At 37.8% G+C, this 144,179-nt stretch overlaps 4 protein-coding genes and 1 pseudogene across 7 annotated transcripts in view; 3 read left to right on the forward strand and 2 right to left on the reverse strand.

Annotated features, from left to right (window-relative positions):
• The first annotated feature begins 836 nt into the window (after nt 1–836).
• On the forward strand, nt 837–16,147 carry LOC306860799 (cell division cycle protein 27 homolog). Of its 3 annotated transcripts, XM_079402730.1 has the most exons (20): nt 837–999; nt 2,121–2,196; nt 3,134–3,281; nt 9,141–9,266; nt 10,240–10,337; nt 10,464–10,636; nt 10,796–11,007; nt 11,145–11,256; nt 11,903–12,018; nt 12,096–12,195; nt 12,296–12,365; nt 12,438–12,500; nt 12,912–13,084; nt 13,208–13,360; nt 13,452–13,660; nt 13,822–13,939; nt 14,156–14,284; nt 14,532–14,606; nt 14,702–14,867; nt 14,939–16,147. In XM_079402730.1, exons 1-20 carry the CDS (start codon nt 973–975, stop codon nt 15,025–15,027), a joined length of 2,433 nt encoding a protein of 810 aa, XP_079258856.1. In that variant the 5' UTR covers nt 837–972; the 3' UTR covers nt 15,028–16,147. The 3 variants fall into 3 exon arrangements, with proteins under 3 accessions (XP_079258856.1, XP_079258854.1, XP_079258855.1); XM_079402728.1 differs by having other exon boundaries at nt 840–999; nt 12,296–12,500; XM_079402729.1 differs by having other exon boundaries at nt 864–999; nt 12,296–12,500; nt 14,942–16,147.
• A 1,531-nt stretch (nt 16,148–17,678) lies between these two features.
• LOC306868544 (KAT8 regulatory NSL complex subunit 1-like) lies at nt 17,679–79,954 on the forward strand (the record flags this gene model as incomplete). Its single annotated transcript, XM_079414776.1, is given in 16 exon segments — nt 17,679–17,787; nt 29,901–29,982; nt 29,985–31,140; nt 62,344–62,485; nt 64,476–64,571; nt 65,199–65,311; nt 65,428–65,623; nt 71,722–71,887; nt 75,458–75,640; nt 76,856–77,023; nt 77,154–77,293; nt 77,378–77,496; nt 77,593–77,650; nt 77,951–78,063; nt 79,264–79,519; nt 79,760–79,954. Coding segments are annotated over 16 exon segments (3,234 nt in total). The 5' UTR covers nt 17,679–17,736.
• A 2,918-nt stretch (nt 79,955–82,872) lies between these two features.
• On the reverse strand, nt 82,873–119,171 carry LOC306868849 (uncharacterized protein). Its single transcript, XM_079415251.1, has 11 exons — nt 119,111–119,171; nt 105,072–105,257; nt 103,795–103,890; nt 99,253–100,452; nt 95,312–95,346; nt 94,500–94,563; nt 93,946–93,996; nt 93,482–93,714; nt 90,891–90,972; nt 90,526–90,632; nt 82,873–85,744 (listed from the first exon to the last, which is right to left on the reverse strand). Exons 2-11 carry the CDS (start codon nt 105,238–105,240, stop codon nt 85,529–85,531), a joined length of 2,253 nt encoding a protein of 750 aa, XP_079271377.1. The 5' UTR covers nt 105,241–105,257; nt 119,111–119,171; the 3' UTR covers nt 82,873–85,528.
• An 8,673-nt stretch (nt 119,172–127,844) lies between these two features.
• On the reverse strand, nt 127,845–139,844 carry LOC306868547 (annotated as a pseudogene). The gene is made up of 13 exons (XR_013785809.1): nt 139,821–139,844; nt 139,414–139,762; nt 138,942–139,049; nt 138,746–138,843; nt 138,459–138,551; nt 137,812–137,886; nt 134,074–134,187; nt 133,416–133,498; nt 132,279–133,042; nt 130,294–130,338; nt 129,914–129,982; nt 129,616–129,711; nt 127,845–127,947 (listed from the first exon to the last, which is right to left on the reverse strand). The product of XR_013785809.1 is annotated as an uncharacterized misc_RNA (transcript).
• Nucleotides 139,845–140,104: 260 nt separating this feature from the next.
• LOC306862916 (small ribosomal subunit protein uS7m) overlaps nt 140,105–144,179 on the forward strand; it is a 4,494-nt gene continuing 419 nt past the window's right edge. Inside the window, exons 1-5 of the mRNA XM_079406017.1 lie at nt 140,105–140,180; nt 140,378–140,566; nt 140,809–140,872; nt 142,838–143,005; nt 143,511–144,179. The exon at nt 143,511–144,179 is cut by the window's right edge and continues 419 nt beyond it. Of these exons, the coding sequence (XP_079262143.1) occupies nt 140,137–140,180; nt 140,378–140,566; nt 140,809–140,872; nt 142,838–143,005; nt 143,511–143,732 (687 nt within the window). The 5' untranslated portion in view covers nt 140,105–140,136 and the 3' untranslated portion in view covers nt 143,733–144,179. The remainder of the gene's footprint in view (nt 140,181–140,377; nt 140,567–140,808; nt 140,873–142,837; nt 143,006–143,510) is intronic.

Below are 144,179 nucleotides of genomic sequence, written 5' to 3' on the forward strand. Positions count from 1 at the left end.
AAGCGTCTACCAAATGATTATATGTAAATGTAAATTTAGCTCAAATCACACACACATGTTTTATGGGGACATTCTATAGACATAGCCTACTGGTTTTTATAACTGTATTTTCTATCCACTAACCCTAAACATACCCCAAAACCCAAAAAACATCCCTACAAGGACAAGGTATTTGGATATCGCCATCTTTGTAGGGACATTTTGTCCCCATAAGGTATACCTAAACCAAACACACACGCATGCACACTTTTTAGAAATTTCCATCTTTCCAATATAGTGTAATATAGCCTATAGTATGGTATAGAATAGTAAAGTATAGCATAGTATAGTATTGTTTATTACATGTCATGCAGGCCATTGTTATATTACCCCTCCTGAATATCTGATTAGGTAAAATATGTTAGTTTAGCTTGCTTTCGATTTTTTTGGGGTGCAATAATAACTTTGGACTGGTTCTTGTTACCAGCTTATATTGTCCCCATAAATACTAGGCTAACGTTATATATAATTATGTTTTACAAACAAATAAATAAACTGTCTTGTTTAAATCGTAAAAACGGGGTTGTATTGAGGTTTAATGTTATTTTTGTAAAAGCTTAGACAGTCACCGAGACTGTCTTTAGTTAAAACCTGTAGTGTTATTCGGAATAAAAGCCATAATTTTCTAAACTTCACAACATTCTGTACGTAGTGGGCATTTTATGTCGCTTCTACCTGCATTTCACCCTATGATTCCGAACATTGAGTTTTCCTAATCGGCCATTTCCGGAAGCCTTCGGGCTTTATCGTAAAGTATGTATTTGAATCGGTCGTGTTCGGGCATTTCCGGATTCACCGATAACGGTTGGAATGTTCAAATCTTCGATGCTAGTTTTGCTACTTCTGGCCTGGAGTGGATACTGAGCTAAGAAAGCAACTGAAGAAGGAGCAAAGAAACCAAAAAAAGGAGGTGAAGAGGAGCCTGGCTACGGAATGACGGTGTTGCAGGAACCTGTCCAGGTATTTGTGCTAAATGTTAAAGCGCTCTGTTTCAGACCCAGTTGCGGGAGAAGACTTTTATCCAGCGCGAGAGACCGGATGATTGAGCGCTGCTACACCGCGGCCTCAGTTAGCAGCTAATGCTAATGGCCTCTGTCCTTTACCTCACACAAAACCTGCCCTTAAACATACCACCTATTGCTTTGATTTTAATTTACAATAGCTGCTTTAATAAACACACTACTTGTCAACTCGGGGCAGTTTGTTTGTTAGTCGTTTTCAAGGAAGCTAATGTGTTGTCTTGCAGGTTAGCCAGCTATCAGATTTATTGGGATTTATGTTGGGATAGTGATGTTTTATTTTGACGGGGTTGAGGAAATGTGAATGTTTACAGAGATGGCTGGTATTCACAAATATATGAAGAGTAACACAAACTAGTGCATTTGAAGAGATTTGGTGCATTAGCAATACTGGAGCTGGTTAGTTGTCTGATATAGAAGCTCGTTAGCGTTAAAATGTTAACATATAATTTCCTTTTAAGATTGGATTTTTACATTTATAAGTTATGGTGTTTAATGGGCCAACAAACGTCAAAGGTTGTAGGTTTGGCAAGTCTTTGTCAAATACAAGCTAGCCAACGGTTCATCGAGCACAGCTGCTAAACCTGTGTGTGTCTGTCAGGCTAAAACATCAGGCATCAGTTCAAATGTATATACGCTGGCTGTGTCTCAAAGCAAGAACGAGCTGCCTAACTAGACAATATTTTAGGGCGTCCAAGCACGCCTATATGCATCTCATCTGTCAGTCAACATCATCTGGTTTCCCTCCTTGTCTTCAGCTTTTGTATATACTGAAATCGTTCACCATTTCTTAAAACTGTGATCAAGACGTGACTTAATGACAGCAGATCATTTCATATGCATGATGTATGTAAAAATATCTGCAGTCAGTATCATTTTTTATATGGGAGCCCATTTCATTTGTAATGGTGATGTTCAGAAGTGTATACTTGCTGTCAGGTGGTAATAAAATCAATAACCCTAATTCATAAAGTGTTATGGTTTATTATTGTTGTAACGCATACTCCTTTTCGTCAACTGTTAAAGGGATGAAGGTAACAGCAGTTCTGTTTTGGTCCATAGGCTGCTGTCTGGCATGCTCTGAACCACTACGCCTACCGAGATGCAGTATTCCTGGCAGAGCGACTCTATGCTGAGGGTAATTGCACAAATCATCCTCCATTTCCCCTAGTCTTTCAGAGCTGGCATTGCATTAAAACAAGTTTGTGTGACTCAAAATGGAAGCTGACATTTTTATTGATTTTACCCGTCAAGATAAACGGTTTAAAGTAACTTGCGCTGCATGCATTGTTGTTTTTAAATCCTGAATTTAATTTTATACAGGGTTCTTCAGGTCTTAAAAAGTCTTAATTTAACCTTCCACAAATTAAAGCCTAAAAATGTTGCAGAAATTCTTAAAGTCATAAGGTCATGGCATTAAATGTTGCATGCACTGCAAAACACAAATATCTTCATCAGTATTTGTATTTTGTTTTCCAATACAAATATCTAAACATCCCTAAATCAAGATACAATTTCTTGAGATGTAAATTGAACATGACGTCTTGTTTTCTGCGAAACAGAACACAATTAAGTGAGTTATAATGCTTTAAACAAATGTGGGTATGAAAACTTGTTTTCCTTTTGAATTGAGCCGATTTTTCTGGGCAGATATTTGTTGTTCTTTTAACCATAAACTCACTTTAATTTGATAAAAGACAAGACTAACTTATTTTGTCATTTTTCTTCTCAAGTAAATGTATCTTGTTTTAATTTTTTTTTTTAGATTTGCTCTGGAAAACAAAATTAAAATACTAAGGAAGAACATCAGTTAATAAATAATTTTCATGTACTAGTGGTTGGGAGCAGAGGTAATCAATCCATAAGCTTTTTGTTTTTTTTTAATTATTATTCCTGAGATCTGTTGAAAGTCTAATTTTGAGACATTTTAATAATACAAGAAAAGACATGCTCAAGACATTTAAATTTACAGCGCATATTGAAGTTTTGAATTCCATTCCATGTATTCCTTACATTTTCTTTGCTTGGCCTTAAATTTAGCTTCCTCTGAATTTCCTTTTCCTCTCACCTATCAGTCCATTCAGAAGAAGCGCTCTTCCTGCTGGCTACATGCTACTACCGTTCAGGGAAGGCGTATAAGGCTTACCACCTCCTGAAAGGACACAGCTGCACCACGCCACAATGCAAATACCTCCTTGCCAAGTGCTGTGTGGAACTGAGCAAGTATGGACGACTAATTATTCCCCAACTAATCATGACTCCTCATCATCATATCCCAGTGTCTATATCTGTTTATCTCTTCCAAAAGTTTAAAATAAGGGTTGTTACTATACTAAAATTTTAGTAGTTGTATTCAAATTTCACAATACTCAATACCTCACAATCATAGCAATATTCAAAAGCAATTGCTATATGCATCAGTGTTTCCCCTGCCATTATCTTAGGGCGGGCCGCAGCGGCACCCCCCGCCACCCTTGAAGCTCAAGTTCATTTTATTTTGTCAATAGCGCCAGATCACAACATAAGTCATTTAAAGTTACCTTTCCTATAGAACAGGTCTATACCTTGTTCTTTTATTAAACAAACTAAATAGCCTTACGCTATTTGTCTTATTTACACGACGGCATGTCATTTCTGTCTCTAACGTTACATTATATTCGCATGCTCTGAATGCGCTCAGCGGAGTTCCGCCCCGATGCGCACACACACAAACGTACGCGCACACACAAGTGAGCCCACTCCCACTAGTATTTGTAAATATTAAGCCGCAAAACGACTATTTAAATATGACTTCTGCCTGTCTCTGTGTTAATTCATGAGCATTTGACCGTTTCATTTGAGTAAAACTATCCTCATATCATATATACACACAGAAATGTTAAGGCATTCACGGCAACCCATCAAAATAAACGTTTGGGTTTCAATCGTAGACATTGCGGCAGAAATATAGTCCTATTGTTCAGTAGAATGGACGTAATAGCCTACTAAAATGATTAAAACTTTATTTTTAAGGAATAATCATAAAATATGTCTTCAGTGTTTTGATTGTAATATTAAACCCCCTTTATTTTCCCCAAAAAAAGATTTGTTTAATTTTCATTAATTAAAAGATAAATTAAATGAATGTTTCATTTTTTTTGCGTGAGGCTGCTGTTGCGATAGCTAAGAAGATTGTAAGTTACGTTATCGCTACATTAGTTCGCTACCCTTTGCAAAAATGCTCCTCAGTCTCGACCTTAACATTTGTCTCGCATATCAGTAAGCTATTACTCTGACATGAAGTCGATTTGAGAACTGTTCGACCTACAAGTAAAGCATAGCGTTTAATGTATAGTAGTATTAGTATCACTCAAGTCAGGCAGCGCTAAGCCATAGCTAGTGTCAGTCTGTAACAGCCTGTTTCAAGACGGAGAAACACCTCGCGTTTAGCCCGTCAGCTGCTTCAAAGATTCGAGTGCTGAAATGAAGATTTACAGTGGTTTGTTGACTACATTTACATTTATGTATTTAGCAGACGCTTTTATCCAAAGCGACTTACATTGCATTCAAGTTACAGTTTTTTACATTTTATCAGCTCTTGCTTTCCCTGGGAATCGAACCCATGATCTTGGCGTTGCTAGCGCCATGCTCTACCATTTGAGCTATAGGAAAGTTCATGTAACATCTTAACAACAATCCTTGTTGATTGTAGACCGTAGTTGTCGCTCAAATGTCTTTTAATCATATAAAGGTGTTTATCCTTGAATGGTGCACTGCAAAAATGCTTTCCTACTTCGAGTTTTTGTCATTTCTATTCCAAATATATCTAAAAATTCTTAAATCAAAAAGCATTTTCTAGACAAGTAAAAATGGTCTTGTTTTCAGAAAAAAAAGTGTCAAAATTAAGTGAGTTTTTCCTTAAAACAAGCAAAATAATCTGCAAATGGGGTAAGCAAAATAATTTTATTTCAAACCGAAAACAAGGTTTTTTTTTTTTTCTGAAAAATAAATATTTGATTTAAGAATTATTTGATTATTATTATTAGACTGGAAACAAGACAAAAAAATTTAAGAAAAGCATTTTTTGCAGTGTGTAACATCTTCTCCCTTTAAAGCAGTTTGACTTGCCATTGTGTGTGAAATGTGCGATGTGAATTAACTTGCCTTGGGTGGGGGTTAGTTTGTCACCTTTGTCACTCCAACCCTAATTAAACACACTTGAACAAGCTAATCAAGGTCTTCAGAATTACTAGTGCTGCGTCCCAATGTGCCTACTTATACTACGCCTTTAAAGTATGTACTCTTTTGGTGAAGGAAAAAGTACACAATTTTGATTGTGTAGTAGAAGAGTAGGCAAGCATTGGGACGTACCATCACGTCACACAACTGCGTCTTTACCGGACCGCTCTGTCGCGCAGTTACACGCACCGTCACTGTAAACTGGCCTGTCAGTCATCTTGTCACAGTTAACATCCTCCACATTTCATTTCATTTAACTTCCTACCTTATTAGAGAGAAAAGAAGTAGCTTGTTGATCTGCCAATCGCGGGTCTTTCATGCTGAGAACTTTGCTCATATTTTCTGCATAATGATGCATTTAAAAATTAACGACCTGTTTATAAAAGTTCACATTGCGGTTGCAGATGAAATCTAACACGGATAACAATAAATAAAATTTTTTTACCAGGTTAAATGTTGATTATTAGTAACTCAAACCCCTTTTTGCAAACCTCTCTACCTAACCGTCGATCGCGCGCATCCGCCACGTTTGTAGTTTTTCTAACGCGTTTTATACGTGTTTGTAGTTCTGGAGCGAATCCTTCGCCAAAGCGCAATGGATTGTGGGCAATTTTAGCCATTAGAGTGTGCAAGGATCCACACTTCTAAAATTGACCTGAAATGGTAGACCATCCGGGGACTTATGGCATACTCTTTTCAACATACTATGCTTTGGGACACACTTATTGTATTCTCACATACTATTTAGGATGGATAGTATGAACATTGGGACGCAGGGTAGGGCTACAGGCAGGTGAGGTTTTTTTCAGGGTTGGAGGTAAACTCTGCAGGACATCGGCACTCCATGTTGCCTACCCCTGCTGTAGACTGTGGGCTTGTTTGAGAGGTACCTAGTCTCACCTGAAATATAGGCAAGAGTAGGCAGCTGCAGCGATGGGAGGAGTGAAATAAGTGCAACAGTGGAAACACAGTGGAAAGACAGTGGAACAGATACCAACAAATGACATGATATAATTTCAGTTCTGTTGCTTTTATATGAAAATAAATACAATGAACAAGACGCTCACAGTATTTTCTATTTAATTCCATTCAAAAGGCATATTTATCATCCATTTTGACTTTAAAACAAACATGTATTTTAGAATTATTTTGAAATATGACAGTCACATATCCCCCACAGAGGTGTGCAATCACTGCCATAGTGTTTGTGAATATTCACGCATAATTACATGATACCAAATATAAAAATGCAATGCTTTAGAAGAGAACACAACACTTGTGTTTTATTTGAACCAATGAGAATTAAGCTGTGTCACCACCAAGTCGTTTCCCATCGTGCTTTTGTTCAGTGCAGCTGGGAGAGAGCAACTGCGCTTGACTGCATGGTTGATTCGCTATCGCCAGAGATTTTTGGCATATGTCAGCATGACTTCAGAGCAAGGTGAACAGCCCTCGGACACATTTCTATCCGGCATGCATCTATCAGTGATCAGTTCTGTGCAGATTTTGCTCATCTCAAACGAGCCTTGTGTCTTTATTCAGTGTTTCTCACAGGATTTTGTGAGACTTGTGGCGGCAGGTGACATCACATATCAATTTGCATATTTATGCTGTCATTACATCAAGTTTGCATTCAGACAAATTTGGCACTTCAGATCTGTTGTACTTTATGAACCGTCACATACTGTAATACAACTGAATGCCCAATAAAGCAGTTCCCATTTACATATTTTCTGTTGCCCTACATAAAACAAGTATAAATAGTGACTAATCACAACCCATCAATAATATATGTTAAACAGGAATCACTTTCACTAAACTCTACACTAAACTCCATCTACACTAAAAAGCGGCTGTATGTGGGGGTTTTGGCTATATTACTTTTTTGTCCCATTCAGCGCACTTACTACCTGCGTCTGAGTAATAAACTATGTGCATATTATGAACTACGCTCATATTTAAAAGTCCAAACAGTCAGTAAGCGACAGGTGCTCGTTTTGTACTCATTTATTGACGAGTCTGCTGCGGTAGGACCAACTGAATGTGCTGCTTCTCTGCCGCTCACTGCACAGAACAGATGCCACAAATAAATCAATGTATGGGAAACACTGTTTTACTTTGCAGGGCTCTACGCTTACTTTTCTTTTTAGGAGCGTGGTCAAAAATTTAGGAGCACCTTCAAATCAATAATCAAAAATTCTGTTAAAAAATTAACCTTCCCATTACGAGGTGATATTTGACTCCTTAAAGTGACTTACAGGGAATTTTGTTTTTACCTTTGTAATGGCATTTTTCTAACTTAATTAAAAGTATGTCATATTTTGTCAAATTCTATATATATATATATATATATATATATATATATATATATATATATATATATATATATATATATTTAGTGAAGTGACATACTGCCAAGTATAGTGACCCATACTCGGAATTCGTGCTCTGCATTTAACCCATCCAACGTGCACACACACAGCAGTGAACACACACACACCGTGAACACACACCCAGAGCAGTGGGCAGCCATTTATGCTGCGGCGCCCGGGGAGCAGTTGGGGGTTCGGTGCCTTGCTCAAAGGCACCTCAGTCGTGGTATTGAGGGTGAAGAGAGCGCTGGACATTCACCTATAATCCCTGCCGGCCCGAGACTCAAACCCACAACCTTTGGATTACGAGTCCGACTCTCTAACCATTAGGCCACGACTTCCCCACTATAAGCTTTTATGATTTCTTATTAAAACAACAGAATAAAAACAAGTAGAATAAGATACCAATCAAATGAAATCAGTATTTAAGAAATAAATTTGTAAAACAGAGGTGGCACAGAAGAACACACAAGTGGCTTGTAAATGTATTTTCAGATGTTTAATGAGGATAAGAGGTTGCATAAGTGCAATTAAATCCATAAATTTATGATGAGGTTCAAAATATACAATTTTGAATGTAGAAACATTAAATTATTTAAATAACAGAAAAGATACTTTAAAAATTTAACAAACTGCCAGTAGGTGGCGGTATGTCACTGATTTTATCACTGAATCATTCATTTAATTGATTCGTTCGAACGGCTGATTCATTCAGGAATGAAATACATGACTGTCTTTATGAATGGGTAACTGAGTCATCGACTCACTAGATTAATTTAAAAACGCAGTTCATTCAAAAACGAAACACCGCTGTGTTTGAATGGAGATGCGCAGCGGCTTGGCTGGGACTTTGTTTGAAACTATTTTCGTTGATGAAATAAGGCAATAGTGTTGTAGTCAGACAATATAATTCACTTAATATAACTTCTGTTGTATTAAATCAATATCACATTTGCAAACTCCCTTAAGCATTAAAAGCTGTCACTCATCTTCGTTCATCTCAATCTCACAAAACTCCATTATAATCAACGAAGCTCCTTACACTGCACAATGAATCTCTTATTTACACTCTGTCTACACTTTTTTTTTTTTTTGTTATAATGAGAGAATACGTCTGTGATACATTACTCAACGCTACAAAAACACGCAAGTACGTTAGAAACCTTTAAAGCTCCCTCAGCACAAACACAAATATGCTGATCGGGTCAGTCGCACTGGAGCAAATGTGACTGAAATGGTCGCACTGTAGAGCCCTGCTTTAGTATTGAAGTAGAGTAACTTGACATTCATATCTGAGAGCAATGTAATACAAGAGGATCTTAATCATAAGAATGAGTGGGATTTGAAACTATACATTTTAATACTATGGCAGGCAGGAGTAGCTTCACCTTCGTTCAAGATTGACATCAGGTCTAAACACAGTGATTATCATCTTATGAATTTGATTACAAATTTCTTGCCGTTTTGATTGATTTGTGTTTTTCTCCACCAGGTTGGCAGAGGGAGAGCAGATCCTGACCGGAGGGGTCCTGAACAAACAGAAGAGCCAAGATGACATCCTTACTGAGTTTGGAGACTCGGCCTGCTTTACTCTGGCTCTGCTGGGGCAAATCTACTGGTACGTTGAGCTTGTTTGGCTACTTGGCTTCATCTACTGAAATCAATGAACCTTAGTGAAGATTCGAAAATATCTGCTTAGCGATTGTTCCTGGGAAAGAGCCGCTAATGAGAGGCTGTGTTTAATTTGTTGGATGAAGCAGGCTGGTACCAGAGCTCTTTATCTGTAATGGATTTAGAGGCAGACAGGGCTCTTTTGACTGTTTTGTTTTGCACTTATGTAGAGCAGCACTCGGTTACTGTGAGAGATTGCTTTAAGAGTTCTGAATTTCTTCAGGTCAGGTGGCAAGTTAAAAAGCTTATGTTTTCTCTTATGAGAGATTCCTCTTTTCCTGTACTTCATGAGATGTTTTGTTAAATAGCCTCACAGTCTTTGCACTCTTTGATCATGTACTAATAACCAAGAGAACAATCACTTTTGGGGATGTGGACTTTACTACACAACTAGTGTTCAATTTGTAATGTTTTGTATTTTGACTGCAGTATACCTCCATTTATGTCAGTAAGTTGGTTGTTTTATTGCTCTCACTAATTCTTTGGGTTTCTTCATGACCGTCTCAAAACACAGAATCTGTGTTTCTTGACAACTGTAAATGTGAAATTTTCCTTCAGCCATTTACATTAAATCCAATAAAATCTGCTGTTTTCCTAAGATTGTTGTTGGATTCTGAAGTTGTGGAGAACCAAAAATGGCATTTTATGCATTTACATTTACATTTATTCATTTAGCTGACGCTTTTATCCAAAGCGACTTACAATTGCTATATATGTCAGAGGTCGCACGCCTCTGGAGCAACTAGGGGGTTAAGTGTCTTGCTCAGGGACACATTGGTGTCTCACAGTGGATTCGAACTCGGGTCTCTCACACCAAAGGCATGTGTCTTATCCACTGCGCCATCACCACCCCGTGGTGTTATGAAACATTTTCAGTGGCTAAAATTTTGATGATCATGCTCTTTTCGTTATCCCTGCAGCAAAACAGATCGGATAGCAAAAGGAGCTGAATGTTACCAAAAAAGCATGAGCGAGAACCCTTTCTTATGGTCTCCATTTGAGTCTCTATGTCAAATCGGTGAGTTCATTTCTCGTTATTAATTAGGGTCATCATAAGAACCTCATCCAAGCTGTGCAGTTACAAGACTCCCTGAGGAGATGGTGTCTGATAATATGATTTTAAACTCTGCTCTCTGTGCTACAGGGGAGCGACCAGATCCAGAGCAGATCTTTAGATTGACCTCCTTGCAGAATTTCAGTGGAGGCAGCGGAGGAGTCGTCCCCCCTCCTCCCATCAGCCCTGCGCACACACCTAGTAACAACATGGCACATCGACAAGTTGACACTGTCCTAATGGAGACCCCACAGGACACTTTGGTATGTCTTTGTTGTGGGTTTTCATGCATTTTGTTGTGTTATATAGGGAGATAATGTATGTGCATGAAGTATATGAGGTATTGTTTGGGGACATGTTAAACGTTGTGAATCTGGATTGTCTTCTACATCATATCTTGGCATTGTCTTCTCTCTCTAAAGGAGCTAAACCGGCTCAATCTAGAATCTTCTAACTCAAAATACTCCCTGAATACGGACTCCTCTGTGTCCTACATCGACTCCTCCGTCATCTCGCCAGACTCTGTGTCACTGGGCACCGGTGGCTCATTATTATCCAAACAAGTGCAAAACAAACCCAAGAGCGGTCGATGTCTGCTGGGGGGCACGGCCACACTTAGCCCCCTCACACCAAGGTAATGACCATAGATCACTAAGGCCGTCGCATCTTTCTTAATGTAATCCCAAGTACTTTTATTGATTCAAATTATGGATGTCATGATTTGGCTCTTATGTTTTCATTCTAGTAATCTATCTGTTTAAAATTGTGTAGTTTTGGAATTTTGCCTCTGGAGCCGAGCCCGGGAGACCCAACTTACCTGCAGAATTACAGTCACAGTGGAAGTGGGATGGAACCTCCTCCTCCGCCTGGCCCTCCGAAGAAGGTAAGCCTCCTTTATTTCTAGCCGCTTGCTATTAAAGTACTTCCATGGGAATTGAGTTTTTCAGGGGCTGTGATCTACGCTTTTGTATAATTGTGTTTTTTCCTTAAAATAGTGTAACATTGGGCTAGGTTTATTTCATTAGAAAAAAAAAAAAAAAAAAAAGAGTAATGTAGTTTAGTTTTTACACCCTTTTTGTACACCTGTTTGTATTACTGTATCGTTAAGTTTGTTTGGCTAACCCTTGGTTACTGAGTTAATTTTAGCAGAATGGGGCAGGTTTCTGATACAAAAATGGTATTGATGTGTACTTTGTATGTTAATGTGATTTTGCAGATTTTTTTCTTTAAATTGTCTGGGTTAGTCTTTGTACATTTAATCCCATGTTTAAATTGTCTGGGTTCGTTATTCTTCACATTTAATTCTACGTTTTATGTTTCTCCGCTGTACTAGTTTCAAAAAGAGTGTGAAAAAACCTTTCTGTGTCCCATTTATAAACACACTATCCAAATAAAATCTTCAAAATTGTATTTATGTAAGGTTTATTAAAAAAAGTTTTACTAGACAGAACGTCTATAGTCTATATAATCAAAGTGTAAATGATAAATGTCTTTTTAAAACAAGATTTTTGTATTTTTTGCCATTTCAGGCCATCAGTAGAATCAGCCAAGTGGGGACGAAGTCAGTGTTTGCACAGAGTGGAAACAGCAGAGAGGTCATTCCAAACCCTTTCAACCAAACTCAGACCACTGCCCCACAGACCAGGTACATGTCACCACACATTTCTACAGGCAACTCATGGCTATGATAATGGCTTCTGATGACATCTTTCTGCTTTGTAGTACTACACCACAAGTGCTAAGCCCAACCATTGCTGCTCCCCCAAATGTGCAGCCACGGCGGAGCTCAAGACTCTTCACCAGTGCCAGCTCCACTGCCAAGGTACTGTTTCACACACAAGTTTATGCATGCACTCCTCAAAATCCTCAACCACTCTTTGAGAGGACGTGTTATCAACACTCTTAATGATGGAATTGAACAGGAGAACAGCAAGAAGCTGAAAATGAAGTTCCCCACCAAGATTCCTAACCGAAAGACCAAAACGAAAACGGGTAAGGGAGGAATCACCCCATCTAACCTTAATGAGAGCATCGAGATCCTCAAGCTTGATTCTTCCATATCAGAAGGAAAAGGCAACATCAGCTCACCGCAGTTCCAGGCTTTTAATCTGCAAAAGGCTGCTACAGGTATTTGAGATTTGTTTCTTTTTAAGATGTGTTTAGGGAATAAAATCTAATCAAATACAACCAAAACAAGTTATTTTTTAATGAAATATTGCAGTATTTATATTTTAATTATAATAATATATTTTAATTAACTAATTATAATAATATAAATAATACATTTTATGTGCACTTGTTTTTTAATTTATGTGCCTTCATAATCTTTAATCAAAATATCTCTTAGAATTTGTTGTTACAATAGAGAAGAAAACACTATCACAACTTCCGTTTCATGCTGACTTTAAAGAACTATAAACAAATTGTAACAACTGTTCAAAAGAAAGTGAATCCTATTATAAGGATTATTAATTATTATCATGCATTTTGAAAATGTACTCCACCAAAACTTGGATTTGTTTCCTCTGTTTTATTCAGATGGGCTGATGACGTTGATGCGGGATATTGGGAGGGGCTATCTTGCTCTCTGCTCTTACAACTGCAGAGAAGCCATCAACATCTTGAGTCAGCTGCCTTCACACCACTACAACACAGGCTGGGTGCTGGGTCAGATCGGACGAGCTCACTTTGAATTGGCTGAATACATGCAGGTGAGTCGGGGCTGTTAAAATTGCAGGAATTTATCAATGGTTGAACATGGAGACAAAAAATCATTCAAACATTGAATTGCAGAAAAGAAAATCAAGACTGAATTTGTGTGTCTGTTTAACCAGGCGGAGAGGATTTTTTCAGAAGTCCGGCGCATTGAGAGCTATCGAGTGGAAGGTATGGAGATCTATTCCACAACACTCTGGCATTTACAGAAGGATGTGGCGCTTTCCGCCCTATCTAAAGATCTCACTGACATGGACAAAAACTCACCAGAGGTACGTCTCTTAGTAATATAGCAAATGAGCAGGGTTTGCAGATCTTTAATGCTTTTTCTTATGGTTTATTTCTTCCTCTCTCTGTGTACAGCCCTGGTGTGTAGCTGGTAACTGTTTCAGCTTACAGCGGGAACATGACATAGCCATTAAGTTCTTCACACGGGCCATCCAGGTGGACCCCAGCTTTGCATACGCATACACACTATTAGGGCATGAACTAGTTCTCACAGAGGAGCTGGAGAAAGCCCTGGGCTGCTTCCGCAATGCTATACGCCTCAATAAACGTCACTACAATGCCTGGTACGGTTCAGACTCTACTCATTGGCTTTGGAAATGAGACACTACTTTAGATGAAACCAGAAATGTGTCAAATAAAACTGTTCATTTTATATCGCCATTGTTAGTTTAACATTTATCATTTTAACAGTAAAAAGGCTTAATGTTTCTGTCTGTTATGCTAGGTACGGCTTGGGAATGATTTACTACAAACAGGAGAAATTTAACCTAGCCGAGATTCATTTCAAGAAGGCTTTGAGCATCAATCCTCAGAGCTCTGTGCTGCTTTGTCACATTGGAGTGGTGAGTAAATCTAATGCAGAGAAAATAATGTTAATCTAAAGTAAAGCAGCCCGCACACTCTCATTTTTTTGGGAAATAATAGTGCAATTTATTTTGAGGTTGATAATGCCAGACTAGCATACATGTACTTGTTTATTATACATAAATAGGTGAAAAACATGGTGTTGACTGTTCAAATTTTTGATGCTTGAATTATTGCATTGCTGCATCTGTCAGGTTCAACATGCTTTGAAGAAATCAGACCATGCACTGGAGACCCTCAACAGAGCCATTAGCATCGACCCCAAGAACCCGCTATGCAAATTCCATAGGGCCTCTATTCTCTTCGCCAATGAAAAGTACAAGGTACTCCCCAACTTGTATCATGACATTAAGCAGTCAAGATTCAGCATTCACTCATGCTTTCACAAATTAAGGTATCAAAGGGTCTTAAATTGCAGCAGAAAGTCTTAAAGTCTTGCCATTAAATGTTGCTTTCGCTGCATCTGAGATCTGTTTGAAGCAACTTCGAAGCATTGCTACAATAAATGTATTTATTTTCTTTACTTGGTCTAACCATCTTTTTAAAAGTTAACTGATTTATTCTTTACAGGCGGCTTTGCAGGAGCTTGAAGAACTGAAACAAATAGTGCCCAAAGAGTCCCTTGTTTACTTCTTAATTGGAAAGGTACTGCTACAACTCAAGTATACAAAAAGTTGTATACTTGTGTGTATTATCTATCAAATATTTATTTTACTAAAAAATATTGATCATCTATATAGGTCTATAAGAAGCTTGGCCAGACTCATCTGGCGCTAATGAACTTCTCTTGGGCCATGGACTTGGACCCTAAAGGGGCCAATAATCAGATCAAAGAGGCCATAGATAAGCGATACCTCCCAGATGATGACGAACCTGTCACTCCTGACGACTATCCCTACTACTCAAGTAAGTCTACTACCCAGTGATCCATTTAAGTGGCCCTGTGTGCACTATGTAATGTTGTTCGTTGCTCTCAGCAGCGGAGGTGGAGGAGTCACAGGAGAGCAGTATGACAGATGCTGATGACACGCAGCTCCACACCACGGAGAGCGATGAGGTTCTGTAGCCCCCGACACCACTTTGGACTTTGAAACAATGCCAATTTGGGGGCTACTTTAAGACTTCAGCTCTGAAAAAGGAGGAAGAAGAAAAAAAGGAAAACAAACTGCTGCTAATAACAGTACCTCCTCATTTCTGTTGTTTTATTTTCATCATTCGTTCTTGCCTTTTTCCACCCCCTCGTCATCATGCCTTAGAGGTCTCTCATCGGTCTGATCTTCTGGTTCTGTCTCATCCCTCATCGTCACTGGCAGGCGTCCCTTATCGCAGACAGAATTCAAGTTCTGCCTGAGCTCAAATTGCCCAGATTTGCCAGTGACTCCACTGTCTTCTCAACAAGTTAATTGTCAGTTGAAGACTCAAAAAAGAGCCACAGACATTCATGGATGTTCCTGTCTTAATGCTTAGGCCTTTTATGTTATTTTATCGGCATTTACTCTGAATAAAGACCTGTGTAAGAGTTGGTAGTCCTTTGATTCCTCTCCCCTCCCTTTTTCATCAAGGAACGTAATTGCTGGGAGAAAAAAAGCACTTTCTGCCCACATTAAAAAAAAAAAAGCATTAGAGATTCAATGTAAACTGCATTTCTTCTATCAGATTACCATCTGTTTAGAGGAAAAATGTTTTTGAACGTTAAATAGAAATTACCAGTTCTGGCTGGTGACTGATGCTAAAGAAGCACTTATGTTTTTTTTTTTTAAAAATGTTGTCTTAATCAGAAACATTTGCCACTCTCACACTCATCTGTTCTGCTCTTATCTACCTTCAAAACATGTTTTTTGCCCAGCTGCAAGACATTGATTTGTTGATTAAATAAGCGTATAGGTGGGGTGGTTTTCTTGACACACTTTCATCTGTGTTTAGGAAACCAGACCACAGTGTCCAAATTAACAACACTATTGTATGGCACAGTGACCAGTGGTCAGACTTCTTGAGACAATTTTCTGAAATGTTGGTGCTGTTGAGGACAATACTGATGAACATAGAAAATGTGCACAAAGTATCTTTCATGGATTTTATTTTACCAGAACATGTTTATTATTATAAAATGTTTTTGATCTCTGCTAAATGCTTCTTATTGTACATTTTAAGGAATTAAAAGGTAATAGAATAAACAACTTTGACTGAAAGTCCTGATGTGGTCATTGAAGGAAAATACGAAGCCTTAGGTTGATCCACACTTTGGTTTCTTCATTGAATGTTCATAGGTTTGTAAAATTACCACGGTTTACACGAAAATGCCATGATTGCTACAGTTATTGATACTAATGTGAAATATAACAAGTTAAAATGTGATCTTGCTTCAGTGGACAACTCTAGAAGGCTTCAGCACTTGTAACGTGTTTATGAATGTTTAATAATATCCATAGATAAGCGTTGACATTATACAATGACTGACAACAGCTAACAAAGATACTGTGATATTAAGCTTTATGTTAGGCCTAATTTAAGTTCAAACGTGACACTGTGTTTGGTACATATGTATTAAACAGACATTAACATCAAACAAATACACAAAAATCAACTCTTTAGCAAAGTTACAGTTTTTTTACTTTCGCTCGTAAGCCCGTCTCTTGCTAAAAACATAAACCAGCCAATCAGCGGCAGCCTTTCCGCCCACTGACCAATCAGAGGTTGAAATGAGGCGGTACTTCCGGCTCAAGCCTGGTTGATCTGTGCAGGTAAGTGAACGTGAATTCTGTACTCTGTCATTTAAAATATACTTATTTTTGCTATTTTGGCATGGGTAAGATACTGTTTTCAACGTAAAAGGTTAAGTAAGGTCTAGAAGAAAACAAGGTTTCATTTTTCCTCTCATTCAGTGAGCGGAAGACATTATGACAAAGTAATTTCATCCCGGAGATTGTAGTCAACAGGCCAAAAATTGTTTGGGTACAAAATATCTCTCAGTCTGTCAGAATTAAGCTCCAGATAAAATTAAAACGACTCTAAACTTGACATGTTCCCCGTGGTTACAGCTCAGAATGTCCGCTAAAAACCGACCCTTTGAATTCGTCTTGAAGATGTGAGTGGGGATGAAAGAAAGGCTGTAATATAAGCAAAGACTATCAGCTGATGATGTTAGCATGCTAAACCTACAGTCAACGGGCCTGCTTAGAGTCAATCAAATTAATATTAGGCTATATTTAAAGAACTTATCTAATTAATACATTATCTAATATACGTATTCATCTACTATTTGTTTTCTGTACAAGTTTTTATTTATTATTATTACATTGGAATTGATTGTATGTGATTGTGTCCCAAAACCTAGTGAGCTGCCTATTTAGACAGTATTTGGAACGCGCGAATGTCGTCAGAAATGCTGTCTAGGAAGACAGCTTGTGTGTTTTTGAAACACAGTCCTTAACTCCATCATCTGCATTCGGAAGCGCTGTTTGTTTTGGATTTGACGTTTTTTCCCTTCATTTACATTTTAATGATTTATTAAGCTTGATACGTTTAAAATTTATTTTTTTATTGTTTTCCCAAAATCTGATAGTGACAGACTAAAGACATGTTTACAGTAGCTCTATTTTATGAAACAAATATTTAGGTTTGATATTTAAACAAACTATAAAGTTGAAAAATTTTGAGAGGGTTTAAAGTGTAAATATGTAAATGCTAACAGTCTTTGTTTTGTTTGTGTTACAGACTGCAGGTTGAACCACTGTCTTGTTCGTTTTGGACTTTGCAAGTTATATTTGGATTAATAATGGAGGCTCCAGTAAAGCACCAGATTAGACCGAACCCACTCAACTCTAAGGTCTGACACTCTTTGAAGTCATATGCGTTTTTGTTTTAATTAAATGACAATTATTATTTAATTAAATACAGTCACACTTACTATTTTAGGGGAATGCACATGCAGTATGCATACTTAAAGTTATTAGAATAAGCAGACAAAAAAGATCAGCTAAATAACATGCCACAGAAAGGTAGTTAAACTATTCCCCTTTTAAACAGTAGATGGTGCTGTCTTTTTATTTATGAGGGCCTCTAGGAACAGGAAGCTTAACTAGGTTTCATAATTTCTAACGTTATGATAAAAGCTGCCTTAGCCACAGAGTTTTAAGCTAGAAATGTATTGTTACCTTTTAATTCCACATTTAATTATTCACTTTTTGCCATTTTTTTTTGTCTTTCTGCCTGATTATAATTACTATCACTACAGTTCTTGCATTTTAGTTTAGTTTACATTCAGGGGTCAAGAAAAACGTTTATATGCATAGCAATTCAGTGCAGTGCCATCTGATGTCATTAGTGTTTTATGTCTTATTGTACTTCATTTAGTAGGATTTTCTCGAATATTTCCTGTCTCTTAATCATTTTAGAGACCCTTGAGTTCCCTTCTAGTGTCACATTTATTTTAGAGCCTCTTTCTAGAAGCATGCAACACTGGGCAGGGCTCTAGGTACTATTTATTGTGTTCATTTCAGCCGTATGTTAAACTATGCTATTTTGTTAAGGCTTAAACATTTTTACTGTGGTCAAATTAGTATTTTGACAGTTTTCGACTAATGATACGAGCATTTCAATGTAATATTTTGCTGCTAGAGTAAATTTTGTCCTCACTGTGGCGCCCCCTATTGTCCTGACGCATCATGACAGGAAGCCTAGCGCCTCTAGCGGCCGGTCAGAGCAGTGCGCCACTGCGCCGCGCCGCTTTTTCTGTTTGTCAGACTCGCGATCCGAGGGAGAGGAGCGAGGCGCCATTTTCAGAGCTCGTCGCTTCCCCCTCGACCGACAACAATAAAAAACGGACAAAAGCGGGGTTTTCTCAGCCGACATCGAGCGCGAAGACCTTCCGGGGAAGGAGAGAAGGGACTGCGCTCAAAGAACGACCGGAAAAGGGATACATTTCACTGCTTTTTCGCGGCTTTTGTCGGGGGCGATTGAACAACAGCCGACTGGGCTCCTATAGCTCGACTGCCCCCGTTTCTTTCGCCCATTTCGTGATTCCTAAACGCAGCCCGGAGGAGTGGGAGGAGGAAAAGGAGGGGGGTTACCGAGCACCGGAGCGCGCGAGAGGCCCGGGATTTTTTCCACCTGATCGTGCAACAGCGAGCTCTGCATCTGGATAATTGCTTCTGCCTGTCAGTTATTACTGCTATATTTCTTAAGCGTGGCGATTTATTGCATACATTTACCCCGGAATCGGCTCCTCATCACGTGGTAGGTTCCTCCTTTTCTCTTTGTTAGTTTATAACTCGCTAGCGTGAGGCAACTCGAGACGTTTTTAGCGCATTTATGCACTTAAAATCGACGCGCGGTGAAACGGTGCAAGTCGAGGGCACGTTAACTCTTACAATTGCGGACGCTTTTCGCTCTCCGTAGTTATTTTCCACCGTTTGTTCTGGTTAAACCCGTGAAGTAGGCGGCGTTGCAAGTCAGACCATCAAGGTTGCAAAATCAGCCCGACATAATTATACGTGTCAACTTTACGAAAGCGCGCAGTTGGTAATCTAGCGCGAGACGATTCGTTCACGCTTTTACATTGAGTAGGATAAACGCGTGCAGTGGGTGCGCAGTATGTGTGCTGCATCTAGATCAGCAGGCTTTCGTTTGTGCTGGTGCGAGTCGTATGCATTACTACCTCAGTTACTGGATGTTGTCCCAGGCCTATGCGTTACAGATTAATTATAATACAGTCAACGCAAGCTGCTGGCCCTTTAAGACTCAATGTGAGGAGAAAATGTTATTCTGAAAACAAGTCACAAATTGATTTCCGGTATCTGTTCAGTACTAAATATACGCATGTATGTGCCAAAAATAATGCAGTCGGGTGGTAAATAGTTACAACTTTTGTATTAAGCCTGGACACGGGAAGTTTTCCATAACTAACCTAGCTGCGTTACATAATAAATGGTTGTTTTCCTCCTCTTTTTTTCCCCTCTAGTTCTGTCCTCGCCCCGCCGAACCGGACTGACGTCGCGAAAGAATTCTTTTTAGAACCCTTTGCGCTGCGCAACGTTCGGCTGCGTCTCGAAACGTTCCAAATAACGTACAAAAATGCCGTTTTAGTAGCACCACGCCAGCTTTTGAAACGCCGCCAGCGATTCTTCATGGCCTTAAGCTCGACCTAACCCTTGTTTTCCGTATAATCTGGGGGTTTATTTATATTTAGCGCAGTATTTTTCCTGGTTGTGGACAGCAGAGGGCTTTATGTGTAACGTTAATAGAACATTAACCTGCTCAACCTGTGGTTAATGTAACGCGCTGTACTTTTCCATTATATAATGTGTTACGTTGATATTTTTCGCAGCACTCGCTTGATCTTAGGTCTCAAATATAACAGGTTCCGCATGTGTACGTGATGTTTATGGTTTAAAGACGCGTTTAATGTTCCTGATTAATGACGCGATTTTATTGTTATATGTCTTGCGTGGCACATTTGACTTTTGTACCTTCATCTGTTTAGCCCTTTATAGTACGTTCAGATACATTACATATTGTCTGTCCCACAAGACATAGACTGTTATTTATTAAACGAAGGCCTATTTGTTTCTGAAACCTCGTGTTTTCCCCCAGATGGGGTTAAAACATGGTTGAAACAAAGACTTGCTAGACCCAAACCCCCCCCTCCTCTGATAGATTGATACTGTATTGATCCCTAATGGGAAATGCCATGTCTCTTCTCTCGTGCTGTTTGTTTTCCGTTCACTCTCTTATTTCCTGGTTTTGAGGTCTGTACTGTGCTTTTGTGTTCTTTACTGGAACATCAATCTGTTTTAGATGTTTTTCTCCATATTAAACTTGCTCTCTTGTACACAGCACATGTATTGTATTGTTAAGCTCTGTCTGTGGGATATTTTAAGAGTCTCTAGGGGTCGGCATATGATTATGAGCTGTTGTGTACTTTCTTTTCATTCCATCCGTCCAGATTTATCATTGTCCTACATCACCCCCCCCCCCCCCCCCCCCCCCCCCTGTTATGTAACACATCAATACCATTGACTAAGTGCCTTAATTGTTTCAAGGCGGTGCAGTCATTTTGAAATCACTTTTATTTAATTTTTTTCCTCTGTGATTTTTAAGGGCAAGAAATTAGCTCTAGGTAGAATAATGTGACCTTAAAGTCATGTAGACACTATAGTATATTGTTTTTTTTTTTATTATTATTATTTGTCTGTTTCTCTCGTGATGTACATTTTGTGTGGGCTGCTGCAGATCTCAGCTGTTGAGCTGCATTGAAGTATTTTTGCTCCAACGTTGTTGAAGGCTGTGAAGTGAGTTTTAAAGAGAATTGAATTATTTCTTTGAGGCATTTAAATCAATCTTTCTTTATTCCTGTTATGATCCATTTGAGTATTGATACCCATACTACTTTGTAATTTACAAATGATGTCAGTTTGAAGTATAAATCAATGTCACCTACAGTACCTGCTTTTTGTCTGACCTCCGAACCCCAAAGGCCTGGTTTTATTTTAAACTTAAAAGGCTTAGCTCCTGACTTGTATCTGTTAAGTGCCACATTTGAACTCTGTTCTTTTTGGTAGGGGATTAGTTTGGCAAGACTTTGCTCTCTGGGAGGTTAAAAATGAAAAGTGAAAAAGTGCAAGTTGCTGACAAACAGTGTCTGGAGACATCAAGGATGTTCTGAAAAGTTCAAGGCCAGGGCTGGAGACATCCACCAGACCATTTGCCTTTGAGCAGAGAGTGGAGTCAGTTTGATTGTGAGACAGGACTAGGGCTGAACGATTTTGGAAAATCTAATTGTGAATTATTATTTTTTTTACCAATATTGCAATTGCGATTTAATGTGCGATTTTTTTTTTTTTTTTTTTTTTTTTTTTTAAAGCTTTTTATATTCTGTATTCAACAAAGACAAGTAATAAATCATTGTATAGTATGCAGTGTTGGGCACGTTACTTTAAAAAAGTAATTAGTTATATTGCTAGTTCTCACAAACACTGAGTTACACCATTATAAAAGAAAATAATTACCAGGGAAAGTAACTATTGTTACTTTTTTTTTTTTATGTTCAAATGTGTCAAATAACTTGGATGCCCCCAATTTTAAATGTTAAATGAACGAAATGTTCACTAAATAGAATAAATTATTATTATAAAACATTGTACACTAATCTACACTATTTTAAAGGTGCCATAGAATGCATTGATACAGTATTTTAAATTGTTCTCTGATATCTACACAGAAGGTATGTGGCCTAGGTAAGGGCAAAAAATCTCCAGAAACGATTTTACATGTCCATTAACAACCCTAGGATTTCTCCCTAGAATGAAACTGTCTGTTATTGGCTTATTTGGCAGGGTCATGAATAATAATGAGCTCTGCTCTGATTGGCTGTTTCACAGTGCTGCTCAATGTTGAGCTCTGCTCTGATTGGCTGTTTCACAGTACGGCTCATCAGCAAGAAGGAAGCACAGGGAGGAAAATATATATTTAAATACTTTCTCTCGCAGTTATATCGTCGGGTAATTATACTGTATTATAAAACGCGGGCATCAGGGAGCCGTTATTAATATGCGAGGCATTGAAACTGCTTTTGAACGATCCATCGATCGCGTTATAGTTTCACTTTCAAGAGACGCGATCACACAAACTATGTTTACATTATGGAGCAACAGTACTTACCACACATTTCACAAGATCAGATGCTTGTCAGTGGTGCTCAGGATCTGTAAGTCATTCGCCATCATCCTCATCTCTCCTTACTGAGAGTGAAATCTTATGTACTGTCACAGGCTACCGCTAGCAAGGAGCTAACCATGTCCCTTTAGTGGCTCGCGTTATTTGCTTTCTGTGCCTTTCTGAATATTGTTAATAATAGTTTTTCATATTAAAATATGTATGAACTTAATACATGACCTAGACTATTTATTTAGTAAAAATCCTGTTATTTTAATAAAAATGACATGAAATTTATTAAAATTGTTGCTGCTCCAATTAAGCTCTTTAAGCTCTTCCACGTTGAACGTCTATATAAATACTTCATAAACAGACTTTAAATATTAACTGATGGTCGTCACGTTAAGTTAATCGATTTTCTATGGAATCAGTCGACTCAAATCTGCAGACTGGCTCTGACCTTTGGCAACTAGCATCAACTTCTCCTGACTGTACATGATTTTTGCCCTGATTTTCCACAGATTTAGTGTATTCCAGCCTTAAAAGACTTTAGATAAGTTAACAACCATTTAAAAAGAGGTTTATAATGAGGCTAATTTCTGTGTTCATCCCCATGAATGAAATGTTTTATTGGTTTGTTTTGAATGTGTTACTTAGCTGAACGTGGACTAGTCTAGGTTTTGCAATGTGTTTAGATGACACTTCATTATGAATATATAACTGATCGACTGATTGTGACTGACTTTGTACCTTCAAAAAATATATATTTTTACAATTATTCTTTAAACATTTTCCTTAAACAAGAATATTTAATAAAATATGATGTGAGCTTAATGGGAACAGGGGTGTGCTTAAAGGGTACAAAAATGTACCCATCAAGCACAGCCGGACTTTTTGAATTTAATGATGTATATCTTAACTGAAATGCTTTTGTCATTTTAAAATATTAATCTCTCTCAAAATATTTAATTTGAACAACGTTTGTGCTAAAACCAATATCTTGTGCACTAAAAATGTCTCAATGTAGATTTTGGTGAGCTTAATAGGTACGTTTACCCTACAGCTTATTTGTTTATCTGCATTGTATCCACTAAATTGACTTAAAGAGATTTGTCACCATATGCCATTTATAAAAAATAAAATAAATCAACCACTTTTTTTGTGGGATATCACTGCTCTTATAGGTGTGGTTCCAGTGTTTTCATGGAACACTGCTCTGAAGAAAAATGGAAATAAGGTCAGAGTTATTCTGACTAGTAGTTCCTTAATAGAGATGACGGATAAAAGGCTTTGACAAGGCTTCACCCCACCCAGGGAGGTTTGGATGTGCTCAAAGACCGTCTCATGCTTTTCTTACACAATCTGATGTGTGACTGACAGTTTTATTTATTTATTTTTTGTTCCAAGAATAGCCTGAAGATCAGTTATCTTGTACTGGCAAAGGTCACATGAGCTGCAGTACAACCACTCTGATTGATATGTCAGTGGTATTCAATACCAGACTTCAGTTTAATTCCACACGACAGGAAGTTGTTTTGTGATTTGTTGTTGAGCACGAATGTCATAAAATGAGGAAAACTTAAAGAGAAGTGAATCTCTTAGCCACTCATATCTCTGCTAGAAAAACATTAGGGTAAACGTACCTATTAAGCTCACCAAAATCTACATTGAGTCATTTTTAGTGCACGATATTGGTTTCAGTACAAGACGTTATGTTAAAATAAAATGTTAATCTCTCGCACAAAAATATTTAATTTTATTTTAAATGGCAAAAGCATTTCAATTAAGATGCATCATTACATGAAAAAAGTCTGGCTGTGCTTAATGGGTACATTTTTGTACCCTTTACGCACACCCCTGTTCCCATAAAGCTCACATCATGTTTTATTAAAAAATCTTGTTTATTTTAAACAACCTTTTTTAAAGTCCGTGTAAAGTGATATTAAAATACGTGTTCTGAGTTTGTATTAATGTGTCGTTGTGTAAAAATGTGTTATTAACCACCCAGCCAAATGCCCACTCGTGGGAAAGCGGCTGTCTCTCTCAACTGTCAAATACCGCTACAACCACCTGAATGGATGCTACTGATATACAGCCATACATGTTTGAGCGTGCAGGTTCGTTATTTGCGCTGCAGTGAGTTGAAACCTTCTCGTCGTCAAGGCGAGCGCTGCTCATGGTTGCTTAGCATTGGCAAACGCCACGAGAGCGCAAGCTTTAAAAGAAAAGAGAGCAGTACAGCTCGCTTTTCTAGATGCGAATTGTGACCGCTCCATGTTTTTATGTTGTATGTATTCTGATGTCTCTGGGCTAAGACCCGGGTATCCATTCACACTAGAACCGTCCCTGCCTAGAATCTGTATATCTAACATCACAGGCATTCAAAAAGACAAATTAAGAACTTGACCTTTCAACAGTTATTATAGTGTTGGGGGCGGGGCCACACTCGGTGGCTCCATTGCATCATCGAGCCACCGTTTTAGCCCCGCCCAAACAATCCTGAACACAGAATTGGTGAAAAACTGTTTAACGGTTTAACTCCACAATTCAGTACCTCATAGTTCAGAGTCTTTCAATTAATTCTTCTGCTGTGCAAATACATCTTTACAACTTAACCAAAATTGCAGTTTCGTTGCTTTTTGTTTATAGTTGGAATCTATGTATGTCAGTACTGCCATCTTAAAAATAAGGGTGTGAATCTTCACTGGTTCCACGATTCAATTCCATTATGACTATCATTATCAACTCAATATCACGATGCGTCACATTCTCAGTTTTCAGTATTACTGCACACGGCTATATTTTCATAGAAATTTTATATCAAATTTATTTTGGGCAAAATTTACTTTTATTTTTTTTATATATAAGCACGATATTTAAAAAATAAATTACTTAAAATAAGTGTTCAAGTATCCGAAAGTTTACTGACAATAGATGTTTTTTTTTTTTTTCTTTTATTGCCGTTTGATTATTGCTGATGAGATCATAGACAGTGGCAGCTTTAACAGGCTGCATTCACACTAATGCACAGGGTAACACTTTTTTTAGGGTCTCTTAACTAGTTGCTTATTAGCATGTATATTACAAGACGATTAGCCATTTATTAGTAGTAATTAAGAACATATTAACACCTTATTCTACATCCCTAATCCTACCCAATAACTAAACTTAGCTATCTTACTAACTATAAGCAGTGAATTAGGAATTTATTGAGGGAAAAGTCGTAGTTAATAGTGACTAAGTGGCATCAAGTCACTGTTAATAAGTGATTCATTGCGACTGAACCGAATCACTTAAATGGTTGATTCATTCAGGAACAAAACACCGTTGTTCAGAGATGCAGAACAGTGCTGTGGCTGTGTTTGGAATTATTTTTGTTGGTGAAACAGAGCAAAAACAGGAAATATGTCTAAAACGTAAGTCTCTTAATGTTAACTTGTTTATTGAACTGTTATAAAATCACATTTGTAATCATGATGGTTTTTGGAGAAAAAAAAAAAAAAAAAAAAACAGCGCTCGATCTTTGTGTGAAATTATATGAAATTATTTAAATGTATACGTTTTCTTCTCCCATATCTTGAATTTTCTGATCATTCTTCATGCATGGTAAAACTGAATCATGCAGTGAAAGAACGCACTCGCACGTGAGCTAGTCTAACTTAGACGACTTTACGTAATGTATGCGTGCACTCTGGGTGTTTTGATTCTTGCAGTACACTCGATAAAACAACGAAATGATCGCAAACGATATATATAATAACACCCCTATAACAAAGGCTATATCATAAATAAAGGCACTTATTATTGTTTTTGGTATTGACTTTTTCAAGTCACTTGTCCGATTGGGCAAGTCAATTTCTCTTTCACTTGCCCGACCAAAACATTCACTTCTCCCGGACAGCGTTAATGTCGAGCCCTGACATGTTAATTTCACAGGCAATCCCATTCACCCACACAATTCTGGACATAACATGTTCAAAATTATTTATCATCAGTGCTCTATTTCACCAATCTCGTTTGAATGTTTCATTTAAATTTCTCATTCTGTGTAAAAGCTTAGTTATTTGTAAATGCATGGAAAATAGTGACTGGTGTCTTGTCACTTTCTGAACGCTGATTTTTTTATTTTATTTTTTTTTTCTCCAAAGTTGCTGTTTTCATTTTGAGAGGAGGCAGTTTAACCACCTTTTCTTTCTTGTATATCATTTTTTTTGTAATGGCCATCTCACAGGACAAGGTGACATTTCAGCTTTGAGCCCTGTTGCTTTTAATGTGAGTCACCCCACTCCATTTTTATGTGTCTTAAGAACCGAAGTCTCTTTCAAAATTATTTTATATCTCTACTCTCAACATTAACCAAATCCGTTAAGGCACAGTGCATCAGCTTGTTAGATTTAATAAGAATGGTTATCACCTAAAGGGTTTTGACGTCGCAGAATGAATTGGTTACGTTCCGGATTTAGTTATTGGTGCTGTCAACTAATACCTACATTCATAGTCACGGTCTATTGTCATTGTTTTAAGAATGAGAATAAACAATACCTGACATCACAGAACAGTAAATCTGAAGGCCTGGGTTGTTTGCAGTTGAAATGCGCTCATATCGAACAGCTTGGATATGAAACTTGTCTGGCTCTATTTGTCTTTTGGTCATTGATACTGTCAGTCGTTGTGCAGTGGTCCTCAACTGGTGGGTCATGTGCCATAATTGGATTGTAGCCTACATCTGTTTCGATGCAAATAATGAAATGTAACAAATCATATAATCATTCATAGTTGGGATTAGTGCTGGGCGATATACCGGTTCATACCGAATACCGGTGTTACGATATTAATTTTTAAAATACCGTTGTTGTTTAAACAATGTTTGAAAAGCGGCACTGAGAGGGGTCTCTTTTCACTGTTGCACTGTGGTGAGGACACTGTGAGTGTGAAGGTTCCGAAACTGAAGCTGTAGAACGTGATGACACCGAAGAACTTAAAGTCCATGTAAAGTCAGTGTTAAATGTGTTCTGAGTTTGTCACACCACAGAAAAATGTGTTATTAACCACCCAGCCAAATTAGAATGCTAAAAAAAAAGGCAAGTAAATAAAATGAGGTATCAAAATCTTGAAAAAATAAGCAGTATTCTCTACTCTCAAACGTTGGGGGCGTGACCACTGGCGGCACAGAAACCACGCCCACTAATGATCGCAATGTATGTATCACTAATGATGTAAATGATCGCAACCAGGTATTATGCATTTATGTGACGAAGGCATGGCAAGCTAGCAAACTGTAGGCTATAGTAACTAACGGTAATGACAGTAACTCGCGATTGAGCCATGAACCACTGATGCTAATGCGCTCTAGTTATTAGGTGTGTTTGATTGAAGCAGCGCTGCAGAACGATCAGTTTGACATCAAAGTACCGCGAGAGCGATTCGAAAGCATCAGGAGCATCTGCTCTCTGTAGCTCTCACTGTACTTTAATGCCACACACCGGTCGGTCTACAGCGCTGCTTCAAGTCGAACACACCTAATAACTAGAGCGCGGTGGCTTGATTGCGTCATCGAGTCATGATTTAGCCCCGCCCAAAAAATCCTGATCACAAAAATGGTGAAAAACTGTTTAATGGTCTAACTCCACAATTAATTGCTACATAGTTTGGCAGGTTATGTGACCATAAAAAAAAATACAACCTATGAGAATATTAAATATAGCTGCACTTTCTTTGTCCTTTTTTAACTTTTTTTTTTTTTTAACATTCATTCAGCTGTGGCGGGCCGCCACACCAAAAATCATCCCCTGATGAAATGTAGTGTTAAACATTGTTTTTTTTTTTATTGTATTGGGCAAATATCAAACTGAAACAAATAGTATTTATTCACATAACAAAAATGGCCTCCTGTGTCTTTCATAACAGCTTGCATTCTTGCTGACATTATGTATGTTTTGACTGTAATTGGGTACCTGAAAAAAAACACTACAAAGCACTTGACTATTTTTTTTTTCTGCCTTTCATAGATAACAGCAATAATTATATTAAAATATAATAAAACATTAAAACATTAGAAATAGCCTACTAAAGAGCTTACACAAATTGGACAACTAACCAATACAGAAAGCTAAAAAATGATTTTGGTAATCACCAATACTGTTAGTTTAGAGCAGCAGTGGCACAAACCTTACATAATTAGTAAAAAACCGTGCATAAATTTAAGCACTGTATATAGGCCTATAGTTTAAATCTCTACATTAAAAATTAAAATAACACAAACAGGTAAGAGTAGGCCTAATGTTCTGCAGGAACACGCATTCACTTTGATTAGAGTCATGTCTTACTGTCATTTCTTTATCCTGTAAAAGGCATGTTCAGACGATTACACGCTGTTATCCCTTTACAGTTCTTACACTCATAAAATACATGCACTGCATGTTGAGTTTCAAACCTAAATTTAATGCTCAATAACAGATATTTCAGCACAATGAATGTTTTGTGCTGAGTATTAATTGTCTCTCCCTCTCTACTGTGCTCCGTCTGTCTGACGCGCCAGCATTCATTCAGTAAAGATTTAAACTTATCACAGACTGTCAGGACGGACCTTTATGCAAAAATGGAAATGCTCGTGTGAATTTGTGATATTTACTGATAAGGACGTGACCATAAACTGAACGTTTTTGCACTGAGGACGCACACACATCTATCAAAGTGCCTGACATGACAAGCCATTACGCTAATGCATTAGCTTGGCTTAAAATAAAGATTTCTCATGTTTTGGGCAGCTTTCATCACGTATCTCTCCAGCAGCATCTCCACTATTTTTAGATTCATTTTGTCCTTGGAAACGTCTTATTCAGTGCTATAATTTGACGCGTCCGGCTGAAGTTGGACATGCACTGTGGGCAGATCCGACTAATCGATAACGAGAATTGTTGTCTGATTTTCTTTATCGGTAATAATCAATTTTATCAATTAGTTGTTGCAGCCTAAATCACTAGTTTCCCTGAATCATGAATGTGAGATGTATATTTGCTTCCCCATCTCTGTCAGCCACCAGCATAATGTAGTGGAGTCTTGCACTTGCTGTTTAATTTCATTAGTACATTGAAAATACAATTAACCATTCAGTGTAGCACGTACATGTTACAGAAACCCAAAGGGGAGTAGTGTTTATTTAGCATAATGTGCCTTGGATGTTTTCCTTTTATACTTGAAGTGAAGTTTTTGTTGTTTCATGTTCAGTTAATCCATGATGAACCATTAAATTTAACTTGTGGTATTCCTTTGTCTTGTTTTTTTCAGGCTGCCCCCTGGCACAGCGGTAGGTGGGTGGTGTGGAGCTGGCCTCGGCACCGGGAGAGGCCCCCTCGCCCGCCCCCTCCCAGCGCTGCATGGCTGCAATGGCGCCCGCTCTGACCGACGCTCCGGCCGAAGCTCACCGCATACGCTTCAAACTGGCTCCATCCTCCTCCACCCTCTCCCCGAGTGGCGTGGAGGGAAGTGGCACCGGCAACCACATCCTCGTGTCCAGTAACGGTGCCGTCAAGCGCAAGGCCTCGGAGGAGCGCCCCTCTCGCGGGGCCGGCCCCTGCAAGCCCCTTGTTACCTCATATCACTGTTCAGATGTGTCCTCGGCAAAAGAGTCCCTGAAGCTGCAAGGTGTTCTACTGCAGACGCACAGCATCCTGCCGAGCCTCATACCACGCAAGCACCAGACTTTAGAGCTCTGCGAGGAGCTGCCAAAGAGCATCATGAGTGCCAGTGGAGGAGGTGGGCCGCCCACCGTCCAAGGCGCCACTGTCAACGGCATAGCAAAGAAAGTGACTAAACAGACAGACCGAGACAATGCAGTGACCTTAAATGGTGGCCAACATACTGTCGAGCTGGATTTGTCAAATCAGACTGAAGTTGTCAATTCTACCAGAGGACTGACAAGCAACGGTCCTCTTCGAGAAGGTGCGGAGTCCCAGAACTGTCCCAGTAATGGAGAACCTCCTGCAACATCTGCCACCTCCATCACACCTTTCACAAAAGACAAAACTTCGGACTGTTCGCTGCTAATCAGTGAAGATACGCTGGCGCTTTCGCTCACTGCCCACCAAGACCCTTTATGTGGTCTTGGGGTGGAGCTAAGCGACCGTACTCAGCACAGCCAGAGCAGACAAGGGGAGATTGAGGCGCGGCTACGGCGATTACGCAAACGGCTACAGGTGGTGCAGGCCAAGCAGGTGGAGCGGCACGTGCAACAACAGTTGGGCGGACTACTACAGAGCACTCTGGGTGCTCTGGATGCCAGGCGGCCGAGGGGCCGTTACGGCGATGACTTGCTCACCTCTCAGGAGAGGGACGGACTAAGACGTTTCCTGAAGAGTGGATCCATGCCGGCTGAGTTAGAGCGACTGTCCCTGAGCTGCACCACCAACCTGCGATCCGCGGAATGCGCGTTTGATACCGACGCCACAGAAAGCAGCTCAGGAGGAGAAACTGATGTGGAGGAGGATGAACTGGCTCGAGTTGACATCGAGCAACGCCACATTCCTCTGTGAGTACCGAACTTGATCATTCCTCCGATAATGCGAATCCAGATGGAGTAATAAGTATGATGGTATATGATTCTGATATAGGATAAGTGCTGATGCAGGCTGGGTCAAGCTGGTTCATGAAACCATTGCGTTCTCACACGGTAATTATCTGTGATGTTCAAAAGATATTGAACAAGCATTGAGGGGCTGTTGTTCATCACTGTTCATTTGTAAATGTAGATTTCTTCTCTTAAGTTTGAGATCATGCCAGTTGCTTTTGTTACAAAGGAATTTCTTGGTAATAAAAGTATGTGTTCATCTCTTGAATATCATTACATCCTGGTTAGACAAGGACAAACGCCCGTACTCTCTCTAACACACACCAAGCCAGTCGATCTCTTCCCAAGGGCTGAGCCTTGTTTAATACACTCAAATGTCAAATGATTTTTCTTGAGAGGCAGTGAGTCACTTCCTTAAACCCATGCGCAACACTTTCTCAATCAGTGATTGGGCCTGTTTTCACCCATCCCATCCTCCGGGTAAGAACTCACTGGACACGTGGAGGGCAAAGATAAGGCATTGTTTAATTTCCACATCCTCATTTATTTTTTTTATTTTTTTGTACCATCTTTCCGGTATTTTTTTTTCGTATTTTCCAAATGCCTTGTTTCTTAAACCCAGCAAATGTTTCAGACGCAAGGAAAGTAATCCTCTTTACAAGGCGGATCTGATAATTGATCATAGCATTGGCATGTAAAGTTGTATAGCTGTGAGAAATTCCATTTTGACTAATTTTGCTTTACTTGGTGTATATTAAACATTAACTCTTTCTCCACAATTCTTATCAGTCTCTTTTGCTGCATCATTATAGTTGGATAGTGTCTCGACGGCCCAGTGAGTCAGAAGTTTTTATTTTTATTTAATCAAACATTAGTTGACTAATAGAGTGACTAAGGCCACTCCATGAAGGGATAACCTACATTCAGCAGAGTCAGTCACATGACTATTGCGCAAAGACAAATAGGCTTACTTGCAGATTATGCGACGAGCATAGTGAAGCGTGTTGACATAGGACTATGTAGCTATGTATGATATTTTTTTTATTTTTGAACTTCACCGTTTGCTTTCCACACATCCATAGGCACCTCTTTTCATGGGTTTATAGTCCTTTGCTGGTAATGCAACAGATTTCTTTGTGGGATTGAGTACCACATGACTGCATGTTGTAACTGCATGCAAGGCCTTTTTGTTAATGCGTAGTTGAGTTGTCTTGCTGCTTAATCAGCCATTAAAGCTAGTGTCTTGATGAGCCGAGAGGTCACTTGAGTGCAGTCTGCAGTACCCAATGATTCATTTGTGCTAGTTCGGTTCATACATGGTAAACATAGGTGGTTGATTTTCCTGAGAAGACACTGTAAGGAGGATGTTTTGCTGTGTTGGATGCAGTTATGTGGACTTACTGAGATTTTGTTGCTATTTTGTAGATGTTTTTTGTATTATTTCCTTATCTCAGACAGATTAAGAAAGCCCAATCACTGCTAATGATTAACCTGTCTTGCCACAAGCAGTCCGTATACGGTGTAGCTTGGATCCATGGCCCTCCTGGAACGAAACCCTACTAAATAACCAAGTTTCCATGAAGACCAGCCTCAAAATCCATTATGAACACACAAGAGCAATCACATTTCTCATTCTTGCTAGTGTCCTTCTGGTACCATGGCCTAGCTATTAGCTTTCACATACTTGCATGCACCAGCTGGCGGCATTCATTGTTTCAGTGTTGTAATCCTGTTAGCTAAAACCGGTTTGAATGAAAGGAAATCATTGAACTGGTTGAACATCAGACATTTGTACCTGTCATTAGGGCTGTGCGATTTGGGAAAAATATCTAATTGCAATATTTTTGACAAATATTGCGATATTTTTTTTTAAATTTGCAAAGTCAAGCTTCAGCTCAATATTGTCAATAATGTGCAGCGCAGTATGAGTATCGTTACCCTGCTGAAAAACAACAACAAAAAAAAAAAACAATAGAAACCATCACAGAAATTCTTATAGTTTCCATAAAAACCATTACAAAATTCCTTTTTGTTTTGGGCATTATTCCAATAGGAATTACTGTTGTTCTATTGGTTGCCATCTGTTAGATTACATCCCACCAATAGAATGCATCAAATACCAGTAGACACCATTATAGTTTACATTAAAACCAATACAATTCCCATCATAACCCTTAAATCCATTAGTTTCTATTGTGTTTTGGGAGGGGTTCTACTGTTTTTTTTGTTTTTTTTCTGCAGGGAAGATTATAATGGTATTACTACTTTTACAGAATTACTGAATTTCACAGGAAAGAGTTGTTTATTTTTTTTTATAAATGAACTATTTCTTTAGTCAATTATTAAAGTATTACATGTTACACGGGCTGATTCATTCATTAAGTATTTGGGATTTTAAGAACAAGTGGGAAATGTGCTGAATGTTTCATTTCATCCAGGTGAAATTAGCAAGCAGTTAGACTTAATTTACATTAGTTTTAAACGCGGAGCCAGGCGCGAGTTGACACAGGTTGCACGCGTGCGTCAGGCCTCGTCCATAGTGCCAGATGCGCTCGTGAGTGACTTGCGGAGCAGAACCGGGCGCGAGATCGTGAGTATAAGAGAGCATTACGAGACAGGCTGCGTGTGTGCGGCTGGTCCGTGAGACGCGGGAGACGCGCAGTGTGGGGCAGGGCGGAGCGAGTATGAAAAGCATTCAGAGACATGGGCTGTGTGTGCGGACATGCATTATAAACTTATTTCAAATGAATCTGTTGGGGAGATAAAATGTGTAAGATAAAGTTCATATAGCCTACTAATCAAAACATCTAAAAATGTATCTTTTATTCTCCAGTACTGAAAGCAGAACCGATAAGGGAGCTCTTGATATGCGTTGTGACGCAGCTCTTGCAAACTACCTTTTTTGTTCGTTGTCTGTCATTTCGAAGCTGAAGTTACATACGTTTTTCTTTCGTTTTAATTTGCCTAACTTTCGAGCTGACCCTTTTTACATGGTGGGCGTTTACGCAGTTGGCTAGAGCAGTGCTGATCGGGGAGAACGGAGGTGCGCTCATTCTATTGGTTAGGAAGACCGCCACTCAAGACTGGCGGTCACGCATATGCTCTGGAACAGAGTAATATCGTGTCCACATCGCAGGCTTTGCGATTTCGATTAATCGCACAGGCCTACCTGTCATGCAGCCTTCTGCTGTCAAGAGTCCTCAAGAATTGTGTTTTACCCACCCTTATGTCTTTCCAAAATTTTGTGGACCGCAGAAGAAGAAATTTTTAATACCGTAGTTAAAGGGATGTTGGATGCAGTAGTGGTCCATACAACTTGTGCATTATTTTGCAAGTCTTTTGAAGCCATATGATAGAAAAATAAATAAATCCTCTCTTTAGTGGGCTGTTAACAGTGGCAATCAAATCGTTGAGTCATTTGAACTTGAGAATCTGATTGGTAAATTAATCGTTTCAGATTTTGTGAACCGCATGAAATTTGATACATTGAAAAGATTCTATTACTGACTGGACACACCAAGAGATGGGATTGATGTCTAAATGTTGTGTAAACAATGATAGATTCAAATTATTTTCTTTTTTGGTCTTGGGCATTTCCAGTTATTGTTCACTTCAATTATATTTAAAAAAAGAGCAGCAAGAATAATATTCCTCAGACTTTTTCTTTTGTGTTCCACGAAAGAAGCTCATAAGTTTGAAATTACATTTTCAAAAATTAAAAAAATAAGTTATTGTGGGCCTCGTCACTAAATGCCCCAAGGGCCATTTCTTGATTGCTTCTGCAGAGACCATTAATCAACGTTTCTGTCTCTCGTGTATTTAAAGGTATTTGCATCTTGTTTTGAATAGTATGATGGTTTAAGTGAGGAGCGATTACACTGGCGTTTGTAATCAGGTACTCCATGTACAAGTTCTCCTCAAGGTCCTTCTGTCAATGAACTGTCCATCTTTGGATATGGACTTTTGTAGTCAAGCAAGTGTGGTGTTTAGCACTGTTCTTCTTTTGTCTTTCCTGGGATGTTCATCTCTCTTAAGACTGCTTTTGACTGGAGAAATTCTAATCACTAGATTACACAATACCATTTATACATCTTATGTATTCAGACCAATTTGCAAAGCACTTTCTTTTACAGTTATCAAGGTTTCCCCATCGGCATGATTTCAGGTTTTACCAGTCAACCTTCTAGGTCACACAGCTGGCTTGTCAAGGTTTTTTCAGTTCCATGTTTTTTATTTTCCCTTCTCATTTGTCTTATCTTACTAATTCAAAATGCGTGACATTTAAAATGTTTTTCTGCTATTTTCTCTTTTAGTTACAAGTTTCGTATTGTGTCTTTACAAGACAAAGTGACCGAGAACAAGGCCATTATGAATAGAGTTGGTGAGTTAGAGAGACGTCTCTTTAATCAGTCAAGATTGCAGTTTTTACAGATTAATACACCAGACCCAATGCCCACTGGCCGCAGGTCCTGTGTGAACAGAGTAAAATTGTTTAGCACTGCTTTCATTCTTCACAGATGATGGTTTAATACCCTTGAGGAGAAATATCCAACCCTGTCATTGAATCCTGTCGTCAAAACCAGATCTGTGAGAGAGGGAGTCTTTATTTTCTCATATTTTCCAAACCTGTATGAAGTTATTTTATTCTGCATTTTATTCTTGTGTGGCCCAAAAACCCTCACAACATCAGGACATACAAATCTGCATCAGATTTGTTTCTGGTTTCCTCTTTAGTTTTTCCCCTTTTTTCTCTCCAAGTTTTAAGTCATGTCCATGCAAGCTCTTCATACATTTGAATTCCTATGGATGTTGTAATGCCCAAATGACCATGCTGCAAAGGCCAAATGATGTCTTGACCAATCAGCGGCACAGAGGTATGCCAGTTTGTATTGTGACACAAGAACTGGTTTTTATTCAGATCTGGGGCCTTTTAAAAATATTGTAATGGAGTAATTTTAATGGCGTTTTGTTCAGTTGAATAAATGTACAGATTTAATAATAATCATTTTTATTTATATAGCGCCTTTCCAACACCCAAGGTCACTTTACAAGTCATGCTTAAGGAACAGAAACGAATAAACATCAATACCAGAAGACAGAACATACAAGAGCTAAGAGTAATGTACAGAGATCACTGAAAGATTACGTTAGAGATACATAGTGAGTGTAGATAAACGTCCATAACATGGTATAATTCATAAACTATGAACTGAAGAGAAATACTCAGAGAAAAAATGTGTTTTTAAGAGAGAAGAGAGGATGCTTGACGGATGTTTTGGGGAAGAGCATTCCACAATCTGGGAGCAACAACACTGAAAGCCCTAGCTCCCATAGTCACCAGACGAAACTTAGGGGTGACTAGCAATCCCTCACTAGAAGATCTTAAGGAGCGGACAGGTACATAAGGCCGAAGTAAATCAGATAGATATGTAGGGCCAAGGTTATGGAGAGCTTTATAAGTGAAAATTAGTATCTTGTAGTTTATATGCATAGAAACCGGGAGCCAATGAAGGTGGTAGAGGATAGGGGTAATGTGATCATTCTTTCTTGTGTGGGTAATCAAGCGAACAGCAGAGTTTTGAACATATTGTAGTCGTTTGATATTATTTGCTGACAGGCCATGAAGAAGTGAATTACAGTAATCTAATTGACGTAACAAAGGCTTGCGTAACATCCTGCTGACTGAGAGAGGATCGAATACGAGCGATATTACGTAAGTGGAAAAAAGCAGTCTTTACCACTTTACCAATGTGATCGTTGAATGAAAGCGTGGAATCAATGAGAACACAAAGATTGCGAACTTTGGTGGAGGGCATAATCAGATCGCCATCCAGATCCATCAGTTGACCAGAAAGCTTAGATGCAACAGATGTAGACTGAACACTGTGCACTCAACCCTCTCTGAGATCAGTATGTCCATTAAACAGACCTGATGTGCTCAGTTTCTGTATTATCTGTCATGAAAATCAATCAATTATGATGAGAGACAAAATCGTGCGTACAGTTGATTTGCATCACAGAAGCAGTTTCACATGGATCTGTTTTCGTGGCACTTTCTATGTTTATCTCTCCTGTGCTTTCCTCTTCCTTTTTCTCAACACCCTTAGTGATAGCTTTTGTGCTGCTTTTCCTGCATTCTGCTGCTTTTTCTTTTCCTTTGCCTTCTCTCCATCTGCTACCTCTCCTTCACACACATTAAATCTGTTGCTGCTTGAAATACAAGCACAGGAAAATATCCTGTCTCTGCATCCATGTGCCTGTACCTGTTCTGTCTGCTTGTTTGTTTGTTTGCTTGTTTGCTTGTGTGTGTGTGTGTGTGTGTGTGCACAAATGTGTAAGTACTTCTGTTTGTATGCATGGTTGATAGACCACCTAGTTTTCATTCTAAACTCATTGGTCTGTTGATCTCTATATATCTCTATATATTATATATATATATATGGGACAATAGTCATGAGTATACTGAATTCCATTTGTACTGGGAAATTGGAAATTACGAGTTCCCAGTAGAAACTTTTAATTGGAATGTTGGAGTTCTGGCTCGAAACCTTGGAGAAATCACAACAACTCCCAACTTTAGAATCCAATATGGCTGCTCAATGCATCAACAGATGAGAAACAGTAGTAAAATATTGTTCATTAGCACTTATATTTGTCTGTGTCTCAAACTCAGTGCACACAGTATTATGGCTGTCAAATAAAAATTTGAATTTCAAATAATATTCTTTGAATTTAAAATAAAAATCAAAAACTTTTTAATTGTAAATTTGTATTGCTAACAATGGATGCGTCCATCTTGGTTTTCTGACTTGCCACTTGGTTGTGACGTAATTGCCAGCTGCTCCGTCCGAGGTAAATTGAATGCAGTATATTATTTGCCTTTTTTGCTATTGCTAGTCCGAGGCAGATGGTAGTGGAGGGAGGTGATATTTTCATTTTAAAGTGCGTAGTTTTGAACACACATTTGTGAGTCTGAGTGCAAGGTGAATCATCAATATTTCTACTGTTTTCCTTGAAGCAAATGACAAATAATTTTATAGCTAACCTCAAAGCATACAGACATGAACTAAAAGCAACATTCTAATTCTGATTTTGAGATTCTCTTATCTTCTGTTCTATTCTGTTGTACTGCATTCTATGGTTTTCACAAACTTAAATCCCATTTTACCAAATCACAATAGTGGTTTAGTACGGTTAAAGCTGTCACCAACCATTTTAAATTTGTGCAGCATGTCCCACGTTGGTGAGTACCGGAAATGAGATCTCTTAAATTGTGGCACTGTGGTTTCTGGTACGCGGACACAGTACGAGAGAACAACACACTCTCAGATAGCAAAACACAGATGGACATGTGTCGTACACCCCTAACTGCAGGGCGATTGTGTGTCATTCACTGTAGCCACCAACTGGTGTGACCCAAGAAATGATCTCGATAGGTCCTGAGTGATCGTGAGACTGTCTGTGTTTGTAGTAGCCTACAGCAGAGAAAGATTGACTGATTTTTAAAGGGCAGACCCAGCTGTGCACTGTTTCTTCTGCTCTCAGGGCTGTCACTATGAGGCAGCTCTGTTCAGCTAATGTTGTCCTTTATCTGCATGTAATAAAATGTAAACCACCTTTTTTAATGAATGCAGAGGCTGTTTATACACAGACTTGAATCTGTAACGAGATGTTTGATCTATAATGTAGGCTCAGATCACCCAAAACTGAACTTTATTCCAAATCTGAATGACTTCCTTTCTTCAGTGAAACACAAAAGAAATGAATGGGAACTGATGCTTTCAGGCTTGAAAATGGATACTAAAGTGCCATGAAAGTGTCATATCGTGATAGATTTGACTTTAAGCTACGATGGTTTTGTGTGATTAACAGATGTGATATTTACGACTTTGTCGTTGTGCACTAAATGCCTTCTTTCCAGTGATTGTTGTTTGCTGTCACCAGATCCTCGAGTCAGTGATTTGAACTCGAGAACCAGATCTGTCCAATCTGTAAAAGATTTATTCAGGTTGTAATAGAACTGTAGAATTTGAGATATGATTCATTAAAAAAAAACAACTCCAAAGATTTGTTCACAAATCGGACATCGCTGCTTCTCTCAGAGGGAAACCAGGGTAGATGTCAAGATGTTTAGTGAATAGGGACAAAAATATTTGACTGTTCCTCAGGCCAAACTATCATATGACTTTGTTTAAATATAGTGCATGAGTCATATGGACTACTTTTATGCACATTTATTTGTAATTTTGTAACTCGATGGCCCTGGCCCTCAATTACTGAATTTTTTTTGGCTAGAATATTCTTAAAAAAATTTGTAGTCTTACACGGAGGGAAGGACATGAGGATTAGTAAAAAAAAGATGAAATGCCTGTTCTGCCTAGTTTCTACTGTTTTTGTCATGTGTTTCACTCCATTGCATGTACATTCTGATCTCTCTTCCATCAATCCTAACTTCCATCCCAAAGCTAATTGCAAATGATTTAATTTGCTCTTACCCACTGCTCAAGCACTGGTTTTCTCTGCTTGAGTATGCATCTTAACCATTAGTGTAGAAACGGTAAATCAGCTCTCAGATGAATATTTAAGGGCATTCTTTTAAACATCAGCGCTGCTTTGAAACTGCCAGCAGCTTTTTCCATCCACCCTGTTGCCCTTTGGACTGCGGGATACAGCAGCCCACCATCTCTTGTGACTTATTGGTGATGGCAGAGTATCTCCGTGGAAACCATGTAAAGGTGTGTGTGTCCCCCCCCCCCCCCCCCCCCCCTTCCCCTCCATTTTCCACCGTCAGATGTCTACCTCTGGCTGTCTGGTGCTCATTCTGAGCTCATGTCCACGACGTGTCAGAGCTGCAGTTTTTACGCTGCACACGGAAGTGTGGTAGTACTACTCTGCACTTAGTATGAAAGACTACTGCACTGAAAAATTTATGTTTGGTAGTTTGTGAGGTGGAAATATGCTTAAATTGAGCCTGTGCTGCCTTTTGGCTCAATTTAACCATTTTAAATCGCCTTACAAATTTTGAAACCTGCATTGACATTTTCTTTTGAAATTAACTTTAACCACAACACTCATCTTTTTACATTAAAAATATAATATAGTTAGGGTTGGGTACTGTTCACATTTTAACCGGTACGGTACTGGTATCGGTACCTGAAATTCGGTACCGGTACTCAACAGTACCTTTTTTCGGTACTTTACTCTGTGTAATAATATCAAACATTTATTTCAGTGAAAAAATAAGTCCAAAACTCTCAATTTCAACATTTTGAACAATAGGGCCCTACAGTATTTATTTATTCATTTATTTATTTATTTTTTTTCAGAAATTCGTTTGATTTTTTTTTTTCTGATAATCAAATGAAGGTGTGAAACATTTATTTTTAATCAAATGAAAATTAAACCCTTTTATTTTTTGGCAAACAAACAGAGGTTTACTGTTAAAATGAATACATGATAGAAATAGTGTGAATATTCCTTTAAAGTTTTAATAATAATTATATTTTTCTACAATTAAGTGGTTAATGTGGTTGTAATTATTTTATCATTTAATTGTTTTATTTAAATTTGACAGTAAATGGAATATATAAAGACGTACGTTATACTGTACAAAAGTAATACAAGAGTAATATATTTCTGTTACATATTAAACCGCACTTTTATTTTGACAGGTTGCCGTGAAGTTTCTGTGTATACAGTATGATGTGATGCTAGTTTCCCAAATGAAACGGTAAAATTCTCATGAAGTGAGATGCAGAGGCTAAAAATGACCTCGAGTTGACGTGTGCTTCAGTATTTGTGTAGTAAACAAAACTGTCTCCCCGCCATTCATACATACCGAGGCTAACGGAATTGATTAATGCAGGATTCATATTTAAACCGTCTTTTTGTGTTTTAATATTCACATACACTAGTTCATATCGCGATTCGAATTAAGTGTCCGACTTTGGCAAGCCGTTTTGACGTTTATTCATTCTCAGGATATGAATTCTTGATATCAACAATTCAGTTTTCACTAGTTGAAATGCTAATTCTTGGTATCAAGAATTAAATTGTTGATATCTGTAATTGTATTTTCACTAGTTAAATGTCACCATAGGCTGCCATTCAAAATCTATTGTTGATATCAAGAATTAATTTCTTACTAGTTGAAATTCCAATTTCACATCAGAAATACAATTCTTACTAGTAAAAATGTCCATTCTTGATATCAACACTTTAATTCTTAATATCAACTATTTAGTTCTTGATATTAACAATTTAATTGTCACTAGTGACAAAGTTCATTTCTGATATCAAGAATTAAATGGTTTATCAGAAATTACCCTCCCAATTGTTGATATCAGAAATACATTTTCAGATATCAGAAATGAACGTTGTCACTAGTGACAATTTAATTGTTGATATCAAGAATAGACCTTCTTTTTTTTATTCATCCAAAAATTTACAAATTCCGTGGCGTTCCACGCTATAGAGTAAATTCTGTTTTTATGAATGGCCATCCTGTCCACGTTTTTGTGGAAACCATATGACCCTAGAAATGTAAGCACAGTTCAGAACATTTCGGTTTTGCCCTGTGTTGTGTTTTAAAGAGTTACAGGGACATCATGTCACAGGGTTTCCCTCTCGCTCTCTTTTTTCATCTCTTTTTTTTTTTCTCTTTCTCTTTGTGTATCTCTCAAAATGTGTTCTCAGGTACTGAAATTTGGTACCGAATGATTTAATGTGAATTTACTCTGTAGTACTGACGCAATTCGGTCGGTGCCCTTAAAAGTACAGAGTTTGGTACCCAACCCTAATGATAGTAACTGTTGTTGTTAACAATAATAATACAAATTATAAAATTGTATAATTATAATAAACAAAAACAACAGTTAATAGTTATTCCTTATACTAATAGTGAAAATAATGAAACGACAACCGCTATATAATTTTTATTACTTTCTAGTTGGGTTGGACATTTTTATTAAATCACTAGGTCTCATTATGTTTTTAATGTGCCTGTCTGATTAAAGTAGGGCCTTATAAATATTTTTCCCAAATTCCGTTTTTTCCATTTTAAATTTTTCTGGATTTAATTTTTTTTTCTAGACTCTTTTAATGGTTAAATTAAATTTTAATAGTCAAAACGAATGTCTAATTAATTGAAATCATGAAGCTTACACTAATTAATTGAAATCATGAAGCTTACAATAACCCAAAATGAAAATTTTAAAAATTCTGTCTTTAAGTCGCCCTCATGTCGTTCCAAACCCATAAGACCTTCATTCATCTTCGGAACAAAGATTAAGATATTTTTAATGAAATCTGAGAGCTTTCTTACCCTCCAGAGACAGAAGAATTTTTGAATAAAGTCATTTTATTTATTTTGTGTACAAAGTATTCTCGTAGCTTTTATAAAATTGTGGTTGAACCAATGATGTCACATGCATTATTTTTTCGATGTCCTTGGTACCTTTTTGGACCTTGATCGTACACTAATAACTGGCTCAGAAACATGGTTTGAGTCACGATATTGCCAATTTGGGTTTTCATGAGGTTTTTAAGCATTTTTTTCTGATAAGGTAGAGTTACACCTACAGCGTAGGTTTCTTTTCCTCTTTCTGCCTGTATGGCTCACTATCATCTGTACCTGGCAGCGCCCGCAGTGCCTGGCCCATAATGAAAAGACTCCTCTGTGAAGGGTGTGTGTGTGTGTGTGTGTGTGGCACAGTGACTGAATAAAACAGCTCAATGTGTTGCCTCTTTCTTAGGCCTGTTTTTGTTCTGTAATGAAATATGCAAGCATCATATCTGCGGCTCAGGTCACATACCCTTTCCCGAGGGTTTGTCTGTGTCTTTGTGCTGGTGTGGACACTTAGTGGTTCATTAGTATGACTCATCACTATCATGACATCATATAATCACCTCGTCAATTTCTCCACCAGTCGGATGAAGTTTTGCTGCATGTTGTTTGGCAGTAAAGAGGTTCTTGCTGTAAAAGTCCTTGTGGCTCTATCACTTATTCCCGGGTGGTCAAATGAACAATGCTGGAACCTTCTAGAAGCAGCAGCAGCACAAATAACGGTACCCATTTACTGCTTGTAGGGCCAATATATATGTATGGAGCCTTTTGCAAACAAGCAAGCAGTTTATAGATGTGGCAGTACATCAACAACCAGCTTTTTACAATTTGGCCTTGCTTTTTATTTATTTTTTTTAACTATCGGAGCCATTAACAACTGGATCTTGTGTTAACGTGTCAGGCAGCTGTTGGACAGATACAGTCACTACTAGGGATGCAATGATACCTATTTTTCAGATCCGATCCGATTCAGAAAATTCTGAGTATCAGCCAATTCTGATACGTTTTTATTTTTTTTAATCCATGTACAATATATACTTCTTTGTCACTCTTTTGTGTGTTAAACACAATGTACTAGACAACTTCATTTTAATGAAAAATAACAAAAATATATAGGCTTAGGGGCTGTTTACACCTGGTCACTTCATGCGTTTTGTAATTTAAAGCCGATCGCTCAAACCACTTCAGGAGGTGGTCTGGGCCGCATTCCGGATAAAACTGGACATGTGTAAATGCGTCTGGTTGTTGAATCCACATTTTTCGTCCCAAAATGTTAAAATAATAAACATGCGAGCGTGTTATAGGCTATTTGATATTGTAGTCAGATACGACTGTGCTAATGCAACACGCATCGCCGCAGACGAATAGCTGAGTATCTCTTGAGCAAGCCGACGTGCAAACTGCGGCGAATAAAACTGAAAGTAAGATGCAGACGCTCAACACACGATCATCTTCATTAAAAGTAGTAAGACAAACTTATCTTTCCAGTGCCGATGCCGCGCACTCTCCTATTGCGGTCTTTGATCTTGAAATGAGCTGATAATTAATAAAATGCAGCGCTTATCTTTTGATTTCGTTGACGTGAACATCGTTAAATATAAATATAGCGCGGGAATTGAAGATCACATTTATATCTGTTTTGGGACTGTGGCCAAGTGTAAATGGAAACGTTTTAATAAATCAGATCAGCGAAAATGCATGAAATGACCAGGTGTAAACGGGCCCATTCATAATCTGACAAAAATACTATTATAAACTAGGTTAGTGGATAATTTAGCAGCAAAAGTTATTCTAGAAAATTCATGAGTGCACAATTTTATAAAATCTTAACATTTAGTGAAATAACATTTTATTTAGTGGGGAACAAATAAAAGTAAATATGTGAAGGACTAAATCTGGTAAAATGTTACACATTGCTCTTTGTATTGTCGTAAAATACATTAATGAAAACAAGTAAATGTATTTACTTATAAATATAAACTACAAAATTAAAAGACATTTCTTTTAAATGAATAGCACAGTAATGAAGGCAGCAACATATGATGGAGGAGTTCTATCTGTCATATGTTGCTGCCTCCATTACTGTGCTATACATTAGATTATTAATAGCCTTGATAGGACAGAACAAGAAACGATATAAATAATCTTTCATTGCGCAAAAGTATTATAAGAAAAGCCCCAATAGAGAGCGGCACAAAGTGCTAATGCGCTTCCCGTGCGCAGAATGATGACAGTCACAGCGCGCACCGCTCCACATAGAGAAGTTCAAAGCACAAAGGAAAGAGGTATTGATGCGTAGCTTATTAAGTCTGTGCGATTAGTTTGAGCCTTTTCTTTTAACCGTTTTAAATTTTAGTTATTGTGCGCTCTTGGAGAGTTTCATCGTCTTGACTGTATTAACAGAACGTGACGCAGTTTGAATGCTGATCTCCAATGTTGAAAACAGTTGGTTTATTTTAGTGGAAACTGATACAATTTCTTTGGATTCCTTGAGTATAAAGTTCAACAGAACAATTTACTTTAAAGAGGAAGTCTTTTCTAGCATAAGTGCCTTTACTGTTAATTTTTGATTAAATACATCTTCGCTGAATAAGTCTTTATTTCTGAAAAGCTCACTGAGCCAACATTTTAAACATCAGAGTATATTTGTACTTAAAAAAAAAAAAAAAAGTGTCATGTACAACTGGAAAAGTGATGCTAAGTCCAGATGTGTTTCCACATGGAGTTCTAAAACTTTAATAAACTCCTGATGGTTCCATTTAGGTTAAAGTTGATATGATTAGTGACATTGACATAATTTTAGTAATTTAATTGGAATTGCTTGTCTCTCTGATATCTCCAAGGGACATTACTTTTCGACTTATTCCAAACCTGCAAGATTTTTTCTTCTTCTGCTGAACATGAAAGATATTTTGAAGAATGTCTTAGTTGTTGAACAAAAACGGGCAGAAACATGGAGCGTTTCTGCTTTTGTTTTATTTTGAAGTCAAATTTTCTGACTCTGCTTGGTCTCTCTTTAGTTTATAATATCTTATGTCAGCAGGTTGTGCTTGTGTTAGACTTGAAGTTGACTTGTAATCCTAAACCTGTTTAAAGCACTTAATCCTAAACCTGTGGAAAGACTTTAGTCTCATGAAGAGTTCTGAGTGTGTGTGTGTGTGTGTTTGATCGGGAAGCAGCACTAATGCGCTGCAGATAATCTTATTGTTTTTGAACATTGTCTAGGGACCACAATACAAATTCCTGAGCTGCTGAACTGTGCTGGGGAGGAAACACTGAGTCTCTGCTCTCTTTCAGCATTGGCTTTTGACTGCTACTCTGGCTCTGATTCAGTCCAGAGCTTACGGCTGATTGAGCCCGACTCCACCAGGAACTGTTTTCAAAAGGAGATCCTCTTGCTGTGTCTAAAACACTGGATGAGCATCAGATTCCTCCGCAGAAATGTGTCCTTGTGCTGTTTGGGAGCGTCACTATGTATAACGATTTCTACAATCCTGAATGGGTGGAGTGAATTTTCAGATTTGCCAACACATAGGCAAACATGCACATGGAGCTCATAGCTGCCAAACACGTATAGACACTCCGCACGCAGCAGTTTTTTATCCCACCGCAAACACGAGAATGCCGGCTGGACACAGTACAGGCTCACATTGGCCAGCAATCCCTGAGCTCTTGGAAGCTCAAGCCACATGTGGTTGTGTTTTGCTGGCTGCTCGAGTAACTTAGAGCAATGGAGTTTGTTTTTCAATCTAATGAAATGTGTGTCTAAAGTTCAGAAGAGTTCATATTGTCTTTTAAATCAATTAAATGTTCAGTTTTCTTTTGTGAAATACTGGGAAAAATCTAGCCTGTTCTAAAGGAGTTTTTTAAGGTTTTGTTCTGATTGTTTACATGAGCACAAACTCTGAAATTTCTTAATTTCTTCTTCTAGTTGCTATATTTTGATGCGTTGTGATAATCGAATTAGTGCATATAGCAACATGTTTTTTGCAGCGTAGTTTGAGTAAATGGTGATTGACCTGATATGGTGGATTATATGTAATATGTTTAAATGTATAAAATTATATACAAAATTTTGTCTGGTTGTTTGAACTGATAAAAATGTGTGCCTTGAATGCAATGCAAGTCATTTTGGATAAAATTTGGATAATGTCTCTCAAATACATAAATGTAAATGGTTTATATTTAACCAATTTTTGTTACTGAAATTGTGTTTGTTGATGTGTGTACAAACACATTTATCTGCTCAACTGCTTGTGCGTCAATGACTGAAACATTAGCGTTGTGCTAGCTCTTCGTTGGTTGTTGGAGGTGTCTGTTTCTCGTAGGCCGTGAGTGATTGCTTTTCAGAACAGAGCGTGTTTGATGTCACACCAGCAGGTGTTTGGTGCATTACAGACATACACATTTCTAAATAAAGTGTCTGATTCCTCCTTTAGGGGTTTGATCAAGCTGGTTCATATCTGATCACCAGAGTGTGTCTGGCTTAAATGCTCCCTTGATCAGCATACACATCTGTGGTGTGAAATGAAATCTTCTCTCTGTCCCTCACGCTGATAGTAACATCATTTCTGTATTTTTTTTTGTAACATACAGGCTCAGATAAAGACCCTCTAATTTGGTGGTATCCATTGATATTGATTTATAAATTGCTTTGGCTTAATAGCTACAGTGTGTCTGTTAATATTAACTAACTATGGTGTGTTGCCAGGTAACAGCGGCACATTTTTGTAGTGTTTATTTTATATACATCATTACTAGGAATGTGCATAACTACAAACGTTCATAATTGACTAGTTTCAGGTAGCACTGAATAATTAGGCCTCGCCTGTCCACTAGACGCTTTTCTTTGTGTATGGATAATCAACGCAGTCCTCCAGAATGAAGTATCATAGGCGTCTTGATGCCAAATTCCGTTTTATTTTAATTTTTTTGTCCAAATTTTGTTGTTTTTCTGGATTCAGTTTTTCCATTTGAATTTTTCTAGAATTTTAATGGTTAAATTAAATTGTATTAATCAAAAAACATGTCTAATTACAAGTCTAATTCTAGACTTTTAAAGACATTTACACAATTTAATGGATTCCATTTTAATGTTTCATTTAATTTTATAATTTTATAATTTTTAATTTTGTTGCTTTTTTCCAGAAATACGGAACAAAAATAAGCTATGCAATTCCACGTTCATTATCAGCATGGTTTTGCACAGCTTGTCAGCGAACAACTGCTCTGTGTGGTAAATGCAGCTCTGTGAAATCACACACGTGATGGAAATTACAGCTGATCAATCAAATAAAATAAATAAAACTATTGGATTCATATTTAAATAGTATTTTGCTGCTTAATATTTACAGACACTAGTCCATATAGCTTTAAGTGTACTGACCTACTTTTGATTTATTTATTCAAAATTAGCATATTCCGTGACACTCCACATTATATAGTAAATTCCATTTTTATGCCTGCGTTCCGCGGTTCCGTCCACATTTTGCGCATTGCGGAAATGATAGGGCCTTAAAACATATAGCAATCTTCGCTCCGCATTTAAGAGTTCATAACTATAACATTTTAGACCAATATCAAATCTTCCTTTTATAGGTAAGATTATTGAAAAGGTAGATTTTAATCAGCTGAGCAACTACTTAAACTCATAGATACCTTGACAATTTTCAATCTGGTTTCTGAGGTCATCATAGCACAGAGACTGCCCTTATTAAGATAATAAATGATATTCGCTTCAATTCTGATTCTGGTAAAATATCAGTGCTGGTACTATTAGATCTTAATGCTGCGTTTGACACTGTCGATCATGACATACTTCTAGAGAGACTGGAAAACTGGGTTGGGCTTTCTGGGATGGCACTCAAATGGTTCATGTCATACTTAGAAGGGAGAGGTTATTATGTGAGTATAGGAGAGCATAAGTGTAAGTGGATGGCCATGACACGCGGAGTCCCACAAGGCTCAATTCTTGCACCACTCCTGTTTTGCCTGTATATGCTCCCACTAAGTCAAATAATGAGAGAGAATCACATTGCCTATCACAGCTATGCTGATGATACCCAGATTTACCTAGCCTTATCTCCAAATGACTATAGCCTCATTGACTCCCTCTGCCAATGCATTGATGAAATTAACAGTTGGATGTGCCAGAACTTTCTTCAGTTAAACAAGGAGAAAACTGAAGTCATTGTATTTGGAAACAATAATGAAGTTCTCAAGGTGAATGCATACCTTGACTCTAGGGGTCAAACAACTAAAAATCAAGTCAGAAATCTTGGGGTGATTCTGGAGACAGACCTTAGTTTCAGTAGTCATGTCGAAGCAGCAACTAAATCAGCATACTATCATCTCAAAAATATTGCAAGAATTAAATGTTTTGTTTCCAGTAAAGACTTGAAGAAACTTGTTCATGCCTTTATCACCAGCAGGGTGGATTACTGTAATGGTCTCCTCACCGGCCTTCCCGGTGAGGAGACTAGAAAGACAAAGCCTTTCAAGGTAACAAAAAACAAACAAAAAGACATGGCAGATATTTAGGCCAAAGTAGGTGAAGATAAAATAATGACACAGATTTTTATCTTTCTTATTAAATAAGAACAAAGAGACACATTACAAATACACAGTCAACAAGACAAACATGCATTCATACATGGTTATTCTAATTACTACAGTTCTATCATCATTTAATGCTAAATTATCATAATATCATATGTATCACCATCATAGGATGATAATATCACCTATTATCATCATAATATCACCTTCCCAAGAAGACCGTTAGACGGCTGCAGCTCATCCAGAATGCTGCTGCCAGGATCCTGACTAGAACCAGAAAATCTGAGCATATCACACCAGTCCTCAGGTCCTTACACTGGCTTCCAGTTACATTTAGGATTGATTTTAAAGTACTTTTACTCGTTTATAAGTCACTCAATGGCCTAGGACCTAAATATATTGCTGATATGCTCACTGAATATAAACCAAACAGACCACTCAGATCATTAGGATCGAGTCAGTTAGAAATACCAAGGGTTCACACAAAACAAGGGGAGTCTGCGTTTAGCTATTATGCGGCCCGCAGTTGGAACCAGCTTCCAGAAGAGATCAGATGTGCTAAAACATTAGCCACATTTAAATCCAGACTCAAAACTCATCTGTTTAGCTGTGCATTTATTGAATGAGCACTGTGCTACGTCAGAACTGATTGCCCTGTGTAATTATTTTCTATTAACTGTTTTAAATTCTTTTTAAATCAATTTTTATATCATTTTTTGTTGTGATTTTATTATTTTTAATGACTTTCACTTCCTTTTATGTAAAGCACTTTGAATTACCACTGTGTATGAAATGTGCTATATAAATAAACTCGCCTTGCCTAGAACTATTCTGGGTGCAAAACATCAAGTTGACAGAATACAGTTGGTTAAGCCCTTTTTCTTCTGTGACTATTTATTGAAGATCTCCTTTAACAGGAACATTACTCTCAGCAGGCGATTTGACATCTGAAAGTGATCGTCTATTGTCTGAATTCTGTACAAAAGTGCTGCTTTGATGGCTGTAGCAGCAGTGCTTAACTTCTTAAGTGGGTTTTACCTCTTACCACGCTAAAGAACGGCAAGGTAAAGGTGCATCTTTCAATTATTTAAGAATTGCATCCTGGCAACCTGTTAACTCCATCTGGCTCGTGTGTATTTCTTATCTGCCTGCTAGTTTCTGAACAAATTGTTTGTTTTTTTAAATAATATTAATTATCTTATATATATTGGAAAATGGCACAGTTTAAGTATCTTACTTAGCATCAGTCAGTCAAACATATGATATTATGATAATTTAGCATTAAATGATGATAGAACTGTAGTAATTAGAATAACCTTGTATGAATGCATGTTTGTCTTGTTGACTGAACTTAGGTCTGGTGGTGGTGCTTAAGATAAAACATTATGACAGATGACTATTTAGTTTTTGGGAGAACTGTTCATTTAACATTAATAAAACAACAAAAGGCAAAGAGAAAAATCACTCACTATTCTTGACTGAAAAACTTTAATACAGTTGCTTTAGGAATCAGTCTATGTAGTGTTTTATTTTTATACTTGTTCATTTAATTTCATTGAATGCTCTGCTAAATACACATATTTTACCTGAAAATAAAGCACTGTTTGTTTTATTTGTATATTGTGTGTATTTGTAATGTGTCTCTTTGTTCTTATTTTTTAATAAGAAAGATAAAAATCTTTGTCATTATTTTATCTTCACCTACTTTGGCCTAAATATCTGCCATGTCTTTTTGTTTGTTTTTTGTTACCTTGAAAGGCTTTGTCTTTCTAGTTTGGCTGTAATGCTCAGACCACTTGTAAAACCAAAATAGTAAAACCAACATGACACAGAATCGTGATAAAATCGTGAATCGTGATATTAAAAAAAATAAAATCGTGATATATTTTTTCCATATTACCCACCCCTACCCCCAAACATTGTTTATTATGGGTGTAAATGTTTGGCTTCCCACTCGCTGTGCATTTAGTGCTCCGTATTGTAACACGGGCCCACGCATATTTTTTGACAAACAGTTCATCCTGTTATGCGTCATTAATAAGTCTTGTTTTCATAATTGGTCCAGACATGATTTTAAACAAACGTCATAATCAGCTGCACATATTTTGGATCAAATTCTGCTCTTTACAAACATCAAATTACAGGATGCCTCCTAAAATACTGAAAAATAGTTTGGTTGATGTTTTATGTCATAATTATTGTAATTGTTTATTGATGTTTAGCATATTTTTAATGCCATGCATATTATTTCAGGATGCATTGACATGAAACTCTTTTATGTTTTAAACATTTTTAATTATTTTTTGTCATATGCCCCAAGATTCAAGGTAGTCAAGTATGTCAAGAAAAGCAATCAAAAGTAGATCAATGAAATTTGCATATGGGAAAAAAAGTAATTTCATCCTAAGAGTTGTGAGCACTTGTGCACAGTATGTGGTTTGCATGTGTCCCACGATAGGCTGGATATTGTAAGTTCATCTCCCAAGTCGTCTTCTCTTTGAGAAGCACATCACAGATCTCTTATGCCAGCGTGACATTAAGGCCGTTCTTGCTCTGGTGGTGCAGTCAGTCAGGAGTTCAAACATGCCGAGGAGCAGCGTCACTTTCCCACCCTGATCTCCAAACATCTGGAGCTGCTTACGGCAGAACTGATGGCCCTTGGAAATCTGCACCCACACCCATTGCATAACGTTTCACTCTTATATACTCACTTTTTCCTACATGCTTGCTTTCTTAGCCAGTTTGTTTCCTTCTCTCTCTCTTTCTTTTCTCCTCTTGTTAATTCATGTAAAGTTTATGTAAACTCCAGGATTCACCTCTCTCTCAATTCACTGGCTTCTTGCTGCCTGGCACAAGCTCCTGTTTACATTTCTGTTCTGTCCACCAACAAATACAGTCGTAGCTTGGCCAACATGTAATCTGCACCTTTTACTGGAATCCTGCAGTTTGATTGCATGGAACACAGCTGGGAGGATCATATTGGCCATATATATTTACAACATGAGCCCACAAGAGTTGAGGGGTGTGTAGAAATCTTGTAAAGCTAAGAGGTCAAATTCTTCAGTGATCCTGTGAAGCTTTCTCTGGAATTCTGCAAGGTAGGCCTATATTTCTAGATTTATGCCAGTGGATCTCAGCCATTGGAATATGGAGTTTCTTTCCATGTCTTGTTGCACTTGAATGGACAAATGCGTACAAATGTCAAAATACCCATCTTGGTAAGTATCCTCAAGCAGTGGGTTACGTCTCAAGTGAACTTAAACGGTTGAGAAAGAAATCTGATGTTGATCAATATATTAAACCCATGAATTGTTTAAAGTGACCACCTAATTTACCAGCTGCTGTTGGTATCCTTAATGTTAATAAAAAAAAAATAATTCCCTGCTCTTGACTGAATTACTTGGCTTTAACAAAGATTAATCTATATTTAGTTAAATTTGATTATTCCGTTTCTGTACTTGAACACCTACAAATCTAAAAACTTTTGTTCTATTCATTTATTTGTGCTGTTGCTTGTAATTTATTCTTTTACTGACTGTTCACTTGTCTTTAATGTTTGTTCTTCATGCTTGTTAGGCTAGTAGTTTGTGGCATTGAAATTGCAATCGAAAATTGTAAAATGTTGCTGAAAATTTTGGTGTCATATAAGCTTATTTGTTAGAATACAAAATAACATGTCAAAACAATAACGACCCCCTTTTTTAGTGGCAGGGCCAGTGAAAATATTGGAAAGTAAAAATTTGAACCACTTGCCCAACCAGGCCAGTAGAAAAATAATACAAGTTCCCTTGGATGACTTTTTCAGATCACACCTCAAAAATATGGCTTCCTCCTGTAGTTAAATAATTGTGTCATCTGTATGCCCGTCTGGAAGTTTGCTGCGGCTCCCTAGCTCCTCGGTTGAGAATCACTTAAAGATCTGTTTTTGATTTAACAATCATTACATGGTACTGTTTTTTGCATTTTCAGGTCAATTCAGGTATAAGATCATGAACTAATTCGACTGGAGACAGCTTTTTAATCTGACATGCAGAATGCTGTAGTAAATCAGTTTCAGCACTGCACTGACCTCCTCTACAAATGAATACCTATCTACAAATTAATCTTGAAATGGTTACGGGCCACGTGTTTGTTCAAGTGGCTGCAAGTTCACTCTCTTTATGCAAAAGCTTACATGCAAGCAGCATCAGTTACAGAAGCTCCAGATGGCTCACTGTTTTTCTCTAAACTTCACTGGAAATATTTACATGTTTGGGGAATATATGTTGCAATCGTCATGTCTGTACTTGTGCAGCTGTGATCAGCTGATCATGACGTACTCTGACCTGTAGTTGTACCTGTGGAGATTATATTCTTATAGAAACACCTAAGATTAACACCTGTGGGTTGTACCTTTTTAACAATGCGACACGTTTAATGAAGTTCGTAGTGCTTGGATAAAAGGCGATTGAATGTTTGTTCATCAAGAATGTTCAAATGTTAGTCAGAGTCTCTTCTGATGTAACTTTGCTGAAGTTAAACATTAGCACAGCAAACCGACCTTAACTTCTTTTGGTAGCCTCAGGCACCACTTTGACCCTTTTGTGGCGGGAGCGACGGTTGTTGTGTGTTGTGGTCAACAAGGAAACGTGCTTATTATCAGACCATCCAGACCTTCTTCTATCAGTACTAACGCCCCCCCACACATGACTACAGAGTTCACAGCGTTTATCTAGCAAACCACGGCCTCCAGCACACACTGAGAGCAGTGGGGGGATATATGGGAGAGTGTTTGTGTGTATGGTCAGTAATGTGGAAATCTGCTGACTTGTCGTAATGCACTGGGAGCTGGGAAAATGGGGGCATGGGCTTCCTGTGTAGAGACCAGGCCCACACATGCCACACATACTCGTGTGTAAAAGCCAACTGCTTTGAGTTTATGGGCCGTGGCTTTTTTAGATGATATCGGTTTAATTAATTATGAAATGTAGCGAAGAATATTAACAAGGTGCTGAGAGTACTACAGCCTGCTGTTATTGGTAGTGGAGTAAACCTAGTCAGGGTTGGCTAAATAATAAAGTTTGGTGAGATACAGAAATAGACACGATTAGGAATGGTGTAGGAAATGCTACTTTGTCTTTTGTACATTTTAGTCATTGGACGTAATGCTGTTGAATGAGTTTTTCAGCCCTCCCAAACAATACAATAAAAGCTATTTTAAGCATGCTTAAACGCTATATTCATGCTGTAAACTTGGCATGCCTTTTTCTTTTTCCATTCTCTGTTCTTCTTTATTTTGCTCCATGTCTGCCTCCTAACAGTCATGTGACCTTGAAAGGGGCGGGACTCTGTCTCTCTTTGTCTCTCATCACATCAAACTCTTTGTTCTCCAGACGACGCCCATATCATGTCTGCGGTAGAGCGGCTCTGTAATGCAGGGTACAATAAACATGAGTTGCTCTTTGACTCTTTGCCTAACAGTTTACCCCTCTCCCCCATGGCATCAGCGTCTTTCTGAGCCACCTTATGATTGTGCTTGGAGTCTCAAAGTCGTTGCTATTTGCATGCATGCAGGTGTGTGTATTCAGTCTTCTCGTCTCAGCTGTCTGCATGTTACCCACGTAATGATCACCGCAGGTTTGATTTCCTGTGTTTTGTTTTGCTCCTCTGTCTCGTTCTGTCATTTCCTGAAAAAGCAGGGTGTGTGCGCATACGCGCTTGTGCATGTCAGAGGCAAAAGAGTTCATCATAAAGGCAGTGACGCAGATGAGAGTCCAGCCTGAAAATGCACTTGGTTTGACACCAAAATTGCAGTAGTGATAAAAGTGTCCTTTTTTATTTATTTACATTCAATATGTAATGTAGTGTAATTAAAATAATACTCTGTAAAAACAAAGGCTGCATAACAAAAATAACACAGTTTAGTATAATAGATTTTATATATGTGTGTATGTGTATATATATGTATATGTGTGTATATATATATATATATATATATATATATATATATATATATATATATATGTGTGTATGTGTGTATATATATATATATATATATATATATATATATATATATATATATATATATATATATGTGTGTATGTGTATGTATCAGGGCTGCATGATATTAGAAAAAAAACTCACATTGCAATTATTTTGTTTTCTGCAATATATATTGCGATATGGGGAGGGGGGACTAAACAGATGTCTTGAATAGCTCTGTTTGGGAAAAAATAATCAATGATTGGGGTGATTTTAGGTGAGTAAATCAGCATAGAAAATAATCAAATTACAACCATTGATAAATATAATAGAACAAAGATAGAAATTAAATAAACTGCTAAAACAAATGAAATATTGATAATCAAATGTAAAATAACACTGCATAGTCTTCACTTTGTAAATTAAATCTAGTAAATCTGTGTAATAGCTACAAAAGTGATTTTTCTCTGTTTTGTTGCTACTAAATATTGCACAATCTGTGATGTGACTATCGCGGATGTCGCGATATCAATGCTGAAACGATATATCGCGCAGCCCTTTTTTATTATTGTAGATAATAGCAACATAGTAATAGTACAAGTAACATAGTAATAGTAGTATATTAATATATAGTAATAATTAGGGGTGTAAGAAAATATCGATACATGCGAGTAACGCGATATTTTGTTTGGCGATACTGTATTGATTATCCAAAACGGAATAGCGATATAAAAAAATAATCATGCAATATTCATGGCAGTTGTTTCGTTTTGAGTTCATATCCCGACCGCTAGATATCAGTCTTAATCTCTGAACTTAAACAGTAACAGGAAATACTGGCATCAGGGCACACCACTAATGTTAGCGTTAATATAGTTCACTGCCAGTACTGGAGGATGAAAGAATTGTTCCAGCTCTCGTTTCGGTGTACAAAGCTGAAGTGTGGCGTCATCTGGGCTGTTGTGGCAATGTCCGCCCCGGGACCTCAGTTCTGCCGCTTGCCGCGTCCCGTGTTGAAGAGCCTTTGACAGCTGCAGCTTTGTCTAGTAATTCGTGGGCGTTTTGTGCAGTTGGGGGGTCTCGGCGATTCCACGCGGAACATAAATACAAACTGAAAAACCTGTGAAATCCAAGTTGAAAATTTCTGAGAATGTTTAACATCTGTTTTTATTTTGTTGTTTTACAATTGTTTTGTTTTCTTTAGGAATCCTGCAAGCACTTTATTTTTCATTGATATTAAGCAGATGTCATTTTTTGTTCAGATCAAATGTTATGACATTGCATGTCACAATTGTAAACTTAAACCGTGTGACTTTTAAAGTAGAATCTATAAATATATGTTTTTATAAAATGCATTTTATACATTTAACTAAAAAATTCTGCAAGCACTTGAATATTTCCTGTTCCTAAAATAAGAAATATCCCAATATATCGCCTTGCTTACTGTATCGCAATATATCGTATCGCAACCCCTGTATCATGATACGCATCATATCGCCAGATTATTGCCAATACACACCCCTAGTAATAATATGTTAATATGTGCGTGTATACAGATATGTTTGAGTGATAATGATGATGTTTTTGATGAGAGAATGAGATTTTGACTTTAGAAATTTGCAGTGCTTTTCACATGTCGTGTCCTGGTAGTGCTTCAGTTGACAAAATCCCCAGGCACTGTGTGTGTGTGTGTGTTACACAGAGATACTCTGTAGTGTTTTCTGACCTTGAGATGGGACGTTCCTGTCCTTCCACCCATTCCCACTTGAGTTTGGCTGTGATTGTCTTCACTGCAGTGCTAATGTTACACTTTATGGTGGTTTGTTCTGTGCAGAGGTCATAGTCTGTAGGAAACTTCAGAGAAAGGTTAAGCAGTTTTACGTATTTATGTCCCCGCTTTTTTTCTGTTGATCATCAGCTCCGTCTCGCTTCACTTGGGGAGATTTTTGAGTGGTTGCTCTCTGCTTGCGAGTTGTTATTGTTTTAAGCATTACACCGCATTATCATGTGATGTTCCCGTTGAGTTTAAGAGGAGGTTACTCATGGTTTGTTTGTTTTTTCACCAAGAATCAGCATTGCTTGAACACAGTTTGTGTACTTTTTCATTGACAGCCAAAGTTTGCTTTAAAGGAGAAGCATGTGATTTTTAATTACTTTAATTGACTCTTCAAACAGATAATCATGCCCCTAACTCAAGACATTTGTGTCAGGATAAAATATTTTGATAGCACCACAGTAGGGGAATTAAACTGCAAATGACTTAACAATTATATTTACAAAACTATGTACTTGCATATCCTGTTCAGTCTTAAGAACATGAATCGTTTTCAGGTCGTAGATCTGGATTTGACAGATTTTTACAACCAAACGTGTCTTGTTCCATTTTGTACGAGAAATAAATGTCATACACTTTCTAGTCTTGCATAGCCAGACCTTCAGACTGACGGCAGAACCTTGTCCGCTTTGAGTGGCCATGGCTCATCCAAGAGGCCATATGACTGACAGGTAAAGCAGCCAATCACGTTTCGTTTTGTGCTGCGTCATGTTTAGGGGCATGGAAGTGTTGCCACAATAACAGAGCAGTGTGTAAAACTCTTGGACATATTTTTAAAGATCCTGTACAGCAGACTTTAAATATTTCACGTAGTTTTGAAAATCCAGCGTTTAGTTGATCCAGATAAGCGCTCATTGTCACAATTGTAAACATGACGGCTTTCGTGAGGGGTTTTGGCGTCACGGCATCTTTGTTTCCAGGCAGAACATTAAAGAATACGACACGCACGTATCGAGGAAATCCTATATATTTCAACCAATTCAATGATGACTTCGAAACTCCTGAAGTGTTTCAAATTGTGTGCGATACTGATCAGACGTTCAGCCAATGGTTTGTCTATCATTTTAGTGATAGGAAATTAATATTAAATTCATTAATCAGTGCTGTTGTTCACCTCTAGTTAGATTTGTTCTGACATGTTTGGCCCACGTGTGCTGCTTTTTGTATGTTGGTTTAAAATACTGGCACAATCTTGTTCTGTGTTTATTGTTCTGGCTTTGTGTCCACTCATGTGAATGTGGGCCTTTTCTTATGATGACCCACTTGGCATCAAGCTGAAGGTTTCTGGATTATTTGGCCTGTAAATGTTTGGCTGTATGTGGCACTTCAGTTTGTATGTGTGTGTGACTTTTGTCTCTGTAGAGTGCTTGTGATTTTGTCCTGTTGAAATGTTTCTGTTTGGTCTCAAATGGAGTGTGTAATTGTCAAAGTTAGATCAAAACTAAATCTTGGGCCTGGAAAATAGGCTGGGTTTTTATCACCGGCAGTGAATGTGATTGTTGCAAATGTGGTAGGCCTGTGGGTTTATTGATTTGAATTGTGGGCTTATTTTTAATGTTTAATTTCCCTTGACAAATACAGTTTTTTATTGACGAAAGTGAACAGGAAGTTTGGATGGGACAAATTGAAGGGCATTTGAGTAAAGTTAAATGTAATGCTGCCTGTTTTTGGTTTGGTTTTTGTTAAGTCTACGTAGGCATGGTATGTTATAGCAGGCATGTGACTCAGATTTGACGGCTTGTAGGTCATCGAGATGCATTGTAGATCATATTAGCTTATGCAAATTTCCCTTACTCTCACCCAGTCAAGGAGTGTGTGTTGTGCTGACACGACCTGCCTTTTGATCTTTACGCACAGTCTCTTGTTTTCATTTTGTGGCCACTTCCTGCTTGTTTCCTTTTTCCTCTGAGGACATCGGGTTGGGAAGCATCTTATCTGTGCTCATTCACTCGGATCAAATTTATTACTCGAATGCATGCAAGTTTATTCTCTCACACACATACAGACCGTTTCAAAAGCTCTGTTCACTCAGACAAAAAAAAATCACATTCGTCCTTGCATGCAAGCATGCATGATATTCCCTCATGTTCATGAGCTGCCTCTTGTGGCAGCTGTGTGTTGCATTTATTGTGTCAGTCCCTCCCCCACCCTGAACCCATTTGGAAACATTTTGAATGCCCAGAAATACAAAACACTGGTACTGGAAACATGGTATTCCAGTGAAGAGGAAAAAGGATGGTCACGATGTTTGTAAAGCTTGTTCCAGGGACTCATAGCATGTTTACAGAAGCCTCATTCCTGTCTTTGTCATCCTCTTCAAAATAGATTGTGATTATTGGTGAAATATATACACACGTTGTCTGCAAAATTGGTTGCCCAAATATGAAGAGTTATACTTTTCATGTCTGTACATGGTGTTTTATAATATTATTATATCAATAATAATATATTTATTAATTTTAGTTGTTTTAGTGTTTTAAATTATATTATGTTAGGAACCAAATAGTTGTAGTTCCCATTGACTTGCATTGTGTATTTTGTCCATAGAATGGATAGCCAATGGGAAGCAAAACTGATTGGTTACCAGCATCCTTGAAAATATAAATGATGACCTTTTTTGGCCATTTTTGCCTTTTGTTATGTTAGGACAGATCGGAGCTGACAGGAAGCAAAATGGGAGAGAAAGAGGGGGGTGGGATGGGGAAAGGTCTTTGAGTCAGGATTCGGTGCTCTGCCCATGAGGCTATCAACGTCGACGATGATGACAATTTTTGGGGGATGGGCTATCCCTTTAATGTTGGTGAAATGTATTTTTAAAGAATGAAAGTGAAAGGTTCATTGAAGTGAAGCAGAGCATGATTTTCTGTCTGTGTGCAGGCTGTAGCACAGATAAATGCCAGATCTCCTCATGATCACAGATTGTGAGCTCATATCTGGGCCAGTTATCTTCCCAGATTCTCAGTAGGATTACAATTAGGCATGTTCCTGAAGTATCGGTACTTTTGGCAAGTTTATTCTAAATATAATGCAATGCAGTGTCAACGTGGTGTTGGTAGTATGGGTGTGCGATTTAATGACAAAAGATATCTAGATATTTTATGGAATTTTGTTTAACGATAATCCGATGTTATTTTGCTGAGCATGATATTGTGCTGGTACTTTGACAGGTTTAGGACTGCCGTCGACAGCTGACTCCCAAAGCTTTTAATATTCTTCATATTCTGTGCAGTGGTTAGTTTGCAGGAGGAACAGAAATGAACTTTTCCAGTAAGTTTAAATGGATATTTTTATCTTTCATGGGCATTTTTATCTTTTGTAATGCCACTTTTGTTTTTTGTTTTTCCTAACCTAATGTATGCAGTTTTGTCAAATTCTTAAATTTTAATCAATAAATTCAAATAGTAAGACATTATAGGGCTTTTACCAATCAAATGAAATCAGCATCAACACAAATTGTGTTTGCAGTGCAGAGGAGGCACAGAATCTGCATCTGAAGCGGCAGTGGACTGTTTAATGCATGAGTGAGTCGATGAGTGATTCGTTCAAACGGTTGATCGATTCAGTAACTAAACGCCGTCGTGTGTTGCTCAGACACGCAAAACAATTCTGCTGTGACTTTGTTTGAATTTTTCATTGTCGAAAACAGGAACTTGTCTAAAATGTGAGTCTCTTATTAACTTTTTATGTTAAGTTTATTGGACTTTTCATCAAATCAATATCACATTTGCACTCGTGTTGATATTTGGAGAAAAACTTTGTTCTTCGTATAATATTAACTTTATCAGATATATACATATTTGCCCGCATTATCTTAGTTTTGGGGAATTCTAAATGTGTTTTAATAGACTTAATCATGCAGTGAAAGTGTGAACTCTTGATGTGCTCGAGTCTAATCTACATCACGTTATGTGTGCACTCTCTGGGTGTTTTTGTTTGGTTTTTGCGATATACTCTATAATGTCAAATTGCATATTGTTAAAACAAGAATTGTGATATATCGCACACCCCTAGTTGCTAGTGCTGACTCGAGTCTCACAAACACTTTTCAAACATGTTATTGGTAGATAACTAGTGCTTTGCTGCAGTGTGGTTCTTTGACTACATAACTCAATGTCATTTGATTGGTTGTCAATAATATCACACATGATTGCTCAATGACATGCAGCGGCCACAAATAAATCCTTTTGTCCTGCCCAGTGCGGCTCTAACGTTCGTGCACTGTGAAGAGGCTGGATTGTCGTGTGTGAGCTTGGCAAGCAGTGATGCCTGCTACTTTTCTCCCATTGAAAACATACTGGGAACTTGTGATTTAGTGTAAAATGGCCTTAAAAAGTTGGTTTCTGTTTACATCTGGGACTGAAGCCCACAGAATAAAAGCACAAAAATCCTAAATGTTGAGAATGAGAGTCTATTGATTGATATTCTCTCGGGTGAAAAGAAAAAGAGGCTTCAGACAAGCCTTTGTTGTTGTCAAGCTCCTCTGAAGCAGATCTAAGTGTAATTCCAGCCTATAAAAAACATTATTGGACTGTTAGAAGAAAACACAAAGTAGTGATAAGTGAGTGTTTCTGTCTTCGGTACACTTTTTAGTTCTCTTCTACTCCTTCTCCTCTGTGGTTACAGTGATGCTTTTTGTTTTTCCCTTCACTTTTATCTCTTAAGTCTCTTATCTCTCTCTCTAATTCAGGGAAATCTTGAGTCATGTTGTACTACAGATGAAAAAGGAGATGTTTATTTCTCCTCGTGTTTTGCAATCTTTTTATTTTCGGTAATGTGCACTGGTTTTACTTGGTGTGTTACCTCACTGCAAGAGCTGAGAGAGCAGAGGTTATGCAAGAATGTACTGGGGCTAATGTAAAGAGGTCAGAGGTTAATTCAGTGCGTTTTTGACAGTGCCTGACCCTATGTTATCTTTATTTTCATTTTTTTGTGACGTTGAAAGGGGGCAAGTTGAGTGTTTTTATGGGAAAAGTCTCACTGAATGGCCTGTGTCAAGTGGCTTGCTAAATTCTCACGCGCATAAACATCTAGAGGAAGTTTTGAATGGAACTGATGTTCTCGGTTAACTTCCTGTCAGCTTTTGTTTCTCGGTTTTGTTTTCACACTTCCATGTCACTATGTGCTGTGCTGAGGCGATTATCAGCAGACAAAGGTTACTCGATGTTTTTTCACTCCACGTCATGAAAAAATAAATAAATGTATTAACAGTAGAAATGGGACTGGAAACTGTGAGGAACTGCGTCTGAAAATGACTCGAACCAAAATATAACTCTTCCACATAAGCACCATGACAACTTTTTAGAGCAACTTCTTACCTGGCTTTTAGAAGGAAAGTCAATGGGGATGCATTTAGCTAAAACTTCAGCGTGAATGCTAACTATGAAGACGCATGTTTCCTAAAACATGAATGAACATGAATAAAGTCTTGCTGTGAATTGTAACCAGTATATTTCCGTGTGTTTTCCAGATGTAGGAGAGCAGAAGGCCGTTATGCCGTTGACCGAGCTGCCATCATCAGTCACTGGAACTGGCTGCAGGCCCAAGTCTCAGATCTGGAGTACCGTATACGCCAACAGACCGACATTTACAGACAAATCCGCTCCAGCAAGGTGTGCACATTTACTTTGTTCACTTTGTGCTGTTTACTGGTGTAGTTTAAGTTTTAACCCAGCAAAGGTGGCGTCTGCCTGTAGTAACTTGGCAACGTGGGTGCTCTCTCGTGTTCCCGTGGTGAGGCAAACTCTTGTGGGATCGTTGTTTCGTGTTTATATTGCTCACTGTTTTTGTAACACTTACAGCTTGTTTTTCTTGTGTGATTTAAACACACAGATGATTTGGAGAATAGCATCATTATTCGGCACTATTCGTCTGAAATGTGAAATGATGGCTGTGTTTTAAGATCGTTCTGACTCTACATGAAATGTTGAAATTGTATTGGTTGATCTCATAAACCAGTTTTCTTGATATTTTAAATATTAGCTGTTTAAGTTGTAATATTTCACAATATTACTGTTTTTACTGTATTATTTAAATCAAATAATTGCAACATTGCTGAGCAAAAGAGACTTCTTTCAAAAAAGAAAACAACTTTTGCATACAGGCACAAACTTTTTTCATTTATCAGGGTTTTTTAATAGGCTATGTAATATTGACTGAAAAAATATTTTAAACCTTGTTTCTATTATTTTCTAGAGAGCGAAAATGTTTTTTAGTATATTTTGCTCAAGGCTGCACTTATTTGATATTTATATTTACTTATTTGACTTTTTTGTATGTATGTGTGTGTGTATGTGTATGTGACACTCTTATCCAAAGCGACTTACAAATGAGGACAACAGAAGCAATCAATTGTTGTATTAAAACAACTAAAAACAAAGCTAAAACTTTATAAATACTACCTATACACATTTTAAAAATAAAGAAATTAATTAAAAATGACAAATGCATACAACAAAATTGCAAAACTTAACTTTTAAATGAAAAAACAAAAAATAAAGCTAAAAACAATTAAAAATATTAAAGAGCAAAAGGTATAAGAGTATAATAATGATTCTAACATAACACTAAGCCAAACACCAAAAAAACTACTATATATATGTACAACCACACACACATACATATATACACACACACATTTATAAATCCTCTCTCTCCTATACAGACATAATAAATTCAGACATTATTTAACTAAAATTAAAGTAGATAATAAATACAAATCACGACACTATAGTTTATCAGAAATCCTAAGAAATAACACTGAGCCAAACACACATGCTAAAAACAACAACTTACACATAGTAAGAAATGGTCATAAAAACTGAAACAGAAGTGAAACAAGTAGTAGAAAAGAGGAGAAATCAAAAGCGATACTTATATCCTTTGCCGGTGTCCCAGCCCGGTGGAGTCACACGGTATGGTCTTTACACTCTTTGGTCTTCACACAAGGAGGCCTTCACACGACAACTGCTTCTGCAGTAAACTAAGCTTTTTTTTTTTATACCCATCTAACAAAATACTAATTGAATTTAGCTGGACACACTTTACTTATTTTTCCACAACAAATGGCAAAGAAAGCGCAGACACTGAGAAGATACACGAGACCGAATGATAAATTTTTTTTTCAGGGTTCTTTGAATAAAAAAAACAGCATACTCACTCCAAAATAAAAATATTTTCTAACAATGTCACTTTTTATCGATTTAACACAGGGCTGTCCAAACTCGGAGCTAAACTCTGCAGGACACCGGCCCTTCAGGACCGAGTTTGGACAGCCCTGATTTAACACATCCTTGCTGAATGAAAGTATTAAATTCTTTTAAAAAGAAAAAAGAAAATTACTGATCCCAAACTTTTGAGCGGCTGTGTGTGTATATAACATGTAGATTCTTATCTCAAAAGTTGTTTATTTAAATTAAGTGCATAACACACTAGCATTAGTTTTTTTGTTACTGCAGATAATTGTTTGCTCTGCTGTCTCTGCGGTGAGGAACTTGTTTTTAGAAAATCTAAAAGAGAAAGTTTGAGAGGATTTTTTGAAGCGAGTGAAAACGCTGTCTCCAAGTTCTGGTCTATAATTTGTCTTTGTTTGTGCCTTGGTAGGGCTCTGTTGTACTTGGGGAGAGCTCAGTGTGTGAGTCGGTACCAGAAGACAACAGTGACTCAAGGCCAGAGACCATTGCCTGCCCTGTCCCACGGGTAAGACCAGGAGCACTGAAAAACACCAAACAAACTACTACAGTCAGTCTAGTCCTGAGCTCAGTCTAAACCAGCGGTGTCAAACTCGGTTCCTGGAGGGCCGGGGCCCTGCAGAGTTTAGATGCAACCCTAATTAAACACACCTGATCCTGCTAATTAAGCCATTCAGGCTTATTTGAAAACTACATGGTTTGTGTGTTGGAGCAGGGTTGGAACAAAACTCTGTAGGGCTGTGGCCCTCCAGGAACTGAGTTTGACCCCCTGGTCTAATATATCATGAAAGACCAATGCATGTGTTGTTTTCTCTTACACCATATTATAAGTAATCCGTTATCTATAATAAAAAACCCCTTAGTGCTTTTAATTCCCCCACAAACAGAAAGCGCTCATGATACGGGCCCACGCATAGCCTGAGAGAATGCTGGGATTGTTGAGGGAGAGAATTGAGAAGAGGGGCTACAAACACTTGGTGCTTTTGTCTGTCGTATGCAAAGCACTGCTGACCTTTTCATCCATTCAGAGTAGTGAAGAAATGCAGCAAGAACCATTCAACTCATCCAGACCAACTCGGGGGAAAAATTGGTGGGATGTCCTTTCCAGCATCACATTTGTTTTTTGTGCTTATAGGAACATGATACTGTTGGAGTGGAAACGTCTGTATCATCCAATGGTATCCTCACAGAAACAGGCTTGAGGAAAAGCTGTGGTCCTGTGAGACAGGTCAATGGTGTTATCAACAGGTATGAAAGATCATATATCATTGAAATGTGCATTCATTCTTTTTTTTCCCCTCATTGAAAAGGAGAAATGTCACTTTTGTCATGTTCATTCAAGATGATTTCTTCTCCTCATTCAGCTTACGGCCCGGTTCCCCTGTCACCTTGGACCCAGACGAGCAGAGCCGCTCTGGGTCCCAGCAGAAGCTGCAGATGGGCCCTCAGGCTTCCCCTGCACACGACAACACATGCGTGGCAGCCCGCACACGTCCTCTGCTCTCATGCAGGAAGCGCAGAGTCCTCCGGCCTGGCTCGCTCACCAGTCTCAATCGTAAGGTAAGGAGAATCATGTTCCTTCTCAAGATCAAGAGGTTGGTGGTTTTGAGTAGAAAGAGCTGTTAAGACTTAAACACTTAACACATAACACAGTTACACTAAAACTGTTCACTGACAAATTTAGATTTTTTTTTTTTTTTTTAATAAATGAATAAAAAGAGACACATTTTAGACATGAAATGTCGGTGAAGATCACTAGGTATGAAAGTAGCGAGCAATAGGTGTGCGAGGAGGCAGAAACAAGCTCTTTCGGTGTCACCTGTGGAAGTGTTTTACTCTAGATGCAGTGAGCTCCTTAAGGTCCCAGTAGGCTTCTTACAAAGGTTACAGATTAAATAGAGGCAGTATTACAGAGATCACAGTACTGCTCCAGAACTGTCACTGCTGTCATTTAATGTGTTTCAAGTTGCTGTGAATGACAAATGGTTGACTAAAGCAAGTTTTTATCCTCCAAATATGATCGTTACCTTACAAGGGAAAGAAATTGTTGCATATCTTGCATCTTTGGATGCAAATATTTTCAAGAATAATTTGTTATATCTTTAGTGCAGTGGTGTTTGTGTGAGTGTAAAAGTAGTATTGGCATTTATGTTGTTATTGTACTGAAGATATGATAGGCTATTCTTGAAAATATGTACATGCAAATAGAGAGATATGCAATAAATACATATTTTAAAGCTATTTATTATTCATTTGAACTTTCTTAAAAATGGTCAATATAGTGATTAATTTTGTGATTTGTGTCAGTCTTTAGACAGCAGAAAACCATATTTAAAGCCTCTGTAATATCTTATTAATGGTTTCCCGTGTGGAGTTTGATGGATCTGTCATAATATTTAATGTTTTTGAACTTGAACGTTTTCAACCCTGTTTAATTTTATAGGATCAGGAATTTGGTCGAGTGGTGTTTCTATGTGAAATAGAAACCAAGCGGCTGTAAAAATATAGTTTAGCTAGTTAGGACAAAAGCTTGGATTTACATGAAAGACAACTTTTATCATTCATCACCCCATGCCTGGTTAGGACATGGTGTAACCGTCCATGTCTAACAAGCAGCTGTCATAAGGTGGCTACAAAGCCTCAGCACTTCTTTTACAGATCTATTTGCTCTCTGAACAGCCTTTAAAACTCAATTCCTCCCATAACACAGGCCCACTGTGAGCGAGAATGCTCAGGCATGTGCTAAAACAATAAGCGCAACCCCAGTCGAGCTCAGATCCATTACAAATAACAGCGCTTGGATGTCATTCAGAGACAACACTCTTGAAATGTTATGAGAAATGCCGCCAGTGTCATCAGTGTACTAACAGCCAAATTCACTCACACTGCCAGTTATAACTACCTGCTAACCGATGTCCTATCCTATCCTAAATTTATGGCCGGCACTCCAGATGAACACTGCCCCAGTTAGAGGCAGAAGCTCAATAGCTTTTCAAATTTCCACCATTATTTTGAACAAGGACAGATAGAACTGCTAGCTTATTAGCTGAATCTCTCTTTTCTGCCTTATTAAAAGTGACTGCATGTTGTTGTTTTTTTATTATTGTTTTAATATATAGTGCCCTCCAAAAGTATTGGAACAGTAAGGCCAATTCCTTTATTTTTGCTGTAGACTGAAAACATTTGGGTTTGACATCAAAAGATGAATATGAGATGAGAGATTTAACATTTCAGCTTTTATTTGCAGGTATTTTCATCTGGATCTGATACACAACTTAGAAGATAGCACCTTTTGTTTGAACCCACCCATTTTCATGTTACCAAAATGTATTGGAACATGTGACTGACAGGTGTGTTTTGTTGCCCTGGTGTGTCCTATTAATTGATTATTCAAACAATAAATAGCACTGCATGTCTGCGCTCAGTTTCAGATCCATGCAGACTGCATTTATAGTTAATTAGACGTGTAACCAACATGAAAACCAGAGAGGTGTCTATGGGTGAAAAAACAAGCAATTGTGAAGCTGAGAGAAGATGAATAATCAAACCATTGCACAAACACTGGCAATATCAAGTACAACCGTTTGGAATCTCATGAGGAAGAAAGAAACCACTGGTGTACTAAGTAACACACCTCAAACGGGTAGATCAAGAAAAACATCTGCAGTTGATGACAGAAACATTGTGACAGCTGTAAAGAAAGACCCTAAAACAACTGTTAGCGACATCAGCAACAACCTCCAGGGGGCAGGAGTGAAGGCATCACAATCTACTGTTCGCAGAAGACTTCATGAACAAAAGTACAGAGGCTACACCAGAAGATGCAAACCACTCATTAGCAAGAAGAATAGGAGACGAGCCTCAAAAATTCTTAAGGTTTTATGGACTAAAGTTTGTAGAAAGAAAGGATCTGCTCATGATCCCAAACATACAAGCTCATCTGAAACACAGTGTACACAGGTGTACATTATAGTACACATTACACAAGTAATGTAATGGCTTGGGCCTTTATCGCTTCTTCTGGGACAGGCTCATTAATTTTCATTAATGATGTAACACATGATGGCAGCAGCAAAATTAACTCAGAAATCTACAGAAATATTTTGTCTGTCAAACTGATTGGGAGATCCTTCATCATGCAGCAAGATAATGACCTAAAACAGTGCCAAAACAACAAAGGAGTTCATCAGGGGCAAGAAGTGGAAGGTTTTAGACTGGCCAAGTTAATCTCCACACTTAAACCCTGTAGAGTATGCATTTTACCTGCTAAAGAAGAGACTGAAGGGAGTAACCCCCCAAAACTGAAAGAGGCTGCAGTGAAAGCCTGGAAAAGCATCACAAAAGAAGAATGCAAAAGTTTGGTGGTGTCAATGGGTCACATGCTTGATGCAGTTATTGAAAGCAAAGGATTTGCAACAAAATATTAAGTCTTTTTCACTTTAATCAATGTTAATTCTATCCATTCCAATACTTTTGGTAACGTGAAAAATGGGTGGGTTCAAACAAAAGGTGCTATCTTCTAAGTTGTGTATCAGATCCAGATGAAAATACCTGTAAATAAAAGCTGAAATGTTAATCTCTCATCTCATATTCATCTTTTGATGTCAAACCCAAATGTTTTCAGTCTACAGCAAAAATAAAGGAATTGGTCTAACTGTTGGATGGATGGATGGATTATCGGAATCTTAATTACATCCATAAAATTAATTAATTTTGGCTACTTTACAGATTACGATTGAATATTGTCTGTTTAAAAGTGCAGCTGTACAGAACTGTTATCAATATAGCTTTTATCTGCAATTTAAATAGATTAATGTAACTTGCACATTGTTACAATTTTTGTTACAATAATATGTACAAAATGGATCTGGAAAAGCTTGGCGGAATTTACATTTCATTGCAACTAAGAAACCAGTGCAGTTCTGTAATTCCAGGTGTTTTCTGTGTGATTGCAGCGATGGTAGTTCCTGTACGAGCTGTCCTGTTTTAATGTGAAGCACTCTTGTTTGAATAGGCTCGGAAAAACTGGGCACAGTTGCCAATAGCAACCCGTTCTCTCTTTCTCTCTGGTGCTGTGCTCTGGGTTAATGACACGAGCACATGAGCGCTAGGGAACCTGCCACATGCAAAACTGGGTCAGCAGCTCAGGATCCATGTGTGGTCATCTGCTGCAGAGATTTGTGTGAGAGCATCAGGTTGGAAGGGTTGACTCAAGTAAACGTAGACAAAGGGAAAGGCTGATCACTGCCAGATATAAAGTTTGGATGCTGGTGCTCCAGAGATTTCGTAAAACTTGCTTTCACAAAGCAAGATCACAGTGGAAGTCACATGAAAGCCAACTTTATTTATTTTTTATTTTTAGATGAATAAAAAGCATATTTGATGATGATCCATGCATGCTGTTTTTTTTATTATTTCTTGTTTTTGTTTTTTGAGCACAAAGAGAAATGTCATGTTCTATACCTAGGATAATACTACTCTCTTTTCTTTCTTTTTTTTATAGTTTATATTCAGAACCCCTTGTTTGTTTATTTAATAAGCTTTTTCTGCTGCTGTACACACAAGAACAATGTGCAGAGTGTTCATGATTCCTCAGTGTCTTAAATACACTATTCAGAATGTAAGGCTGCAAAATGTTGTTTTTATTTATAGATATAGTGTTGTATCTATAAATAAAAAGTTCAAAAGTGGCACTTTACAATAAGGTTCCATTGATACTATATTTGATGCAATAATTTGTTATAGTGTTAATCTTTGTTAACGTTAGTTAATAAAAATATAACTGTTCATAGCTCTGGTCCTTTCAGTAACATTCATTTGAATAATTTACAGGTACATCTCAAAAAATTTGAATATCATGAAAAAGGTCAATAATTTTTGTCACTCATTTCAGAAAGTGAAACCCATATATTATATAGATTCATTACACATAGAGTGAAATATTTCAAGCCTTTATTTCTTGAAATTTTAATTATGGCTTACAGATAATGAAAATCCAAAATTCAGTGTCTCAGAAAGAAAATTAGAATATTACATAAGATGAATAAAAAAAGGATATTTTAAACAGAAATGTCAGGCTTCTGAAAAGTATGTTCATTTCTATGCACTCAATACTTGGTTGGGCCTCCTTTTGCATGAATTACTGCATCAATGCGGCGTGGCATGGAGGTGATCATCCTGTGGCACTGCTCAGGTGTAATGGAAGCCCAGGTTGCTTTGATAACGGCCTTCAGGTCATCTGCATTGTTGGGTCTGGTGTCTCTCATCTTCATCTTGACAATACCCCATAGATTCTCTATGGGGTTCAGGTCAGGCGAGTTTGCTGGCCAATCAAGCACAGTAACACCATGGTCACTGAACCAGCTTTTGGTACCTTTGGCAGTGTGGGCAGGTGCCAAGTCCTGCTGGAAAATAAAATCAGCATCTCCATAAAGCTTGTCAGCAGAAGGAAGCATGAAGTGCTCTAAAATTTCCTGGTAGATGGCTGCGTTGACTGTGGACTTCAGAAAACACAGTGGACCAACACCAGCAGATGACATGGCCGCCCAAATCATCACTGACTGTGGAAACTTCACACTGGACTTCAAGCAACATGGATTCTGTGCCTCTCCACTCTTCCTCCAGACTTGATTTCCAAATTAAATGCTACATTTACTTTCGTCTGAAAAGAGACGTCTGACGTTGTCTCTGGTTCAGAAGTGGCTTGGTAGCCCTTTTCCTGAAGACGTCTGAGTTTGGTGACTCTTGATGCACTGACTCCAGCTTCAGTCCACTCCTTGTGAAGCTCTCCCAAGTGTTTGAATCAGCTTTGCTTGACAGTATTCTCAAGCTTGCGGTCATCCCTGTTGCTTGTGCACCTTTTCCTACCCAAATTCTTCCTTCCAGTCAACTTTGCATTTAATATACTTTGATACAGCACTCTGTAAACAGCCACTCCTTTCAGTAATGACCCTCTGTGACTTACCCTCTTTGTGGAGGGTGTCAATGATTGTCTTCTGGATCATTGCCAAGTCAGCAGTCTTCCCCATTATTGTGGTTTCAAAGAACAAGAGATAGCCGGAATTTATACTGTAGGGATGGTCATTAATTGAAACTCAAATGTAAATATTCTAATATTTTGAGATAATGATTTTTGACTTTCATGAGCTGTCAGCTCTAATCATCAAAATTAAAACAAAAAAAAACTTTTGAAATGTTTTACTTTACATGTAATGAGTCTAAAATATATGAAAGTTTCACTTTCAAATAAGTTACAAGAAAAAACTTTCACAATATTCAATTTTTTTTAGATGTACCTGTATTAGTAAATGTTGAAATCAACATTAACTAAGATTAATAAATGCTCTTATTCCTCTGTTATTCTTCTACTACTGCTACTACTTCATCTTAATGTTGAAAACAGTTGTACTATATTATAGTAGTTTTGTGGAAATGGTAATGCATTTTTTCACTATTCTTTGATCAATTCAATGTGTCCTTTCTCCATAAAAGTATAAGTTTCTTTAAAAAAAAAAAAAGAATGGTAGTATACATTGAATATTCATTCTTTTCTGCAGTCATGAATCAATGCAGGGCTGATATGTTTCTATATTTTTATTTCATACTGTTTAATTTTTTACCATTCATACATCTTCTGTGCTTGTAATTCTCTCTGTCAGGCTCAGAGGTCAGTGGCTCCTCGCTGTGGCTGTGAGCTGAACGCTCAGTGTGTGATGTGCAGCGGACGTGCTCTCCCTCCTGCAGACACCCAGCACCAGCTCCCTCTACTGGACAGACTGGCACAGTTTGACCCCTGCGTTCACCCCATCCTCTCCTTTACAGATGGTGAGGACACACCCCAGTCATGTAAATTGCTTGTTTCTCTCATTCTTTCCGGTATGCACTCATGTATGTAGACAAAAACAGTGACAGCATCAAGGCCCGGTATACTTAACTTTCCTTGTTCTGCTCCGTCTCGCACACCACCGTGTCCGCACAGCTTTAAAAGTATTTCCAAACGTGGATGAGCGGACATGGACGAGTTCGATACATGCACAGTACCACTTAGTAGGACTCGTTCAGTCTCAGCATTCACCTTGCAACTTCGCTGTTGTATGCTTGCCATTCACGCGGCCATAAAATTGGGCTGCAAGCTTGTGCGGACGTCCACGGACACTCCTGATGACAACGGTTGTATCAAGCAGACCGTCGAGTAACATGGTTGGCTGAAGTATACTTTGGTCTTCACGCATGACTAGCACAGCTCTATCTATCCCCGCTGTTCATTTCCCACAGACTGCCTTAAGGAAAATAAGGATTTGTTGTTTTTGTTCTGCATAACTAGGTGTTAATTTAAGTGTTAATTATTCTGGATCTGGTTATCGCACCTCTTAAAATAACCTGCAGGCTGCTCTGGGTTTAGAGCAGGTCAATAGTGCCGAGATCTCAGAACAGTTTTTGCTTTTCATGTCTGTGAGAATTCAGTAACATTGGATTTGAGAAGCTGATCTTAGATCAGCAGTCCTTCCCTGTGCTGGTCAGATTAGCTGATCAAGCATTCGTCTGCCTGACCTTTGCAGTGATAACCATTTTAAAGAGCAGTGCAATCTGACTCTGACTAAGCGTGCCAGTAGCAGCTACTTAGTCAGACTAGCTGAGAGAGAGGCGTATTTTCCCTCATTAATATGAACTGGTTGTCCTCTCTAATCTGGCGTCTGTTGTGCAAATGAATGATAGGCGTAGAAGAGGCAGGTGACACCATGGGTGAAACTCGAGTAGATGGAGGGGAAAAAGGAAGAGGAAGCTGGGTACAATGAAAACTAGAGTCGAGCTCTGATGCCCTCTGCTGGAGACAGTTTACTCATGACAGTTTGTCTCACTGATTCAGATATTAGGTCGTCACTATTCACATTAGTACAGATACACATTAGTACACTTTTTTTTTTTCTCTCTTAAATTAATGTAGAATTTCTATACCTGTGTGTTGACCTGATCATCACTGTTTTTTGTTAAACACAATCTACTAAATATAGAAAACTTCATTTTAATGTAAAATAAATGAGAAAAATATATCATAATCTTTGACAAAACTACGATTATAAACTAGGTTAGTGGATAATTTAGCAGCAAAAGTTATCCTAGAAAAATCATGTGTACAATTTTATAAAGCCGAAACATTTAGTGAAATAACGTTTATTTAGTGGGGAACAAATAAAAGTGTAGGACTAAATCTGGTAAAATGTTACACATTGCTCTTTGTATTGTTGTAACGTACATTAATGAAAACAAGTAAATGTATTGATTTATAAATATAGGCCTTTTATCACACGCCTGCGTTCGAAAAGCAGAAGATTCCAATAGTAGCGTAAAATAACTTCTGCTGCAGGCTCTTTCAATGGCTGTGCCCATAGCATGGCATTGTTGTGGATTATTTGTGGAAAATTCAGCACGTATACGTCTTCTAAAGACACCAATCTCAGTTTACAACAATTAATTGAGTATGAAACGAAGCAATATGTTGTTACGATATCCCGATGCGTATTTTGTGACTTAAACGGGAGCGCGCGAGGCATACTGTATGTGTACAGGCAATTCTTCAGTCTGATCACCTTATTTCATTACAGAACAGCAAGAAAACTATACAAACGACATATCACATTAATAAGCATTAGAATTAGCCAAGGCTTAAAACATTACTAAAGGCTGTATAGGAGGATTAAATTAAAGGTTTAGGGCAAACTTGTTTTATTAAACCTAATGCTCACATTTTTTCACACGCAGATTTTTTGATGCAATCTTCTATAATTTGTTCAAATAAAAAAATATTTCCAGCCCATAGACGATAATTAAAAACAAGTTTGATCATCTTAATTGAGTTATTCTCCGTGATTGCATGCAACGATTGAATATCATTATACTGTGAACAAGAGCAGGGGGTTAATCACCATAAATATAATTCGAAAATAATATTAAAAATACAATTACATCAGTCCAAGTAGGCCTATTCCTCTGGCAGTAACTTGAGCTGCGTGCTCTTCATTAATCTGACTGGCAACACTGGTAGCGCTGACAGTCGCGTCGCTCAGATAGGCTCATGTTACGCATTAAAATGAAGGATGACATGATACATGGTATGGAATCGGTATAAATACGCAGTTTTAACAATGATTTATTGCATCAATGTTCAACTAAACTAAATTAGTTTAATTTTCTTCACAAAACTGGCATCTGTCCATTGGCAAAGCAAGCGGAAATTCCTTTACACTGCTAATTGGAGCCGGATGTGACGACACTATCATAGGACAGAACAAGAAACTATAAGAAGCTGCTATAAATAATCTTTCATTGCGCAGAAGTGTAATAAGAAAAGCTCCAATAGAGAGCGGCACAAAGCGTTAATGTGCTTTTCATGCGCAGAATGATGTGCTTGAAGCAGCACGGAGTCACAGCGTGCACCGCTCCGCATAGAGAAATTCAAAGCACAAACTTTTAACAGTTTTAAATCTGTTATTGAGCGCTCATGAAGAGAGTTTCATCATTTTGACTGCCGTAACTGAACACGACACGTAGTCGAATGGAAGATGACAGACAGCCGCAGTGGGAAGAAGAGTTTACGTGAACTTGAATTTATTGACTTAAATATTCATCTGTACTTCATATTAAACTATGAAACATCTTCAGAACACTTGGACTTTGACTTTATGGTACGTTATAATGTTTTGTGCTTTCCTGGGGATTAACAATAACAGAATAGTATATGCACAATATCAGATTTAGATCGATACCCGATCTGACAGAAAATGACCGTATCGGAACCGATACCAAGTATCGGATCGATGTATAACTGCGGTTTAACAGGGTACCTTAAAAGTAACCTTAATGGTTATTTAATTTTTTTTATCAATATTTGAAGCACTTTGAATTGTGTATGAAATGTGATGCGTAAGTGAACTTGCCTAAAGTTACAATGCATTCCTTAAATGCATTGTAAATCAGTTTGGATGGTAGGTAGTTAAATGTAAATGCTTGTGTCTGAATCCCAATCCCATTTCACCCTTTTTTTTTTCCCCATAATTACCTGACCTCTTACTGCTGTTTCTGGCCCATCAACGAAAATTGCATTAAAAAACAAATGGCATGGAAATCTTAGTCAGCTTGAACCGATTTTACTTTATCTGATGTTTTTCAAAGTGAAACAGGATATTCAACAAGGAGAATGTTATGTGAGACCTGTCTATCGGAATTGAAAAATTACAAGAATTGATGTATGCCTGGTTTTTTGGAGGTGGAGAAAGTTATTACATTTTGATGACAGATTAGGAAGAGGAACAGATGACATGATCTACCTGGAAGCCTGGGTATCTGACAATGCAAGACCATGTTTCAGATGATTAACACTGTCGTCTTCTCTCTCAGATGTGATGATGAATCTCCATATGCAGCGTGTGCTGAAGGGACACTGGCAGAATCGTTCTCTGGAGAAGATCAAGCCCATCAAGAAGATCTCGCTCAAGCACAAGTTGTGTTTGGGTAGCCACATTTCAGACCCGTCATCCAAAGACAAACACAAGCTCGCCAACTCGCTCCTCTCCACAGTCCGTAAGTGTGAAAACGACTACTAGAGACAACAAAACACCTCATTTGTTTGCCTTAAAGGGCTTTTATTAAAACTGGAAAGGAAATAGGAAAAATTAAGAGAGCTAGAGACAAACCTGTGTGTCCTGCATGAGCACCGTGCCTCAGAATGACTGTATCATGCACGCTAACATCTTAGCCATGGCTCTGGCCGTATACAAAATCCCCTGCTTCCTCAGCATCTGAAATGTCAGGAGCTGAGTTTTCTCTAATGGAGGCAAATTCTCACACCTTTAGCAGAGTCTACATTTGGTCTAAATGTCACAGCCCCTTTGGCCAGTTAAAGTGACCTGTGAGTGTCTGGCCGTCATTAGCTGCTCTCTGCCAGACACTCGTTGCAGTGACTCAGCAGTTATTTCTGGCATCATATAAGTCCAGCCACAGTTGCTGACTCCACTTGTTTCTTTTGTATTCCATGTATGAATTATAGAACTCTGAGAGACATCCAGGTGTCGTGCTGTGTATTGTAGTCACATGGAATATAAGGAAATGCATTACTATTATTGGTAGTTGTGCGTTTAGTCCATTTTGAGAGATTTTGGCTTGACAATTGTATTCGTTTTGCAAAAACATTTAGCAGATGTTCAAGAAAAATATTGCAAAACTATGTACATTACATAAAGTATACTGGCAAAGAAAGGATATTATTAAATAATAAAAATTAAATTGGAAAAAAAAAGATAAAATTAACAAGACTGAAACAGTAGTGTGAAATAACCTTAAGAGAATAAAAGGAATGACAGTGAAAATAAATAGAGTACCTGATAATAATTAAGATATTAACATTAAAAATTGAACATTAAACATTAAAAAAATCAAATAAAATGGCAAAACATTGTGGAACACAGCACAAATATGAGAAACTAAAGATTAAAATGGAAAACAGTACGGATTAAAAGATCAATTAGAAATAGAGAGAAGTGTAAACCAAATAAAATGTATATAATCAAAGACGAAGGATGCAGAGTAACTGAAAACTAATGTAAAATGGTTAACAGTAACGATTAAAAGTTATAAAGATTAAGAGTTATAATAAATGCAATGTAAAAAAAAAAAGTGTGAATGGAATTAATTGCGCACAAACTCTGTAAAACACCAAAATATGCAGAGATTAAGATAAAACAAAAATTGTTTCCTCTTCATCAATTCCTCAATCTTCCTGTTTTCCATTTCTCTCAGGTTTGTCGCATCCTAAGGTGCGCTCAGAGAAGGTCTTTCAGCAGCAGTTAGACATCCCAATCAGTGCCAGTAAACATGACTCTCACCAGCCTTTCCGCCAGAGCAGTTCTTTCGACAGGACTCACGGCCGCAAGAGACCTCGTGAACCCTCGCTGGACTGGACAGAGAGTATGTTGTTCATTCATTTTTATTTTTTTTCTCTCCTCGTTCCTTTTATTTGCTTCAGTCTTGTTTACTTCCACCTCCCTCTAAATCATAGAGTCCTGTGACTTAGCACTGTCTTTTTGTTTGTCTATAGATGCTCAAAAGTTGAATATGGATATGGGGAGTCCGTGCCCATCTCTGTCTGCTCTCAACACACCCAGCCACAGTCCTCTGATGAGACAGCCGTCAATCTCCGAGACCTCCACACCCCTCCATCTCAACAGCAGCACTGCCGTAAGATGCTCTTCAAAGCCTTCCCAGTATGTTTGTGTAAACTCTTGAGATCAAGTTGCTTAGGCCTGTGTGTGATTCTTTCAGACTATTCGCAGACGGAGAGGAGAGAGCCCCTTTGACATCAATAACATCGTCATCCCCATGTCTGTGGCCGCCACCACCCGAGTGGAGAAACTACAGTACAAAGAGATCCTTACCCCAAGGTCAGAGACACAAACTGTCTATCCATACCTGCCACATATAATCAAAGATTTGTTCTTTACCCACTAAATATGTTCCCCTTTGCTTTTTAACTGTAGTTGGCGAGAAGTGGACATTTTTGCAAAACCAATATCTGAGGAGGATGATGCAATGGAGGTACGCCCTTGCAATTGGTCACTCAACAGTTATTTTAGGTCAAGGTCAAGTTTATTTAAATTTTTTTAAGAAGATACATTTTATTTTATAAAATTTTAGGCTGTTTCAAGCCCGTAAACTGCCTGCCTAGACATTTAGGGCATTAACGGTTTGTTACATTAAGCAGCATGATGATGATGGCCAAAAATGCTTTCTTGGTAGGCAGCTCATTAGGTTTTAAGCCGAAATGGCTGTAATGTAATGACAATCTTGAATACTGCCCGGTGTGTTTTTAATAATCTTCTTCTCTTATTGTCTCAGATTGAGGATCTCTCTGAAGTCACGTTCTCTCAGCTTCACCTTCCGTGTGAGGAGCAGGAGCGCTCTCGCTGGAGTTGGACTGCCAGCAACATCGCAAAGAGAAGGGGCAGCAGGTGGGGCAACACAACTCGAACTGCTTTTCTCTGCCTTTTTTAGGAACGAGTGCAACCGACGTCACCTCGGTTCCACTGTTGGGGTGTGTTACATACATTTAGTCCTGGTTCACACTGTCATTTCTAACACCAAACCTTAAGATACAAAACCAAAGGCATGAGAATATGGTCATAACCTGATATAGCAGCTTGTATGACTTCTAGTTCACAACAGATCTTAAACATCCAGAACAATGCTGTGTGCAGGGCTAAACACACTTCTATGTGTGTACACATGTAAGGCCCTATGATTTCAGCATTGAACGTTCGGTTTAGCTTGAAGACATTGTGGCAGAAATATGTTAAAATAATTCCATAAGTAATACTGCTGCTGCTACTACTGTTGAAAAATTAATAAAACTTTATTTTTTAGGAATAATCGCACAATATTTCTTCCATGTTTTAATTTGACTAGAAAATCCAATGGATTGGCCAAAAAATTTAATTTATTTCATTTTCATGGTTTATGCCTTCATTGGATAACCAGAAAAATGTAGATAAACTATAAGACTATTGTAAGAATAAATAAAATATTTTTATGCATTCAAATAATTAGACATTGTAACAGTCAGAAGGTGTCAAAAAATAAAAATGTCATAGGGCTCTTTTAATAAACTTATTTTAAATTAATTTCAATCATAAAACATATATATTAAACATGCTTTTTATTTAATTCATAAAATTCCATTTAACCATTAAAAAGGAGTCCAGGAAAAGTAAAATGAGAGAGAAAAAAAATGGAATCCAGAAGAAAAAAATACGGAATTTGGGAAGAAAATGAGATGGATTTCATAGGGCCCTACACATGGTGGAATTTTTACCAGCTGAGAATACACCAACAAATTTATACAATTTGTAAAGGAGTCAAAACGGTGCCAGGAACACACCTGTTCCACGCACAAAGAAAGATCAGCTTCAAGGACATGGCAGTTCCGATGCCTGTTCCAAACTGTAATGGGTTTTGATTAGTTTAGATGTGTTGCATTCATATTTCATTCAAACCACATCTTTTCTTGTTTGGTGTGCACCAAGGTTTGGATGGCACTGTTTACACCTCTTCGCCCCACTAATGGAGCAATCGCTCTGGAGTTTGTTTTAATCGAATCAAACCTGCCAAGTCTGAACAAACATGATGATCAGCGCTAATCTTTGTTTCCACAGGTCATACAAGTCTGTGGATGGACGGACAACCCCCTTGCTGTGTGGCACAAACCCCTCCACACCGCAGCCCTCGTCTCCAGACACGGCGCATTTCCACATGCTGCATGATTACAACTCAGTGGCATCTCCATCCAGCCCTGTCAGTCCAGAGATGCTGATGCTGTCCGGCCTCTACACGCCCGGCTCCAGAGACTCCCAACGGCTGCTGTCCAACGAGGACACGCGCTGCTCCACCCCAGACACCTATGAGGAAATGGTAGGCTCCTGATATAGAAGAAGCATTGGTAAATTTGCTAGAATTTATGTTGGCTAGTGTTTCAGGTAAAGCTAGAGGCTTTATTGTACATTCAGAATCACATGTGCTTAGTTGTACTGCAGTACATTTATTACAAGCACTGAGGAGGCATTAGAAAACAAACGACCATCTGGTTGCCCTTTTGGTTATTCTGTTCAGATATTTACTTGGTGTGTTTGTTTGTCCCTACGGGCTCCCCAGCCGGTACAGCCATGGGAATGCCGGACCTTTCCCCTGGATGTGGATCCTCAGCAGGAGTGTGAAATCCTACACAGTCCAGCTGGAGAGAGGCCCTGTAGGACCATTCGACGGGTGTCCGGGTGCAGGTCGTCCAAGTCGGAGTCTGACGCTGGGCCTTTGTCACCTCTCGGCGATGACGGCACCAAGCAAAAATAAACGAACCCTCCCAAACCTACTCACCGATGAAGCCTAGACTCTGCCCACCCACCGAACCCCCTGCCCACCAGCTTTCACAAACTCCTGAAAAAGCAGCATCGTAGAAGAAAAAAAACCCAACAACGAAACGAATGAAAGTCCCTGTTGTTTGATATTCAAACATCAGTAAATTCTTTCACGGTTTTTAGTGAATTGTATGAAGATATATAAGAAGACCTGTTTTAATTCAGTCTCGCTTTTGGGTCACTGGAGAAAAATGTGTTTCAAAAATAAAAAGGAAGAAAGAAATTAGCTTGAGGGCTAAACCAAAACAGGAAGCGCCAAAACGTATCGTATATCGCAGAAGAGCACTTTCCCCTTAGCATGCTGTTGCACTGAGGGGCTCAGCTTGCATTGTGTGTGGTACCCTTCCAGATTTTTCCAATATCCCACCTAAAATTTCTCATTCAGCCTTGCAGTTTATACTGGAGTGATTAAAACGCAAAAATAAAGCCAATAATAATGATTACCAGAGACTTGCACGAAGGCGCAGAAGCCTGTCTTTGCTCTCTCTGTGAGAAAGCACTTCTAATTCTTTTTCTCTACACATTCCCTGCCTATTGTTTTAAACAGACAAACTTGCCCGAGAATTGCATAAATTCCACTTTCTGGTTTCATTTCAGTCCCATGTGCTCGTTAATACCGTGGTTTGTCTGTGCCCCACTTCTGTCAATGTGACGGAGAGAGAGCAGGTGCCAGAAAACGAAACTGCCTTGTTGCTCTCGTGCGCCTTTTAAACGCCACCGTTTGATTAGAGCACTTAATTGGTCTCTTGCACGGCACGATTGCCAGTAAACTTAAAATCAGCACCTGAAATAAACATGCGCAGGACGTTAACATTTGAGACAAGATTGCACTCGCTGCAACTCTGTAGCTTAGCATCGTGTAACAAGAGGGCTGTTTCTCATGTGGGCTTGCATTAGTGTGCATTTTAAAGCACTTGATGTTGCTGTGCATGATCAGGTTAGTCCGGAGAACATGCAGTCACTCCAATATAAACTGAAATTTGCTGCCACTTGACTTGGGGTTTCTTTCGATTTCGTTCTAACCCTATATAAAAGAGCTCTTCCATTGATTTGGTCAGGTCTAAACTCTGTCTTTGTTTAATAAAACAATCTGCAATACCTACAGCCATCATCGAGTCCCGTATCTTGATGTTCGAGTAATAATGTTTGCTGGAGTGCTTGATAGGAAAGGACTTGGCAAATTTTCATTCGTTGGCTCCTCAGTTGCTGTCGGTCACTGCCCCGTTTTTCCATTGTGTAACGATGAGGAACGATTTCTGATAGTTCCCCGGTCACTGAATCACTGCTTGCAACTCCTTCCTGTTATTTTAACTAATACGAATGTACAAGTCTAATAGCGGACACCAGTTACTTAAGTAGCTTCTCTGTATCTGTCGTCACACGATTCTAGCTATTGTAGCCATTTGTTCTTGTTTAAGGGATGTCATGTAAACCAGAAATCCTTAATATATTCCTTTTTATCTCACTGGAGCGTAACAGCATTCATAGCATCAGAGAAATCTCATCTGTTGAGGTTGTGTGGCAAATCATAAGGGGACCATCCAGGACTGTCCCATTTCCTGCTGAGAAAACCCACCGCCCCTTTCATTCTTAATATCATTAATTATGGTTTTATGTCTCTCTCTGTGGGGGTCTGTGTACTTATCAGGCAAATGTACCATAAGGTTTGACTAGCTTTCAAAAGCCAATATTGTATTGTGTGAGTTATTTTCATACTTTGAATTTCCAATGTGGTGAATGAGGGTTGGGTGAGTCTGGTATATCCTTTAGCATGTAATAGTTTGTACAAAACAACAAAAACAGTTTATTTTGTACATACCTTGTTTGATTCTTTACTGTGTTTGATGTTCAGGCTGTAGCTGGCCTGATTGTCTAGGGAGAAGACACACGAGTATATTTAACACTTTCTTTATGGAGAGGCAACAAGAAAAAAAAAAAAAAAAGTTTATGGATAATTGGCCGATCTGACAGACAGGCAACGTTTGTGCTTCTCAAATTAAAAGTGAATTATATTGTACTCAAACGTCGTCTGTCTTTTCTCTTGTCCTAGAAACATGTTTTCATCAGGTTCATATATGTAGCAAGTTTACTCGTTACAGATATACTGCTTTAATCAGTAAGAATCTGGATTAGAACTTATTTATATATTATTAAACCCTTACAAACCTATTGCAGTTTTTCACTAATGTTCAGCAGAGAAAGGTGGTTACTCATTTATCTGCGCTGTAATTATCCAAATAAACATCCACTCAGGTAAAATCACCACAAAAACAGTCAAAAGAAGCTTATAACTATTATTATTTTTCTTTTCCAGGCTGCTTATATATATTTGTATTTTAACTGCAGAACTTTTGTGCACTTTAGCTGACGCAGCCTATAGAGAAGAGGGGGAAAACTGCATTTAATTTATCATTTATATTTGGATTATAGTGTTTTCAGATTTGCATTCTGGAAATAGCTTCCTATTGACGTTACCAGGACAGCTATTTAGTCTTTATATTACCGTCTAGCTGCGATAATACTGCATCATTCACATTCATACACTTGGTTACCCATAAAAAAAAATGCATATATATACTGTTATTAATTTACTCAGTTCCGTAGTATTCGTAATATAGGCGACCCGCTATATGGAAATTAAAAACTGCTTAAGTTAGCTTACCTTTTCGTCTCACGTCAGTATTCATGATTTTAAACCGATTTTTCAATAATCTTGGACTGGTTGAAACTTTCAAACGTAAAAAATGACACTGTACCTTTAAGTATATCTGCAATACTGTATAAGACTCATTCACTGAGCAAATAATCTGAAGGGAACTCAAAAGAGCAAAACAAAGGACACAGAAAGAGGTTTAATACGGACTTTATTTCCAAATTCACGTTTACAGCAAGGAGTATTAGTGTAAACCAATTAATAAAACACATTACGATAAAGACAATCACAACTGTCAAGCTAGAAAGAAGAACTGCGATGAGAAGAGAAGAGCGGAGGACAGAGATGGAGAGACCGGTTAAAACACAGCTAAAGGGTAGAATTACTTAAAAGGCCTTATCCAGTGCCATTTTGAAACCTTTGATCATTTAAGTCTGTTGTTCAGCTTAACCCCACGCGTCTAAATGCTCAGGTTTATGTTAGCAGCATGCTGTACACAGTGTTGGGTTTACAGCAATCCGTCTAAAGGGTCATGTGAGAGAGAGAGAGAGATGTGGCACTAGTTAAGTCCTTTACTGATATTGTGGATTCTGGATGCAAATTATCCCTCTCTTTTACCTACTGTTATATATATTTTTTCCCCATTTCTAAATGCAAGATATACATCTAAATGAGTAACGCAGTTTGTGTAGAGGCAGCTCTTCTGTCCAATCAGTGCATTCACTTTCAAATGAGGGTAAAGCTGCAATGCACTGCGGGTATTAAATCAAAATCAGATCTTCTGAACGCATTCGTACATCTTTTACATCGTCCACACAATACTATTAGAAAAAAGAGTGCAACATAAACCTGGATTTCAGCAGGTAGCTTTGTTCCTTCAATCTTCCTCCACTTTTTTTTTTTCTCCCTTTCTTTTCATGTTTTAAGATGAGTTAAACGCTCTAGTAAAGGTAGTTTTCTAAACAGTTGGACAGGGGTGTGGTGACTGTGGCTACTATATTCAAGGTGAAGTCCATTGCATGCTGGGAATGTGCAGTGTGTGAGTGTTGTGGTTTGGTTTCATGACTATATTGAAGGTTTTAGCACTGAGGGGAGCTTGGCTATGTGTTAAATGTCCTGCACACCAAATAGAAATCAGCTCTGTGCTGCTGTACATGACTAAATCCATCCTAGACCACAGAGAATCTTTAAAACATAGACCGTCGTCTCGAATGTAGAACTTTTCTGTTGGCTCTTCTCAATATGAGATTTCTCGATGTGATGTTACACTTATTTTATTGAGTGCTTTTGAAATCCTCTCATGTCTTTTGCATTGGTCCATGCATGCATTCTTTGGAACAGCATTTTAGACACAGAAGCTGAAATCCATCGACACAGAAGCATCGTTACCATGCACAGATAAGTTGAAGGGAACAGTGAGAGGATGATGTCAGTTTGATGGCGCTTGTGCAGGGCAAACTACTTCAGAGCTCAACAATAAGGATGACGATGTGATCTGAGGCCTGTGTAAGGCAGTCACTACATCTTATATTTGCTCTCATAAACCTTTTTTTGTTTTGAAAACGGACATTTCAAGCAATTTATTGGACGCGGTAAGAAAGATGCAGTAGATGTCATTGATCAGTAAGGATTTGCATCGTCATTTAGCTGTGTAAAAAATCATGTAGTTTCATTTTTTATAATTTGCATTAAATAATTGTAAAAAGATAATGTTAAAAAATTTAATTAATATTTAAAAATAAAAGTTGTATGTAAAATTTCATAGCTAGAGTTGCATTTCTTTGCATTTTGTATTTTTTTGTTTTAAATCTAGAATTAAAATGTATATTTTTAGAGACAAAATATGTTGCTAAAAATTAAATATTTAAAAAGAAAACTGTCCAGATAGACAAAAATCCTTATTGTTGAGCCCTGTACAACAGTTAATTTCTATTTTTTTGAATGATTTTTATATACTGACATTTGCTTTCTTCTCTGTCAAGAGTCGCTAGAGGCCAAGCAAGATTTCATTCAGCGACGCAACTTCCTGTGCATTTATGAGGATAGATAAGCTTTGAGAATTTGCTGTGGTGATGAAAGAGGATGTGCAGTTTAAAAGAATCCACAGGTAAAGTCTGGTACCGAAATTTCCAAACTATGATATTACAATTACAGCATCCTAGACTAAGGATTTGTCAAAGTCTTTACTGTTTTAATTTGGATCGAACACAATTGAGGTGTTTGTGAATTTGACAGCTTTTATTAAACACCGAAGCATGCACTATAGTGCTCGCTGATGTATTTGATTGAAATAATTATATAGCAGGCATCTGTTGTTAAATATCCGCTACAGCCTGATTGCCTCAAGTATTACATATGAGCGTTTGAAATGTTTCTGTCCTATCAAATTCATAGCCAGTATCATTAACTGCACCCTTCCAAACCATGTAGCATGTTTGCCTTCCCTACTGCTGCAGGTCAAAACAGGAGTGCATAAGTTATGGTAAATAAAAACATTCACAATAAGGCAACGATGCAAATACAGCTTTGAAAGCAAATGTCATTGTTGTTTCTTTTAAAAAACGGGGTATTAAACGAACAAAATCAGGCTACTCTGCTGTAAATGACCATTTGGATCAATACACCACCAGCTCCTTTTAAATTGTAGCGTTTTTTTCTTTTGTTGATACTAAGCCAATAACATCAATACCTGTCTCTCCGTGCCAGGATGCAAAAATTATTTCACAAGCAGACAAGCCGCTGGGACAACCTTTAGTTAGGAGAAATCCGACAAGCACCTCTTTTGAAAGGACTGAAGGAGATACATTTTTTACTTTTTTTCAATTTGTCAATTGCCAACATGTTTGGGCCGGCAGCTCACAGGCCTTGTTTAGCGAGGGAGGCTGACACCTGATCAGCTAGCGTGGACAGTTGCGGGGAGTCGGTTATGTTGATGCTGCCAGAGGAAGACACGTTGCTGAGGCGGCGGGGAGATCCATCCGTGGAAATGTCGGGGGACTGGTAGACGATCTCAGCGCCGTGGTCGGTGCGCGCTTTGGCTTGCTCTCGGAAACTTAGCTTGTGGCTCTCAATCTGATGGGAGGAAAGGTGGAATATGGATTAAACGATGGATTGTCAGGTTTGTAAGATAATATGTGCATAAAATAAAATTAAAGGTTGTATGTATTGTTTGGGGTCACTAAGATGTATTAGTTGATTTTTTATATCACCGAGTTTATTACAAAGGCTGCAATTATTTGATCAAATACAAACTAAAACAGTAATATTGGAAAATAACGATTTTTATTTTAATATATTTTGAAATATATTTCTGAATTTTCAGCATCATTACTCCAGTCTTCAGTGTCATGTGATCCTTCAGAAATCATTCACGCCATTTCGTAATTATCATAATTACCGTAATTGCGATATACCAAGCCTTCACTTCTTTGTAGAACTCGTAATTGCAATTTGTGAACTGGGAGTTTTCTGAAAGCTACGACTTGTACCACCTGACCACCTCAGATTCATTAAGCGCTATGTAAGTGTCAATTTTTCAAAAATGAGATTTATACATATTTATACATACTTATTTCTACATACTTATAATATGAAGAAATAAGCTTTCCATGGATGTATGGTTTGTTAGGATCTGACAATATTTGGCCGAGATACAACTATTTGAAAATCCGGAATCTGAGGGTGCAAAAAAATCTAAATATTGAGAAAATCGCCTTTAAAGTTGTCCAAATGAAGTCCTTAGCTATGCATATTACTAATCAAAAATGACGTTTTGATATATTTACGGTAATAAATTTACAAAATATCTTCATGGAACATGATCTTTACTTAATATCCTAATAATTTTTGGCATAAAAGAAAAATCAATAATTTTGACCCATACAATGTATTTTTGGCTATTGCTACAATATACCCCAGCGACTTAAGACTGGTTTTGTGGTGCAGGGTCACATATGATAGTGTGATAGTTCTGTGTCCGAGTCCAAGGATGTGAATGGCTCCAAGTAGAACGTCATGTTTTATCATTTCAAAATGACAGTAAATACGTTATGGCGTAAATGCAGCATGATTTACTTTCCTATATTATTAACAGTGTTGAAAACAAGTGTGCTTGTTAATATTTTTAGGATTTTTTTTTTTTTTTTTTTTAGGATTTCTTAATAGAAAATAAAAAATAGCATTTATTTGACAACAACTGTAAAATGGTTTTGAATGGTAGTGTGTATTTGTTATAATAATCTGCTGTCCCAGCTTCATTTGCAGAGACAGCTGAAAGTCATGCAGGAAGGCTTCCCTATAGTGGACTTACATGGACAACTAGATGCTATATGGGAAGGTCTTATAAAATAAATAATATATACATAAAATAAACCTTCAGTACTTGTCTTCTTGCTTATACCTTTTGCATGCATCCCATTCATTTTAATAAGAATAGTTATATTTGCTCACATAAGTGGGATCAGAAATGGACTAAAACATTTCTTATAAATATAATGCATAAATGAAGGAGATTTATTACAGTGCTGACAAAATTATTCCTAGCACAGAAAGACATAAAAACCATGTAATAATGACAAGTCAGTTAAATTGACACTTCATAATTGCAATAATATACTTACTGAGGCCCTCTGACTTAACCAGACTGTTCCCTTCAGAGGAGGGAAGGTCAAAGGTCGTGTCCACATCATTAGAGTGAACAGCGTCCCCATTAGAGGAATCATTTGCGGCCTGTGGCTCTGCTTCCTTCCCCTTCTCCCTCTACAGCGTGGACGGTTCACATGGTTATGGGTAAACAAAACAAAATGGGTTGGGATACAAATTATGAAATGAGGTTATGAAGGGATAAAAAAAAAAAAACATTCAAACTAGAGGAAATGCTGGGAGAAGGTGTGAAGCTGTTTCAATACTTAAGAAATATTTCCAAGTAATAATGCTGATCTACTCTATCATCATCTTCATTTGGATCAAATAATAATGCCCATCAATAAGTTGAGCAAAAACTGTTTGATCAGAAGACTAAAGTTAATTTGTTTATGTGTTCTGAATCCATAATTAGGATGTATCTAGTGCTAGACTAAAAATGAAATAAATTTAAATGTCATCCACCATAAAACATTATTCCCAAACAATCATTTCCAACAAGTTGATTCAACCTCACAACTGAGATTTTTACTGATTTCTTCAAAACTTTCCTCTGAGATCCAGTTCCGTGATTTTACATAAGCTTATTATCTTTCATGTGCTCAGATATAGTTCTCAGATCAGCACTCCTACTCGATTCCTGAATGTTTTTGAATGTGAACGCATGAAAGCAGCACTCAGTCAGCAGTTTTTTAGTTATGTGGGATAAAAAAGAGACACAGGAGCAGAAGATCACTGAATGGAAGAATAGTTAGCACTTTGCAAGGGAGCGCCAGAAAAATGCAGTGATCTTAAAAATGATTGAAAATGTGCTCAGTAGAGAGAGAAGATGAAGGAGAGCAAGACACCCAGCTTCTATCATCCAATATCATCCATTTATTACATACAGTGGGTACGGAAAGTATTCAGACCCCCTTACATTTTTCACTCTTTGTTATATTGCAGCCATTTGCTAAAATCATTTGTTCATTTTTTTTCCCTCATTAATGTACACACAGCACCCCATATTGACAGAAAAACACAGAATTGTTGACATTTTTGCAGATTTATTAAAAAAGAAAAACTGAAATATCACATGGTCCTAAGTATTCAGACCCTTTGCTGTGACACTCATATATTTAACTCAGGTGCTGTCCATTTCTTCTGATCATCCTTGAGATGGTTCTACACCTTCATTTGAGTCCAGCTGTGTTTGATTATACTGACTGGACTTCATTAGGAAAGCCACACACCTGTCTATATAATACCTTACAGCTCACAGTGCATGTCAGAGCAAATGAGAATCATGAGGTCAAAGGAACTGCCTGAAGAGCTCAGAGAATTGTGGCAAGGCACACATCTGGCCAAGGTTACAAAAAGAATTCTGCTGCACTTAAGGTTCCTAAGAGCACAGTGGCATCCATAATCCTTAAATGGATGACGTTTGGGACGACCAGAACCCTTCTTAGAGCTGGCCGTCCGGCCAAACTGAGCTATCGGGGGAGAAGAGCCTTGGTGAGAGAGGTAAAGAAGAACCCAAAGATCATTGTGGCTGAGCTCCAGAGATGCAGTCGGGAGATGGGAGAAAGTTGTAGAAAGTCAACCATCACTGCAGCCCTCCACCAGTCGGGGCTTTATGGCAGAGTGGCCCGACGGAAGCCTCTCCTCAGTGCAAGACACAAAAAAACACCTGAAGGACCACAAGATGGTGAGAAATAAGATTCTCTGGTCTGATGAGACCAAGATAGAACTTTTGGCCTTAATTCTAAGCGGTATGTGTGGAGAAAACCAGGCACTGCTCATCACCTGTCCAATACAGTCCCAACAGTGAAGCATGGTGGTGGCAGCATCATGCTGTGGGGGTGTTTTTCAGCTGCAGGGACAGGACGACTGGTTGCAATCGAAGGAAAGATGAATGCGGCCAAGTACAGGGATATCCTGGACGAAAACCTTCTCCAGAGTGCTCAGGACCTCAGACTGGGCCGAAGGTTTACCTTCCAACAAGACAATGACCCCAAGCACACAGCTAAAATAACGAAGGAGTGGCTTCACAACAACTCCCTGACTGTTCTTGAATGGCCCAGCCAGAGCCCTGACTTAAACCCAATTGAGCATCTCTGGAGAGACCTAAAAATGGCTGTCCACCAACGTTTACCATCCAACCTGACAGAACTGGAGAGGATCTGCAAGGAGGAATGGCAGAGGATCCCCAAATCCAGGTGTGAAAAACTTGTTGCATCTTTCCCAAAAAGACTCCTGGCTGTATTAGATCAAAAGGGTGCTTCTACTAAATACTGAGCAAAGGGTCTGAATACTTAGGACCATGTGATATTTCAGTTTTTCTTTTTTAATAAATCTGCAAAAATGTCAACAATTCTGTGTTTTTCTGTCAATATGGGGTGCTGTGTTTACATTAATGAGGAAAAAAATTTACTTAAATGATTTTAGCAAATGGCTGCAATATAACAAAGAGTGAAAAATTTAAGGGGGTCTGAATACTTTCCGTACCCACTGTATATAAAATCATCCTATTTAATTTATTTAATACATAATTATATTTAATTCATTAGAACTTGTATCAATAAATGTAATACCCCTATAGACTTTGGTTTTGTGTGTTGTGACTGAATTAACTGAGAACGTTACAGACATTTTAACTTAAGAAACCGCTCATTTACTCGCTCTCATGTCATACGATTTTCTCACTTTAGCCCGACAGCCCCCATTCACTTTCATTAAATGAGAAGAGGAGTCAAAACATCCTGCTAAACATCTTCTTTTGTGTTCCATGGAAGACACAAAGTCATGCGGGTTTGGAACAACATGAAGTGAGTAAGTTCTGACCGAGTTTGAGATTTTGGATGAAATAAACATTCAATAAATAGTTAGCAGGCCACAGGATAATAACATTTGCTATGGATGAGGTGCAGAGCAGTAGATCTTAAAGGCAACTCAAAGAAGTTAGCAAAAAATATGTGCAAAAGAAGTAAACTGAAGTCTGCCAAGCAGGAGGAAGCATGCTGACCAGCAAAATCTAACATGAAGGAAACTTTCAAGCGAGTATTGCAGATAAAAGTAGATTAAACAGTCAAAATGCATCATGAAACACATTGTTGTCTTATGCATTTGTATTATTGTTGTGAATTCAAATGACAAATAATTCAACACCGTATTGCTCATTTGTTACTCATTAGAGACTCATGGTGTTGTGTTTAATAAAGTCAAGAACATACCTTCCTCTGTCCACCCTTAGGAACATGTCCAATGTTCTCCAGAGATCCAACCTTTGACTGGGCTTTGAAATCCAACTTCTCAGATTTGATCTCCACATTTCCACCTCCTAAAATACAGATACAAGTGGACAACTTCTGTTTAAATCAAAACTTTCCCATTTGCTTTTAGTTGACTGGAGGCGAAGATAAAGGTAGGGATGGCACTTCCAATCCAATAAGGTGTAAAAAAAAAAAAAAATTACATTATAAAACTTGCATAAACATTTTATAAGATTGAATAAGCAATGTTAGTCAGCATTTGGCCAAAAAATGCCTAATGGCATTTTTTTTAAACGATGTTTCTTTATAACTGACTGAAATCTCACCCGGTTTGTGATGAATGTTGGCCTTGGAGCCACACTTTGATTGGACGTTGCTTAGGTCGATCTTTTTGTGCACTATCTGAACCTGAAGCATGAGGAACAAACAGAGTCAGTTATCAAACAGAGCAATGTGGAAGGAAATGAAGCGCATGCTCAGGCACCTGAAGAGCTGATGATCTGGAGTGGGAAAATGACCATTATTCACAACAACAGGGTTCATGGGACAGAGAAGTAACTTGCTTCCACTGAAAGTCACCACAAAATAGATATAAATCCAATTCATATATCCACACTTCATGCAAATGTAATGAGTGACGCATTTAAATTTTGGAGTAAAGTATATGTATATATAGACTACATGTAGGTTGATGTCACATACGATTGACTGGATTACTATTTTAGTCTTAGAGGGCATTTACACTTGGTCTTTTCATGATCACATGTAAAAATGTGTAAATACCCTATCAAACTAGATTCAAGACATGGAGATTTTCCCCTCTGAGTCAGAAAAGAGATTCACTCAATATATGCATCACTCAATATTTTAGTCAAAGGGACCCAAGGGCTTAAAGAGGGAAGAGATTGTAAAGCAAAAATGCCTCAGGTGAAACTCAGATATAACTAGATTTACATCCGACGGTGATACCAGCGCTTGTAAGGCAACAAAACACCAGTTTGGTAAAATGAATCAGATTAGAAGAGAATAAAGAAAATAAAAAAGTAGCACACCTAAGAATGAAATTACTGACAAAGCAATGTCTGATTTGAGTCGTTAAGCATTTCAAGGAGAAAATAATTGCAAAAAAGTATGAGAGGAAGAAAAACTAGGTATTTAAATACAGATCAATGGATTTGAATTCACCTTGCAAGCACTGTAATAATGCACATGCTCTGTTTCAAGCACTCAAGTGAAGATCCATATCCCTGGGAGGTTTTTCTACATATCTGACTACCTGAGACCCCTTCACATTATTCACCTGCAGAGGAATTTATGGTGCATGCATGCAATCTACACATCAGTCAGCGATCCGGGTGCATCACCAGGTTGAACACTAGGTAAGAGGAGATACCAACACTGGGGATTCAGGCAAATAGACTAAACCTAGTTTTTGCAAAGGCATCTAGATGGATGTCTTGCCCAAATGCATTGCCAGTGCAGGCATCCTGCAGTCCCTGGACTAGCCAAACCTTTACGAAACTCTGGCATCTTATAGCAGAGCTCATAGCTAAAGCCCACAGTCAGTTCACATTCTTATATTTGTTTTGTTTCATCTCTTGCAAGATCAACAAGAACTTAAAAGATATTAATAAAGTTGGTTGCACTTTTTTTTCTTTTCTTTTTTTACAGCATGTGTACTAACATGAACTTACAATGTACGTACCTAAGGAAGTAATGGGTAATATAAGGTAGCAATGGGTTAAGGTCAGGGTTTTAGGGGTAGGTTCAGGGTTAGTACCTAGTTATTACCCAGTTATTGTGATCACTATAATAAGTACATACTGTAGTATGTGCACATGCGGAACAGGACTGCAAAATAAAGTGCTACCATAAAGTTAATATGCTAAAATTCAAAATTATGCTATGTAAGTTCTATTTCCATGTAACATTAATTAAAAATAAAAACAAAGCTTTGAAAGCTTTACTTCAAAACGTCTGTTAGAAATATATCGTAGTCAAAGCTTGAGGTGTTTAAGTCACCTATTTTTGATAATTTTCAAAACATAGAATATCTTGTGTCTTTTACAGGATATTTCATATGCATTATGTCTGTGTTCCTACTTTATCAGAAACACCTCTGAAATATAATGCTATATTTGGTTGTTCTTCTCTTCTTTTCTACACTATTTTACAACTGTATCTAATGTTAATGGCTTCTAACTACACTATTTTTCAGAGTGAGGAGTTCTAACCCTACCGGTTATTCACATTACCACCTCCAGGAACATGCTTGATATTGTCTTTGGATCCACATCTAGCCTGAACATTAGAAAAGTCGATCTTCTTATGAACAATAGCCACCTGGAAAAGGACAATGAGAGTCAAGGGTGTTAACCTGATGCTTCAAGTTGAGCTGGAGATCCCAAAGAGGTTTCTTCACTTGCTAAAGATATAAAGATACAAAAGGGGGTGTTGATGGCGCAGTGGATAAGACACATGCCTTTGGTGTGAGAGACCCGGCTTCGAATCCACTGTGAAACACCAATGTGTCCCTGAGCAAGACACTTAACCCCTAGCTGCTCCAGAGGCATGCGACCTCTGACATATATAGCAATTGTAAGTCGCTTTGGATAAAAGCGTCAGCTAAATGAATAAATGTAAATGTAAAATTGCTTTTCTGTGTCGAGATACTTCCAATTTAACATCTGAAAATAGTTAACTAACTGTCCCCAACATGAGTGAACTTCATTATCCGCTTTTCTGTCAAATATCCAAACCTAAAAACTGGATTCAGGTAGAAATAATCCAAATGTCCACTCCTAGAGCCTTTCTGTCTCAGAATCTCTCAACTTCACAATAAATGCATCCAGACCAGCTGGTTTTGTTTTCAGATATTTGTTTTTTTTCAGTTGAAAATCATGCATGACAGAATTACCTTCCCGCCTCCAGGTTGGTATTTAAGGTTCTCAGTGGAGCCAATCTTGGACTTGATGTTCTTCAGGTCAGGCATGGGTGCAACAGGAGCGATCGGGGCGCGAGATCTCAATGAACCAGGTGATTTGGGAGGGGTGCGCACCACCGCTACTTTCTTCACCTGTTGTCCAGGGGTGGAGGACCGACTAGCTGGGCTGCTGCAACCACTACGGTCTGGGGTTTTAGGTGAGTCAGCTGACGATGAAAAACAACAGAAGACCAAAATAATTTCCTCCTTTTTTGCTCTTCTGATTCATTACTCTTTAGTTAATTAAAGGTTTTCGCCTTCCAGTCTTTCTTTGAAATGTTGTAGAATATGAGCTTTCATGGAGTTTTGTGCACTTTTTTTATTATAGCAGTGCAGATTTTTCGATTGCAAGCATTTAATTGGTTACCACAAAATTATTATTATTATTTTTTTTTTACCTCTTTCAATGAACCCTGGTCCTCCCTTTCGCTGCTCCATTCGGGAACCAGCTGTATTTCACAAATCAAAGTGGTACAAATCAGTCATGTAAATTCTCTATAAATAGAGAATCATTCCCTTGGGGTATCATAACCCATTTCAAGTAGGCAGATATTGTGTACTTCCTGAAGATTAGTTAAATTGTGCAGAGTGAAATGATGGGAAGGTGTGCTCACTTTTGCAGTTTGCCATGCAGTGAATACAGTGAACCACACAATACTTCCAGATTTTACTTGCTTATGAATTTGCAATCAGTGCACTTTCATTAGTCATGTCATACTGAATGATGGAGTGTGCTTATGCCATGGAAGAATGCGATAAAAAGGGAAATTTGTTGTAAGTAGTGAGGACTCTGTTGCCTGAAAGTGTTTAGTTCACATAATAACGTTCAATTTCCTTTTCAAACTGTCAGGAACGTAAATTAAAGGTTGAGTCACCAAGTATCCTTCTTTTTCATGGTACTAAACAAAGATTAATGCGAACGCTTGAAAAGATGCATCTGAAAATCACTTACCAGCGATTTTGGTGCCAACTCCTTGGGGTTTGGCACCTGCTGTCTTCATCTTGGCATCTCCAGCCTAAATATGAACAATAAAAACAAAAATCATCTAATAGTATTTTTTTTTTTTTTTTTTAGGGCGTTTTTATAAGTATTTAAATTCAACAGTACACCCAAAACATGAGAGAAATCCATTCATTAGCTTCTCTTTCTGCTCTGGTAATAAGGATGTTGATGTTGTGAATCTCAGGATCTGTTAATTCAATCTCCTCGTAGGCTTTACATTTTGGGGGGACTTTGTTTGCAACAATTTCACAGCAAATTCTCTTAGCCGGTGGTTAGGGATGGGCAGCAGTACTCACCGTGGCCCTGCACTCTCTTGCTCCTGCACTGTTGGGCCTTTTTACAGAGTTTGCAGAGCCTGGACTGCTAAAGCGACATAGTGGAGTTGAGGAAGAGACTGAGGGCTTTTTGCTGGGGATGCCTGAGACTGAAGACCCTCTTTGGGGGGCAGAAGTGGATCTAGTTTTTGCATGCGGGGTTGTGGTTGGTATCTTATGTGTTTGAGAAGGTGATAAAGACAAAAATGTAAAACAATGGTAAAAAGTGATCAGTAAATTAACTTAAAAATTAAAGAGATGCTAAAATGCAATGAAAAATAAAACAAAAATACCAAATAAAATTTCAGACTAAAATTGAAGATGGTTTAAATTAAGTGTAAAACAAATGAATGACTCCTCTCAGTTGTTGCGTATTTTAGCTAATCTGGCTAGGGACTTATAGCTGCTTTTCACACAAACCATAATATCACCTAATAATGACTGTACCTTTTTTTCAGGAGTTGCCCCTGCTCCAGCCTTGGCTGTAAGAAAGGAAGGAATAGTAAGTGCAAGTGCCTATATTGACATTTTGGTGGCCTGAATCAAGATGTCAATCTACTTGATTTGACGAAAATTTGATGTTGATTTGTTTTTACATCAGTGCTCAATGTGATTTTTCAGCTGTGATGTTGAAAGCAATTTCCTGAAGCAACGATTCCAGCCTTTCATTTTGGTATGTTTGTTTATGATAGACATTCAGAATCAAACACTTATTGCAAAATGAAAATTCTGTCACCATTTACTCACCCTCCTCATGTTGTTTTAGATTATTTCTTCTAAACCTGTATGTTTAGTTTATTCTAAATCTTCTGAAGCCATTCTTTAGCTTTATATGAGAAACAGACCGAAATCACTTAAAATCTGTCCTAGCTCTTCTTGGTGGATTCATTATGAGAGTTCAGGAAGAAATTCTCTTAGAAGCGATCTCTGATTCTGATTTTACAACTCGAATTCCGGAAATGTTGGGACGTTTTTTACATTTGAATAAAATGAAAACTAAAAAAAAATTTAAATCACATGAACCAATATTTTATTCACAATAGAACATAGATAACATAACATATGTTTAAACTGAGAAATTTACAATTTTATGCACAAAATGAGCTCATTTAAAATTTGATGCCTGCTACAGGTCTGAAAATAGTTGGGACGGGGGCATGTTTACCATGGTGTAGCATCTCCTCTTCTTTTCAAAACAGTTTGAAGACGTCTGGGCATCGAGGTTATGAGTTTCTGGAGTTTTGGTATTGGAATTTGTTCCCATTCTTGCCTGATATAGGTTTCCAGATGCTGAAGAGTTTGTGGCCATCTTTGACGTATTTTTTGTTTAATGATTCGCCAAATGTTCTCTTCAGGTAAAAGATCTGGACTGCAGGCAAGCCAATTCAGCACCCGGACTCTTCTACCACGAAGCCAGGCTGTTGTAATAGCTGCAGTATGTGGTTTTGCATTGTCCTGCTGAAATACACAAGGCCTTCTCTGAAATAGACGTCATCTGGAGGGAAGCATATGTTGCTCTAAAACCTTTTTATACCTTTCAGAATTCCTAGTGCCTTCTAAAGCATGCAAGCTGCCCATACCGTATGCACTTAGGGGGAAGTCGTGGCCTAATGGTTAGAGTCTCCGGCCGGCAGGAATTGTAGGTGGGGGGAGTGAATGTCCAGCGCCCTCTCCACCCTCAATACCACGACTGAGGTGCCCTTGAGCAAGGCACCGAACCCCCAACTGCTCCCCGGGCGCTGCAGCATAAAATGGCTGCCCACTGCTCCGGGTGTATGTTCACGGTGTGTGTGTGTTCACTGCTGTGTGTGTGCACGTTGGATGGGTTAAATGCAGAGCACGAATTCCGAGTATGGGTCACCATACTTGGCTGAATGTCACTTCACTTATGCACCCCCATATCATCAGATAGTATGCTGGCTTTTGAACTGAACGCTGATAACACGCTGGAAGGTCTTCCTCCTCTTTAGCCCGGAGGACACGGCGTCCATGATTTCCAACAAGAATGTCAAATTTGGACTCGTCTGACCATAGAACACTTTTCCACTTTGAAACAGTCCATTTTAAATGAGCCTTGGCCCACAGGACACGACGACGCTTCTGGACCATGTTCACATATGGCTTCCTTTTTGCATGATAGAGCTTAGTTGGCATCTTCAGATGGCATGGCAGATTGTGTTTACTGACAGTGATTTCTGGAAGTATTCCTAGGCCCATTTAGTAATGTCAAAGACAAAATCATGCCGATTTGAGTGATATAGTGTCGTCTGAGGGCCCGAAGACCATGGGCATCCAACAAAGGTCTTCGGCCTTGTCCCTTACGCACAGAGATTTCTCCAGTTTCTCTGAATCTTTTGATGATGTTATGCACTGTAGATGATTTCCACATATTCCACATATGATTTCCATGTATTCCACAATCTGTTTACGCATCCTTTCAAAGATTGGAGAGCCTCTGCCCATCTTTGCTTCTGAGACTCTGACTCCCTAATGGTGCTTTTCCACTGCGTGGTACGACTTGGCTCGGCTCGGTTTGCGTTTCAACCTGTAGTTTAAGATATCTCTTTTATAGCTAATCATGTTACAGACCTGATGTCAATTAACTTAATTAGTTGCTAGATGTTCTCCCAGCTGAATCTTTTCTAAATGTCCTGCTTTTTCAGCCCTTTGTTGCCCCCGTGCCAACGTTTTTTGAGACCTTTAGCAGGCATCAAATTTGAAAAGAGCTCATTTAGTGGATAAAAGTGTAAAATTTATCAGTTTAAACATTTGTTATGTTCTTTTGTGAATAAATATTGGCTCATCTGATTTGAAAGTCTTTTAGTTTTCATTTTATTCAAATTTAAAAAACGTCACAACATTTCTGGAATTTGGATTGTAAATGAACTGATGAATCCAGTTCACACAACACACGTGAATGATTCATAAAATTAACTGGTCTGGTTCTCAATTTCAGCAAACATAATGGTCCGGTTGCCATGTAAACAGTCCAATAGAGATGTGAGGATATTCCTTGAACACAGTCATTTGGGATTATTGTGATAAGAGCATTAAATGATGACAAAATGTAAATTTTGGCCAAACTATTCTTTTACAAGGACCTTTTTGGCATCATTCAGTTTGTGCAGGATTTTGTTTTATTATTACAAAATGCAAAGAATTAAGAATGTTTTAACCTTGTACAGGAAAAAAAAAATCTTTAAGTAAATAGCAGTGCTTGCAAGGCAGAAAAATAATAATGTTCAAGTTTTAGGGGGCTTGGGTTTTAAGCTTTGGATCTATGTAAATAAAATACACCATCAGAGTTGTCATTGCCGCTGTCATGACACTAAATATGCATCTTATTTTATTTTGGTTTGCACAAAAAGAATCAACACATAACTTGACACCTTCAAAGTTGCTCTAGATTAAATAGATATAGGTAAGAGAAAACCAATTGCAATTCAGAATGCAAATTTACACAACACTGAAGACCAGTTTCCATCAAGTATGCAAATTTATGCAAAATAAAAGACTGCAATTCAGAATATAAATATTACAATGACATCATCACAGTCACAGTTTTGAATGGAGAATTCAGTGGCAGATAAAACCAATGGCAAATTGGTAAATTAAAATTGTTTGTTTATTAATTTCTTATATAAAAAAAAAAACAAAAAACAAATGAAATTGTGGAGAAGAAAGACGATCAGAATTATTTAGGAAGTTGCCTTGCCTTGCAAGCACCAAACTTAACTTGCTAGATTGCTGAGCACCAAAAGTTTGCCTTGAGATTGTTCGCAAAAATTAATGTTTCACATTATTGAGTGAGCTTGTCTGATCTTTTTGTAGATGTCGGCACAGCTGTGGGAGACATTTAAGGGATTTTGTCTTGAACCCAGCAGCAATTGCTGACCTTCTTCTTTCAGTGTGTGTTATAGTCACCCCCATCGGCATGGGCCTTTGGGTCCACTTGGTTGTGTTTAATAACACAGACATCTGAGAAAGGGTGGACCCATAAAGGTAAAGCACAGTTCTGTGAGTGATACATTCAACATACATGCACAGATGACATGCAATAGAGAGGGGTAGGTGAAAACTGTGCCAGCAGTAACGGTCAATCAATACACAGAGTTAGTCACAGACACAAGCAAAATAACACTGACCACACACAGAGAGAGAAGGAGAAGAGAGAGACACACAGGGCACAAAGGATCAAGAGAGAGAGAGAGAGAGATTTTGTGGCTACAAGCAGCCCGTTTCTTCAACCGAGCACACTCTTATCGCAGTGTGCACTTTTCAGAAAGGGTGCTGCTTAGTTCTACTGATCTATTTTGAAAAGAAGAAAAGGGAAAGTGAAATAAAAAAGCTCTGTGAAGGGTTTGGAGGAACAGAACGGAAAAACAGACCTTTGGATGGGACACTTGCTTTTCTGGCCGGAGCAGCATCTTTAGAGGGAGTTTTCTGAAGTTTAGGAGCAGATTTAGGGGAAGGAGTGGCAGCAACTGTAGCGACGGGTTTCTTTGTTTTTTTGGCAGGAGATTCTTTGATAGGAGCTGCTTTGCTTGGTGATTTTGTGGGCATTACTTGAGCGCTGGGCTTAAAGGCATCCTTAGCTTCAGGTTCAGTTTTGGCAACAGGTTCAGGAATGGCAACACGCTCAGGTGTGGCCACAGGTTGGACGTTTTCCATCTCAATGTGATCATCATCGCTCGTCTCCAAATATTTCTCTTGCTTGATCTCTTTTTCTTCTTCAGGTTCTCTACGTTCCTCTGCCTTAGGCTGCATCTTGGGTGCAGCAACTTCTTGAAAAGATGGAGGAATGGTTGTCGCCTCGTCTTCTTGTTCAGGTTCTGGTACCTCTACTTCTTCTTCTTCTTCCTCCCGAGCATCCGTTTGTAAGTCTTTTAGAGGTGATTCCTCTTGGGTAGGTTCGGCAGCAGCACTGGGAGAAAGAGGTGATCCCGGATCAACCCTGCAGGATTCGGGGCTCTTGCTTTCTGGTGGTGTTTTGTCAGAGCTGCATTCCCAGCCCACAGGACCACCCTGACGACCGGGATCCTGAGGTTCGGTGTAGTCAAACGATAGGCCATGTTTTTTAGCTTCCTCTGGAGTCATGGGAAGATGAGAAGGGGTTTCTTGTTCATCATCAATATTGTCGTCTTTCTGGGTTGTCAAGTCTGGGGTGACAGAACTGGGCACCAAGGAAACTCCTGTTTCTTCCTCTTCTTCATCACTAACTGCTTCTTTGTCCTCTTCTTCATCCTCTTTTATGTTGATAGCACTTCTGGGAGCTTTATCCACACTGGGAGAACCAGATCTTCTCTCAGATTTCTCCGTCTCATTTTCTTCTTTCTCCTCCTCAGATCCACTGGCACTATGATGGTCGGCCATCTTTTCTGAGGGGCTCCTCTTCACCTGGCTGTCAAAGCCCATGATCCCTGAACTCAAATCATCAGCTAGAGTTGTCTGTAGTGGATGTGGAGACATTGGAGACTCTCTTGGGCTGACAGAGCTCTCCTTTTCCCCATTCTCACGCTCTCCCTCCCCATCCACTGATGCCGCACTGCTCCGGACACTCTCAGGCGGACTTCCGGGTGTTAACTCTTCTGATGACGTGGAAGGCAGAATGATAGGAACAGCCATAGACAACACTGTAGAATTAGCAACACTTAATCACGCTCTCTCCACAGTCAACATTAAAAGCAGAGAAAGAAAAGGAATCAAGGAACTGAAAGGAACTAAATGCACAGAACCACGTAAGGGGCCCGAACACAACACAAAATGCAAGTTTCTGATTTCAACAGTTAAACAGTCCAAATATCTGTTTTTACACACTATACTTTGAGTTAAAGGCACTTTTACAATAATTGATGCTTGGTCATCTAAATTAGCAAGCAGGAGACTACAACATGGATTGTACTTTAAAAACTGGTAACTACAGCAAATGAGGGGGTCAGTACAGTAGGGTCAATGGGTTATGGGATCAATGCATATAAAAGTGCCTCTTCACTCATTCAATCACAACAAAACAATCAAAACCATTAATAACAATATGAACTGGCCAATCAAACCACAATATCCACAATGACCCACAACATCTCTGTGAGCTTCAGTGTGTTAAGCATAGATGACTGGTAGCAAAATGACCAGCAATGAATTGGTGCATTGTCCATTAGCAAGTATAATTTAATGAACATATAGAACCTTCTGGATCTGATCTGAGCAGTAAAGCGTATGTTTTGCATTGTGCTATGAATGCATTTGAAACATTTTTAATGCATTCAATTATAGTTTTAGATGAACGCATTGCTATTCTCAGACTTTTCATTTTTTAGATACAGTGATGTGAGAGAGTCAATATAAACAGACTTAATTAGGAAGAATATTGAGATCGCTTATTTGATTTTTGCATGTATGCACAAGCAATGAAATAATTAAGTTGTGGTGATATATGAGCCCAATGTATGTTTGTTTAGATGTAAATCCTCTGAACTTTTACATTGCAGGAGGATAAGGGGGTGGTGAGCCCACCATACCTTCTCCAGCTCCTGCTGTCCGTCCAGACCGGTCAAAGTTGTGTGATCACATGGAAGCAAGTTAAAAGAGCAGATGAGATACGGAGAACATTAACAGCAGCTTTGGGATTATTTTGCCCAGTTTTGTAGGTGAACTGATCTTAAGCAATTTTGCAATTTTGCAAATACAAAGATGCTAAATGTATGCCCTCGATGGGTGTCAGACAAGCACACTGCTTATCAACCTATAAATCACAGGAAACAAAGCAAAATGTTTTTATTGAGTTAACCCTTCCTCTATAGCTTTAAAGTAAAATGGGTTTATCATATGAAATTAATGGAGAAAGTCTACATTATGAATGACTTTATAGACATTTGATCGCTCTGGCAGTTCATAACAAGTGAAGAGCTCGTATGTATAGTGGACTTAGTAGCCATTAAAGTTGCAGACCCATTTCAGCTGTACTGCAAACATCAGCAACATGTTCTCTAACATGAAATATTCAGCTGATGGCTAATGGTAGTCTAATGCATCTACATCACTCCCAACTTCATAGAACCACAGCATACAACATGTATAACGCCATCTTAATGCCTTTGTCTCAACTAGACTGCTAATTCTCTGACAAGATCAATGAGTTTGTGGTTCTGGGAGATAAATGATAAACTAAGCTTGTCACTTAAACCTTGAACTTTTGTGAGTTTAATTATATGTCCTATGTAATGGCAGAAGGCCGCCTTATTGTTTGTGTGTGTGCATGTGTTATTATTAAATTCTATTTTAATTATATTAAATTCTAATTTAAAGACAAATAGTGCAATAACTTAAAATAAAATAAGCGACTATAGAATTCTATGAAATGTGCATTTTTATCTCTCTTTTGTGAGAAGTGTTATGCGAGTGCTCCAAATAAGCTCAGAAGTGTGGAGAACATATGAACGCTTCTGTAGAGTGAAGTGCAGTGCTCTGATTTCCCTTTTATATATTCACACAAGTGTAAATATTTTTGGCTGTTATAAGTTTTGGCATTGAAGCATTTTGAAAAAATATATATTATCACTTCAATATTCTCTGACGGTAATAGCTAGAGCTGTTTTTAAATCTTTTGTTTTAATAACAACAATAATTATTATTATTACAGACTTGTATTTCCGGGTCACGGCACCAGACAGGTACATCCATCTAAGCTATTAGCAATTCTAGTGCTTATGTCATTTACTCACTCACTGATTGACCATGTCAAATACCAAATGGATGTTCTGGGCACCACTATTTAGTCTAGTACTCACCCTGCCCAGAACTTACATTATTCTCTTATGAGTAGACTTGCCTAATTGCTCTATTCTGCGCTTTTACTGGCCTTGAATCATTTAAAGAGCTAGTTATGTTGCTCGGGAACACTACTTCCTTTTGCAACTGCGTTTTACAACCTTGAAGGCATGCAATTAGCTTTCAGTGAATTTTTTCGGTGCTGCTGTACATCAGCATATCACAACATCAGCGAAAAACAACTCAACTAAGTTTCCAAAAAGCTTCTAAGAACAAGGTCACTCCTGAGAGGTTCCAGGCTTGTTGCTGGCCCAAAAGTCAATGTAATTTTTACTGTTGATAATGTAATAAGCATTTGTTTTTGGAAACTTGTTGTTAGCAAAAGCAAGGCAAAAAATCTTATGTTAGTGTTAAGGTTCCCACTGTTTATAGTGTGACTTTTCCTGTTGTTCATTTTTATTAAAAATGTTTTTTTAGAGATTTCTACAATTATTTCTATTTGTACATCAGTCGGTTTCTAAAAAGACAAAAGGTTTGAACGGGGCTCAATGGAGGATTTGGCTTTCTCCATACATTGCATAATCATGGAAATGTATTGTCACTATACATTTGTCATATCATTTTTTATTACATTTCAAGTTGTATTACTTTTCCAAGCCACTTTCAAATTCTCTGATTTTTCCAAGTTTTCCATGACCGTGGGAACCCTACAGCCTGGACTTGGGAAAATTATAAAAGAAAAAAAATTATGTTAATAGGCATTCAAATTAAAACTGCATAACCTGCCTGGAAGGGCCCTCTATTGGAAATCAAAGCATAGTAACAGGAGAATAGCAGCAGGTGAGGATGATAAATGGCTACATTTGTATCTAGCACTCTCATTTGTCCATGAGAAACATGAGAGGCTGGCTTTCATCACAAAAAAACATTCAAGTGCCAGTTATTTAATTAATAATTGCACTGATAATTATGCAGAAAATTGAATTTGATTCATACTATGTAGTTGTATTGCATCCTTGGGAAATGAATCAAAGCTGTGACCAAATTGAAAGTAGCAAATCAGTAGCAAAATAAGGAGTAATGTGATCAAGGGAACTGGCAACAGGCAGGACAGTACAGCGAAGTAGAGCGGCACAACTGTAGTTTAGCGTGGAGGGTCATACCCAATGGCACATCTTTATCAAAGGAGGGTTTGGGTTCGGAGTCTTCTAAAACAGGCTTTTGGGTGGTCACCTCAGGCGTTGGTTCATGCGTGTCCTCTATGAAAGAACGGTGAGCTTTTAGTTTGGACAGCAGAGGACTGAGGTGGTTTAGATGGCAAACAAAGCAAGAATGATTTCCTCACAGTCTTCTTCTAAACAAAGGACAGGACATTGATGCATCTGTTAGTATGTTCTTGAGACAATAACTATAACTGATTTTCAAACAGCTTTTCTTAAAAGACAAACTAACTCTAAAAGCCAGTGTCATGCTGTTTCTCAAACTTTATTTTACAGAATTTGTCATTTTAGAGACATCCTGCTCTAATGACTTCTGCCTGCACAACTGAGCTGGAATTTTAGGTTGCTGGTTGATAAGAAGGTTTTCGTCTGTGCTCTCTGAGGGAGCCTGGGGCTTGCTGAAAGCTTGTCAGTTGTGCCAGAACAATCCAAAGCGGGTAAGACAGATTACCCTTTTTTTGTAAACTATGACCTATTTTCTCACATCTGAGCCTCATCCAAGCATACATCATAAGAAACCAAAAAACAAATCTACGATCAATGTTATATGACTAAATTTAAATAAAAAAAATGATTGTGAACACACAATGCAGGCAGGACAAAATGTCTTATAGAAGAAATTCTTAACTGAACTTCATTTTCCAACTCTTTTGTCCAAAATCTTTAGGATAAGGATGTATTGTTTAAGTTATTGCAAATATATTTACAAAGCAAATTCTTGCATATCTAGGAAAATGTATTTTCTTTTTTTTTGTCCATGCAGTTTATTGAGTTTCCCAGACCTGGAAATCATGTAGTTTTTTCCTCTTCATTTTCCAGGTTTTCCATTGACAGTGGGAACCCTTTGGTGGTGATGCCTTAAAATTTAAGGGTTTGTGTACCACATTTTCAAAAGGCTCAAGGTGAAAATTGTGATTGTGATCTCCATTGTCCTTCAACAAATGGAAAATTAGGCCCAACAAATAAATTCTACAAGACATTCTGCAGTTGACCTGAATGAATGAATATCTTCACAGACATTTGAAACCAACACATGGCTGAGTTTCACTGTCAGCATATGTGTCAGGTTTCTCAGTATGAGACGAGACATAAGCGAGAAACACACTGCCATGAGTATCACTCAGCTCTTCTGCGCTTTGTGGGGAAAAGGGGGGTTTCAGCCTTACACTTTTTTCCTCTTTTTATTACAGTAACTACATTTTTTTACTCAATATACAGACCTTTCACTGGCCCATCACCCGGTCCCATATGTGCTGCTGTCCCATTCTTCATGTCTTGTTGATGGCCGCCACTGATGGTCATGTTAGCTACACCAGATGCTATGTTGTTCCCAGGAGAGTGCTGAGAGTCACCCAGCTGTCCAGAATTCATGTGGTCCTGATGGTCCATTTTGAGATGATTTCAGTCTGTAGAGTTAAAACAGAAAACAGTCATCAAGGGCTAATGTGGCAATGTGACAAATAAGTGCTGCATTGCCTTTTAGCCACAAGATGTCTCCTCCCTCATATCCAATTAATATTATTAGTAGCATTATCAGAGTGACGTACATATGCACACACATATTTAGTTGTTTTTGTTAGTTGAAAATGTTAAGATTTTAGTTATTTAGTTAGTTGAGATTAAAAAAAGGTGATCTAGCTCAGGCAGGAGCAACGATCACAACTTGATCCAGTGTATGATACAAAGAGTTACTTACATAGAGTTATGAGTTAGCTGGTTGGTTCGTTCATTGGTTAGTAAGCTTTATTTAACGACGTTAAAACTATGATATTAGTTAGTTATCTTACTTTTTTAGCTGAGATTAAAAGAGTGACCTGGCAAGAGCAAATAACACCGTAACAAGAAAAGTCCATTTTAAAAGAGATTCTAATATAGGAGATTTTAGAAATGAATATTTCATAAAAAACTTATCATTATAGCTAAGGACAAAGCAAGACACAAAAATGGCATTCAAATACCATAGAGACAAAATAGCTACAGCCTTTAAGTCTTTTTAAGTGCCATAATTTCATATTTGGAGGAAGTTTAGTCAGATGTATCTTTTCCAGTAATTTGTTTCTTGTTGCTTGGGTGTTAAAACATCTTCTAGAAAGAAGAACAGCTAGATGCATAATATAATTTGACCAAAGGCTGTAATAACAACTGTTTAGAGACAAGATGGGAAATATAAGCAAATGTTAGACCATAAATCAACTGATAAATAAACCAAATGTGAGCAGTGAGCATTCAGTCTAAGCATTCAGCAATTCTTCTGTTCTGCTCAGTTTGATATTTATTTGTTAAAATTTGTATCATTTATGGAAAACAACTTATTTTATGTGTTAAAGCTATAAATTATGATTAAGTTCCCAGTTTAATTTCAGACTCTATATGATCAATGTTCAAACAATCCCATGATACAAAGTGAATATATCTGCCATGGTGAATGAAACAGTAAGATTACAGGAGACAGCAGGAAGTGGTAAGAGACCTCTCTTCCACAAAAACAGCTTCTGATATATAGCTTCTTAACATGTAGAAATAGCATAATTGCTAATGTGCACATGTTCTCCATTATAGGTAAAACCAATAACTGGCTGACAGAAAGCCAATCGAGTCTCTCTGCCAAACATAGAAGGTACCAGAACCTTTCATCCAATGAAGAGAGCAAGATTAGATATTATTTGAAGGTATTAAATGATGGATTGATGGCACTGGGATTTAATTTACTCTTAAAATCACGCCCAGAAAAAGCCGTATCCTGTTCTTTTAATTATGGTCTGTGTGTCTGAGTGTGTGCTTCCTGATACAAGTAAGAATGTGGTTCTCCTTTTAGCAGTTCTGCTTTATACTTTGTTCAATGTTAAGACAAACTTATGTAGTCCCAGCAGAGCTATTAGTAAATCCACACTGGAGACAATGAATGCTCTCATCCATCTCCTTCACACAGGATGCCCATAAACATGAATTGCATTAGTGTAGAAATGGATTAGATGGCTCACACGCAACATTGTCATATCCCATAAATCCTTTTTGTCGATGACCCATGTGTACGTAATCGGACACCCAAATGTTTTGCCTGCACTCTGAGACCCACACAGCAAGGTCCTCTGGATGTGAGAGTCATAATGAAAACCAAGTTGTTTTAGGCAAGAAGTGCTGTGGAGCTGAAAATAGTGCCAAAGCTGCAGGGGTGGGTTTACATTTGTCAATTACATCATCCTCAAAGTCAGCAATGACCAGCAGGGTAGAACAACACCAGAAGCCAAAATGGCCTTTAAAAGACATAGTTCATCCAAAAATGAAAATTCGGTCTTCATTTCTAACCCGTATGACTTGGACCAATTTATGGTTCTTTTGTAGCTTTGAAGCTTCAGTCATTTATTTTAATTGCAAAGAATATGGAAAACAGTCATTAAATGTTCACCTTTCATGTTCCACAAAGTCATATGGGTTTGGAACAACATATTTTGGGTTAACTATTCCCTTATGCTTTGTATTTGAAGGTGTTTTGTTCCCGGCACCATGATTGCACAAGTGCGCTGAGGATTGGGAAGCATCATTCTCCAAATTCCCCAGGGAGAATCTGTCACCTTCTTAATAAACTCTCACAAGACGGGTTTCCCTGAGGCAGCAGTGGTGCAAATTCAAGCCTGACTCCCGCAGGATCCTTATGCATTATTCAGAGCAAGCTGTGATATCAGTAAACAGAGTTTAGAAACCACCTGCAACCACAGTCAGTACAGAACTAGATAACCAGAGGAAACCGGATTCATTTACCAAAAATGTTTGTCGGAGAAACACAAACTGGGGAGCAACATCTAAAATGCTCAAAAACTGAAAAAAAAAAAAAAATAGAGGATAGCCTTGCAGCTGGTCTTCAGCAGATGGTGCGTTTAGGATGTTGGTCCTCAGCATGGTATGCTGGAATCCCCATCAGACCATAATCCATCCCTTCCAATAACCCGTCACTCACATGATCGCAGAAATTAGCAATAGAGGATTATCCAATCAATTCCTAATGGACAAAATAAAGTCCAAGCCTATATTCTCATTCAAGAAGCAATTTCACTCAGATATGTCACAATAGGGGAAAAGGTTGACTTTCATTTCAAGCTGACTTTATAATTCAGTGGCGTCAGATTACATTAATACATTAATATCTCAAATGCCATTGGTTCTCACATGGTTCTGCATGATTTTCTTTTGCTGTTCCTCTCACACAAAGCTGAAATATAGCGCATTTGATACTTTTAAGTACAGCCCCAGGTTACTGTTTTTTGTTTGTTTGTATGTATTAAAAGCGGTGTGACCATGCTTTAATTATTTTGTGTGTGTTCCACAGAAGAAATTGTACAAGTTTGGAATGGCAATTTGTAAAACATCACAAAAATGTAGTTTATAACTTTTCTTTTAACCATCTCAAACAGTTAAGTCAGTCAATCAGCTTCAGTTACTGGTTTACCAGGTTTTGCTGGCAAAAAACTTGTTGGTTCACCAGCTAGAATATCAACAAATGGGCACTAACTAACATAAACTAGCTTGAGGAAGCACATGCTGGTCTGGACAGAAGAGTAAATGTGTTTGGCGTGTGATTCAATGTTTGCTAGAAGGCTCTGGTCATGAAAAGCATGACCATTTCCTTCAGTTGAACACTTGATCTTGTCCATAGGGAATCAACTGGATTGTGGAAAGCAGACACCAGATGGGTCTCAAGAATAAGAGGGATTGATGACATCAACCAGTTTGTAGACTGCAAAGACAAACATTTTCTTTTTGTGCAATCACATGCACAATGAATAACCAGGAGTGTGTATTGAGAAAGTAAGCAGTACAATTTGAGAATTCATGTTGTTTTTATTTCCAGAAACATTGCGTTGTGAATTTGCTGCCTAAGTTTTATGCTCAGGCAGTTTGGTCTCCTCTGGCTGGAAGTCAGATTTACAACAATCGCTGTTCACGGTGCTCAGCATGCTGGTGCACTTGACCTGAATGATTGTGATCCCTCCTGGGCAGTGCAGTGAGAATGTCAGTGCCCCTTTAAGAAGTCTACGCCTTTCTTCCTGAGCGTTTCTCGCTCTCTGTCGCTGTCTTTTTTTTCGTGGTTAAGGCAGTGGCACGGACCAGAAAGGGCAATGCTGGATTTATGAAGGGTAGGCTTGTGAATGCGGAGGGCTCTTGAAAGACAACGCAGGGCGACATGTGGCCGATATGGCTAAGGGGTGGCCTGACTGAAGTGGGCAGGGGTGAGACGGAGAATTGTAATGTGAGTTGGCCTGCAGCCAGGGACGGGCAACTCTCACCTCATCAATATTCAGGACACATTACTGCAGAAAGCAAGAGAGAATGAAAGAGCAAAAAAGAGGGTGAAAGGGAAATGGAGACTGAGAGAAAGAGGGAGGAGGGGGGCAGAAAAGGAAAGAGGTGTGTAGTACGCTAATGTAACAGAACAGCTCAACAATAAGGATGGCACGCTGGTTCGGAGCCAGTGTTGGGGAGTTTTGGGCCCTTTGACAGAAACGTCACTTTCTTTATTTGGACTGTACTACACTGTTGAACACTGTTTGCATGCCGCGCACACATAACCTTTTTGTTTACAGTGATGTATTTAGCATCACCAAGAATCTAGGTGAATTATAAATAAATAAATTCACGTCTCAGATCAAGTGCACGTTTTGGACATTTTGGATTTTTTTTTTAGTCAAATCCAGAAACTTTAATGAGACTTTTTTGGAATAATTAAATCATGAAATCATGGGCTAATTTTCATTTTGGGGTGAACTAATCCTTTAACAGATTATCTGATTTTCAAAATAATTGTTAGGTGTTAGTTAGCCTACTTGAAAATATCAGTAAGAATGGGTTGAAAATGATCAGAAGTCAATCAGAAATGTTTTGCATCATATATCATCATTTGCATGTGTTTATGAATTTATAGCTGTCATGAAGATAATATTATCCATTAACTGTAAAATTTACACAATTTTAAACATCAAAATTAAAATGTATTATTATTAACGTTATTAGTTTATTTTTGTTAGTATAAAAAAAGAATGAAAAATGCCAAATGAAAATGTAGTTTTATTTTATGACACATTTTATACGCGTTGCTAAATAAAATGCATAATTGGTGATGCTAGTGAAAATTTGGCAGTGAAGTAATTACTGAATTACTGGCCCAGACTAGCCAGTAAATAGAAGCCAAAGCTGAGCCCTGCTTGCAACAATACAGTAAACAGTGAGCAAAGGAGAACGAGTGATGAGGAAGACAAACAGAGAGAGACAGAGAGGGAATGTGTGAGGGTTTCTGAGCTGAAAGGACAAGAGCGTGTAGGCGGAAAGGAGAGCAAAACAACAAAGACAAAGCACGCAGGAGGAAAGAATTCAGAGAGCAAGAAAAAGAAAGAGAAAAAGAGAGCACTTTGGGAATGAAAGGATAAAGGGACTTCAAGAGAGAGAAAAGAAAGAGTGACAGACAAGCAGACAGAGCCTGCAACTGTATGATACAGCAGATTTCTAGAGGGACTTTCACTGATTTTTCTGCAACAGTGCAATAGGCTGCCATCACATCTAAAGGACTGAGGCATCGTGGGTATTTTCATTGCACTCAGCCCTGTCTTCTCTCATCACATCACATGTTATTTTGCCTGAGCACACTGAGCTAAATGATCCTGCAGCGCGGCAGATCTGAAAGGTTTCTTGAGGTTATGCATGGCCCACCAACATGTCCATGTAGTCGGCACATTTGCTGACCTTCTCAATTCGGTATACTCTAATCTGATTGGTAATGGAGCCCCTAAAGACATGTGGTGATGGAAAAAAATAAATGGGAGGAATAGTAATATCTCAATGTGTTCTTCTTTTACGTTCCCTTAAGAAACTTTGCTTTGTCTTGCAAAACTTTTACATTTTCCTGAGAATCTTTGCGCTCCCTCGCAAAACCTAATATGAGGTGGGGGGAAAAAACCCAAAGTTTCTTGAGGGAATGCAATAGTTTTGTGAGTAAACATTTAAGTTTAATGTTTCCTCCCATCTCATATTTCCATCACCATGTCTCCTTAGCAGCTCCATAGGATGTTGACTTCATTCCTCATCTGGTGTCATGACAAATAGTGTCGTCCTTGGAAATCAGGTCTCCATCAATATCAGTTAATTATAATCCTAAAAACATGTGACTAATATTAACTTAAAATATGTATGGCTTTTATTTAACAAATTAATGCATAATTAAACAAATTGAACGTAATTTCTTACAACTGATTAACTGCTAATTAATAATAATATCCTATTAAGTGAATAATTTAACATAATTTATTTCTAAAATAAAACTTTGGGCATTTAACACATAATTAAATAAAAAATAATTGTGAATACATGTAAGGTAAGTGTAAATTCCTAAGCTATTACGCTAATCGGGTATCTTTGTTATTCTAGTGCATAAGCTAAATAATACAGACAATAATGGTCATTATAATGTAGTGCAAAAAGCAGTTATCATAACATGATTTTGTTGGGATCCAACTGGGGTCCAAATAGAGACCAGATTTCGAGAGGGGCATGATTTGTCACCAAACCGGATCAAAGGGCACACAGGGTTTTTTAGCAATCAAGAGTCAAGTCAACAAGGTACCGATCTGACACAAGAGTCACTTTTGAGGATGTAATAATCACTTTTTTTAGTAAAAGACTGGCCCACATTTAAATACAGATTTTCCATGTTGGTGGTACAATCAATATTACTCAAATAATATAATGTAATAATATATATTTTGCAGAATTTACAGTATCGTTTACCTATACCCTAAATGGCACGAAAAAACAAGTTTGTTTTTGGTCACTTTACATGACTGTCATTCGGTCTCTTCCTGTCTATGAAGCCTTTAGCCACAACCTTTTGTTTGAGCCATTTCAAATCAATCAGACATTTCTTTTCCTCATAGCTCTACACAGTTGGTCAAGTTTAGCACTTTCGGTTTATGATCAGATGCAAATATCTGGTGTAAACGTGGCAAACCTGGTCATGTATTGAAGAACCAGTGGGCAATTTTCAATATGGAATGACGCTGATCCAGTCATGCGTATTAAATGTGATGCTATGTAACTTGTCAGTGGTCCTAGTGTGGTGAAGATCGGCTGTTTTTCTGCTAAATTGACCTGACTTTTGCTTATTCAATTGGAAAAATGACCATCTGTCAAACCCTGCACACCAGATACCAGGAGGTAGAGGCGTGTGTGTGCGTGCCACGACTTGATGACATGGCGATCCATAACCTCATGTTACCTTATGTATGTCTCTTTCTGTAATTAGGACTTGTCAGTAAATGTACAGCCCTTAGCAAGGGCAGAAAATGAGGCAAACACTCTGCTTGCAGAGAGGAATCTGTGAAAAAATGTGCAGACGTAGACAGAACCCAGCTGATGCGATAAGAAGAGAAATCAATAAAGTGGCCATCTTCAATAAATATGAGCCAAACAACAAGCAGGAGAAAACCGGGTGAGTTAAATGTGCACACCCATAATGCTCTCAAAGACATTTCTCGCTTCCACAGTAATGTCACTATGGTGAATTCCCACACAAACACCCTCCTTTCACATGAAATTCACCATCTTTTCACTTGGTTGGTGCCTCAGAATTGGAAAAGCTATGGATTATGAACCTTCTAGATTCAAAATAAAAATCTTGAATCTAGAAGGATCATAATCCATAGCTTTTCCAACATTAAGAATCTTGATCTTTACAGCATAATAAAGGTTAATGTCTTAATGAAAGAGTAAATGAGAACAGTACTCGTGACATAAGTGTCCTGAATAATTATGTTAGGCCCTTGTGGCTTTAAAATTCATTATTTGTAAGCCATCCGTTTGCACTCCTCCATTTCCTGTCTATGTTTTGTGGCTTGTCTGCTTTCCAAGCCTCTAATACATTGACGTTTTCATTAAGGTCAACATGAAATCAAATTTTACCCTCTCTCATTTATTTCTTAATAAACATTCCTGGTTTTATTGTGAATAATGAATCGGTTCATGTTATTTTAAAGGGGGAAAAAGCCCTTGAAATATTTTAAAATGTAATAACTTGACTCCCTTCAAGACTTTATGGACTGTCATCTCAAAAACACTTATTATTTTAATTGAAACATGAAAATAATTATATCAGCTTTATGGTTGAGTATACATCATATACAAGTAAATTTGGCTGCAAACAGCATTTCATGCTGATTTTTTAATGACTGTGGTTGTGCTAATGTTTAATAATGCGTTAGAATATCTTGAGGAATCTGTCAGCCCTACATCAAAATATCTGTCATGTCCAGGATAAATGTAGGGTAGGCGATTTCGGAAAGGCTAGCAATAGCAAAGCTAGCTTTGAAAGTGTAAGATCTCACCCTCCCTGTAAATCACTCTCTAAAGCCACGCCTCCTCCAAAACACATGAACACGCACCGGCAGGCCAGAGGACAACCAGCAACACGGTGAGAGACCACGTTGGTGTAGGGTTGAATGCAGCCCTGTCAGATTACCTCATGTCTCATTCACCTTCATTAGAGTACAAAGCGCATAATATTACAATAATAACACGTCCATTATCACTCAATCTGCAGTAGCATAATGGAACACGCTGATGACGTATTATCATACAAACGTTGGCAGGCAGGTAGGTCAGCTTTTCGAAATCCTTGGAAGATTTTATGGCCCTACACCTTCCACAGACGATGTAATATATATATTTATATCGTCTGTGGAAGGCGTAGGACCATAAAATATATAAATACAAATGCATTTAGACTACTTAACTTAGTGATTGCTATCGGGATGTGGAGAGACTTTCAACCAGCATAACAAAAAATGTTTTTGAACCAAATCACCTACCCTGTTTTTAACAGGCTGGAGGCAGATGAACTATGATTGTCTAGACGATTGTCTAGACATGGTAGCTATTTCTTAGACAGGGCATGTCTGAGCTTAAATCCACCTACTATACTCTGAACGCAGATCCATATCTGGGTGGTCATTGCCCTATAACTAAAATACTAGCTTGTTTATCATCTGTCCTCTTTAACAGCCCAGAGAGACACTCATACCTTAGCTTCTCTGAGGGTTAAATTAACCAGACTGTCCTTTCCAGCTCAGCGTTTCTGTTCACTAAATTTATGGGTCTCTCTCAGAGTTTTTCAGATGGACCAATTACATAAGTGCCCTATGCGCAGTGTAATTGAAGTGTCCGGGAGATGGTTCTGGAATGCCTCTGCAACAATGCAGCAGCAAAAACACCCAAGTCAAGACCACTCAAGTGAAACTACTTCCTAGAGGCAGTTCAGTGTGAAATTATTGACTGTTTTTTTACAGTTTGTAGAAAGGTAATAATTGTGTGTGTGCTTAGGTTGTTATTGAAGGGTGGGCAACTCTGCTAGCTTCCCTGTCTGTGCACAGTTGGGTGCCGCTCTGCCTCTGACCTAGTTTTGTCCATCCCAGCTAGCAATGCAGATTGCAGCATCACTTCAGAAGTGTGCAGCCATTTCTCCATGTCTCCACCCTTTAGTCCATCTCTTTCCCATTCTCTCTCTCTGTCTGTTCCCGCAGAGCTGCAACACTGGGCAGCAGGATCAGTGAGGGCGATGGCTGCAAGTCTACATGTGCCAAATGCATGGCAGGTGCGGCTTGATCAAGAAATGTATTCAGTATTTTATCAAGCATTGAAGCATGCCAAATTGCACCAGCCAGCAAGATTAACTGGTAAACACTAAATCCAGTGGTTAGGAGCTTATCCTTTCCCTGGCTCTCCCCAAAATCATGCTTATGTGTTTAAAGAAATAGTTCACTGAAAAAAAACCCCCGTAATTAAATGTAATTTCAAACCTGTTTGGGTTTGTTTCTTCAGTGAAACTTAACAGGTGAACATTTTAAATCATATTCTGGCCACTAAGTAAATGGGTGTCAAGCTCCAAAATTCCCCCATAAAGGAAAGGATGTGATGTGTGGCCAATAATTTGTGCTCTGCATTTCACCCATCCAGCAGGGAGTAGTGAACAAACACAGACACACCGTGAACACACACCCGGAGCAGTGGGCAGCCATTTTGCTGCGGCGCCCGGGGAGCAGTTGGAGGTTCGGTGCCTTGCTCGGGGGTCTCACCTCAGTCGTGGTGTTGAGGGTAAGATAGCGTTGGTCATTCACTCCCCCACGTCCGACTCTCTAACCATTAGGCAACGACTGCCCCATAAAAAAAAAAGCATCATAAACATATCATAAATGTGGTCCACACAGCTCTTACACTATATTCCATCTCTTCTGAAGCCAAATGTTAGCTTTGTTTGAGGGAGAGACTGAATTTAAAAGGTTTTTCACTATTAATCTTCACTCCATTGATCTGATATCCAGTGGGACTGGATCATTGAGTTGAATGGTCTGAGAACTAGAATGGTCTGATCCTTAAGCAAATCAGTTCATTCACTGAATTTAAAACAATGATTTGTTCACAAATCAGACATCACTGTCTCATGAACACATCAAGGTGAGCTTGAGCAAAGACTTTCTATGAATAATGACTACTTAATAAATAATTACAAGTTGGTATGTTGTATGAAAAAAAATGGTGTAGGAAATACTTTGAAACAATTAATTTCACAAATAACACACTGCATATAGTATACTGCAATAATCTTTGTTTGCAGTACAGAGCTATCATATGACTTCAGAAGATCTGGAATATAGTGCCCAAGCTATGATGCTATTTTGGTAATTTTGTAGCTTGATGGCTTTATTCATAATTCACTTTATATGTAACAAAGTAACTGAAATATTCTTCAGAAATGTACCTTTTGAGTTCCACAGATGGCAGAAAGTCATATAGGTTTGTAATCATGAAGGTGAAGCCTCACGAGATTTAGCAGGTTTAAATAAAAGTATTTTCTATTATTTTGTAAGGGTGAAGAACGTTTTAATAATACAAATAAAAAAAATAACTTTTTTACTTTAAAGAACCTTGTGTGCAATGGAAAATTCTATAGATGTTAAAGGTTCTTCATGGAACCACTGAGGCCAATAAATAACCTTTATTTTGTATAGAAAAAAAAAAGAGTTCAGAACAAGATTATTAGGACTAATGTCAGAAACATTCTCAAAGAGAATGTAAATAATATGCATTACTACAATCATGACATAAAAGCCTAATTTATGCATAAACAGTGCTGGGGTGATTTGCCCATGTCACACCTGCTCCAACAGCAAAATGTCCTTGATCTAACCGAGAGACGCAGCCTTCCCATCTGCCATGTGGTCTAGACCCACAGCCCAAGTCTTGCCCAGACTCCACAAGAGTTCAGATCAATGAACTGAATCTGCACGTTAAATGAACCAACTGGCGGAGCAGTTAATGTGTTTGTGTGTGCGGACTCTGGCTGACATGAAATAATGCTCATGCTGCCAGACAAAGTCGCTGCTGATAACAGCATGATCCACTTAGCATATGAAAATATTCAGTCCCTGAAAAGGACGGTTGGTATTTACGTGAACATGTGTTGTACAGATACTGGCATGAAGAGGAAAATGTCAGTCTGGTGATATACATCCACCACAAAATGTGTGCGGATGCAGATAGCTATGATATCATAAACTACTCAACTGGCTTCAATATAGAGAATATAAGATGTATAAACACCATGAAATCAGCTTGCGTGTGTGTGCAAGACACATTTTTGCCATCTGTTGCCATGGTGCATCAGGGCGTTCAGGACTGCAGTGCACACTGCATGGGATCTGGCCTACCAGACCAGATAGACACTGTCTCGCTGTCTTCAAGACTTGTTGAATCTGGATAGACATATCTGTCGTATCCCCGAACGTTCCAGAGATCTTATTGGGCGATAATGATTCTTCTAATGAAATTAAAGTGAAATGTAATGCTCACATCCCGTTGTGGAGACCCTCTGACAACATATGGTCTGAAACATATGACTCTATTACTACATACTGTAATACTTATCATTACGACTTTAAGCTAAATTATGATGCAGTCATTATAAGAAGCAAATTTTCTTCTAAATGAAAGGAGAAATGAGTTTGAAATCAAGCCCACCCCTCCTCCATTCTGAAGCTATAAGCGACTAACAGTGAGAAACTGATGCAAGTAACAGGCTGGTTGTCTGACAGGAGTAACACACACTTCATTGCATGGTCTGTAAACGGAATCAGATTTAATGCTTAATGTTTCACGGGTCTCTTTAATTGCCATGGTTAATTAGATAATGCTAGGAATAACTGGACAGAAAGCACTCTGGTTCTGTATGACGGTGGGATCTACTGTCTAAACAATAAGTCTTAATAAGGGAAGTGTCTTTCAGTAGATTTCTGCATGCATATTTTTATGTAGCCTATGCAAAAGCAACTCTGCCTAGGCTTTTAATTAACTATTTTTGGGCTTTTATGCTACAGATACCCTGCAGACAGCATCTTGTATTAGTTAGTTAATAAGTGGGGATTTTAATTAAATAATGTTTGTCAGCTTTACTGGAATGTCTTGCTTTGTAAATCTGTTCAAAACTAATACAGAGTACTAAGGTTAGTTCATAATCTCCTCAGCTCTTTTTGTACATGCCTTGCTGTATCTTTGAACTCCATGACTATATTATTAATTTCCTCCTTAATTTTCTCAAATCTAATAACACTGGTTAAAATAACGTGTTTAGTAAACTAGGTTCAGATACATGTTTATAATTTGCACAGACAGGCAATGAAGAAAACGATCTGCAGAATACAAACCGACCGACCATTACATACCGCTCCAGAAAGAGCCACTGCTATAAAGCCATGCTGAAATACTAACCGCAAATGCCATTTCGTGATCTTTAAACATTATAAAAATAAAAAACTACATACATAATCGATACGAAGGCGACGGTGCGGTTGGGCGAAAGGCATGTTCGGCAGAGATGGGCGTGGGGGAGGAAGTCGACTGTTTCGTTTCAAATGTTACAGCCAAGATTCTAGAATTCATAATGTTTATTTTTAAAAAGAAATGGTACTTACGAGCGAACAATGAGCGAGGATGATGAGAGTGTGGCCAAGCAACAGCCGTGATGAGAGAGAGAGAGAGAGAGAGAGAGAGAGAGACGGAGAGGGCGGGGGAGCAAGGTGTGTCCGCTGCCTTGAAAATGCAGAATTAATCTACACATCCTTGTATTCGCATACAAATCATAAAACAGAAAAAACAGCGAGTTTTATGTCAGATTACATATAAACTGAAGCAATAGAAAAACATGGGATTTTTTTTAAATGTTACAGATTCAGGCTTGTTGCTGCTAGTGAAAGTCTTTTTGTGTAGCCTAATATCACATTTTTGTTCAATAGACTGTTTTATTTGCAGAGTCGCCCAGACAAAAGCCCCATGTGGTGTTACAAATGTCAGCATCTTCATCATGTTCACTTAGAGGAAAAAAAGAGGGTTCTTTCAAAGACGTGCGCTCTAAACTCGCCTTAAATCTACAGATAAAGGAGAACCTTTAATATATCCTATAGCGATTTGTGTAACTATGGCAAAACATCCAGATGCAACATCAGCACCATTTTCAACCGAGAGCAAACTGCGAAAATCGCTTTACACCGGAGGATGAGCGACGCGTCGAGTCCGCTTATCGCTGTCAGGCGCATCAGGACCACGCGCAAAAGACGCATAAAAAACCGACTATCGATTTGTCATTCGTTATGACCACAACAGACCTGGAGAAAAAAAACTGGCACCTTTCATCCAAACTGACTTAACGCACCGGTGTGAGCCACATTATGCTCCATCATCAGTGTCTCAACACTTCTAGGTTTTTCCACACCGCGTGCACGTGAAGAATAGCATGCGTCTATCGCCACACTGCCTCGAGATTTCATAAATAAAAAAAAATCCTGCATGCCATGCTAAAAGACAAACATAATGTAATGCAATATTCTTTAAATGAAAAAAAAAGGTTATTGTCTATATTGTGCATTCATGATTTAAATAACTACCGGTTGGTGCGAATGCATAAAAAAGCAATCCGATTTATGTGCAGTTTTTCTTATCGATGCAATCTATGTGAAATTACATGAATTTTCTTTCTTTTCTAGATCAAGCTATAAAGAAATTCAGGCCCGTTATGTCTCAGTCACACACCCAACGGTCGGATTCACTAACATCCTAAGACCAATAAAGGGGTAAAAACTGTGGTAAGGCTTAGGAGCATGTCTCATTGCTCGATTAATGATGCATCGCTGTTAAATACAAGTCTTTGAGTTTGTAAACCGGTTTGACTTACCTCTGTGGCACACTGAGTTATTGTCTGTCCAACTGCAGCAGTCAGTGAACAAACCAGTTCCTTCAGCGTCCTGCAAAGGGAGGATGGCGCTAGAGAGCGAGATCAAGAATGATGTCAGGATGAGCTCTGTGCACTTCTATGATATTCACACACAACTAACCGAATGATATCCTGTGTGTTACATTATTTTATATATTTTAGGATGTCTGCGTTGTGATCAGGAATTACCTTTACGATCTTGGCAGATGCTTTCTAACAATGAATTAAGGGTTTGATACCTTCTTTGAACCTTAAGCATAAAGGTTTCTATGTATTTTCATATAGACCTATACGGAGCTTTTTATACTGTGTGCGAAAAAGACATGGACCTCCTTAGAACCCCCCTGAAAGTTCCTAGACCTCAATTTGAAAATCCCTGGCATAGACTAGGCCTATTATAATTGAAAATTTTGTGTGAAATTTGAATACAAACATACTACTGTGACAAGGGTTAGTTAATAAAAACTAAAATAATAAATAAATATAATTACTTGGAATAAAATAAACATTAATAAATAAAATAAAATATAGAAAACCTTAAACTTATTTTATTTCAGCTAGTTGCCAAAGCATAATTTCTCATTTTTATTTAGTTTATCTTGAAGTGCTAAAATAAAATGCATTAAAAATAATAATAAAAAATATGTAGACATTAAAAACAAATCATTAAAAAAAACACAAAATTACTAAATAAAATGTTACTTACTTTAATAAAATTAAAGTAAAAGCATGAAATATAACAATACAATTAAATTCAAAATATGAAAAAAACTATAAAGTATGTAAATGATACTAAAGTAACACTAGTGAACACTTTAATGCAAGGGTGTCCAAAGGGGAGGACCGCTCTCCTGCAGAGTAACTTTCATCCTTATTAAACTGAACCTGCTAATCAAAGTCTTCAGACTCTCTAGAAACTTCTAGGCAAGTGTGTTGGAGCTAAAGTCTGCAGGATGCTGGCCCTTCAGGAGCAGGATTGGATGTCCTTATGTTTATAAAGGTCAGACGAGGCCACCCAAAGCTATCGTATTTGAAAACACGTGCTGAGTGATCAATATTTCTTAGTTTATGTTCTTAGCAGATGCTTTCTTTCCATATTCCATAAAGCATATAAGATAGCTTAAATGTTGCAAGGCTAAATCTCAAATATTTCATTTTTTACTTTGACTTGGAAATCAGTAAGTCTTAGACATTTGGGTCAGATTTTTGCTGATTCACTGCACAATGCAGCAAGCTAGTACATTACTGTATTAAAAAGTGTGCTTTTATGATCAACCCCTATATATTTTCACAGTCTAATCTTAATAAACATTCATGATAAACACAAGCTCTCTCTCATGCAAAAACAAACACACACACACATACACATTGCACCATCTGCCCCCCAAATTCAGACATATACCCCTGAGTTACATACCAAGCCAAGTCCTTCACCTGGACAGCTTCACATTAACAGTAAGAGTCCTTGTGCTCCTCTGTTTCACCGCTGCACGACCTGCTGCTGTTTTATCCCAAAAGACAGAGAAATTGCAAGAACAAATGTAAATTCCTCCTCCTTCCTATTGCTAAGCAAGTTATATTGATCTCTTACATGCAAAAACAATACTATAGATTATTTTAGAATGAGGTATGAAAAAGAGCAATGCTTCTGATGCTTTCAATGTCCTTGTGTTCTTCAGATGTGTGAGATGCTCTTCTGAAAGCCAATAGAGCGCTTGGTTGAGGTTGGGCTTGGGTGGGAGTTGCTCAGCAACTAGCCCACATGTGAATGAGTAGGCATTTTTTTTTAGATGTTTTCTATGCGAGACAGCTAATGGCCTGATAATGTTTGTTGCACTGACTTGCCTTCCTGGGTTGGGTTGCCTTCCTCTTTATTTCAATATGTTTTGATGCATCAACCTTTAATATTTCAAATGATGATATTGTTGCATTATTTCCTACAGGAGAGAGGGTCTGGCTGTTACAAACACTTTTGGCCATTAGATGGCGTCTCAGCCTTGTCAATATGACTGGTTGTCTGATCTTATTCAGGACTGAGGTAGTTGATTTTTTCTTCTGTAGAAATCTGACTTTTTGATATTAATGTATGCACATTTAAGTCGTGACGTATTGTCAAGTATGGTGACCCATACTCGAAATCGGTGCTCTGCGTTTAACCCATCCAAGTGCACACACACAGCAGTGAGTAGTGAACAAATGCACACACACACACACACACACACCGTGAACACACACCCGGAGCAGTGGGCAGCCATTTATGCTGCGGCGCCCGGGGAGCAGTTGGGGGTTCGGTGCCTTGCTCAAGGGCACCTCAGTCGTGGTATTGAGGGTGGAGAGAGCGCTGTACATTCACTCCCCCCACCTACAATCCCTGCCGGCCCGAGACTCGAACCCGCAACCTTTCGATTACGAGTCCAATTCTCTAACCATTAGGCATTAAAGTCCATTTGTTACACATGCCTTTGTTAGCTTCACTTAGCTCAAAACATTCTAAAATTGTAATGTAATAAAAAGTATTATAATATATATATATATATATATATATATATATATATATATATATATATATATATATATATATATATATATATATATATATATATATATATATATATATATATATATATATATATATATATATATATATATATATATATAATAGCACTTGAGTAAGTTTAAATGATCTAATTTTATGTAAATTTATTAATCACACTTTTTTTTTCAGGGCAATACAAAATATATCCTGAAAAATATTTACTGAAATAAAACCTGTGACAATTAGCCCCTGTCTCCACTGTAACAAAACATGAACAAGACATTATATATTGTAAAGACAACACTAGTTAATTTTAGAAAGCTATCCTCTTGTTTTTGTTGTTGCTGCAAATCTGTTTTGAGAGAATATTACACTATGACTACATGAACATTGCTATTCCAACTGTGAATACATAGGTATCCTGGCAACAAGACAGGAAGTAGCAGTTTATTTCTGGCTGTAAGTGTATTTAGCACGAAAAACTTCACAGTAATCCAGCAGCTTTGGCTGCAACTGAGAAGAATCCCTTCTTGTGCTGCTGCTGATAGATTGTGTGTATCTTTGCACGTCTTACCACTCCATGTATCAGTAACACAATAACCTGCTCTGCCTCCGCGTTTCTCAATCCTGCTGAACGCAGCTGAGGCTAATGTGCTATTTATGAGTCATTGTGTTGAAAAATCAAAGGAGATGCTTGCATCCCACAGCCTAACAATAAGGGAGACAAATGACAGCATCTCTGTTGCCATGAGCCACAAGGACACACAGGAAAAATACAATAGCCTTTGAATGGAGAGCTGTTTTGGTCTATAAATTAACACTTGCCAGCTGTGGACCCACACATGTCTATCACTAATCCATGAGAATGAGCTGTCTGTAATGTAACCATGTGTGTATACACAAAGTGTGGATAATTTTATTCACTAGCCTCTCTGGAACAGGCTACCCTGATTCTGATTGGACAATCATGGCATCCAGTGGTAAGATATTCCTAATAATGGTCACACTGTAAAATACTGTTTGTTGGGGTAACTGAAACTAAAACTTTTCCGCCTGTCTCTATTATCTCACCGATTGTTTTATAACTGGTGACAGTCATTGACTGCAGTGAAAATAACTTTTTGTCCCTTGCAGTGAAAATGTCTTGTTGTATGTGATGATATTAGACTCAAAATGATTAATAGATGCACGCACAATTATCCATGTACTGCATAAATTTTATGCATGTATTTTACTAACCACAAACAAATGTCTTTCAATTTGAGTCTGTGGAATTTGGGATTAAATGATTGTGCAGCGATTTTTAACAAATACAGACATGTTTGCATATAAAAATGTTGTGATCTGCATTACTATATCATAAATTGCTCATGCAAAAAGGAATCCGTGCATTTGTGGATCAGGTAACACACGTGCATTTATTGACATCTTGTTTGCATTAATCTTGTTCGGTTCATTTGGATTTTGAGACTTCATTTTAGCAGTTTGCAGCATTTCAGGACGCCCACACACACAACTACCAATCAACAAAGCCCAGTGCAATTCATTAAGGTGTACACGATTTGAAAAATCTGCAAATGTGCATCACTACACTGAAACAAATGCTTATCAGCTAGTGTATGCAGAGTTAAGAATTACATCAATGTGCAGCATTTTGTACAAATAGACTTATTTTTTAATAAAAATGTTATAGTTTGTATTAAATATCATAATTTGTGCATGCAGCGATTAAAATGTGCATTTGTGGATCAGGCGACGCACGTGCATTCATTCACATCTCTTCTGAGTCGATTCTATTTGATTCATTTGAATTTTGAGACTTTCATTCCGCCCGTTTAGCCTTGCCCAAGCCACACACACACAGCTCGCGATCCACACGCAGCTGAGCCTAAGAACATCAGCGACCACTAGATGGCACTAGCCCCAGTCACCTGTGCTCATTCCATTGTGTACACTTTTATGAATGTTACATTGTGTTTTCCTGGTTTCTTTTTGGTTTGGCTATTCTACTCTGCCAGTAGAAATATAATAAAAAAATTTTATTGAACTTGTTCTAATTTAACTAGTCTTAGGACACAGAATAGCTCATATTAATTTAGCCAAACAAGAACGTCCTGATGGTACCTTTGTGTTTTGTTTTTTCTGTAATTCAACGGCACGTTGTCAGTTATTCCTTCCTTGTATTATTATTATTATTATCATTAAAGGGCTATTATAGTTGCTCATTTAAGCCATTAGTAATTGCACGTTTATATTCAATTAATTAAACTATTACAGTAACTTAAACTGTACTATAGTAAAACAATGAGCCTTTTAGAGGCTATTAGCATAATTATTTAGGCCTACTTATTACTAAACTGTTTTCTGAGTCAGTATCGGCTACAAAGATGACGTTGACAATGCTAATTCACCATTTTTTTTATAAGTAGCCTATAAATATCGTCTAATTACTATTTACACTTATTGCAAATATCTGCTACTTTTACAGCACGTATAGAATGGCTATTTTCACTTAGTGTAAACAGCAAATCTCTAAAAATGCTACTATTGTTACTTACTGGGGCTAGTGCCATCTAGTGCTCGCTGATGTTCTTAAACTCAGCTGCGTGTGGATCGCCAGCTGTGTGTGTGTGGATTGGGCAAGGCTAAACGGGCGGAATGAAAGTCTCAAAATTAAATGAATCAAATAGAATCGACTGTGAATGAGATGTGAATGAATGCAGGTACCTCGCCTGATCCACAAATGCACATTTAATCGCTGCATGCACAAATTATGATAGTTTAATACAAACTATAACATTTGTGTTCAAAAATAAGTCTCTATTTGAATAAAATGCTGAACATTGATGTAATTCTTAACTCTGCAGACACTGGCTGAAAAGCATTTGTTTCAGTGTAGTGATGCACATTTGCGAATTTTTCAATCGTGTACACGTTAATGAATTGCACTGGGCTTTGTTGATTGGTAGTTGTGTGTGTGGGCGTCGTGAAATGCTGCAAACTGCGAAAATGAAGTCTCAAAATCCAAATGAACCGAACAATATTAATGCAAACAAGATGTCAATAAATGCACGTGTGTCACCTGATCCACAAATGCACGGATTCCTTTTTGCATGAGCAATTTATGATATATTAATGCAGATCACAACATTTTTATACACAAACATGTCTGTATTTGTTAAAATCGCTGCACAGTCATTTAATCCCAAATTCCACAGACTCAAATTGAAAGACATGTGTTCGTGGTTAGTAAGATACATGCATAAAATTTATGCAGTACATAGATAATTGTGCATGCATCTATTAATCATTTTGAGTCTAATATCATCCCATATTGTTGCTATAGGGCAATTATTTTATTCAGTGAAACGGACAACTTTTTTCTACTTGGTTTTAGTATATATTGGTAATATAATATATATATATGGTATATGGGTATTTAATATATGGGTAAAATTATAAAATAGCTCAAATCAGTATTTAAATATTTAATTCTGTACTAACATGGGATAAAGTGAGAAAATTAGCAGTTAGCCTTTCACTGTCGCAAAACAAACCTCTTCATGAAGAAACAAACATCTGAGCATCTGTTCTAGTTAAAATTCTAGAAACTACATCAGTAATGACACATAGGTCACATGTGATATTTTTGGTTTACTCCATCTATATCTCATCACATTTATGACTTAAACACTTTATTTAAAAGCATTTACCAAATGACTATTAACCAAAATGCAACTCTAGAGGATCTAAGAAATCTCCTAGAGGAGACACTACATAAACGTTTTATACATGTAATGTGAATTTTCTCTTGTCGTTCATCCTGTCTGAGCTGTAAATCTGTAATTTACTCTAACACTGGTGATCCAGAGTCTTTTCTGTTTCTATCTGTTGCTGTAATCCATTCTACACAGAGTTTTCTGGCTCCATCTGTGTCTTGAAAAGAAGGTAAAGCTTTAACTGGGGTGGTTGAAGTAAGGTCAATTTTAATTTTGATGTTTTTTTTTATTTTTTGTATACCATCTGACAGTGAGTTTTAGTCTTTGTGGATGTGCACTGACACATAAAAAATCATTGACATAAATTTATGAGAAAAAAATCTGTAATGTTACAAGCATTCAGTAGCCTAGTATACCAACAAATGCATTGGAAGTAAATTCATTCAATTTGAACATATAGGCCTACTTTGGAGGGGTTTGCTCCTTGCAAAGCATTACAAAATAATTATTTAGTTTGATGTTGAAAATCTGTGCAACACAAGTAAAAAAGAAAAAAATCTCATACAGGAAAACTAGTTCAAGGGCATTAGAGAGCGTAGAGCTGGGCTGAAGGACTGTAGATAACGGCAGAGGACAGTAGTGCCTAAAGGGAAAATGTGAGACAATCAGATTAAATTAGAACGTCCTTTCTCCATCTATATCCTAATCAAACATCTTTGCATTTAAACTTCATAATCACCTGATCTGATCTCTTTCATTTATCCAGCCATGATGTGTTTAACAAACGCTGCATGTGGGAGAAAAAGATAAAAATAGAATAATGTATAGAATGTATTAACAAACTTTTAAAATTTAGAAAATGCTCACATGCACCTTCATAGTTGACACAGCCGTTTCCATCTTCGTGTCCTGCCATCAGCTGTTCTACCTCTGATTCTGTCATTTTCTCACCTGCAGGCAAGACATGTGATACTCTGTGCTTGTTTCTGGCAGCGTTCATCTCAAAGTACAGTAAATATGTAAAGTCAAACACAGATTTTTTTCAAGCTGCTGATGAAGATCATCTAAATGTGATTTTTGTGAATTGCAACAAAGTCAAATGTTTAGAAATAAGCTCAGTGTTTTTATAGTTTTTAAGGTTTAAGTTTACCTCCTGATTAAGTTATTTTGTGTCTACTCACTTTTGTCTGCTCACCATGATGGTCTAAAACTGAGCAGCTAGTAAAATAGCAATACCAACATAGAAGCGTACAGCAAGTATACTTACCTTAATGCTTTTTGGGTCAAACTGAGGCTCCTTGGGTTTCTCTGGTTCAGGAGGAGGCGCAGGCTTTGCCGCCTCCTTTTTCAGTTCAGCTTTTTTAGGAGCCATTCATCAACCAAGATGGTGAGCAAGAGGGTGTGAGATGGGGACTAGGAATGAGAATGAACTTTGAGAGGTTTTATACCCTTCTCAACGCTCCCCAGCTGCATCAGCAGGGTTGATCCATCCCATCATCACCCTCCAAACAAGGACAGAAAGCTTAAAGGTTCACAAGCCAAACAACCTTTTTTTAAACAGGTTACTCAAACATCCCCCCTATCTACCACTGGTTACTCTCGGCATATAATCTATATAACTTCAAATTTTGCGCACTTCACACTTAGGTCATTTCCAAACAGAATGATCAACTGAAATAATTCTGAATATATTATCCCCTGGTTAGTTACTTGTTGTGAGTTTCATCAGACAGACCTCATTATGTCTTTGTGAGTTTCAAGAGATCAAGGGAATTATTAAGCATAAACACCTTATGTCTTGTTTTGATATGAACAGCAACTGCTGGCTGTTCTTGCTTTTTTAACCCCTGAGGTCTGTCATTCAGGCGCCTGGAGCAGACACTAGTTTAAAGAAAGGAGAGTTCACTCAGCCCTCTGAACCTCCTGCCCCAGATGGAAGGAATAAAATATGAACAATAGAAATCTGTGTTTGTATATATACACACTCCTGCTCAAAAGTTTGGGGTCAGTAAGATTTTAAAAATGTTTTTGAAAGAAGTGTTTTATGCTCACCAAGGCTGCCTTTGTTGGATTAAAAATACATTAGAACAGTATTATTTTAAAATATTATTATAATTTAAACTAACTGGTTTCAATTGTAATCTGTTTTAAAACGTAATTTATTTCTGTGATCAAAGCTGAGTTTTCAGCATCATTACTCCAGTCTTCAGTGCCACATGATCCTTCAGAAATCATTCTAATATGCTGATTTGCTGCTCAAGAGACATGTCTTATTAATTAACAGTGTTGAAAACAGTTGTGCTGCTTATTTTTTTGTATAAACTGATATTATATTAACTGATGACTAGAAAGTTTAAAAGAAAGTTCATTTGAAATATTTGAATATTTTTGTAACAATGTAAAAGTTATTACTGTCTTTTTACTTTTACTTTTGATCGATTTACTGCATGCGTGCATTTGTAAAACCAGCCAATAGAAAGCAAAAGCACATTCAGAAGGGAAGACAATGACTCTCAGATCCTTCATGACACGCTCACCATTTCCTTAGAATCAAAATGAAAGAATAACTTTGAATAAAAAGATGCATGGGACATTTGAAATCAAAACTGTTCATAAATGTAACCCAGCTGGGCTCTGTTCATTTTCTGCAAGGTTTTTGTGTAAAAATGGTGTGATGCTTCACACACACACACAATTATATATAAATAATTAGATACACACATAGAGTGGGGCAAATAAGTATTTGATACACTACCGATTTTTCAAGTTTTCCCACTTACAAAGAATGGAGAGATCTGTAATTTTCATCGTAGGTACACCTCAACTGTGAGAGACAGAATATTAAAACCCCCCCAGAAAATAACATTGTATGATTTTTGAATAATTAATTTCCATTTTATTGCATGAAATAAGTATTTGATACAATAGAAAAATAGAACTTAATATTTGGTACAGAAACATTTGTTTACAATTACAGAGGTCAGACGTTTCCTGTAGTTCTTGAGCAGGTTTGCACACACTGCAGGAGGGATTTTGTCCCATTCTTCCATACAGGTCTTCTCCAGATCTTTCAGGTTTTGGAGCTGTCGCAGGGCAACACAGAGTTTCAGCTCCCTCCATAGATTTTCTATTGGGTTCAGGTCTGGAGACTGGCTAGGCCACTCCAGGACCTTGAAATGCTTCTTACGGAGCCACTCCTTAGTTGCCCTTGCTGTGTGTTTGGGGTCATTGTCATGCTGGAAGACTCAGCAATGACCCGTCTTCAATACGGTGCAGTCGTCCTGTCCTCTTTGCAGAAAAGCACCCCCAAAGCATGATGTTTCCACCTCCATGCTTCACGGTTGGGATGGTGATCTTGGGAATGTACTCATCCTTCTTCCTCCAAACATCCAGATGGTCTTTGGCAAACTTCAGATGGGCCTGGACATGTGCTGGCTTGAGCAGGGGGACCTTGCGTGCGCTGCAGGATTTTAATCCATGACGGTGTAGTGTGTTACTAATGGTAACCGTTGAGACTGTGGTCCCAGCTCTCTTCAGGTCATTGACCAGGTCCTCTCGTGTAGTTCTAGGCTGATCCCTCACCTTTCTCAGGATCATTGATACTCCACGAGGCGAGATCTTGCATGGAGCTCCCAGTCTGAGGGAGATTGACAGTCATCTTGAATTTCTTCCATTTTCTAATAATTGCGCCAACAGTTTTCACCAAGCTGTTTGCCTATTGTCCTGTAGCCCATCCCAGCCTTGTGCAGGTCTACAATTTTGTCCCTAGTGTCCTTAGACAGCTCTTTGGTCTTGCCCATAGTGGAGAGGTTGGAGTCTGATTGATTGAGTGTGTGAACAGGTGTCTTTTATACAGGTAACGAGTTCAAACAGGTGCAATTAATACAGGTAATGAGTGGAGGATAGGAGGGCTTCTTAAAAGACAAACTAACAGGTCTGTGAGAGCCAGAATTCTTGCTGGTTGGTAGGTGATCAAATACTTATTTCATGCAATAAAATGGAAGTTAATTATTCAAAAATCATACAATGTGATTTTCTGGATTTTTTTTATTTTATATTCTGTCTCTCACAGTTGAGGTGTACCTACGATGAAAATTACAGATCTCTCCATTCTTTGTAAGTGGGAAAACTTGAAAAATCAAATAATTATTTACCCCACTGTATACAGACAAAAATACAGTTATTTGCAGAAATTAGAGATATCCACTCACGTGCTTTCAGGATCAGTTCTGCTGTCAGTGTAACAGAGCTCAACAAAACAACACCAACTGCTCCAAACATGTACATGACTTCATTAAAGAGATGCACTATAACAGATGCACAAAACAAACAAACAATCAAATAGCTGCATAGACTGTGCAGATCTCTTTTCTATGCAATACTATCAAATTGGCATTATGCCAAAGAGCATAAATACAATAAAGCTTACGGTAAATCGTGAAAAAAAAAAAAAAAAAAAAAAATTATATATATTATGATAAATATTAGGATGTAGCAGTGAGTAATTACATGCATTTGATCCATGTTGACTTGTCTCAGTATCTTGTTCTCGTATCTGAGCTACTAAACGTTCTACCCCTGTTAAAACAAAACACAAACCACACAGATTACATTTTTAGGGTAAAGTTAGCTTTAGTTTTGTCAATCGGTTGTTTACTTCTAGTTCAGTAATCACAAATGTGACAGCTAGATTATTTATGTGACTTTGTGCAGTTTATTCTGAAGTGTATATCTATGTATTAATTAACTAATAATAGACCTATAACTATTTATGCATTTTAATTGCAAACAGCATAGACATACCACATAATTTCTACTTCGTGCTCTTTTGAAACTACAGTATTGGGTAATAAAAGACTTAGCAAGCATAAATCATTGATGGATAATACCTTCTTCAAAGACCACTATCATCTTCAGAACTTCTAGAACCAACTCTGTCAATTAAAATTAGGGATGCACCGATACCACTTTTTCCAGTACTCGCCCGATACCGATACTTAAATTTTTGGTACTTGCCGATACCGAGTACCGATACCGATACTTTTATTGTATTTGTACATTTTTTAAATATTGGGTAAAGAAAACAAATGAGTATGTAAAATGTTAGTTGATTAACTTCATTTATCAAATAGATACTGTCAAACCAAAATTTATTCAGACACCTTCAACATCTCACATTTTATTCGCTATAGTTTAGAAAATGCTAATAAAATATTACAAGAACTCCAAGTTAAACTGTGTCAGAACAAATTTAGCTTGATAATACCTTTCTTTCTATCAATCAATCAAAATTATTCAGACAGCTGTTGGTATGACAATATTTACACAACTATCAATACTTTGTCGGGCCACCCTTAGCCTTAATGCCAGCCTGTAGTCTCCTGGGCATGCTGTCAACCAGGTTCATGAAAGCCTGAATTTCAATTTTTTTCCATTATTTGGTCTGAATAATTTTTGGTCTCACTTTTGCATCAATTTTACTGGTAGTCCACTGTATGAAGAATTTTTGGGTATAATTTGTCACAGTTTACTTTATTTTGCTATCCTCAGTTGCTTAAATTAACTATAGTGTCCTGCACCCACTAGTAAAAAAAAAATAAAAAAATTATATCTGGTCTCTGAATAATTTTTGGTTTGACTGTATATCCTTTGGTTATTTTTCACACTTAATTATGCCCATTAAAATGTAATTTACAATTTTTTGTTACTTTCACTGTTAATTTTTTATTTATTTATTTGCTCTATGGTACATCATCTTAAATAGCATTAGAGCTGCTCCATTGCAGCGGCTCAGTGCTGTATCCACGCTTTTTGCTGTAATTATGCAGGGAACCACTCGTTATAAATCAATCATTTTCAGATATAGAATTTTTTTTTTTCATCTGAAACATGCTGCGATTTAGATTTCAAAGCCATATAATTGCAGAAACACGCATGAAGCAAGGAAAACACGCACAGCGCGCGCACTTATGTGTAGCTACCGGAGCAGGTGACAGGGACAAGTACAGAACAGCCTAGCGCATTTCACACAGACTGATAGTTTCACTTGTTTTTCACCCGTGTTCAATGCTTAAGGTTAAAAATAAATGATGTTTAAAGTGAATGAATGCCCCTATATGTTGTCATATATTTACGATTTAGTTTTAATTCAAATGATGCGTGCTGAGCGAACATCAATAAAGATCACACCACAGAAGTGCGCGCGCGCTCTCTCTATCTCTCTCTCCCTACTGTTAAGTAACTTGTGCATTGTTTTACTTACTCTTTTTTGACATTTCCGACCGAAGTACAAACTTTCCAGTGATATCTGTGAGAAAGGGATATTCACTCGACAAGCTCGCGCATCTGCGCCGCCGCGCGCTGGATCCACTCAGCGTGTTTTGCTTATCAGCTTGCTCACATCAGCTATACAGGCATTAATACTGAATGTTTAACATTATATTCATTGCATGTACATTTTTAGACAACCTTAATCTCTAATAACTACATTCTGCTGTCTGTTTTTCTGTTGTTGGTGTTTCTTTGTCTGAATATGGCACTGATCACATGCGTGGTATAGGCGTTTAGTATCGGGGCATTTTAAGGAGTACGAGTACATGAGCTCAGTATCGACCCGATACCAGTATCGGTATCGGTGCATCCCTAATTAAAATCAAGCAATTTTGATCAGCTCAACATCTTACAAATCAAAATTGTGTGTATTCTAAAAATATGAACATTAATCACTCTCGCAGTAATGATAATAATGATTGTCCTGAAATAAAACACAAATTTAAGCTTTCCCACAACAAATCTACTTTTTCTTTACAACTTTATATATGCTTTTTTTAACAATGTGTTTCTATATGGAAAATGAAAGATAAAGGCAGCATACCTTTCTCTCTTTCCAATATGGTTAGAAGAAAATAAATCAATAGGATGATATCCATGAGTGTTGTTATTATCCACGATAATGCTATCCATCTATGGCGGAGAACTATGAATATAAACATGGCCATCAGCATTCACATACTAACACGTCACATACTAAAACTGATTTCAGATCTGATACGAATCAATTCAGAATCGGCATGAAATCAGAATTCACCAATTAATATTCTTAAGGCATGTTTTGGTCTTATTGTGCTCAATTGATTCTTGCATTTCTTCATGTATTTTTTTACCTCGCAATCTTAAATGAAATCAAAATGTCATAACTACCTCTTCCTATGACTCACTTGATGTCTATGATACCCTGGGCATGCAGCAGTTAAGCCAAAACATTCTGGTAAACACCACTCACTTTTCAGAATACAATCAACAACCAGTGGATGAAATTAAGTCACATCCAATTATTATTATTATTATTTTAATAAGTAGTTTCACTCGAAAATACATCACAGTTTGGTATAGTAAAATGGACAGCAACTTCTGTTTCATACCAACTTAAACATTATAAAGTTTGTATTTCTATTCATAAAATCCTCACAAATGTATACATGCAGGAACATTATGGGATTTACTCTTTCCACACCTATACAAATATAAAAATAAGAATTTATTTGAGCATCTACTTACATTTGAATTCTGCTTGCAGAAGAGGTAATGATGTAATACAGATCAGCAGTAGTGGCTGAACACATCCCACAATGAAAATTTCTAAAATAAGAGAATAATTCATTATTTCCCCACCCAAACAAATCACCAGTAAATAATGTCAATAAAACACATCATATGGTTTGCTCAGTAGTTCTTAAACATAAATGTTAAAATCACTGAAATAAGAGTCTAGAGTGGTTTTCTTTGTGGATTATGTAATGACTTAATTCAGTTTGTACATACATGTTAAAATTGAATGTATTCTACAAGTTCTACAGCAAGTTAAAACTGTCTGAATTATAATTTTATATATATAATTTTTTATTTTTTTTACAGAGAAAATAAAAAGTTTAAGAAAGATTTTTAAGACATTTTTACAAACTACTTTTTACATATCACCTTCATAATGAAGGGATCAGTATTTTGGTGTTACCTAGAGAGGGAAGTCCAAATGAGAACATCAACTCGGACAGTTGAGAAAGAGACAAGCTAAAAATACAAGCTTGTTTTTAAAACCTGAAAAAAAGGAGAGAGAAGAAAGGCAAACGTGAATGGAAAAATGTATTACAAGATTCCAAATACAGTCTATCATAGTGTGGGATAACAATGGTCTGCTGATTAATCAAGATAAAAGTCTCAGTCTTGATGATGTTACATGGTGACATGATGCTTCTGTTGTTGGTTTAAGTAGCAGAGGGTGGTAACGGTGAAGAACAGAAAATACTCCAGATTTATTTTCATTTGTTTTTGTGTTTTATCAATTCAGTAACACATACTTTTTATTAAACAACTTTTTTTCTAGAATAGTACTTTGCAACTCTGATAACTCCTATTGCTGTAAAACAAAAAGACTGGGACGCCTTAAGATATCAACTAAAAATCAAAACAAAACAAAACACAGTTAAGTCTAAAAGGAAACTGTCTGCATCTTCTGTATGTATTTATCATTTTTTGTAATTGTAGAATTAAAAAAATTAAATGAACAAAACCACTGGTAATAAGCTTATCAACCTAATAAATCTGTGATTATATACTTAGCCTGTCGCTCATCTTTAACAATGTATAGAATCAAATCATACTGAATCTCTTACCTCTACTCAAGACGAGACATGACAGCACAACAACTCCAAATAATATTCCAGAGGATACACGAGGCACAATGCTAACATCATGTGCACTCTTTCTCCAGCCATATGTAAAAAGAACTATAGAAACAGATAAAAATGAAATGTCACAACATAGATGATGTCTTGTGCAAAAATAGTACATGTAAAGATTAGATAAACTGAACAGTGTGTGTCAAACAATAAGCCCTTTCACACATACAGACTTTTCCGGAAAATTACCGGTAAATTGCCGTAAAAAGGTCATGTGTGAACAGGATCATTTCAAAAATACTGGTAAATTCGTTCCGGCAATGTACCAGTATGAGAAGTTGTAACATTAGCAGTAAATTGCCGGAATTCTGCTGTGTGTGAACACAGAAGGAAAATTACCCGTATGAGCACGTACGAGTTCAGAACGTGCTGACGTAAGACTCTACTACGGGCCAATCATAACCTTCTGAAACATTCACTCCACACTTTCCCATGTCCGTCGCACAGGCCTCTGCATTTGTGTAACAATTGTTTTTTGTTTCCTAACTGTTCACATTTACTTAAGAAAAGACCTGGATACTCGACAGGACGGCCATTATGTGTGTATTTGGCCACTTAAGCTCAACAACAAACTACGTAAAATATGATACTCGCTATCGGCGGCTTTGGATGTGACTGAGCGCTCAGCCTTGAAACAGCCTCTGGAGCGCGCCAGTACCATTGGCTTAAAAAGACGTGCAAATTACATATTGTGACGATGCAACAATGACCCGATTAAGCAAGTTACAATTTTGTCAACTGTCCCGAAATGCGAGGAAAGTCTTGGATCGGTGTGCAGCTGATGTGAAGCCGCTTTGAGAGAGAGAAAGAGAGAAGACGCGCTCCAGCTGAATCACTCACACTGTGGAACACACACACACTAGTGGTCAAATCCCATTATACACACACACACACTAGTGATCAAATCCCATTATACACACACACACACACTAGTGATCAAATCCCATTATATACACACACACACTAGTGGTCAAATCCTATTATACACACACACACACACTAGTGATCAAATCCCATTATATACACACACACACTAGTGATCAAATCCCATTATATACACACACACACTAGTGGTCAAATCCTATTGTACACACACACACACTAGTGGTCAAATCCTATTATACACACACACACACTAGTGGTCAAATCCCATTATACACACACACAATAGTGGTCAAATCCCATTATACACACACACACACACTAGTGATCAAATCCCATTATATACACACACACACTAGTGGTCAAATCCCATTATACACACACACACACTAGTGATCAAATCCCATTATATACACACACACACTAGTGATCAAATCCCATTATATACACACACACACTAGTGATCAAATCCCATTATACACACACACACACACTAGTGGTCAAATCCCATTATACACACACACAATAGTGGTCAAATCCCATTATACACACACACACAATAGTGGTCAAATCCCATTATACACACACACACACACACACACTAGTGATCAAATCCCATTATACACACACACACACTAGTGGTCAAATCCCATTATACACACACACAATAGTGGTCAAATCCCATTATACACACACACACACTAGTGATCAAATCCCATTATACACACACACACACTAGTGGTCAAATCCCATTATACACACACACAATAGTGGTCAAATCCCATTATACACACACACACACTAGTGATCAAATCCCATTATATACACACACACACTAGTGATCAAATCCCATTATATACACACACACACTAGTGGTCAAATCCCATTATACACACACACACACACTAGTGATCAAATCCCATTATATACACACACACACTAGTGGTCAAATCCCATTATACACACACACACACTAGTGATCAAATCCCATTATATACACACACACACTAGTGATCAAATCCCATTATATACACACACACACTAGTGGTCAAATCCTATTATACACACACACACACTAGTGGTCAAATCCCATTATACACACACACAATAGTGGTCAAATCCCATTATACACACACACACAATAGTGGTCAAATCCCATTATACACACACACACACACTAGTGATCAAATCCCATTATACACACACACACACTAGTGGTCAAATCCCATTATACACACACACAATAGTGGTCAAATCCCATTATACACACACACACACACTAGTGATCAAATCCCATTATACACACACACACACTAGTGGTCAAATCCCATTATACACACACACAATAGTGGTCAAATCCCATTATACACACACACACACTAGTGATCAAATCCCATTATATACACACACACACTAGTGATCAAATCCCATTATACACACACACACTAGTGGTCAAATCCCATTATATACACACACACACTAGTGGTCAAATCCTATTATACACACACACACTAGTGGTCAAATGACTGATTTAATCTGCTAGTTTGTGTGGATTTATTTACTCATATAACCTACTTGCTATCTTGAATAAATGTTTGCAGGAATTTCCCTCATTACTTGAAAGCGGCGGGGATGAGTAAAACTATGCAATATACACACAACCCCCCACAAAATTCTGGACATGATTAATTATAACACTCTATTACAAAATTTCATTATTTTTTTAGTATTTTTTCCCCCCAGGCCTGGAAATTGCTTTTTTCAAAATTTAGTAAAAGCAACTGATGCACGCTATTAATCACTTAAGATGATCGGCTGAACGCTCCACCTCTCCCTCCTCTAACTGTAATCTGTATCTAGGACAGTGGCGGTCACCTCATTTACATTATGATATTTGAGGAAAGATAAGGCAACAGTATACAAATAAAGTATTATCAATTAAAGGATGTAATATTTTTGTAATGAAGAATATTTCAAACATGCCATACTTAATTTTGTAACCCATATGGTTCTGTTATACTAAAGCAGCATGCAGAAAATATTTCTACTATCTGACAGACATCACTGAAATGGGTATCTGAGAAATTACATTTGTAATCAGCAAAAAAATAAAAAAATAAAAATTGTAATCCTGGGATACTAGACGGCACTGTCTGTATTTTAGTCATAGAGAAATCAGGGTTGCTGACTTCAGGTTTCATGTTTACTGGATTTTGGAGAGTGGGGTCAGATTTAATGGATGAATTCCAGACAAGTGTATTGGAAGTTAGCAAAACAAATTATATTCCATAAAGCAGCAGTTATGATTCCGTTCACCGATTTTATGTGAATTGTGGAATAATCGCAAAAGAAGGGGAGGGGAAAAAAACATTGGTTAGAAACACCAAGATATGCATACATTCTAAACATTTTGCATTAAGAAAATGCAAAATAGCATAATAAAAGTGATTTGGCAAAATCACCTCCCATAACTGTCTCACTCTATTGCATTCCCAAACATCAGGCATCCAAACACAAGATAACATGACAGCGTTTGTTATTGCGTTTCATCAAGTAATTTGTGCAGGAAAAAAAGAGCCACAGGCTTCCCCAGTTGCAGCAACCTTAATTATTATTATCGATATATTGCACCAGTTTCCAAGGAAGAGATTATTTTATTTTATTGAACACATGGAATGCAAACACTGCTTCATTTACGAATGTTTTATGCGATAATGTTGTGCATAAGTTTTGAAGGAAACATAGTTACTGTTAATGTCAGAATGTTGTGTGAAATGTGCTTTTACTTACCTGAATTAACAACGACTGTAAAAACAGCAAGTTCTCTGGTTATTGTGAAAAACTTGATCCATGTTTTAAGGTTGTCTGTTGACAGAAAGGGTCGAATACATCAAATTAATATTTTGTTAAACACCAATGCACTGCCATGGTATTGGCAGTGCATAGGTATATCTGTCTACAGAGCGTTTTCTTATTCCCAACATGAAAAAATGAAGCATGGTTGTGCATCACCCTGCAGATGCCAAATCCCTCAGATACATCATAACTAGGTTTCTTAAAAAAATAAAACTATGTGTATTTTCAATATCCATCAACATACTCATACGTCACAGTTTCCAACAGGATATTTCTATTAACAAGATTCATGGCATTACTATGCATCACATATCTTGTTCTATTGCTTGTACTCAGCATTTAGACAGTATTTCGTTTTGGGAAGGAAAGTGTAACATTCAACGTTGTTGCCAAGAGTATAATTAGAAAATAATCAGAGGCTGAGTTTGTGGTTTGTCATGAAAAAATTGAAGGAATTGACACTTTAATGTATTTAACTGCAATAGAAGAAATTACTAACAATATTGTAATGCAACGTGTTAATATGTTGCTGCATTTACTGAACTCCTTAAAAAAAAAAAAAACTTTAAATCCTAACATACCTTGAAGATACTTTAAATAATGCATAGCCCAAATCAACATAACAGGCCTCAGAATATAAAGAGCACAGCAAGTGATGGTCTCATTCAGAGATCCTGGAACAGAAGAATTCATGACAAAAACTGTGTTATGTGACAGTTTTGAAGAGTTAAACCATTACAGAATATACAAAACACCAACAAGAGTGCCACATTAAGGTTAAGATTATATGAATATTATTTTACTTATTAATATTATTATGCTTCTTATTTTATTTTACTATTTACAAATACAACTAAAAACAACTCACCTTCAGTAAAATACCAAAGGATGAAGGCCAAGAACATATACAGATGTTTGGACAAAAGACCAGAGAAAGCTGAAGATTCCAGATTTTGTTGCTGGTGGCTGGAGAGAAGATGCAGAATAATCACAGTTAAATTAACAAAACACTTACTTTGAGACATAAAGAGTTAAATGACAAGAAATAATAACAGTTCACTTACAAACAGTGTTTTTTGATCTGCAGTAGATCAGAGAGAAGAGCAGAAGCACAGCTCCAGAGCCAGCAGCGAAACAGAAAAACAACACAGCTATGTGCCAAGAAGAGAACCCTGTGAAACAAAAATCAAGTATAACATTTGCACCGGCACTGAAACTTGGTATACGTATTAAATCATTGATTCTCATATAATTAAGAGGTTTGCAATCAAGGCAATTCATTCTTTAAATAACCTCCTACAACCATTTTGGCAGTTATCTGCACCTTACACTGAGTGGTAGATACTATTTTTAATCTTGTTTACATCAAGTGCAAATAATGATAGATGCTATATTCAAACAGTGTCAACAGAACAATATTCAAATGATTTGAATGGTGGGTGGAGTTAACAAAAATAACCAGTGCCAACAAGGTTGTCTATTTAAATTTGGCACAAACAGACATTGTTTTAATTTTTGCTATGTTTGTGGACTCACCCAGTTGCTCCAGTAGCACAGTTGCATTGGCTGAAAGTCCTCCAGCAAACACTAGACACATGTAAACTCCTTTATCCTCAATTCTGACACTCTTCAGTCTGAGAGACAAGTTTCCTTTGGGGATTTCATCAGTGAAGAACTCATCTCTGTCTCTGTATTGGTCATCTGATGAATCTGATAAAGGCTCATTGTTTTGGAAGAGCAGAACCGGAATATCTCCATCAGTTCTTATCCATGACACCTCAATGTCTTCAAGAGGGATGTGAGAGTCTACAGAGCAGTTCAGAGTGACGTCCTCACCATCGTTTGCAGACACGGACCGATCTGATCCTGATACTAGAAAATAGGACTAGATAAAACGTAAGAATTGTAGTCGATCAGAAAAATTGACAGTACTGGGTTCTTACCCAAAAATTTACAAGTACAAACATTTGTATATCTACAAACCAAAACACGTAACTTATGGTTACAGCCTACAGGAAATGCACCGACTGCCTGACTTTTCAGTGTAAAAAACTATTAGTTAAACACTGAGCAAGAACAATTCTGTAGCTACTGTAAATGCAAAATGCAGGACATTAACAATTTTTTAATGAAAACAAATAGTGGTATTATTTTACTCAGGCAATATTTTAGGACGCGTTCGTCAGCTGAGGTCCTGTCAGACTGAGTTCAGCGCTGATCTGAGATCTGTGTTTGTGTTTCTCCTCGAATATCCTAAAGATGGCAGCCTCCGTCAGATATTTACTGAAACCTTGGACACCGAGGTATATTTGATAGTTTTCTGTGCTTATGTTTGCCAGGAATGATCGAAGTTAGGTATAGGACACATCAGCTGTGCTCTGTAATTCATCATTTGTGATATTTATCGCTGTTGATCTGAAACTGAAGCATGTGTGCTCACTCCTCAGCTTGATCTGATTTACTGACTAGCATGTGTCTGTTACTCTGCATCTTCTCTCAGTCTGTGTTTGGTGAGATGGAGTCGGTATAATCCATACTATCTGGATCCTGATCCCAGTAAAGATGCTCGTGTCCCAGAATCAGAGCTCAGTCCTGAAGAAAAAGAGCTGCAGCAACTGAAAACAGTGAGACCGATAAAAGCAGCTCTGTCGAGCGACACCAGCTCTCCCTTCAATGACCCTCTGATCAGGTAAAGACTAAACCACCTGCAGGAAACCTTATTATAGCTCTATGACCTGAACAGAAACACAATGGGGTCCAGAAGACACAATTATTTAACTAATCATCTCATTTAGATTATTAAGAATGCTTATAATACTGTTTGAAATGTAATTTTTAAAAATATATACATTTTCACCCGTGGTCCCAATATTTTGTACCCCACTGTATATGTATCTTTCAGAGCAGTGATTATCTGTTTTACTTCAACAGCAAGTTCATCAACATGATGATGCAAGACGGCAACAAAATCCTTGCTAGAGGAATCATGACACAGGTTATCATCAAATCCCATTATACACACACACTAGTGGTCAAATCCCATTATACACACACACACACTAGTGGTCAAATCCCATTATACACACACACACACACACACTAGTGATCAAATCCCATTATACACACACACACACACTAGTGGTCAAATCCCATTATACACACACACACACACTAGTGATAAAATCCCATTATACACACACACACTAGTGGTCAAATCCCATTATACACACACACACTAGTGGTCAAATCCCATTATACACACACACACTAGTGGTCAAATCCCATTATACACACACACACACACTAGTGGTCAAATCCCATTATACACACACACACACACTAGTGATCAAATCCCATTATACACACACACACTAGTGGTCAAATCCTATTATACACACACACACTAGTGATCAAATCCCATTATACACACACACACTAGTGATCAAATCCCATTATATGCACACACTAGAGATCAAATCCCATTATTCACACACACTAGTGATCAAATCCCATTATATACACACACTAGTGGTCAAATCCCATTATATATACACACACTAGTGGTCAAATCCCATTATACACACACACTAGTGATCAAATCCCATTATACACACACACACTAGTGATCAAATCCCATTATATGCACACACTAGAGATCAAATCCCATTATTCACACACACTAGTGATCAAATCCCATTATATACACACACTAGTGGTCAAATCCCATTATATATACACACACTAGTGGTCAAATCCCATTATACACACACACTAGTGATCAAATCCCATTATACACACACACACTAGTGATCAAATCCCATTATATGCACACACTAGAGATCAAATCCCATTATTCACACACACTAGTGATCAAATCCCATTATATACACACACTAGTGGTCAAATCCCATTATACACACACACTAGTGATCAAATCCCATTATACACACACACACTAGTGATCAAATCCCATTATTCACACACACTAGTGATCAAATCCCATTATATACACACACTAGTGGTCAAATCCCATTATATATACACACACTAGTGGTCAAATCCCATTATATATACACACACTAGTGGTCAAATCCCATTATACACACACACTAGTGGTCAAATCCCATTATACACACACACACTAGTGATCAAACGGCTGGAATAATTACAATTTTTTTTTTTTTTAAACAAGTCTTTTCTGTTCATCAACACTGCATTTGTTTGACCAAAAATTTAATAAAAGCTGTAATATTGTGAAGTAGTATGACCATTTAATATAACTTTTGTTTAAATACAATTTAAAATACTAATTTATTTCTTATGACAGTAAAGCTGAATTTCCAGTCTTCAGTGTCACGTGATCCTTCAGAAACTGTTTTAAAATGCTGATTTGCTGCTCATGAAACATGTCTTAATATCAATGTTGAAAACAGTTGTGCTGCTTCATATTTATGTGGAAACTGTGATACATTACTGTTCAAAAGTTTGGGGTAAGTCAGACTTTTTCAAAACAAAACAATGTTATGATGTTACGAAATTTCAATTACTTATCATAAATTATAAATAATTTATTAATATAATATATAAATATTATATAATATAATTTATAATACTTATTTATAATAAAATACTTATGATAGATTTTAAACCAGCAAAACACTAATAATAATAATATGATCCATTAGTGATAATTGAGCACAATATTAATACTTGCGCAAATCAGCAAAGGATCATGTGACACTGGAGTAATAATTCTGAAAAATCAGCTTTGCATCACGGGAACAGATTACATTTTACAATATTTTACAATAAAAAAATTATTTTAAATTGTAATGTCGCAATATTCCTGTTTTTCCGTGTATTAAAAACCCCCGCAGCCTTGTAAACATAAGAGACGTCTTTCAAAAATATTACAAAATTGTTCATCGGTATAATGCTTGGATGTTTTGTGTCGGTTTAGACGCTGGAGACCATAAAGAGAAAACAGGTGGAGAAATACCACAAATCTCCAGCAGCTAAGAGAGAAGAGATCGAGTGCAATCCATACACCATCTTCCATCAGGCCCTAGAGAACTGCAAACCCATCATTGGCCTGGCCAATGTTCAGAAAGGAGGGAAATCTTATCAGGTCTGTGAACAACATTTAATATTTCACAACTCTGAGATGATCTAGTCAGATGTTTGTAGATATGCAACTCAGAATCAGCGATCATTTAATGGGTTTGCAAATGGCCAACACTGATAGAAATATATCTCCAGAAATGATTGAAAGTGAATGATTTTTATGAAAGAAAATACAATTTAATGATGTTAACAAAGATGTTGCAAGGAATTAAATGTATACACATTTTGAACAATATTTATGACTAACATTTTTATAAAATTATATCCTTTTACCCAGCGTGATGTTTATAGGGGATGTTTATTTATCATTCAAAGTGAAAATTATCATCATTTACTCACCTTCATGTTGTTTCAAACCTGTATGACATTCTTTTGTAAAACACAAAATTAGTTTTCAAAATCAGATTTTTCCCATACAACCAATGGTATGGTCAAGCTAGAGGAATTACATCAAAGCTCTATGAAGAAGATTTAATGTTTAATCTCACTCTTAATTACTGGTCCTGCAGGTGCCAGTTCCTCTCACAGATAATCGGCGGCGTTTTCTGGCCATGAACTGGATTATCACAGAATGCAGAGACAACAAGCACCGTCGCACACACATGTACGAGAAACTCTCGCAGGAGCTGCTGGCTGCCTTCGCTAACGAGGGAAACGTAGTGAAACGCAAACACGACCTTCACAAGATGGCCGAAGCCAACAGGGCATACGCACACTACCGCTGGTGGTAGAGAGAGGACGTTTGGCCTCCTAATACACCTAAAGATGTGATTTGGTTTGGACTGACAGCATCAGGAGTTTGGGATGGATACGTTTCACAAAAAAGGACATGAGAAAGTCTGTTATCTTGACTCATAAACACAGTTTGTCTTCGTATGAAAGTAAATAAAGCAATAAAAAGTCACTTCCAAGGATTTTTTTTTTACAACAGTTGAACAGTGTTACAAAAATCTACAACACCTCCTTTTACATTTTTTTTTTTTATATTTCAATTGTAATGTGCTCAAAAATAATTAATCATTTCTTTATTTGAAAAGCAGTTGGGGGTACGGTGCCTTGCACAAGGGTCTCACCTCAGTCGTGGTATTGAAGGTGGAGAGAGTGTTGGTTATTCACTTCCCCCACCTACAATCCCTGTCAGACCTGAGACTCAAAACCACGACCTTTGGGTTGCAAGT

Source organism: Barbus barbus (genome assembly GCF_936440315.1).
Source record: "Barbus barbus genome assembly, chromosome: 4".
NCBI lineage: Eukaryota > Metazoa > Chordata > Actinopteri > Cypriniformes > Cyprinidae > Barbus > Barbus barbus.

What these genes read in the sequence shown, in the direction of transcription:
- LOC306868849 (XM_079415251.1), bottom strand. Translation starts at nt 105,240, where the DNA reads ATGGACCATCAGGACCACATGAATTCTGGACAGCTGGGTGACTCTCAG. An exon ending in ACCAGGGTTCATTGAAAGAG is followed by an intron (nt 93,715 to 93,945) that starts GTAAAAAAAAAA and finishes TTTCATCGTCAG; the next exon opens with CTGACTCACCTAAAACCCCA. An exon ending in ACCAACCTGGAGGCGGGAAG is followed by an intron (nt 90,973 to 93,481) that starts GTAATTCTGTCA and finishes CTCATGCTTCAG; the next exon opens with GTTCAGATAGTGCACAAAAA.
- LOC306860799 (XM_079402728.1), top strand. Translation starts at nt 973, where the DNA reads ATGACGGTGTTGCAGGAACCTGTCCAG. An exon ending in TGCTTTGTCACATTGGAGTG is followed by an intron (nt 13,940 to 14,155) that starts GTGAGTAAATCT and finishes TGCATCTGTCAG; the next exon opens with GTTCAACATGCTTTGAAGAA. An exon ending in TCGCCAATGAAAAGTACAAG is followed by an intron (nt 14,285 to 14,531) that starts GTACTCCCCAAC and finishes TATTCTTTACAG; the next exon opens with GCGGCTTTGCAGGAGCTTGA.